The following is a 141,792-nucleotide window of genomic DNA, read 5'->3' as shown; positions in this document are numbered from 1 at the left end:
GACAGACATACAGACACAGACAGACAGACAGACAGACAGTAATTAAACACTTAAGCTACTTATGAACAGAAGGAATATATGCATACATCTACATGCAGGCCTATCACATATTGTAACAGACAAATGTGAATAAACATCACACTCAAACACACTAGGATGCACATTGTAATTAGAATGGTGGGAATGGCGGCCGTTTTACAGGCTCCTGACCAATAATGCTATTTTCTGTCTTCTTTTGCATTGATCTTAAAGTTTTTTTGTACATAATGTTTCCACCATCGTTTCCTGTGACCGAAAAGAGATTCCGGACATCAGAACAACAACCACTAACCTCGATTTGGACGAGAACTTCTACTTCAATGTGTCGGATGCAAAATACAGGGCCCTAATCGCCGACACTTGTAGACGGTGCCACAGTGGCCGGCGTGCAGGCACCATGGTGAGATGAATGAATCATCTCTACCCTCTGTTCTATTGGCGAATGTGCAATTGCTGGAAAATCAACTGGACAAGCTCCGTTCGAGACTATTCTATCAACGGGACATTAATAACTGTAATATACTATGCTTCTCGGATTCGTAGCTGAACAAGGACATGGATAATGTAAATCTAGCTGTTTTTTCTATGCATCGGCAGGACAGAACGGCAGAGTCCGGTAAGATCAGTGGTGACGGTGTGCGTCTCTTTATAAACAATATTAAGGAAGTCTCGAGGTTCTGCTCGCCTGAGATAGAATACCTCATGATAAGTTGTAGACCATACTATTTACCAAGAGAGTTTTCATCTGTATTTTTCATAGCTGTCTATTTACCACCACAAACCGATGCTGGCACTAAGACTGCACTCAACGAGCGGAATGGATCAAGAGAATGCTCATCCAGAGGCAGCGCTCCTAGTGGCCAGTGATTTTAATGCAGGAAAACTGAAATCCGTTTTACCTCATTTCTACCAGCATGTCACCTGTGCAACTAGAACAGGGGTATTCAACTCTCACCCTATGAGTTCCAGAGCCTGCTGGTTTTCTGTACAACCTCATAATTAATTCTACACACTGGTGTACCAGGTCTAAATCAGTCCCTGATTAGAGGGAAACACATTGTGTGGAACTAGATTCAAGATCCAGATGAGTTTGAGGGAACTAGAGAGCTAAAATCTCTAGATCACCTTTACTCCACACACAGAGATGCATACAAAGCTCTCCCCCGCCCTCTATCCTCCTGAATCCTGCTTACAAGCAAACCTCAAACAGGAAGTACCAGTGACATGCTCAATACGGAAGTGGTCCGGTGAAGCAGATGCTAAGCTACAGGACTGTTTCGCTAGCATAGACTGGAATTCATCCTATGGCACTGAGGAGTCTACCACATCTTCACCGGCTTCATCAATAAGTGCATCGACGACGTTGTCCCCACATTGACCGTACATACCCCAACCAGAAACCATGGATTACAGGCAACATCTGCACTGAGCTAAAGGCTAGAGCTGCCACTTTCAAGGAGCAGGACACAAATCCGGACACTTATAAGACATCCTGCTACGCACTCCGACAAACCATCAAACAGGCAAAGCTTCAATACAGGACTAAGATTGAATCTTACTACACCGGCTCTGACGCTCGTCGGATGCAGCAGGGCTTGCAAACTATCACTGATTACAAAGGGAATCCCAGCCGAGAGCTGCGCAGTAACACAAGCCTACCAGAAGAGCTAAATGCCTTCTATACTCAATTCGAGGCAAGCATCAGCTGTTCTGAACGACTGTATGATCAGGCTCTCCGTATACCTTTAAACAGGTTAACATTCACAAGGCCGCAGGGCCCAACGGATTACCGGGACGCTGACAAGTGTCTTCATCTGACATTTTTAAACTATCTCTGACCTAGTCTGTAATACCTGTTTCAAGCAAACCACCATACTCCCTGTGCCTAAGAACGCCAAGGTAACCTGTGTAAATGACTACTGCCCCATTGCACTCACATCTGTAGCCATGAAATGCTATGAAAGGCTTGTCATGACTCACATCAACACCATCATCCCAGAAACTCTTGACCCACTCCAATTCGCATACCGCCCCAACAGATCCACAGAGGACACAAACTCTATTGCACTCCACACTGCCCTTTCCCACCTGGACAAAAGGAATGCTTTTCATTAACTACAGTTCAGCGTTCAACACCATAGTGCCTTCCAAGCTCATCACTGAGGACCCTGGGACTGAACACCTCCCTATGCAACTGGATCCTGGCCGCCCCCAGGTGATGAGGGTAGGCAACACAGCCGCAACGTTGACCCTAACCCCCCACCCCCGGGGGTGCATGCTCAGTCCCCCCCTGTACAGCCTGTTCACCCACGACAGCGTGGCCGTGCACGACTTCAACACCATCATTTAGTTTTCCGATGACACGACAGTGGTAAGCCTGATCACTGATGACGACGAGACAACCTATAGGGAGGAGGTCAGAGACCTAGCAGTGTGGTGCCAGCACAACAACCTCTCCCTCAACGTCAGCAAGACAAAGGAGGTGTAGTAGAGCTGGTCTAGATATTCAACTTCATCTGTGTCCACATCACTAAGGACCTATCGTGGTCCAAACACACCGACACAGTCACGAAGAGGGCACGACAACACCAATTCCCCCAAAGGAGGTTGAAAAGATTTGACATGGGCTTTCAGATCCTGAAAAAATCTACAGCTGCACCATGGAGAGCATCGTGACTGGCTGCATCACTGCTTGGTATAGCAACTGCTCGGCATCCGACCGCAAGGCGCTACAGAGGGTAGTCACTGGGGCTGAACTGCCTGCCATCAAGGACCTCTACAGTGCTTTAGGAAAGTATTCAGACCCCTTGACTTTTTCCACATTTTATTAGATTACAGCTTTATTTAAAAAATTATTAAATATTTTTTCCCCTCATCAATCTGCACACAATACCCCATAATGACAACGCAAAAATAGTTTTTATTGTTAATTTAAAAAAAATACATTTTTGCTAATTTATTAAAAATAGAAAACTGAAACATCACATTTACATAAGTATTCAGTACTTTGTACTGAAGTACCTTTGGCAGTGATTACAGCCTCGAGTCTTCTTGGGTATGACACTACAAGCTTGGCATACCTATATTTGGGGAGTTTTTCCCATTCTTCTCTACAGATCCTGTCAAGCTCTGTCTGGTTGGATGGGGAGCATTGCAGCACAGCTATTTTCAGGTCTCTCCAGAGTCTCCCAGTCCCTGCCTCCTAAAAACATCCACACAGCATGATGCTGCCACCACCATGCTTCACCATAGGGATGGTGCCAGCTTTTCCTCCAGACGTGATGCTTGGCATTCAAGCCAAAGAATTCAATTTTGGTTTCATCAGACCAGAGAATCTTGTTTCTCATGGTCTGAGAGTCTTTAGGTGCCTTTCGGCAAACTCCAAGCGGGCTGTCATGTGCCTTTTACTGAGGAGTGGCTTCTGTCTGGCCACTCTATCATAAAGGCCTGATTGGTAGAGTGCTGCAGAGATGGTTGTCCTTCTGGAAGTTTCTCCCATCTCCACAGAAGAGGAAGGGAGAACAGCCAGCTCTAGGAAGAGTCTTGGTGGTTCCAAACTTCTTCCATTTAAGAATGATGGAGGCCACTGTGTTCTTGGGGACCTTCAACGTTGCAGACATATTTGGTACCCTTCCCCAGTCCTGTGCCTCGACACAGTCCTGTGCCTCGACACAATCCTGTCTCGGAGCTCTATGGACAATTAATTTGACCTCATGGCTTGGTTTTTGCTCTGACATGCAGTGACAACTGTGGGACCTTATATAGACAGGTGTGTGCCTTTCCAAATCATGTCCAATCAAGTGAATTTACACAGGTCGACTCCAATCAAGTTGTAGAAACATATCCAGGATGATCAATGGAAACAGGTGTCACGTTCTGACCTTAGTTCCTTTGTTTTGTCTTTGTTTTAGTATGGTCAGGGCGTGAGTTGGGGTGGGCAGTCTATGTTCTTTTTTCTATGATTTGGGATTTCTGTGTTTGGCCTGGTATGGTTCTCAATCAGAGGCAGCTGTCAATCGTTGTCCCTGATTGAGAACCATACTTAGGTAGCCTGTTTTCACCCTTGAGTGGTGGGTGATTATTTTCTGTTGAGTGTTTGTATTCTGCACCAGACAGAACTATTTCGGTTTCGTTCGTTCACTAGCTGGTTTTTGTTCAGTGTTCAATTTCTTTATTAAAAATATGGACACTTACCACGCTGCGCATTGGTCCTTCGATCCTTCCTACTACTCCTCGTCAGAGGAGGAAGAAGACCGTTACAACAGGATGTACCTGAGCTCAATTCGAGTCTCATAGCAAAGGGTCTGAATACTTATGTAAATAAGGTATTTCTGTTTTTTATTTTTTTTAAATCTGCAAAAAAATAAAATAAACTGTTTTTGCTTTGTCTTTATGTATTGTGTGTAGATTGAAGAGAGAAAAAAATTATGTAATCAATTTTAGAATAAGGCTGTAACGTAACAAAATGTGGGAAAAAGTCAAGGGGTCCGAATACTTTCCAAAGACACTGTATACTAGGCGGTGGCAGAGGAAGGCCCTAAAAATTGGCAAAGACACCAGCCACCCAAGTCATAGACTTTTCTCTCTGCTATCGCACAGCAAGCAGTACTGGAGCGCCAAGCTCTGACCAAAAGGCACCTGAACACCTTCTACCTGCAAGCCATAAGACTGCAGAACTGTTAATCATATGGCTACCCGGACAATTTACATTGCCCCCTATATGATTTATTTATCTTAATTGTTTTGCCTGGACTTCCTTACACTGGCTCTATGCAAACTCACTAGACTAACCACACACTACACTGACACTCCAAAACATACACGATTATTAACCCAACACACACACACACACACACAAGCACTTTATATATGCTGCTGCTACTCTGTTTATTATATATCCCGATTGCCTAGTCAATTTTACCCCTTCGTGCATACTGTATTGCCTCAATTACCTCGACTACCTCGTACCCCTGCACATTGACTCAGTACTGGTACTCCTTGTATATAGTTTCGATATTGTTTTTATTGTGTTACTATTTCCTTTTTTTTTGCAAATACTTGTCTTACTTTTGAACTTTGCACTGTTGTGAATGGGCTGGTAAGTAAGCATTTCACTGTAAAGTCTCCACCTGTTGTATTCGACGCATGTGACCAACACAATTTGATTTGACATTATAGCACATGCAATCGGACACACACACTCACAAACAGGCATAACTGAGAGACAGAGTTTGGATGGCATACCGAATCCCCCTCCGTAGTAAACACACAAATTAATACCACTGCAATAACACTTCGGCAGAAATACCTGGCGTACAATAGATCCTTATAAGTAATGCCAGTACAAAGCCTTTTTTATGGTAATCCCATGCATAATGAATGTAAATGACAAAGAGACCGCTGTATGGGGGCCTGAACATAAGGGTCAGAACATTAGATTGATGAATGGCGACTCGTAACCCCATGTGTGGACAGCCATGGTAGGAGCAGGGCTATTACCAGACCTATTTCAGATGGAGCTCCCCTTAGCAGAGAACACATTATTATTCACGAATGCATACATCATAATCACTTCTCTTAAGGACAATGAGGATGGCTGGGGATACAGTAAATCCTGCCTTATGAAGTGAATTGGTGTATTAGTGTCCAATTGAAAGCTGTGGTAAGGCTGCTGTGGCTCATTTATGACCTGCTGGTGTATGAGGTCATCAATGTGTGACAACAATAAGCTATGATCCCCTCTCCATCCCCAGTCCAGTGCCAACTCTCAGCTCCTATGGTGCTCTGCTCTGCCTCTGGCCCAGTGACAAGACAGAGACTCTCTCTCGCTCTCTCTCCCTCTGTTTGTCTCGTAATTGTACCACACACTGTGACTCTCCAGCTCTTGGTAAATACATTCAGACTAAAGACGTCATCTTAGACAACATCAATATGCAGACCTCATTAACACAGTGAATCGTGCCCACAGGTATGACCGGAAAGCTGTCAACTTCAAGAAGTGGAGCCAAAAAGGGAAAGATAAAGGACAAATGAAGAGGTAAAGAAGGCAGGAACGTCCTGGGATGAAGCCAAGAAAACTACCCAGAACAAGGTTCGCTGGAGATGCACTGTTGAGGCCCTTTGCACCACAACAAACTCAAACGAATATGTCAAGTCAGGAACTGGAGAGCAGTTACAGTATGGTGAAATGTAGTCCGATCATTCAGGTCAGACATGACGCCCGATGACCTCCCACCAACGCCCCTCTCCTGTCAGTGAGAGATGGAGTGGTCTCTGATGGGTGGTCGGTCCCCTGGGTGGGCTGACACACCTGCACTCTTAGCACTGTCTGACTGGGCGTTTTCCTAATGTTGGGAACCTACTAATCTTGGTTGAATGACAGTCCTACACTCTCCAGGCAGATGAATGTACAGTGCCTTCACAGAGTATTCATACCCCTTGACTTTTTCCACATTTTGCTGTGTCACAGCCTGAATTCATAACAGATTCAATATGTTTTATGTTTTTAGAAACGTTTAAAAAATGTATTGAATATGAAACACCCCTGAGTCAATGCATGTTAGAATAACCTTTGGCATCGATTACAGCTGTGAGTCTTTCTGGGTAAGTCTCTAAGAGCTATGCACACCTGGATTGTACAATATTTGCACATGGTAGTTGATCATGCTAGACAGCCATTTTCAAGTCTTACCATAGATTTCCAAGCAGATTTCATTCAAAAATGTAACTAGGCCACTCAGGAACATTTAATGTCTTCTTGATAAGCAACTCCAGTGTATATTTGGCCTTGAGTGTTAGGTTATTGTCCTGCTCTAAAGTGCATTTATCTCCTAGCAATGTTCCCTCAATCTTTTTGCGGCGCTGAGCAAATTTCAGGTCTGCTGAGAGCAAACTTAAAAGTTGTGAAAATTCTGTGCAACTTCCAGTGTGCGTTTACTGTGAACACTGAGGCTGTACCGGCTTTAAGTTAAAGTTACAACAGTGGCCAAGTAGGCTACTGTGGCTATTTGATCATGATGTAGGACTACCAGGGTGGCCTACCATCACAAGCAATGGAGAAAATGCATCCCATAACATTTTAACATGGAAATAGCTGTCCTGTCATTCAACCTACAGTAGCAGCCAGTGTGTGGTGTTCAATGTTGGCCTAAATTCCATGAAACTTTTAAAAAAAAACATGCAGGGCTTGACATGAACCTGTTTATCTGTCATGCCCTGGCCATGGAGAGGCTTTTATTCTCTATTTTGGTTAGGCCAGGGTGTGACTAGGGTGGGCATTCTAGTTTCTTTATTTCTATGTTTTCTATTTTGTTGTTTTTGGTGTGGTTCCCAATCAGAGGCAGCTGTCTATCGTTGTCTCTGATTGGGAATCATACTTAGGTAGCCTTTTTCCCCACCTGTGTTTTGTGGGTAGTTGTTTTCTGTATAGGTGATTTGCCTTACAGAACTGTTCGTTTTTCTCTTTGTTATTTTGTTAGAGTGTTTTGAGTAATAAATTATCATGAACACTTACCACGCTGCGCTTTGGTCCATTCCTCAGTCAGACAAGAAACGTTACATTATCCACTTGTCCTTCAGACAAAGAGGTGACTGAAAATGTTGTTGTTTTGTTTGATGCAATAAACCACTTTACAAAATAAAATGCATTATTATTCCCATACCATTAGTACAGAGAATCAGACAAATTACACTACCCTCTGCATATTGGCTACTTAGCTTATTCAAGCCTGTCTCAAAATAAAACACTGTCCCTTTAAGACAAAAATGCTCATTACCTGACTTGCTTTTCAAAGATGTCTAGAAATGTACACGTTTGATGTTCTTGTAGGAAGTAACCACTCCCCTGTTGCTGACTACAAATGATCTATAACTGGGTTAACAACTCACTAACTAGTTAATAACTCACTAACTAGCAAAGGATATGATCACAATGTGCACACGTGGCTACATGCAGCTTTTGCTTTGATCTCAAAACAAGTGTATCTACTCACAACCACAGCTGTAAACACAGTCCAGTTCAAAGTAAATGGCACATATCCATATATGGCAATGGTCTATTTGCAGATAGGCCTACTGCAGCTCTGATTGGCTAAGCCGCACTGGTCTGTTTTGAGTACAGGCTGAGTTGTGCGCAATAGAATCCTACTCGAAGTTCAATCTTGTTTCCTCTCCAGTGGGCTGATATTTCCTCTGCAAGGCAGTCTCCGGGCTGCTGAGTGCCGCGCATGCGCGCAACTTAGAGGGTACACTGTCTCCCAGTGTCTGTTGGAAAGCAGACTGAACCAGGTTTTCCTATATGATTTTTCCTGTGCTTAGCTCCATTCTGTTTATTTTTATCCAAATACCTCATACCCATAACACGATGCAGCCACCACCATGCTTGAAAATTTGAAGAGTGGTATTCAGTGATGTGTTATGTTGGATTTGCCATAAACATAACACTTTGTATTCAGGACATACTGTAACGTTCATTTCTTCTGCACATTTTTTGCAGTTTTACTTTAGTACCTTATTGCAAACAGGATTCATCTTTTGGAATATTTTTATTCTGTACAGTCTTCCTTCTTTTCACTCTGTCATTTAGGTTAGTATTGTGGTGTAACTATGTTGCTGATCCATCCTCAGTTTTGATCCATCACAGCCACTAAACCCTGTTTAAAATTCACCATTGGCCTCATGGTTAAATCTCCTTGTGGTTTCCTTCCTCTCTGGCAACTGAGTTAGGAAGGATGCCATGTTTCTTTGTAGTGACTGGGTGTATTGATAAACCATCCATTGTGTAATGAATAACTTCACCATGCCCAAAGGGATATTTAAACAAATGTATGTGTAGTTTAATTTATTTTGCCAATGTGACAGTGGTCTTTTTGTTGTCATGGCCTTATTGTATGTTAAGGTGGCGTATTAATGAATGGGTTATAGAGCATACAATGTAAATATCACAACATAGGTTGTAATATGGCTGTTTTACTGGCTTGGATTGGCTTTCTCAGTGATATTACCCACCCACCACTACTGGTTAAATTGAACATGTGCTTTCTCTGGTCTTGGTACGCGTGTTCTAGCCAACAGCTCGCAGATACAGTGCAGTTAGGCTGTGCCGCTAGGCTAGTCTACATGATGAGATTATTATGGATAATATGTTTATTTGTGAAACGGCAGTCAAGCTCATCATGTCACCAGAATAAGACCATTGATATTTATTGGGAAGGAGCATCAAGATCACTGTGCACTTTCACCACCCGGTGAAGTTCATCATCATTTATTTCATCTGTAGCCTAATAAACTGAATGGTTTCTCTAGTCGTAGTGGGAGGACCACACACCATCGTTGTGTGACTCCAAGTTTAAACGCAGATATAATGGTCATTATATCAGTATTTGCGCATAATGGCGTTTCCACTGCCACTTCTTGATTTAATTAACTTTACCTCCACAAAAAGATCACACCATGTCGAATGAACAAATGATCAGTCGGCATTTATGAAGTGGTACCGTTTCCATCACAGCTTACGTGATTTTATTTGTTTTTACATGGTATGATTGTACATGCATAGAAAGTGTGGATGGAAACGTGGTTCATGTAATCTTTCAATCTGGCCTTGAGATAAATATTTATCCTATAAAGCAACTGTGGGAGCATCAGAAACATCCCAACACTAACACCTTTCCTATCTCAAAATAGAATCTTCTATAAACTAACATTCTTGTCATGTTAAGATCAGGACCCTCAAGACCAAAACACAAGATGGGCCTCACTGACTGAAAGATCCCTCACTTGAGTTTGACTTAAGCCCCCCATTTTGTTCTATTCACCTCGATAGAAAGACCAAACACAACCAGTTAGTTTGTCTTTAACAAGGACGTCAGAGGCCCGGGGGAGAATAACGAGGCCTTTCAGGCGGAGAGGAACACACGTTAATTAGACCGCCAGTCAGCCTGCACTCTGTTAACAGGCTTAATGACCCTAATGTCCGTAAGGCAGCTTATCATGGTGTGTTTCCGTAGAATGGATGTCTAAGTTTAAACGTGTGCGGCCTACACTAAAGCAGGTCTTTATCCAGTGTGTGTGTGTGTGTGTGTGTGTGTGTGTGTGTGTGTGTGTGTGTGTGTGTGTGTGTGTGTGTGTGTGTGTGTGTGTGTGTGTGTGTGTGAGCCCATATAGCAAGAGTGTCTTCATTAGCATATACAAGCCTATAAGTGTTACTGTGGGTGGGTGGATGTATGGATGAGCATTTTTCTACCAGGTTGTTCTTCATTAGAGTGTGTGTACAGTGTATCTATTACACAGTTCCGCCTTCATTAATTAAAGTAATATAAATACTGTATGTGTGTGTGTATGTCCATCACCGTGGATCCTTCTTCATTAGAGTAATGTGCTGGCCTGTGACTCAGCCCTCCTCAAGTCTCTTTGAGAGGGCGGAAGGGTACAGATTATACAAAGAGACCAACAACCAGTAATTATTTTACATAACATTTGCAACATTCAAGAGCTAAGGGTCTCAGTGAAGGAGAGGGACAAAGAGACAGGGAGAAGGAGAGAGTGAATGAGATAGAGAAATACTGTCGATGGATGGATGGATGGATGGATGGATGGATGGATGGATGGATGGATGGGCGGGCAGGCTGGCAGAGGTTGGGCGGATGGATAGATAGATACATATATAGATACATATACAGATACATATATAGAGGAGAGAAAGATAAAGAACTCGAACACAATCAACAAGGCCTTTGCAACTGCTGCTGAAAAGAGCTGTATAGTCGATGTATTAGGAAAGAGTAGTCATGAACTAAATAAAACCGTATTAAATGGAGTGAAAAGCAAAGGTATTTTATTAACTTGTCCAATACGAAACGCTATGTTTTCTATTGCAAAATGTTTTGCAGCTAACAGGCCCCGAGATTAAGGTACAAGCTGGTTTTGGGATCACTCTCTCTGGGGTAAAGTCATCAGAGCTGAATGATGGGAATTAAGATAGATGATGCCTGACCCTCTCACTTTCAGATGCCCGGCGATGGTTAATGTGCAGTGGGGGGAATCACCCGTGTGATGAAAATGACAGCCGAATGAATCGGGTCAGTGACTGACACAGTTTTAGTCCAAAGTGCCCTATTTTATGCAATCTTTAGGGAGGAATAGGGAGGGAGAAAGAGGAAAAATTAAGAAAGAGAGAGGGTGCAGTAGAGGAGAGGAGTGAAACCATGGGAAAGTGAGAAAGACAAAGGGAGAGAGTGAGGGGAGAATGGAGAGGAGAAGAAGAGAGTGAAAACAAGTAAAATAAAGTGAGAGAGAGGAAGAGCACAAACAGACATGATAGTTTGAGTTCACATTCTTACAGTGTAAAATGCATTAAGGTTATTTTTCACAGGATGAAAAATTGCTCAAGGTTGATAGGTTTTTCCAACACCCAGACGTACACTTGGGATCTGCATTGCTCTGCAAGATCTCTGCAATGTTGAAGTCCCAGAGGAGGTTCTGAACTGTTTCGAATATCATGCAACGTTTTGACATTTTGGTGTCAGGGCAAAGAGATTTGTTCAGTGAGTTGAATCAAGTCTCGCTCCTTTTAAGCAGTTTCCAATGATAAGGGTAAAACTGGAATAGCTGAGGTAGTGCAATAATAAACTCTTGTTGTTTTTTTGAGTGAACAGAGTGGAGAGTACTCTAGTGTCTGGACACAACAACCAATCCAATTCACCGTGGCAACCAGGCAATCACAGAACTGCTGTGGAAGGTTGAATATTTATCCTCAATGCCTGTTACCTAGGTTGACCAGGAAGGTCCAAAACCACTGAATTGGTCTGTGTGTCTGATTAATACTGACTGCAGCAGTATCATAAATTGACCAAGAAAAAAATATAAAATAAGTTATTGTCTCTCTGTGTTTCATAATTTTCCTTCATTTCGCAAGAGGCTGAATGTATCTCGCGGAGAAATCATCCGAGCAAGTGAAACAGTGCCCCTCTGTCTCTGTATGTGTAGCCCATCTATCTGATGCTGTCTGGTCAAAAAGAGTATGGTACTGTTGCCACCCATAGCATTAACTAGGAGCATCTGGCCTCCCTTGACAAAGCATAGCTGATTTGATGATGTTGAAATGTTTAAGTTGAAATGGTGCAGGAATAGTAGAGGCAGCTCCTGTTTTTTTTGCGACTATATCCGGTGTTCTAAGTAATTCGTTTTCCTAAAATTTCAGAAACATTAACTTGATTGACCATGGTGTAGACAGGTCATGTAACTGTTTGTTACATGAAATATATTTTGTGGACTCCACAAGACAGATGTTGCTTTCCAGTTTTGTAATGAAACAAAGGCGTGGTTGAATTTATTCTGTCAATATCTTGTTATTGTCTCGGCCTTAGGCCTATATACGTATCATTTAAAAATATATATATAATAAAAAATTAAAAAATTAAAATATCCCAGTGGCAAGGCATATGAACTAACAAGTTATAGAACAAACAACGCAATTATCAAAACACATAGGTTGCAAAATATTTTATACATTTTTAGCTTGGCTTCCCCAGTGATTTTACCCAAGCACCCCTAATGGACTGCAGTACTAATGCTTCTTTTATCACTGGCAGAAACCTGAGCAGTTGCCCATATATTTGCAATTTTACATTTTACTTTCTATCTCGCATCTTCCTTCTGACACAAGATTAAAAACCAGACTGCCCTGGCAAAAAACATAGGTCGAGGTCACCCTAGACTGTAAGCTATATGTAGGCTAAGGTTAATACTGTTCTAGTGCCCCTATTAGGAGGCTGCTGCCATCTGTTGGTGAAAAGAGTTAACATCAAGGACCAACTTCAGAGCTAAAGCCCGGGACCAGAAAGTATTTGTTTTCTTTCAAATATCCAAGGTGCATGGGCGGGGTTTGTACTTTTCCATTGATTCCATTCTGTTAAGTCAGGAAGCTATATGAATCAAGTGCACCTTAAGTATTTGAAAGAAAACAAATAGGCTGCCGCACGGCAAGAGGTGCTGGAGTGCCAAGTCTAGGTCCAAAAGGCTCCATAACAGCTTTTACCCCCAAGCCATAACACTGCTAAACAATTAACCAAACGGCTTTCCGGACTATTTGCATTGTCCCCACTCCCCCTCATTTTTTAAATTAATACTACTGCTACTCACAGTTTATTATCTATGTATAGTCATTTTACCCCTACCTACAGGTATTTATTACCTCAATTACCTCGACTAACTTGCACCCCCACACATTGACTCGGTACCGGTACCGCCTGTATAAAGCCTCGTTATTGTATTGTGTTACTTTAGTTTATTTAGTAAATATTTTCTTAACTCTTATTTTCTTAAAACTTTATTGTTGTTTATGGGCTTGTAAGCAAGCATTTCACGGTAAGGTCTACTACACCTATTCGGCGCATGTGAAAAATACAATTTGATTTGATTTACTATTTCAAACCAGGTCGTGATATCTGTCAGTCAGCAACCAAGCTTTATGTTTGAAGCTTAACCAATGCTCACACATCATGACATTGTTAGGCTCTGTAAATAACTGCGGGTTTACAAAATAATTCTGAAGATTAGTATGGTTTCATAACACTTAACTACGCTCCAGTGAAATATGATCAATATATCTCACCTCAACACCAAATCGGTGCTGAAAGAGGTAGCTAGGATACATCTAGATGACCAACAGAGAAAAAGCCTTGACAGTCTTGGACCTCAGCTGCTGATCCAAAAACAAGATGCCCATTGGCCAGACAACTTTACTGCATTAACTTACTGAGAGCTGTAGAATATGTAGCCTAATGTTTTCAGTGCTCTTGATGTCAGCTAAGATGTACACTGCTCTAGAAAGGAACCTGCTACACGATGAAAAGATCAAAGGCCTTTCCTAAAAACACTGTGATAGAATGGTTATAGCATGTGATCAAATTGAAAGCGGTCCTTATATATTCAATTTCGGTGTTAAACTGAAATGAAACATACTTCTGCTGACACGACATATCAACTCAAAAGCAATAAAGGGTAAGTTAATGGTTATATCCTTATCGTGGATCAAAGGCATGGACTATAATAGCTAGAATAGTCTTGATCAGACTAAGTCTGCTGGCTTGACTGACATCACACGTGTGCTTTTCAGATAAGGGGACTGTCAGGGGGGGAGGGGGCGACAGCTGTCACAGTGGAAATAGTTACCTGCTCTAAATACTCAGCTCAGGGGGAGATGCACACACACACACACACACATTTAGGGGGCAGGAAGGTCGAGTGACTCACAAAGAGAGCCTTTGGCTGGTGCCCCATACAGACAAACTGCTCACTGTGTGGCGTTGTGTGTGTGTGTGTGTGTGTGTGTGTGTGTGTGTGTGTGTGTGTGTGTGTGTGTGTGTGTGTGTGTGCATGAGGGTTGTGCTGCAGGCTGCTGCACTCGTTCTCCGTCACCTGCTCACACAGACACACGTGTTGTCACAACTGTCAAAAGTAAACACACACAGTAACAGCATGCGTGTGAGTGAACACAGAACAACTGTGTAAGGACATAACATCAAACAAAATAGTTTTACAGTTCCCCTTCAGGATAATTGATTGACTCTTTCATGTGCACTTCATCTGAATGTATTGAAAAGTGACAAAAGCCTACAGAGTATCTAACTACAGTTGAGGGTCTCAGATGGAAACCTTTTCATATAACGTAATATATGTAGATCCAATTTGCTGTATTTGTTTGCACCCTAAGACAATGGTTCCATGGCAACCATCCATAACAAACACACAAGACTTGAGCAACATGGAGATTGACATTTCCCATAATACTTTGAGACTGCGGCACCGCACACCAGATCCAGGGAGGGTTTAATAAAAGGCTACAATTACTATTTGGCAAAGGGATACGTTTAGATGTAACTAAGACTAAGAATTTCTGACACTATGCTTTAGTTCTCCTCTGAGAATATATTGACGTATATGTGCAAACTTAGACCTCACTTGCCTATACTTCTTAAAGTATTGTAAACTACCTGACTTGCCTATACTTCTTAAAGTATTGTAAACTACCTGACTCGCCTATACTTCTTAAAGTATTGTGAACTTTGTTTTCTGAATATGCAAGCTTTGAAATATGTAATTATTATTATAGCTCTACAGGATAGGGGCATGACAGGGAGTTGTCAGAAGAAAAATGCTGAATAACAATTGTGTTTTCTTAACAGTGTTCTTATCATTAGGCTGCACTGTCTGCAAAAGTTCATTGTTAATAAGTTAATAAGTTCTTGATTGCCTATGCCTGTCATAATAATTATTGATAAAAATTATAATTAATAACAGACAATAATGTATAATTATGTTACTTATTATTACTATTTCCATAATTCTAACAACCATCACCATCATTAATCAATAATTGTAAATGTCCTACATCTAACAATCACAACACACCTTACATCAGAAACAGGAGCAAAACACCCAAATATGGCACTATTATGCAATGATTGCGAGGTGTTACAAATGGCTGTAGATCCTGCACAGATTCAAGTGAGGGTATGTTTACAGTAGCCATAGGTCAATTAATTTACAAACCCTACAGTTGGTGCATATGACTACTGATTCATTATGGTCTTCAAATAATCAAAGAATAATGCGATGGATTCTGTTGACCCAACAGGCCGTCCGTCCATTGTTAAAGACGTCCCTCTGTCGGTGAAAGGAGGGAGTGGTCTTGTAGCGCGAGAAGTGCGTTTGGGTGCTGTTTTCAGCACCAAACCCTAGGCACAACCCCCGACGGAAGAACTACCCTTCTTCTGACACTCTTGAGTGTTCTGTGACCATAAGAAAATTGACAAATATCGATTAAGGAGGCCATGAACGTCCGAAAGAGGTCGACCACTGTTGGCACTCGTCAGCGTGAATACGAATTTTCACTACAAACCTAACGACAGTGCGCGCGCATTCATTCGTTCATTTAGCGCGCTCCCCCATGAACACTCACTCATTCACCCACTAACCCACACATACTGTCGCACACGCATTTATAGGCTACTCATCTGAGAGAGGGAGGAGGGAGAAGAGAAAGGGTCAGAGCGAGGAAGGAGAGAGAGAGCATACAGTAAAACTGTATAGTCGTGGTCCGTCTTTGTGCAGTCTATTCCATACGATTTTGAATACATTTTTCATACGATTTTGAATACATACGCTATGATGACTAGTAGGCTATTGGCATAACTAAGTATCCTACGACTTGAATAATGGTCAAAATTGGAAACACCACCTGCTACAATTAGCCTAAACCTGCTTGACAGTGTTATGTCACGTTATGGACCAACTGCAAAGTATGACATAAAAAGTTGTGATTCAAAAAAAAATATATATTAGGAAAAATAGCACGTCACAATTACTTTATTGAAAACAGCCATAAAGGCCTAATATCAGAAAATGAATTAAAAAGTAATGTGACTTTTACTAAGGGATCCAAGATGGCGTTTGAGCTACAGGGAAAAAATATCAGATGAAAATCTGAAATAAAAACAAACAATTGCAATGTTTCCTGTTGTAACAAATGTAGCCTGTATCACTGCGCATTAAACATTTATAGCAGTGGGAAATATGTGTTGATCCACGCGTAGTCATGTTGTTCAGTCGACGCTCCTATAGACTACCAGCCACTGAACAAAAGAATGTCATCAATGCGCCCTATGTTAAATGATAGGTTTAGTTTTGTGTAGATAGTTGTCACTCACACTTGAGCGAATACCACGTCAAATATCAGATAATCATGTTTCTTTGATGAAAATGTTGACAGATTCCGTGAATTATTATCAGAGAAGCAGATCTTTGGAGGTGTTGGCAACTTTCCTGACAATGGAGCACAGTCGCAAGAAGCATAGTGCCAGTTTGTTTATTCCCAATTCTGCCTTAAAACATCAAAGAAATTAAACGTAACCATTCCACTAAAGCCTATATAAATCTATATTAACAGCAGATGCTTTACCCATACATCAGATATTCTGTCATTTATTTATAGGAGGTTTAACAGTAAATAATCTCGACCACGTCACTCAAAGTCAATGGCCGGGCTGTGTTAGTTCGAAAATTATATCGGTGTATTAAAAGCAAAAACGAGCTGTTGCACGGGTCAAACCATGTGCATTCGTTAAAGTATTGATTCATTTTCATTATGCATTCGTCATTTGTATCGTCGGTTCTGTCTGTTTGGGTCAATTTAATAGGAATTCTTCAATATTGATAACAACGCGCAGTGCTTCGGGAAGGTTTTCATGAAATAAAAGTTTATCGGTCAGCGAATTCTATAAAAATATGATTATGCCCGTAAAGCCCAAAGTGTCTACTTTCAAGCCAGTCGATTTTGTAGACATATGCAATTCAATACTTTTTAAATTTAGCAAGAGTTCGAGGATGAAGAAACACAAACGGGACTACGTGAGTTCCATGGAGCCTGCTGGATCAGCTGCTGGCGGTTGGTGTTCTCAATCACGTCCGCGCGTCCGCTTCATAAAGTCAGAGGAACGTTTGTAGAATAAGATGCCTTAATAGAAAATCAGCTGTGACGCTCCATCGTGTGTGGCAAATTTACATCAACTTTTTGTATTATAAAGCTCTGCGTTATAGCTAACCCGGACCTTTCCAGGACTATTACAAGTTAGGAAATATTTATTTAGCAGCTTTTGACGTTTTGTGACAGACGGGAATACTTGAACTGAACCCGCATATTCTCACAGAATTCAACAACTCTCACGAGTCAACTATGGCAGAGACGGCGGCAGCTCCAGCCCCAAAGGCAAAAAAGGCGAAGGCACCCAAGAAACCTGCTTCACACCCGAAATACTCGGATATGATTAAGGCAGCCGTCCATGCAGATAAAAGCCGTGGAGGTGCGTCCAGACAATCTGTCCAGAAGTACATCAAAAGCCACTACAAGGTGGGGGACAATGCCGATTCTCAGATTAAGCTGTCCCTGAAGAGGATGGTGAGTGAAGGGGTCCTGCGCCACACCAAAGGCATCGGCGCGTCAGGCTCCTTCAAACTGGCGAAAGCAGAGGACACCAAAAAGGCACCTAAAGTTAAAACCGTTGTGAAAGCAAAGAAGTCGCCTGTTAAAGCCGCCAAGCCCAAGAAGGTTGCAAAGCCCAAGAAGGTGGCCAAATCACCAGTAAAAGCCAAGAAAGCAAAAGTGGTAGTGAAGAAAGTGAAAAAGTCTCCGAAGAAAGCGGCACCAAAGCCCAAGAAAGTAGCAAAGAAAACCAAGGTGGCCAAGCCAGCCAAGGCAACGAAACCCAAGAAGGCCAAAGCTGCGAAACCCAAACCCAAGGCCGCAGCCAAGAAAGCCACAAAGAAGAAGTAAATGGACATTTCAGAGAGACTTATTATAATAAAAGTCACTGTAAATACTTTGAGGAAATGTTTTTCGTATATGTAATATTATTTTTGTATGGTCTCATGGGAACTTATACGTTTTTACCTATTGTTTTCCACTCCATTGATGCTGTAAAAGAGGGTCTGGAATTAAAGTGTTGGTGTGTGACAGCATTAATTGTTGGGCTACTATGTACGCTATTAATCCTCTGTGATCTTTGGAAACCTGTAGCAATATGGACCTGTTAGAAAATATTTGTGACACTAATCCGGAATTATTATTGTTTAGGCTATTGGAACAAGTGAATAGTTATTGTTCTCTTTGCACGAGGTCATTCTGAAAACACACGTTTCAATAGCGAGCATTGTTAAACTATACAATGTATAGAACTGTGTAGGCAATGGACGTCAGCAAGATTTTCAAGTGATGCGTAATGGCTCCAAATGCGGACTCTATGCTACTACTTTGTAAACCAACCATGTTCAATTAATTAATGCTACTACTTTGAAAACCAACCATGTTCAATTAATGCAGTCTATTTGTAATACACTGCGGACTATGTATTGCATTACTTTTGAAACTGTTTATAATACAATAAACTTTTCTCATCGAAATATGTGTCACAACTTCACGCGCATTTTAAGCATGCGTAGGCGTACATGTCTAAACGACCGTTCGCAACACTTATTTGAATAAATTGCACAGATTACGTAATCGAGGGGCGATTGTGGAATGAAACAATTATTAACTAAATTCTAAGCATATAAAACGAGTCAAAAGGAGAGCTTCCTTGACATCTGCAACCAGTTGAAAATGTTCGACTCGTATGAAGTTATGCGCCCCGGTATCCAAATTGGTAACATAATGAATACATGTTTTATGTGGTTTATACGGTTTGACTGAAACTATTAGCTACCGTAGACCTAAAAATACCATATTTGACTGAATTACCTAGAACTGGGGTCATAGAAAGCCCACTTCAAGGCTTTTTATTTTATTGACCAGATGTAGGCCTACGCTACAGTTAGAACATCACGTCTTAAGACAAAAACAGACATCAACCAACACTACAACCATACATAACACTACCTACACAAACTGACGAAGCTATTACAGTTTTAGAACATGTGCCAATCAATTACCAACAATGGCGGAGTATTACAAAAAAACAGTGTTGTTAAATAAACTAGACTTGTAATTTATGTTCTCAAGGTACACCTTTAAAGAAAGTATATTTGACAAATCCTGAACCAAGCCCATAAACCCGATCTAAAAGTCAGGAACTGAGTCGAGCTAAAGAAGCATCCTTCGCTAATTTCCTTGTATCATGTCTCTGTAATGTAGGCCTAAACTATAGGTGAAGCAACATTATTTGTTGTGCGGAGCATCTGTTTTAAGCCATCGCTTTTTTTCTGTCCTGCTGTACAATGCAGATGGGATTTGGACAAGGAAAGGATGCCACCCCTAAAGAAAACAGTTTTTTTCTACCTGAAGTTAACGCGACACTTCCATCTCCTGGTCGCTCGCCGTATTTTCATGCGGTTTTCAGTGCAGTTAAAATGTTTCTAAAAGGACAAGAATATTCAAACGTTCTTTTCTTCAAAGTAGTTTAGCATTTATTTTCTATTGCTTTTGAACTTTAAACATCAATATTTCAGTCATTCAGCTATGCAACTTACTGCTTGTAAAAAAGGAAAAACTCTTGGTTGGCCTGGTAGGTCTATCCTACCATTTCAACTTCACAGCTGCCTGTGCCCAAGGTAGCCTAAGTGAACAGCTATTTTGCGTTCAGTAGTTCTTCATGGCAAATATGCACTGGAGTCGAGACAGGAGTTCATTCCAAATATAAAATGTGTTTTAAAAGGTTGCCGTTTTTGAATTTGTGAAACTTTTTGGTCACAATATAGTGACATGCCCACATAGTATTCCAAACCGCAAAGTTGCTTAATTAAATTCAGAGGATGCCAACTGCTCACGTGCAAAAAAGTTCGAAAAAATAGGTAAATAAGCAGAGGGCACCTCAGATTTTTTTTTGAAAGAGTTCTGATAGAATGGTGTGACTGCTTATGCTGTTTGCATTTATTATGCATTTATGTAAAACCTGTATACTTTTACGTGAAGTTTTGCAGAAAATCTATTTGATATTTAGCCATTTGCTTTTGGGCCCTCACATTAAACACACATTGAACCAGTGCACACTAGTGGTGTGTTTTAATGGATTCAAAGGGAAGCCAGGCTTCCCAAAGAAAGTGACAAATAAATAACAAAATAATTAATCTTTTGTCTCTCTGTGTTTCATAATGTTCCAGCTGAATGAATCTCACAGGACAAAGCATTCGAGCGAAACAGCGCCTCTCTGTCCCCTCTCTGTGGAGGCGATCTACAGTTGAAGTCGGAAGTTTACATACTTAGGTTTGAGTCATTAAAACTCGTTTTTCAACCACTCCACAAATTTCTTGTTAACAAACTATAGTTTTGGCAAGTCGGTTAGGACATCTACTATGTGCATGACACAAGTAATTTTTCCAACAATTGTTTACAGACAGATCACAATTCCAGTAGGTCAGAAGTTTACATACACTGAGTTGACTGTACCTTTAAACAGCTTGGAAAATCCCAGAAAATGTTGTCATGGCTTTAGAAGATTCTGATAGGCTAATTGACATCATTTGAGTCAATTGGAGGTGTACCTGTGGATGTATTTCAAGGCCTACTTTCAAACTCAGTGCCTCTTTGCTTGACATCATGGGAAAGTCAAAAGACCTCCACAAGTCTGGTTCATCCTTGGGAGCAATTTCCAAACGTCTGAAGGTACCACGTTCATCTGTACAAACAATAGTACGCAAGTATAAACACCATGGGACCACACAGCCATCATACTGCTTAGGAAGGAGACACGTTCTGTCTCCTAGAGATGAACGTACTTTGGTGCGAAAAGTGCAAATCAATCCCAGAACAACAGCAAAGGACCTTGTGAAGATGATGGAGGAAACGGGTACAAACGTATCTATATCCACAGTAAAACGAGTCCTATATCGACATAACCTGAAAGGCCGCTCAGCAAGGAAGAAGCCACTGCTCCAGAACCGCCATAAAAAACCCAGACTACGGTTTGCAACTGCACATGGGGACAAAGATTGTACTTTTTGGAGAAATGTCTTCTGGTCTGATGAAACAAAAATAGAACTGTTTGGCCATAATGACCATCATTATGTTTGGAAGAAAAAGGGGTTGGCTTTCAAGCCGAAGAACACCATCCCAACCATGAAGCACGGGGGTGGCTGCATCATGTAGTGGGGGTGCTTTGCTGCAGTAGGGACGGGTGCACTTCACAAAATAGATGGCATCGTGAGGTTGGAAAATTATGTGGATGTATTGAAGCAACATCTTAAGACATCAGTCAGGAAGTTAAAGCTTGGTCGTAAATGTTTCTTCCAAATGGACAATGACTCCAAGCATACTTCCAAAGTTGTGGCAAAATGGCTAAGGACAACAAAATCAAGGTATTGGAGTGGACATCACAAAGCCCTGACCTCAATCCAATCGAAAATTTGTGGGCAGAACTGAAAAAGCGTGTGCGAGCAGGAAGGCCTACAAACCTGACTCAGTTACACCAGCTCTGTCAGGGGGAATGGGCCAAAATTCACCCAACTTATTGAGGGAAGCTTGCGGAAGACTACCTGAAACGTTTGACCCAAGTTAAACAATTTAAAGGCAATGTTACCAAATACTAATTTGGTGTATGTAAACTTCTGACCCACTGGGAATGTGATGAAAGAAATAAAAGCTGAAATAAATCATTCTCTCTACTATTTTTTTTTTTACATTTCACATTCTTAAAATAATGTGGTGATCCTAACTGACCTTAGACAGGGAATTTTCACTCGGATTAAATGTCAAGAATCGTGAAAAACTGTGTTCAAAGTTATTTGGCTAAGGTGTATGTAAACTTCCGACTATAACTGTATATGATGCTGTCTGGTCCAAACAAGTATGACATTGTTGCTTCCCATAGCACTGGACGCAAGGGAAGCCAGAGAGCACCTGGTCTCCCTTGACAAAAAAAAACTATACTAAACTGTGAATGGTCCTGGCGCACCAAAAAAAAGTGCCAGACTCAGCGGGGATTTGGAGTCACTCCTATCAAAGCCCATTGAGAGCATACATCACTGACAGAAAAACACATTGTTGCATCTCGTTGTGTTGTTGTCATCCTCCAGTGTCTAGCTAGCTAAAATTGTCCCTTTCCTTAATTAGCCATGCATGGAGATAAGGATTTGGAATTACTTAATTCTCCATACTGGCCAATGATTATAACAGTGATTCTGGTCCAACCATTAATTCATACATTGTTGTGCTTCTGGCCTGAGAGGATGGAAGTTCAATATGTAGCCAGATGTAGAAGGCTAATGTTAACTAGCTAAGGTTACCCACGATTGGAAGGTAGGCTGGCAAGCAAGCAATTAGCCAGGTAGCATAGAACACTTTTTTTTTTTTTTTTTAAACGTGTACTGTATGCCAGAGTGATAGACCTTTTCATCAACATGAAAGAGAGAGGATGGCATTGGTGTTTCTCTACAAGTAGGGTGAGTTAACATGTTTTTCTACTGTTTTTCTACTTCACAATGTCATTCACCAAAGCCCCATATACTACCCACCACTGCAACCTGTATGCTCTCGTTGGCTGGCCCTAGCTTCATATTCGTTGCCAAACCCACTGGCTCCAGGTCATCTTTTAGTCTTTAATAGGTAAAGCCCCGCCTTATCTCAGCTCACTGGTCACCATAGCAGCACCCACCCGTAGCAGGCGCTCCAGCAGGTATTTTTCATTGGTCACCCCCAAAGCCAATTCCTTCTTTGGCTGCCTTTTCTTCCAGTTCTCTGCTGCCAATGACTGGAACGAATTGCAAAAATAACTGAAGCTGGAGTCTCATATCTCCCTCAGTAACTTTAAGCACAAGCTGTCAGAGCAGCTCACAGATCATTGCACCTGTACATAGCCCACCTGTAAATACCCCATCCAACTTCCTCATTCCCATGTTATTTTTTTCTCTCCTTTGCACCCCAGTATCTCTACTTGCACATTCACCTTCTGCACATCTATCACTCGTGTTTAATTGCTAAATTGTAATTATTTCACCACCATGGCTTATTTATTGCCTTACCTCCCTTATCTTACCTCATTTGCACACACTGTATATAGACTTTTTTTCCTATTGTGTTATTGACTGTATGTTTATTTATTCCATGTGTAACTCTGTGTTGTTGTTCGTGTCGCACTGCTTTGCTTTATCTTGGCCAGGTCGCAGTTGTAAATGAGAACTTGTTCTCAACTAGTCTACCTGGTTAAATAAAGGTTAAATAAAAATGTTTTCTACTTGCATGAACGCACACACACAGAAATCAGAACCATGGACAGCCACATATTTAGCCTATGTTGATTGGACTAAATTGTTTTTTGGTATATTTTAGTTGTCACTGTCTTAAGACTTAGCAGAGTTGATTTGATGATGTCGAAGTTGAAATGGTGCTGGAATAGCAGAGGCACCTCCTGTTTGCTTTGTAACTTGCGGTAACTCTAAATCAATACTTGTTCAGTGGTCCGAAAATGTCAGAAACATTAACTTGCTTGACCATGCTGTAGGTCAGGTAACTGTCTGTTGCTGTACAGGCGATATGCTTTGTGGACGTCACTGGACAGAGGTTGCTATCCAGGTTTTGGGATAAAACAAAAGGTGTGATTGAATTTATTCTACCACTGTCTTATTATCTCTGCCTTTAGTCCTATATATCACTAACGCAGGGCATACGAATTAACAGGTTATAGAACAAACAATGCAATTATCACAACTCATAGGTTGTAATATAGCTTATATATATTTTTTGGGGGGGTGGGGGCTTGGCTTCCCCAGTGATTTTACTCACACACCAACAACACACTAATACTCAAACAGTCTGACAGTCAAGGATAGAAGTTTGGCAAAACAGTAAACAATCCTTGTTTTGTTTTATTCAGCATTTCACTTTAGTTGTTTTTATATCACTTTCAATCAATAAGATCCACATAATTTTTTTCTGTGGCAATAGCAGGTCCCCAACTAAAATAACCAACCAATAAAAATGTATGATTCCCATATTTAAAAAAAAAAAGAAAAAAAAAAGAGATAATTAATTATACAATCAAAATCTTGACACACAGGTCCATGTATGCACACATGCAAATATACATGTGCACCCACACACACGTGGATGATTTAGCAGAAATAACATTTGGGGCCTAAGTTCCAATTTATGGTGAATGCACATAAAAGCCAAGACAAGGGGAGGCAGATATTTTCCTTATAATGATCATTCAAAGCGTTAATTTGCACGGGGCAGGATTTAGTATTAATACCATAAAATAAAAATGATTTGGCTGTTTTAACATGACTGATTACTTTGAGTAAGGAGGATGCATTACAGAGTTCAGTGTTTCTTTTTCATCAGTCTAATACAATATATAGTCACTTCTCTCAACAAGACATTGCTTCCTTCTCAATTCTAATCTGGCAAGCCACAACTACTGCTATTTTGTATTATTATAATTTTTTACATAAATAAATGTATCTAGATCATTTCACCCACAACTGTAGTATTGTATCAGAAGCTAATGGAGTGATAAGCATGTATTTTACTGGAACGGTCCGTAAGAGAGCGGCTTCTGTATTTGGCAAATCAGGTCTGAAAGTCTATCTCAGTGGCTTGGTCAATGGGAAGACAAGTCTTTAGCTTCTGCAGGGGACTTCCTGTGCCCGCTCAGAGTGTCTGTTGCTCGGTTACGTCCTTGCAGCAGGGTCCTCCATAACTTGTGCTCTAAGGCTTGTCTTCACCCTCCCCCCGCGATATGGACTGTTTGAATTTGCCATTTTGGTTTCTAACCAGCACCAGACTTTTTAAAGTTTGATATGTTCTTCCAAATTGCTATTACATTTTGAGATTATTTTCCTTAGGAAAGACCACACATTAAAAATAAATCTATCCATTCTCCTGAACACCATGTGGACACGTGAAAAAGTCTTGGGTTTGAAATGTCTCTCTTCTTGTATCTGTATATCCCCATTTAATAAAGCACCCACATATTCGTAGCAGCTCTTGGGGGAATTGTTGCGTTACGCACAGGGAGGCTACCGCCTTAGCCTGGATTTTGACACCATAAGGCAGAGCGAGCAAAGGTGGTCAGGAGAGGGTGAGAGATATGGTCACGCTCCTCCATTTTGACTGAGATTATTACAGTCAGTCAAGAAGACGTGACTAACTGGAGTAGACTGGAAGAGCAGAGCAAAGACGAGGAGAGGGGAGGTTAGGGTATAAATCATGACAAAGTAAAATGTTTCTGTGTTTTGTCTGTCTGGTCTAGTGTGTCTAGGTGCTTGGTCTGGAGGATTGTTCTGGAGATTGGGGTTGAGGGAAAAAGAGGGAAGGCGGGCTCCGGTCAGGACCCTAGTCATTTCTGTCGGGCGAAAGCTCTGTACATGGCAAAGCCTAGGACCGCGACCACTGCTGCTCCTAGCGTCACTCTCAGCCAGAAGGATGTGTTGCTCATGTCGGAGCCGTTCAGGTGTCTGTGGGGGGGAGACAAAGGCGTCAATGAAAGGACATATGAAACCGCGTAGAGGTGCAGACATGAAAAAAAGTGACATGATTTTCCAGTTTCTCAAAACTAAATCGCAAAACTATAGATTAAATGGTGAGTGAATCACAGAGGGACCAACAGTTTGCCAAATGTGACAATCAAATAACTAATACGTACGGGAACATGGCGGACCAGGCCAGCTTGGTGTAGATGTTCTTGCTGGTGGAGTCCAGGGACAGGCCAGAGAAAGGGAGCGGCGGAGGCAGTCGGTGTTTGTAGCAGAACTCTGCCGGAGTCATCCCGTGGAGCTGTCTCACCTCGGGGAGGTCCGCTTTGGAGGCCACCATCACACAGGGAATACTGCTGTCCATGTAGTGTTGCTACAGAAAGGAAAGTAGACAGATGTGGATGAAGACAAAATGGAATACGGCGAAGAGAAAGAGGATGTGGGGAAGAAAGAAGGGAGAGAAAAAGAGAAGAGTGAAACATTGAACACATTCCTGATCATATCTGTGAAAACCAGAGACGCTCTGAAGAGGACATGAGATGCCACACACCTTGTAGATGCTGGCACAGTAGTCGAAGGAGTGGGGGTCGCTGACATCATACATGAGACAGGCTACGTCACACACCGCGTCCGACTCCTTTAGGAACTTTGTTTCCACGTCCACCTCGTAGAGCTGCCAGGGGAAGACGACAGATGGGAGGTGAGGCTAACACACTCTACCAAAGGTCAGGGGTCAGAGTTGAGGTGAAAGTAAAAAGGTACGGAACTCACGATGAGGAACTTCTCCTGGTTGCTAACTTGGACAGTGTTTATGGTGTAGAGGGAAAAGGCACCGGTGGAACGCTCCTCTCTCTGAAACAAACACACCGACTGTTACTCTTATGATTAGTTGTAGCAATGCTAGTAGTTGGGGCTTTCAACATCATTTCTCAACTCAAACACGTATTGACAAAGCGGAATGGTTTTACAATGAAGAGTTCAATGCGTACTACTAGTAACAAAGTATTAAACGGTTCCTCCAGGAATGTGTGATTCTGTATCGCTATTTAGTCTAAATAACAGGTCAACAGTGAGATGATCGTACCGCTGTGTTTCGACCAAGGAAGGCCTGGAGGAAGGCAGACTTCCCAGTACCCCGTGGCCCGATCACCTTACAAAGGAACACTGACCGCTGAGTCTGGCCCTTCTCCAGGTCCACAGCCTTCTCCCGCGTCACTGCAGAGGAACACACACGGATAGCGCCAACACAGACACACACACACACACCGAAATCACAGGGAGTACATATACACGGAGAAACAGACATGTCAGGACAGGGAACCATTGATTAATATGATGGAGCGCTATCAAAGAATTTCAAACATAATCGTATTTCCCCTTGTGGGTAATGCAGGATGCATTTTATATCTGATCTGAGGTGGTAGGACCTCTCCCACATTTATAGCCGCGTGAGCTAAACCTTTTCGACTCTACGGCACAGGCTGAGTGGGTGTGAGACTTACATCACCCTACCCTAATCCTGCTACCCCTTGCAGCCACGCCCCCAGTTTTACACACACAGACCAACCAGCGTTCCTGAAGCACCCCTGTGGATGCAGGTTTTCGCTTCAAACAATCCCACTCGGTTTCACTGGATGATGGGTTGAGGTTAATTGACTAATTGACCAATTGAAGGAATGCGACTACGGCATTATTGGTAAACTCAAATAAATGTGTGAATTTTGTTTAATCATTGCATATAATAACTACACAACACACACTCTGGTAGTCTTCACACCAGTCAAATAGCATATTCAAAGTTGACCTTTCAGAGTCACTGCACATCCTCAGAAGGCATACATGTACTGGATATAATTCTGTCTGTAAGGCCTATAGTGAACCAGATTATAGTTCTAATCCTCCTCTATGTACAGCGAGTGAGGTTTACTGCGGCACTAGGATTATAGGTTCTTGTTAACATACAGTCTATTTTCCTAGAGAGGCTACCTGCAGCAATGTAAAAAAAGATGTGTTGACATGCGTACAGACACAGACCTGTGACTGCAGTGGTTTGGGAGTCCTGCTCAGTGAGAATAGGATAGCCCAGGTATCCCAAGTACTCCAGACAGCGATGGATATCAAGGTACGCTGAAAGCCTGGATATGGAGAGAAGTCACATTGGTGAAATTGGAGGAGGGAATAGGAACACTCACTGTCCTAACCTAAATCCCCTAACACATTCATTTGTACTCACGGACCTCCTTACACTGAAATTCTAAACATAAAAATCCCCATGGCTGACATACACACAAAGCTACAGTGCCTTATTCAGACCGCTCGACTTATCCCACATTTTATTACATGACAGCCTTACTCTAAAATTGATTAAAATGTTTGATTTTTCCCTCTCATCAATCTACACAAAATATCCCATAATGACAAAGCAAAAACAGGTTTTGAAATGTTTGCTAATTTCTAAAAATAAAAACACTTAAATATCACATTGAGATAAGTATTCAGACCCTTTACTCAGTACTTTTTGAAGCACCTTTGGCAGCGATTACAGCGTCGAGTCTTCTTGGGTATGACGCTACAAAGCTTGGCACACCTGTATTTGGGGAGTTTATCCCATTTTTCTGTGCAGATCCTCTCAAGCTCTGTCAAGTTGGATGGGGAGCATTGCTGCACAGCCATTTTCAGGTCTCTCCAGAGATGTTCGATCAGGTTCAAGTCTGGGCTCTGGCTGGGCCACTCAAGCACATTCAGAGACTTGTCTCGAAGCCACTCCTGCATTGTCTTGGCTGTGTGCTTAGGGTCTTTGTCCTGTTGGAAGGTGAACCTTCCCCCCCAGTGAGGTCCTGAGCGCTCTGGAGCAGGTTTTCATCAAGGATCTCTGTACTTTGCTCCATTCTTCTTTCCCTCGATCCTGATTAGTCTCCCAGTCCCTGCCGCTGAAAAACATCCCCACAGCATGTTGCCACCACCATGCTTCACCGTAGGGATGGTGCCTGGTCTCTTCCAGACATGACGTTTGGCATTCAGGCCAAAGAGTTCAATCTTGGTTTCATCAGTCCTTGGTCTGAGAGTCTTTAGGTGCCTTTTGGCAAACTCTAAGCGGGCTGTCATGTGCCTTTTACTGGAGTGGCTTCCGTCTGGCCACTCTACCATAAAAAGCCTGATTGGTGGAGTGCTGCAGAGCTAGTTGTCCTTCTGGAAGGTTCTACCATCTCCATAGAGGAACTCTAGAGCTCTATCAGAGTGACCATCGGGTTTTTGGTCACCTCCCTGGCCAAGAACGTATTTAACCTTTATTTAACGATTCCTCAGTTTGGCCAGCCGGCCAGCTCAAAGAAGAGTCTTGGTGGTTCCAAACTTGGAGGCAACTGTGTTCTTGGGAACCTTCAATGCTGCAGACATTTTTTCATACCCTTCCTCAGATATGTGCCTCGACACAATCCTGTCTCGGAGCTCTACGGACAATACCTTCAACCATAATGGCTTGGTTTTTGCTCTGACATGCACTGTCAACTGTGGGACCTTATATAGACAGGTGTGTACCTTTCCAAATGATCAATTGAATTTACCACAGGTGGACTCTAATCAAGTTGTTGAAACATATCCAGGATGATCAATGGAAACAGAAGCACCTAAGCTCAACTTCAAGTCTCATAGAAAAGGGTCTGAATAGTTACAGTGGGGCAAAAAAGTATTTAGTCAGCCATCAATTGTGCAAGTTCTCCCACTTAAAAAGATGAGAGGCCTGTCATTTTCATCATAGGTACACTTCAACTATGACAGACAAAATTAGAAAAAAAAATCCTGAAAATCACATTGTAGGATTTTTAATGAATTTATTTGCAAATTATGGTGGAAAATAAGTATTTGGTCAATAACAAAAGTTTATCTCAATACTTTGTTATATACCCTTTGTTGGCAATGGCAGAGGTCAAATGTTTTCTGTAAGTCTTCACAAGGTAAGTCTTTCACACACTGTTGCTGGTATTTTGGCCCATTCCTCCATGCAGATCTCCTCTAGAGCAGTGATGTTTTGGGGCTGTTGCTGGGCAACACGGACTTTCAACTCCTTCCAAAGATTTTCTATGGGATTGAGATCTGGAGACTGGCTAGGCCACTCCAGGACCTTGAAATGCTTCTTACGAAGCCACTCCTTCGTTGCCCGGGCAGTGTGTTTGGGATCATTGTCATGCTCAAAGACCCAGCCACGTTTCATCTTCAATGCCCTTGCTGATGGAAGGAGGTTTTCACTCAAAATCTCACAATACATGGCCCCATTCATTCTTTCCTTTACACGGATCAGTCGTCCTGGTCCCTTTGCAGAAAAACAGCCCCTAAAGCATGATGTTTCCACCCCCATGCTTCACAGTAGGTATGGTGTTCTTTGGATGCAACTCAGCATTCTTTGTCCTCCAAACACGACGAGTTGAGTTTTTACCAAAAAGTTATATTTTGGTTTCATCTGACCATATGACATTCTCACAATCTTCTTCTGGATCATCCAAATGCTCTCTAGCAAACTTCAGACGGGCCTGGACATGTACTGGCTTAAGCAGGGGAACATGTCTGGCACTGCAGGATTTGATTCCCTGGCGGTGTAGTGTGTTACTGATGGTAGGCTTTGTTACTTTGGTCCCAGCTCTCTGCAGGTCATTCACTAGGTCCCCCCGTGTGGTTCTGGGATTTTTGCTCACTGTTCTTGTGATCATTCTGACCCCACGGGGTGAGATCTTGCGTGGAGCCCCAGATCGAGGGACATTATCAGTGGTCTTGTATGTCTTCCATGTCCTAATAATTGCTCCCACAGTTGATTTCTTCAAACCAAGCTGCTTACCAATTGCAGATTCAGTCTTCCCAGCCTAGTGCAGGTCTACAATTTTGTTTTTGGTGTCCTTTGACAGCTCTTTGGTCTTGGCCATAGTGGAGTTTGGAGTGTGACTGTTTGAGGTTGTGGACAGGTGTCTTTTAAACTGATAACAAGTTCAAACAGGTGCCATTAATACAGGTAACGAGTGGAGGACAGAGGAGCCTTTTAAAGAAGAAGTTACAGGTCTGTGTGAGCCAGAAATCTTGCTTGTTTGTAGGTGATAAAATACTTATTTTCCACCATAATTTGCAAATAAATTCATTAAAAATCCTACAATGTGATTTTCTGGATTTTATTTTCTCATTTTGTCTGTCATAATTGAAGTGTACCTATGATGGAAATGACAGGCCTCTCATCTTTTTAAGTGGGAGAACTTGCACAATTGGTAGCTGACTAAATACTTTTTTGCCCCACTGTATGTAAATAAGGTATGTTTTTTTATTTGTAATAAATTTGCTAAAATTTCTAACAACCTGTTTTTGCTTTGTCATTATGGGGTATTGTGTGTAGATTTTTTAAACGTATATAATCCATTTCAGAATACGGCTGTAACGTAACAGAATTGAGGAAAAGTCAAGGGGTCTGAATACTTTCAGAAGGCACTGTACATACCAAGATCGCTTCAAAGCAAACAAGGGTCAATACTCACGTCCATTGACACACATAGCCATGATTGGAAATGTAACCCTCGTCTGTGGTTGAGACAGCCGTGTACACGTCTGCGCCCCAGGGCATGTAAGGAAACACACTAAAGAGATTCTTGAGCTCCGCTGGAGAGAGGGCAGAGTCCTTATCCTGGTGTAAAAATAAATATTGTTAGAGGGGTAAAACACACCACTAAGCCCTAAAAACAGCCATGCTGTTAGAGTGGGGGTACATTTCAATGCCTAAAATGAACTGCGGGCGTTCAACTTAAAAATGTGTATTCTCTTTCCACTTAAAATATAACCTGCTTAGTGCATTGTTGACAAATAGACAGATGGATATAAATAAATGGACTTCCTGATTGATGCCACTGAGGCGGTCACACACCTCGTCATACTTGTCAAACAGCCTCTGGAGAAACTGGTGACCCAGATGATTGAGCTCGGTGGTGCAGCCCACGGGCACCCGTAACCTGGCAACACACAACAAACAGCCATATAAATACCTAGGCTTACCGTACACACACACAAAAACCCACGAGACGTTACTTGCCTGAGGTTTAGCTAACGGAACGCTCTACCGCTCTGGCTTGATAAATGAAAATCAATCGTTTAAAGCCAGGATGTTTTCTGGAAAACACCGACTCACCAAAAACCTTTGAGACAATACTCATGCAGTATCATCTTCAATATCACATCACAACATGGGGGAGGTAACCAACTGTCTCTAACACGTCTGGGATTGGGTCAGTAACACAAAGTAGTGGAGCCAAAACACCTACTGTGGGTATAGGTAGTCATCCGTCAGCTCCAGCGAGTCATCGTAACCAAACTTCCTCAGGATGGTCCACGTGGTCTCGTGCCGACCCCTCTGGATGAACAACGTGTTGAGGAACAGGAAGCCTGGTGATAGAGGATACAATAGAATCATGTCTGTTATGTCGCCATCTTATCACGTCGGCTCCATACAAACTATTGGCGCTACTAGCAACACTGAATTTCACAAGAGGCTAAACCCAACAGGTCCTATATCATCAAAGGCTGAGCCATCTCACTGTCGGGTTCATCCCTCACCGTTCAGGGTAAGGCCGTTGTCCTGCACCCCGTCACTCGTGTTCTTCCACACCACAGTCTTCACATCCTCCAGAGCTTGAGAGGCTAGAGGGTTCCCGAAGCACGATTTCTGAGGAACCACACACACACACACACACAGAGTTGAACTATACCCGGCTACTCAAATGGCCATGCCAGTTTTACACCTTGCCTGCAATTTCTCTCTTAAGGATGTACGTGTGGTGCGCGCATGTACACTACCGTTCAAAAGTTTGGGATCACTTAGAAATGTCCTTGTTTTTGATAGAAAAACACTTTTTTGCCCATTAAAATGACATCAAATTGATCAGAAATACAGTATCGACATTGTTAATGTTATAAATGACTATTGTAGCTGGAAATGGCTGATTTTGAATGGAATATCTACATAAGCGTACAGAGGCCCATTATCAGCAACCATCACTCCTGTGTTCCAATGGCACGTTGTGTTACCTAATCCACGTTTATCATTTTAAAAGGCTAATTGATCATTAGAAAACCCTTTTGCAATTATGTTAGCCCAGCTGAAAACTGTTGTTCTTATTAAAGAACCAATAAAACTGACCTTCTTTAGACTAGTTGAGTATCTGGAGCATCAGCATTTGTGGGTTCGATTACAGGCTCAAAATGGCCAGAAACAAAGACCTTTCTTCTGAAACTCGTCAGTCTATTCTTGTTCTGAGAAATGAAGGCAATTACATGCGAGAAATTGCCAAGAAACGGAAGATCTCGTACAGCGCTGTGTACTACTCCCTTCACAGAACAGCTCAAACCGGCTCTAACCAGAATAGAAAGAGGAGTGGGAGGCCCCGGTGCACAAGTGAGCAAGAGGACAAGTACATTATTAGTCTGTCTAGTTTGAGATATAGACACCTCACAAGTCCTCAACTGGCAGCTTCATTAAATAGTACACGCAAAACACCAGTCTCAACATCAACTGTGAAGATGCGACTCTGGGATGTTGGCCTTCTAGGCAGAGTTGCTGTGTCCAGTGTCTGTGTTCTTTTGCCCATCTTAATTTAAAAAAATATTGGCCAGTCTGAGATATGGCTTTTTCTTTGCAACTCTGCCTAGGAAGGTCAGAATCCCAGAGTCGCCTCTTCACAGTTGACGTTGAGACTGGTGTTTTGCGGGTACTATTTAATGAAGCTGCCAGTTGAAGACTTGTGAGGCGTATTTCTGATCAATTTGAAGTTATTTTTATAGACAAAAAAAATGTGCTTTTCTTTCAAAAAACAAGGACATTTCTAAGTGACCCCAAACTTTAGTGTATATATTAGTAGTGTATATATTAATAGATTAATTGACGTATGGTGGACAGATTAAAGGATGGATGGGTGAGTGTTATTTGATTCTCACCTGGAAGCAGTTGAGTTCAGTGTCACTGAGGATGCGGTCATGGTCCTGGTCTGAGATGCTGAAGACTCGGCTGAGTGCTCGGACACACATGGACTTTAACTGGAAGTAACATCAGCACACAGACACAGTTAACACTCAACAAAGCAAGATTCCGCAATAAAACCAGGTCATTCCAAAGGTATAAAGCGATCCTCAAAATGTCCTCCCTGACCTGTTTGTCTTCCGGGTCGTAGAGCGGGGCGGTGGGGTGGAGCACAGCCTTCTGAGCGTAGTAGAACAGTTCAGAGATGTTCTTCAGGTTCTTGGCAGAACACTTGGGAGAGAAAAGTCAAAACCTCAGGTTTGCCTAATCATAGGTGTGTTCAAACAAAAACAGTTCAACTAAATATTGTTTGCATAAGATTGGTGGGAGTAATTATTGGTGCGAAATCAGGTCCTCATTGCGCTGAGTGAGTGGGGAGGCCGCTGAAGAGAGCAGAGTGAGTCTGAGATGCAAGCCTTACCTCTACACAGGTCTCAATCTCAGAAAACTGGTTCATGATAGGTAGAATGGTCTCCATGGAGCTCCCAGAGCGAAGGTCCGATTTATTCCCCACTAGGATTATGGGAACTCTGTGACATCATAAGGAATGAATTTAAGATCAAAGATATCTAAATGTTCTATGACACAAAAGGCCAAAGAGGCTAGTTCAAGCACAACACTTTTAGGCAAGGACGATGTACACAAGCTTCAAAGCAAATGTCATCGAAACAACAGTATGTACATACTTATTCCCCTTCTCTGCTTCGCCATTTACCAAGGGGATCCATTTTGTTCGGATCTGAAAAGTGAGTAGCATAAGAAATTATAGCAAAACACTAATAAAATCTCTCATTTATCATATTGATCCCATACTGTAGGCTACATTATGCAAATGCTTGTTATACCATGCCAAATGCTTCCATATTGGTTTCTCCAAGAAGGACATTTAAGATCTATAAAAGACAGTGTACATGTGTGAGAGAGGATACCTTGTCTATAGTTTCCTCCTGGGTGACGTCATAGACCACACACACCACGTTGGCCTGCAGGATTTGAGAAATCATGGTTGGAGTGCAAGGTCTTTATTATCAACTAAAGCACGCAATCGAACACATTCTCCAAATGAACTCAAATGATTGTGATTTTGTCAAGTACAGCTGGGAAAGGCTCACTCCAACACATACTCAACACATGGTTAAATAATGAGGCGAGATCAACTGGTGGTCATCTACAGATGCTTCTTCTGTTCATTAGTGCACTTTGACGTCTGTTAAGTTTCGGTTAGAATAGTAAAAAAATTTTTTTTTTAAACATTAAAATTGCACTCTGCATTATGTGGGTTGAATGCTGTAACACAGAATAAAACAATTAAGAAAAGTCCCATGATGGTAGTGACTCCCCATTACAGCTTATCACCCATTAACCATCAGTTAATAAGTGAGGGCACACAGTGTGTTGTGAATTCTGTAACGAATGTATTGTAATGTTGTTAAAATTGTATAACTGCCTTAATTTTGCCGGACCCCAGGAAGAGTAGCTGCTGCCTTGGCAACACAAAGTTATTCACATTACTTTAATAAAATATTTATGTTGTGTATATTACATTTGTTTTATTTGATCACTATTATTTCATTCCAAGTCATCAGCTCATCTCTTTAGAGCTGCTGCCTATGCTGCCTGAAAAAAAAATCACTATTTTAGTAGTTTTCATTGTAAATAAGGCATACTTTTATGACTGCTGAATAACAATACCTCGCAAAGCAACTGCTCCCTATGTATCCCCTCTTGACTGCACATTCTTCTATCTCTTACGTGGCAGGCGTAAAAGAAACAGACCAGACAAGTAGCCACGCAATGGATTATGGTGATTGTAGTATGTTATCATGTTTTCTGCGCATTGATCTCACAGGAAAAATAAATAAATAAAAAATGACTTAACTGACGTCAGTCAATTAGTTGTTTAAAAACAGAAAAATAACAGATATTTTGATTAATAGCTTAGCACTACCTGTTCAGCTAGGTGTAGCGTGAAGTTTCCCCTAGACGCTGATCTTGGGTCAGTTTAGTATTTTCCCCACTAATGGTTAATGTTAGGATTGAGGGAGGGGAAGCAGATCCTAGATCTGTACCTAGGGGAAACTTCACCCATGGGCGTTCAGCTAAGGAAGAGGTGGGTCAACACTGAGAACTAGCCTTACCTTGATAATCTCCTCTCTGAGGACCTCATCAGTCTGTTCCGTTTCTGTAGGGCCAAGACAATGCACTCAATTTAATCAACTGATAACCAGTTGATAACAGTTACAGCACCTCATCAGCAGCAGAACTGAATTGGACCGATAAGCAAGCAATTACACTTAACCAGCCATTCTGTTAGCTTGCAGACAAAACTTTCTGGCAGCTAGGAAGATATCCGGTCTTCATAGAAACGCACAGGCACATACACAGACTATAGCAAGAGAGTTGTATTAGGCTACTGAGTGAGCAGCACCTCACCCGAGTAGTCCACTATGTGTGTGGGCACCTTCTCTGGAGTGACATCGGCAGGGATAGTGATCTCCTCAGCTCGGAGGGGCACCTAAGGGGGATTACACAGATTCAACAGTCTGACAGAGGGACTCCATTAACCTTCAATTAGCTTGGAACTGACAGGCTGAAATTAACTCCATGGTTAGAGTGTGAGGAGTGTTTAGGCATTACACTGTCTGAGACTGGGATAATGACTTGGAAATGTCCTCTTTTTTGGATAAGGTGAGGAGAAGTGGCATATTATGAGTCATTATCTCCCCTGTAACTATTCCCCAGGTCGTTGCTGTAAATGAGAATGTGTTCTCAGTCAACTTACCTGGTAAAATAACAGATAGAAAATAAATACAAAGAAAATATTACAATAACGAAGTGCTTATAAATGCAAAGTAAAGAGGACGAGTGGAGGTTTATTTTCCCTACCAATCACACTTTCACAGTTGAATAGAGCCACCCTCTGTGTGCTGTGGTGTAGATAGCAGACGGTGTGTATGCAAACTTTGACTGTACCAAGTCAATGAGAATGCTGCTTTTGTACGGTGTAGCAGTAGCCAGTGGATACATATTTTATAAATAAGCTGACTATTTAGTCATCAATGTAGTGTTTGCATTCGGTGGGTATAATTTGTTAGAGTGTCACCACTGCAGACAAAACTGAGAAATAAACCAGTGGGAATGTACAGTCATAGCTACACTTACATGCTCAGGAAACTCCTCCCCAACCAATGACATGATGAGTGATGTTTTGCCCACCTTGGCTGTTGACAGAGGGGTGAAAAGTGGAACGAGACATTATTGAAAAAGGAGGAAAATGAAACCTGGAAGAAGAGTATTTCTGGACTGCAAAACACATTTCACCTTGAGGTCATACCCTCAGGTAAATAGATCACATTCTCCAGCTCATAAGTAGCCAGAGCTGGATTACATGGGGGGCTAATACTTAAGCTGAACTATAACTAAGTCCTAAATCTAAATGTAGTCTAAGTTTATTATAACTAGCTAGTTAAATGTCTTTATTTTATTAACCACAGATTACGGCCTGATAAGCGGTTCTCACTGACATTCTCTTGTTGAGTTGCCATGAATAGGTCTGTTCATGAATAGCCTATTCAAATAGAGGGGCAAACAAAGTAGCTAAAGTTACAATGCAGCTAGGTATACAAAGATAATTATTAGGAAAATACTTGGTGGTAGTTACTTGTAACTTGTTTGCTAACTAGCTAGAATATATGTTTTTTTCCCCCAACAACCAACCACCAATATTGTCAGCAAAACATGTCAAATAAGAAACATCCTCTTTAGCACACTTGGTGGCAAGGTTTCTAAGTTGGTTTGCTAGCTAACGCATGAGAAAAGATTTTGACAGTTAACTAGCTAGCTAAATATCTAGCTACTAACTTCTACCTAGCTACTAACTTGGCTAGCTAACGTAGGGCTAGTACTGTAAGTGCATGTGCAAAACAACACGTAACGTTACTGACTAACGTTAGTACTGTCAGATTTGGTGCTGTCTAACTCGCTAATGTTAGACTAGCTATGTTATGTAGCTAAAACATAATGATGTGGTGGCTGCCAATGCTATAACATTGGGTAATTAGCTAGTAATTCACGGGGGGGGAATCCAGATTTATAGAAAACTGCAGGTTTCCATCAGTCTGTAGCTAACAACAAGGCGTTAGCTGTACAGTAGCTAACTAACGTTAGCACGCTGAATATATGCGTGTCAATATCAAAACAGGATTTACTTACGTTCCCCCAATAACAGTATCCTGACATCTCGTTTCATGTTTCGCTCCCTTTTCCAATGAGTGTACTCTGCTGAGTCTTATGCGTCTAAATTATTTTGACTTTTTAACCGCAGTTCAGGTAACTAGCTACCTCTCGGACCCATTCCAGCTAGCTAGTAGCTCCAGTTAGCTAGCAGCACCCAAGGAGAAATCTAGTTGCTTCCGGTTCAAGAGAGCCAAAAATAGCGCCCACTGTCGTCCGCAGAGTGGGCGAACTTTTAGCTACTGTAACAATATCATGTGTACCAAGTACAGTAAGTTAGCGGTTTTAAGAATGTCCTCTCTATAAGACTGAGGCAAAAAAAGAAAAAGCAAACAACCAATTTATTTACTCCACAATGTCAGATTTCATTTTCCAATTTTCCCAATACTTAAATGAAATCAAATCGAATCAAAGTTTATTTGTCACGTGCGTCGAATACAACAAGGGTAGACCTTATAGTCAAATGCTTACTTACATGCTCTAACCAATCAGCCTGGAGGATAAAAGTCAGACGCTGTATTATACATTTAAAAATTGGTAATCAGTATTGGTAGTATGTTTATTGGTCTTACCAAACCCTCTTTAATGTAACCTAAGTGTTGTGGGCCATGGCGACTATCACGTTACTTTAAATAACAATCATATCATCTGCACATTGTCGAACTAATCAAATCAAAGATTGGTCACTGTTCAGATGTATGGTCCAGGTTTCCAGGGAGCCAACTAGACCATTTCATATACGTAGGCACAGGCTAAAGTTATGCACATCATATAAAAAGGTTAAACAAAATCTGACCGATTGAAACCAATTGAAATAGTTCACTTTGCAATTTAATGTTATATCTATGTTGTAATACATGTATGTATTTTGGGGGGTTCAGACTATATCCACAACTTTATCTTGAGCCATTATAGGTCAGGGTTGCCTCTAGTAAAAGCACAAGAAAGTAAATAAAATATTAATATTGGCATGAGAATCTTAGAACCAAAACAATGACCATCTTTGTGACAATTGAAATACACCAATAAAATGCCAAACATACAGAATGGTGTATTTAAAAAATAAAAAATAAATAAATATATATATATATATAATTAACCTTTATTTAACTAGGCAAGTCAGAATGGCAAATAATGACAAATTATTGGCAGACTATTGATAACATTTATGAATGTGTTCTAGTGCATGAAATTGCAGGAAAAGTTGAGGTTAAAATGCTGTTGCGACCGGTGACCTCCATTGCGTTTCGTGGCTAATAGAGCGACACCACAGGCCTTAAGCAGGGATAGGACCACACAGGCCAGCACCACAGAAATTCCAACCCACCCGCATTACCTGGCCACTTTTCTGTCAATGAGGAGTCAAACACAGAACGTCTAAACATGGATACTCAACTCACATTGAACACACAGCCGTCTAAAACAACATAAAAACATGACAAAACTATCACCAAGCATAAATCACACTCAAACTGACATAGGCTGTAGTGTGTTTCTGTCACAGATCTAAGACTCTGTCATGGATGACAAAGTAGGCAACGAGACACACTGAGATATGGTGCAAATATTAGGAGTTTTATTCCTTCAAATTGCAAAAAATACAAATTATGCCAGGAGAAGATAAACCAAAAAGTATTAAAATAGACAAATAAACTGAATTGAAATTAAAACAAACTGTGCAGAACCGAATGCAACATAAATAAACTCATGAATCAACTTCAAAAATAAAAGAGTGACAAGAGGGAGTTTTACCTCAATAATATAAACTGAGTACACAAAACATTAAGAACACCTGGTCTTTCCATGACACACTGACCAGGTGAAAGCTATGATCCCTTATTAATGTCACTTGTTAAATCCACTTCAATCTGTGTGTAAATGAAGGGGAGACCGGTTAAAGGATTTTAAAGCCTGGAGACAATTCAGACATGGATTGTGTATGTGTGCCATTCAGAGGGTGGATGGGAAAGAAAATATTTAAGTGTCTTTGAACGAGGTATGGTAGTAAGTGCCAGACGCACCTCTTTGTGTAAAGAACTGCAACGCTGCTGGGTTTTTAACACTCAACCATTTCCCATGTATCAAGAATGGCCCACCTAAAGGACATTCAGCTAACTTGACAACTGTGGGAAGCATTGGAGTCAACATGGGCCAGCATCCCTGTTGAATGCTTTCGACACCTTGCCGAGTCCATGCCCCGACCAATTGAGGCTGTTGTGAGGGCAAAAGGGGAGGGTGCAACTCAATATTAGGAAGTTGTTCCTAATGTTTGGTATATCAGTGTATGGCGGTATACTCAGTGTATGGAGCTGTCCATTGTAAGGTAGAAGGTGAGTTTTGCAAGACATACATTTTCAATACACATGATTGTGATATAACGTTTCAGGGTACTGATCAGATTTGAAATACATACAGTTATTTTAGCATTAACAGTATCAATGTATGAAAGGTACTTTGAAATGTCGACATGTGAATCAAAAAGTGTTCCTCCGCAGTGAACAGATGGGTTGCACTTCCCAACTCCCCTCCGGAACCATGCTTTAACAACGGAAATCCGGTCGGACCTCCTTCACCAGAACACAGCTGGCTTCCATGCTGCAGACATGCAGGTAACTGAGACAAACAGAGACAAAGAGAAGACATTACCTAGAACTTTCACTCTTTGTTGATAAGGATATTAGTTCAATTATAATGTTAGATGATACCAGTGACTGTTACAACGTAATATAACACGTCGACTCAACATAGAGAAACGATAATAACAAATGTCAAGACTAATTGTGCATTTCTGCAATAGAGTTATGGATGGGATATATGAAACCAAAACCAAGTGTCGCGTCGTAACTTATATATTTTGTGAATAGCGCAAAGTGATTGTTAACGTGCATACTTAATGATATTTGTTAGGCAGGGGGTTTTACTGTGTGGGCCGCGATGTGGCTGTCAGACTCCTTTCCCTCTTAGTAGTTCGACAGTGTTGTTGTGCATCAACTTTCTCTCTTGGATTCCCCTGAACAGGGTGAAGCTGATGAGATGGGTGCAGGGAGAGAGGGAGTGGCGAAGTGAGACGTTTCACTCTCGCCAAAATCTGTCCAAAATAAGACCAGTGCGTTTCTATAGGCTTATTTTTGACCTAAGCTTTACCGCCTTTGGGACAACAACTCCCAAAGTTAGGGCGGAGGCATGTGCATCTCATCACTATATACAGATCTCTGGTGCAGGAGCATACAGCGTGGGTGGAGTTGGACACCATATTAGGTGCAACGTTGGCTTGACCTCTCCACCCTCTGACCAATTAACCTAACGTAGCAGGAGAAAAGAAACGCCTGAGTTGGGTCTTCATCAACCGGAATCATCTGGATTTTAGGCTTCGCCTCTTTAAGCCTGTTGTCACTAAGAAGCCTAATGCCACTGCTGCTGAGTGGGACTGTACTTGGGTAATTCCTGTCCTTGCTGATCGCTGTCTCCAAGGTGGTGTCAAGTAGTGCGTTCTCATTGGTCAGCCTGACTGGTCCTCAGGGTGGTGTCCTGTCCCTCTTCACCACAACCTCTACCTCTGTTTTTACAAAAATCAACACTTGGCCATTCTTTCTCATCAATGTCTCCTAAATATACAGTTGAAGTCGGAAGTTTACATACATACACTTAGGTTGGAGTCATTAAAAGTTGTTTTTAAACCACTCCACAAATTTCTTGCTAACAAACTATAGTTTTTCCAAGTCGGTTAGTACATCTACTTTGTAGATGTAGATCCAATTTTTCAAACAATTGTTTACAGACAGATTATTTCAGTTATAATTCACTGTATCACAATTCCAGTGGGTTAGAAGTTAACATACACTAAGTTGACTGTGCCTTGAAACAGCTTGGAAAATTCCAGAAAATGATGTCATGTTTTTAGAAGCTTCTGATAGGCTATTGACATCATCTGAGTCAATTGGAGGTGTACCTGTGGATGTATTTCAAGGCCTACTTACAAATTCAGTGCCTCTTTGCTTGACATCATGAGAAAATAAAAGAAATCAGACAAGACCTCAGAAAAAAATGGTAGATCTCCACAAGTCTGGTTCATCCTTGGGAGCAATTTCCAAACGCCTGAAGGTACCACATTCATCTGTACAAACAATAGTACGCAAGTATAAACACCATGGGACCACGCAGCCATCATACCGCTCAGGAAGGAGACGCGTTCTGTCTCCTAGAGATGAACGTACTTTGGTGTGAAAAGTGCAAATCAATCCCAGAACAAGAGCAAAGGACCTGGTGAATATGCTGGAGGAAACAGCTACAAAAGTATCTATATCCACAGTAAAACGAGTCCTATATCGACATAACCTGAAAGGCCGGTCAGCAAGAAAGAAGCCACTGCTCCAAAACCGCCAAAAAAAAGCCAGACTACGGTTTGCAACTGCACATGGGGACAAAGATCGTACTTTTTGGAGAAATGTCCTCTGGTCTGGTGAAACAAAAATACAACTGTTTGGCCTTAAAGACCATCGTTATGTTTGGAGGAAAAAGGGGGAGGCTTGCAAGCCGAAGAACACCATCCCAACCGTGAAGAAGCACGGAGGTGGCAGCATCATGTTGTGGGGGTGCTTTGCTGCAGAAGGGGCTGGTGCACTTCACAAAATAGAAAATTATGTGGATATATTGAAGCAACATCTCAAGACATCAGTCAGGAAGTTAAATCTTGGTCGCATATGAGTCTTCCAAATGGACAATGACCCCAAGCATACTTCCAAAGTTGTGGCAAAAGGGCTTAAGGACAACAAAGTCATGGTATTGGAGTGGCCATCACAAAGCCCTGACCGCAATCCTATAGAAATTTTGTGGGCAGAACTGAAAAAGCGTGTGCGAGCAAGGAGGCCTACATACCTGACTCAGTTACACCAGCTCTGTCAGGAGGAATGGGCCAAAATTCACACAACTTATTATGGGAAGATTGTGGAAGACTACCCAAAACGTTTGACCCAAGTTAAACAATTTAAAGGCAATGCTACCAAATACTAATTGAGTGTATGTAAACTTCTGACCCACTGGGAATGTGATGAAATAAATAAATCATTGTCTCTACTATTATTCTGACATTTCACATTCTTAAAATAAAAGTGGTGATCGTAACTGACCTAAGACATGGAATTTTTACTAGGATTAAATGTCAGGAATTGTGAAAAACTGAGTTTAAATGTATTTGGCTAAGGTGTATATAAACCTCCGACTTCAACTGTATAACCTGCATGAACCATGTGCTCAGTTCATGTGTTCAGGGTATGGTTAGTTTCCTGCTCAGTGCTCACTTTCCCTCTCAGCTGTGGGGTGAACAGTTCGACAGAGTAATTCACTGTCCTCAGTAGCGTAGTCACTTGACTGCTGCTGCCACCTTGACCATTGGACTGGAGTTGAAGAACATCATTGAAGTGAACCAGGTTCCTTAGAGGAGACACAGCAGAGACAGGGTAGTGTGTGTTCACGTCAGTTCAAGGTGGTGACTGTCAAAAGCAAGCACCTCTCCAGTTGGTCCGGGATGTCCACCAGGTGTAGATCCAGACTGTCCAGGAGGTCCACCAGATCCAGGAGGCCCAACCGGTGTTGGAGTTGTCAAACAGTTGCTTCTCATGAGAGACAAGAAACTGTCAAAACCTGGTAGAGTTTGAAAGATAAGAGCAATAGAAAAAGAGAGGCAAGGGGGTGGGGGGGAAGGACAAAAATTGGTATACAAGATGAAGACGAGTACACTTTTCAGAGAGTAGTCATTTCAAAGCATAAGGAAAGTACCTCTCCAGGTGTACTCTGATTCATGCAGGTCACAATTAAGCTCTAAAGTCAAGAAAGTGAACACAGATGATCTCAGTTATATCCCACACCACAATGCATCAGCCTGGTCATCGTAATTGTGAAACTGGTAAGCTGGGTGAAGGTTTCAACATAGATTGAATCTCAAGTCTTTGGTCACGAGGATAGGTCAACTAAGAGTACAGAATAGTGTTTAGAAACCACAGTTCTCAAATTCATTAACCTACCAACACAATAATCTTTCTTTCACCTTGACAGTTAGTTTGTTTTTTACCATAGGTAATGAATCCATCGGGACACTGGATAACTTTTTTTTGCCCGTTTTGAGGACAATACAGTGCCACTGACACGGCCGCTACCAAAACCTGCGGACTCTCCTTCACTGCAGCCGACGTGAGTAAAACATTTAAACGTGTTAACCCTCGCAAAGGCTGCAGGCCCAGACAGCATCCCCAGCCGCGTCCTCAGAGCATGCGCAGACCAGCTGGCTGGTGTGTTTACGGACATATTCAATCAATCCTTATCCCAGTCTGTTGTTCCCACATGCTTCAAGAGGGCCACCATTGTTCCAGTTCCAAAGAAAGCTAAGGTAAGTGAGCTAAACGACAACCGCCCCGTAGCACTCACTTCTGTCATCATGAAGTGCTTTGAGAGACTAGTCAAGGACCATATCACCTCCACCCTACCTGACACCCTAGACCCACTCCAATTTGCTTACCGCCTCAATAGGTCCACAGACGACGCAATCGCAACCACACTGCCCTAACCCATCTGGACAAGAGGAATACCTATGTGAGAATGCTGTTCATCGACTACAGCTCAGCTTTTAACACCATAGTACCCTCCAAACTCCCCATCAAGCTCGAGACCCTGGGTCTCGACCCCGCCCTGTGCAACTGGGTACTGGACTTCCTGACGGGCCGCCCCCAGGTGGTGAGGGTAGGTAACAACATCTCCACCCTGCTGATCCTCAACACTGGGGCCCCACAAGGGTGCGTTCTGAGCCCTCTCCTGTACTCCCTGTTCACGCACGGCTGTGTGGCCATGCACGCCTCCAACTCAATCATCAAGTTTGAGGACGACACTACAGTGGTAGGCTTGATTACCAACAACAACGAGACGGCCTACAGGGAGGAGGTGAGGGCCCTCGGAGTGTGGTGTCAGGAAAATAACCTCACACTCAACGTCAACAAAACAAAGGAGATGATTGTGGACTTCAGGAAACAGCAGAGGGAGCACCCCCCTATCCACGTCGACGGAACAGTAGTGGGGAGAGGGTAGTAAGTTTTAAGTTCCTCGGCGTACACATCCCGGACAAACTGAATGGGTCCACCCACACAGACAGCATTGTGAAGAAGGCGCAGCAGAGCCACTTCATCCTCAGGAGGCTGAAGAAATTCGGCTTGTCACCAAAAGCACTCACAAACTTCTACAGATGCACAATCGAGAGCATCCTGTCGGGCTGTATCACCGCCTGGTACGGCAACTGCTCCGCCTACAACCGTAAGGCTCTCCAGAGGGTAGTGAGGTCTGCACAACGCATCACCGGGGGCAAACTACCTGCCCTCCAGGACACCTACACCACCCGATGTCACAGGAAGGCCATAAAGATCATCAAGGACAACAACCACCCGAGCCACTGCCTGTTCACCCCGCTATCATCCAGAAGACGAGGTCAGTACAGATGCATCAAAGCTGGGACTGAGAGACAGAAGCTGTTTTTCAATCTCAAGGCCATCAGACTGTTAAACAGCCACCACTAACATTGAGTGGCTGCTGCCAACATACTGACTCAACTCCAGCTCACTTTAATAATGGAAATTGATGGGAATTGATGAAAAAAATGTATCACTAGCCACTTTAAACAATGCCACTTAATATAATGTTTACATACCCTACATTACTCATCTCATATGTATATACTGTACTCTATACCATCTACTGCATCTTGCCTTTGCCGCTCTGTACCATCACTCATTCATATATCTTTATGTACATATTCTTTATCCCTTTACACTTGTGTGTATAAGGTAGTAGTTGTGGAATTGTGAGGTTAGATTACTCGTTGGTTATTACTGCATTGTCGGAACTAGAAGCACAAGCATTTCGCTACACTCGCATTAACATCTGCTAACCATGTGTATGTGACAAATAAAATTTGATTTGACACCATAGCTGCCAGATTTCTGCAGGTTCCCACCTCTCCACCGATGTCCATCCCCATCATACATTAATCTATATCTGACAGAGTCAAACTTTAAAAGGCCCAACGCAGACGTTTTTATATCAATATATTTTACGGGTATTTTACCAGGGTTCTATCCAACCATTTCATGCTAATGAAAAAAGGTATCAACAGGACTGATGGAAACAGGAAATCTGCCTAAAACTTCCAATGTTGAAAATAAAAATATACGCTAGACAGGTGATATATATATATTTTTTTTGTTGGTGAAATAGATAATGCGACAATTGCGGTAGAAATGCATTTATGCGCAAATATTGATAGAACATGTCGCAAAACACTGCGCGATGATTGTAGCCTACTACCACGCATAGTTTATCGGCAGATAGAATACCTTATGATAAACGTCAATTTATGGTGGTTAAATCAAAATCACATTTTATTTGTCACATGCTTCGTAAACAACAGGTATTGGCATAACAGTGAAATGCTTACTTACGGCTCCTTGAAAACGCAGAAAGTTTGAAAAAGAATATAAAAAATAACACAAGGAATAAATACACAATGAGTAACGTTAATTTGGCTAGACGGGGTACCAGTACCAAGTCGATGAGCAGGGGTAGGAGGCAATTGAGGTACATGTAGCCTAAATCGAGCCCCACAGTGGCAAGTACCCCTGACTGCAGTGTGCAGTTTTTTTGTCCAACTGAGGTGTGAGTCACACACTGAATACAAACACACAGTTCGTGCAAGGCACATGTTGAATACGAACGCATTTTATTTTTGAAGCTCATAAAAAATATTATATAAAGTGGTACCAGCACATGTGTTAACACGTTTTTCTTCATGCGATTTTTAAGACAAGCTACTGATATTGTTGCAGTGAACAACAAACTTGTTATGTATGTCTTGTACTGTTAAAATTGTGTTGATAAATGTTAGAACTTTGTAATTATATTATTTAATTGAGCATATATATTATATATATATACACACATACACACACACACTTACTACCTATCCTGATTTATAATGCTATTTACTTTCCTCATGAGAATGGAAACAGACTATACCATATAGACAGTTATACCAGCTCCAGTAAAGAGACCAGAGACTCGGGTGACTGCTACGTCATCTTTACTAAATAACACAATTAACAATTGAAACAATTAACACAGCAGACAAAAACAAGGTTTGACCACTCCTCAAAAATAGCTTCACTCCTGCTCCTCAAAAGAGGCAAAGACGGTCAGTTCCTTGAGGAGAATATTTTCCTATTCATCCAGGCCATCATACAACCGTAGTTATTTAAGGGTTGTAAATGCGGTCTTCCCCGTCCATCCCAATTGCACTAGGGAGGGAAACAGTGCCTTTAAATGTTTGGCGTTCACACCACCTTGCTGCCACTAGGGTGTCCCTTAGGAGAAAATCTGCATCCTTGAAGAAAAAGGAAGAATAAATATTAAGAGTAGTGCCTCATTGGGTGATCAAGACAAATTACACGGCACTTTCACAATACCACCATGCAAACAAAAGCCTTACTAAAGGGATTTTCAGTGACATGAATAAATACTCAACAAGACATCACAACTATTATATCTTGCCATGCATGAAGCCTTCAGCATTACACACAGTAGACTACATACCCAGTTCACAGCTCCCAGTTCGCCGTGCATTTCATTTTTAGTATGGTCTAGAAAGAAAATAGATTGTGGTCATTAAGTAATGTAAGGGAACCTCTAGGGATGTTTGTACAAGAATGCACCTTACTTTAGCTAATGGCCTACACAGTACCTGCTCTTGCAAAGCTGGATGCTGATGTGACCTGCTGTGACTTCTTGGGGGGAGGGGGGAGTCATCTACATCATCCTAAAACATATTGGTCTTTAAACATTGGTTTCAGACTATACCACTCATCATATGACTCCACCTACCTGTAGTGTGCTTTGTTTTTGCCGCCGTTTTCAATCTTTCAACCTGTCTTCTTCAGACCTTAACGAGTGAATGACATACATTACATACAGTTGAAGTCTGAAGTTTACATACACCTTAGCCAAAAACATTTAAACTCAGTTTTTCCACAATTCCTGACATTTAATCCTAGTAAAAATTCCCTGTCTTAGGTCAGTTAGGATCACCACTTTATTTTCAATAATGTGAAATGTCAGAATAAAAGAGAGAGTAATTTATTTAAGCTTTCATTTCTTTCATCACATTCCCAGGTGGGTCAGAAGTTTACATACACTCAATAAGTATTTGGTAGCATTGCCTTTAAATTGTTTAGCTTGGGTCAAACGTCTCGAGTATCCTTCCACAATAAGTTGGGTGAATTTTGGCCCATTCCTCCTGACAGAGCTGGTGTAACTGAGTCAGGTTTGTAGGCCTCCTTGCTCGCACATGCTTTTTCAGTTCTGCCTCACACATTTTCTATAGGATTGCGGTCAGGACTTTGTTATGGCCACTCCAATACCATGACTATGTTGTCCTTAAGCCATTTTGCCATAACTTTGGAAGTATGTTTCGGGTCATTGTCCATTTGGAAGACCCATTTGCGACCAAGCTTTAACTTCCTGACTGATGTCTTGAGATGTTGCTTCAATATATCCACATTATTTCCCCTCCTCATGATGCCATCTATTTTGTGAAGTGCACCAGCCCCTCCTGCAGCAAAGCACCCTCATAACATGATGCTGCCACCCCCGCAAGCCTCCCACTTTTTCCTCCAAACATAACGATGGTCATTGTGGCCAAACAGTTCTATTTTTGTTTCATCAGACCAGAGGATATTTCTCCAAAAAGTACGATCTTTGTCCCCATTTGCAGTTGCAAACCGTTGTCGGGCTTTTTTATGGCGGTTTTGGAGCAGTGGCTTCTTCCTTGCTGAGAGGCCTTTCAGGTTATGTCGATATAGGACTCATTTTACTGTGGATATAGATACTTTGAACCTGTTTCTTCCAGCACCTTCACCAGGTCCTTTGCTATTGTTCTGGGATTGATTTACACTGTTCGCACCAAAGTACGTTCATCTCTAAGAGACAGAACGAGTCTCCTTCGTGAGCAGAAGGACAGCTGCGTGGTCCCATGGTGTTTATACTTGCGTACTATTGTTTGTACAGATGAACGTGGTACCTTCAGGCGTTTGGAAATTGCTCCCAAGGATGAACCAGACTTGTGGAGGGCTACCCTTTTTTTCTGAGGTCTTGTCTGATTTCTTTTCATTTTCCCAGGATGTCAAGCAAAGAGGCACTGAGTTTGAAGGTAGGCCACGGGTACACCTCCAATTGACTCAAATGATGTGGATTAGCCTAACAGAAGCTTCAAAAGCCATGACCTCATTTTATGGAATTTTCCAAGCTGTTTAAAGGCATAGTCAACTTAGTGTATGTAAACATCTGACCCACTGAAATTGTGATACAGTAAATAATAAGTGAAATAATCTGTCTGTAAACAATTGTTGGAAAAATTGGATCTACATCTACAAAGTAGATGTACTAACCGACTTGGAAAAACTATAGTTTGTTAGCAAGAAATTTGTGGAGTGGTTGAAAAACAACTTTTAATGACTCCAACCTAAGTGTATGTATGTAAACTTCCGACTTCACCTGTACATTCAATATGAAAATATATTCAGGTCAGTCTGGCAGCAGTGAAACAAGTGATTTTAAGGATGCAAATGAAAGGTTTTTATAATGTTCAAGACTTACGGCATGGGAATACATTTCAGGATGTAGAAGATATGTAGAGAACCCTGGAATGAGTAGGCGTGTCCAAACTTTTGACTGGTACTGTATATTCGCATTAAAATGGGACGGAAACCTAGCTACTGTAATAGATTTCCATTCAAATCTGCAAAAATTACTTTTTTGCAAAAAACTATTTATCAAGCAAGAATTTTGCTAAGACTGTCTGGGATTGGTCTGAGTGGGTAGGGAAAACCTGAAAACAATATGTTATTGGCAGAGGGGTTTGGAACTCTTTATTGGTCTATTAACCAATTTACTGCATAGTGATGTCACCATGGAAAGCCCAAAACTCCCATCCATGCAATCCTGCTGATGAGAAGGTCCTGTGTAGATTGTATTTTCAACCAGCAACTATCAGGAAAAAAAAAACACTTCATATTTTTTTCACACTTTTACAGTGTTAGTTTCATCAGCTGTTCTTTTGATCAACATGATACGAAAAACACAGAAAAATCCACATTTTGTCTGCACTGAGCCTTGAAAAATAAATGGAAGTTGTGCACACAGAGAGATTAGTGTGATGACAAGGAAAGGCTTACACTTAAGACAAACGCATACATATTATTTCACAATTCTTACCCAAACGCTGTCCAATTACGTCAACCATGAACCCAGGTTGGCACTGACAGATGTAGTTGCCAATGCAAATGTTCTCCACAGATGGAGGTGTGACACTCATCGATATGATACATATGGCTGAAAGACAATGTATGTGTCAGCCAAAATCACAGGAGGTTGGTGGCACCTTAATTGAGGAGGACGGGCTCGCGGTAATGGCTGGAGTGGAATGGTACCAAATACGTTATGAGCCGTTCTCAGAAACCTCCACTGGTCAAAATACATTAAATCTTCAATGATGCTCAAAAGCTATTTTTCTGGTCGATGTGTTCCATAAATCTTATCACATTTTTATTGGGCACATACGCATATACAAGACCAGCATCATGACAGATAAGTTGTAGAGAAGCACATTCTGAAACAGTTCTGAAACATTCTGAAACAAACAAAACATTAAGAACACCTGCTCTTTCCATGACAGACTGACTAGGTGAATCCAATTGAAAGCTATGATCAGTTATTGAGGTCACTTGTTAAATCCACTTCAAATTAGTGTAGATGAAGGGGAGGAGACAGGGGATTTTTAAGCCTTGAGACATGGATTGTGTATGTGTGCCATTCAAAGGGTGAATGGGCAAGACAAAAGATGGAAGTGTCTTTGAACAGGGTATAGTAGTAAGTGTCAGGTGCACCAGTTTGAGTGTGTCAAGATTTGCAATGCTGCAGAGTGACCAAAACATTAGGAACATCTGCGTACTATTGAGTTGACCCCCCTTTTGCCTTCAGAACAGCTTCAATTTGTCGGGGCAAGATCGTACCACAGGGATGCTGCCCCGTGTCGACTCCAATGCTTTCCACAGTTATGTCAAGTTGACTGGATGTCCTTTGGGTGGTGGATCATTCTTGATACACAGGAAACTGTTGAGCATGAAAACCCATCAGCGTTGAAGTTCTTGACACACTCAACCCGGTGCACCTGGCACCCACTACCATTCCTCGTTCAAAGGCACTTAAATCTTTTGTCTTGCCCATTCACCCTCTGAATGGCACACATACACAATACAGGTCTTAAAGGCTTAAAAATCCTTCTTTAAGCTGTCTGCTCCCCTTCATCTACACTGATTGAAGGGGATTTAACAAGTGACATCAACAAGGGATCATAGCTTTCACCTGGATTCACCTGGTCAGTCTGTCATCGAAAGAGCATGTTTTGTCCACTATGTATACACACACACACTGTATAAACAGTGCCTCCAGAAACTAGTCACAACCTGTGTTTTTTTTGGTTGTATTAAAGCTTCTTTCTTACGCAGAAAGACTATCAGCTGTAATCACTGCCAAAGGTGATTCTAACATGTATCGACTCAAGTCAAGTCAAAGTAAATAAGATATTCCTGTATTTAATTTTCAATACATTTGCTTGGATCCCATGCTTTCTGTAGTATCTGGGATCTACATCTGTTTATATTAGTTACTGTGCTGTTACTAAGCAGTAATGCATTACGGCAGTGTTACGTTACTACACCTAATAGGAAATGCACATGCGCACTGGAATGCCGGGAACTGTAGAGCACGAGGGGTTTTTGACTAAACGAAAACTAACTGTACTCCCGTCTCCTGCCTGGTCATTTCTCCACAACACAAATATGACACTTTCTTGATAGTACAAACCTGCTGTCCAAACCAAGGCATTAGTGATTAAGCTACTCAGTGAGCTCACGAAAGCACAGGGTTCAAGTGCAAGAAGTTTTCTGAGTTGATGTGTGATCAACTATTGCATGTTCTCACACACACTCTGTCTTTATCATTTGATCCATTCTTGTGTTTCCTCACCTTTCGCAATCATACTGTTCATTTGTGACGATATATACAGTATTTCATTTAACAGCAGAATGCGTAGCTACAGCGAATCAGTTGCTCTATCAACATTAGGGGAACGGAGATAACGGGTTAAAGCCATCCAGTCACACAACAAAAATAATTGATACACATGAGCTTTTGAGCATAACCCCAATTACAAAATCATAAGCTTAAAAAAGGTCCAGCAGTACTATATTTCCCAACGAAAATAGCGTTTGAGTGACTAGAACATCAACCATAATACCCCCCACCTAGATTCAAATGCTCAGAATGGACCTTTTCTCTCATTTCCAACTATCAGTAAGGCTGAAGGACCAGTCTGAGTGGGTGGGGAGCTCACCTTGATTGACGGCAACTTGGATGCAACGCTGCAGTGAGATCATCTCAAGCAAATGTGCTGATACACGAAGCTCAAACAAGATTCCAATCCTGTCATACATCACACCATGGCTTCACAAATTATTTGTCTATCCAACTGTTCGGTTTTTGTAACCGCATCGATATAGACAACATCCTGTCTCAGTTCATGTTGGACAGGTTCAGTTGAAACTGGTCAGAAAAAGCCTGGCTTGACTTCATCAATTACATTTGCTGACTGCCAGACCATGTACATAAACCATGCATTGGCATGTCAATAATTATGTATACATCGTTTGGCATGTCTCTTCTGTTGCAGTTCATAGCAGCACTGACATGACAACTGAGTCGGTGTTCCAAACAGAATTCCTTCCCCCATGCTGGCCAGTAACTAGCCAACACCAGATACAGATGAAAGTGAAAACCTAGAAGTATATTTACCACAGATAAATAAGGGAAACCTATAACACCCTGCAGTCAAATTGTGACACCAGTAGTCTAGCTAGCTAGCTATGTAAACAACGTCCCTCTGCGAACACGTCTTCTGCAATGATGGTTACAAGGCAGTACTTATTTAAATAGGGTATGAGAATAAGACGTTACTATTGGTGTATTAAAATGAGCGAATAAATGTGGATGTTTCACCGATCCCCAATAAGCAAACAGTATCTAGATTCCTGATTTTGACATAAAAGAGGAAGCAAGTCACTTTATGATCTAACTTTATCAATGTACCAGCGACTTGATGAGCTTTACTACACAGCACTCTAATTTGAGCTTTCCTACTTAGAAAGCCTGAAATATTGAAGAGGTTGCTGTTTAACGCATGTTTTGTTCTCCTCGTTTCATGTTCACACGCAATCTGCCTGATGCACTTGAACCGGTCTCCAGGCCGCCGACCATCGGCCACATGACAGTATGAATGTAATGTAGGTATGTATGTGCAGTTTGTCCCTTTCTAGGTGTCCAGTATACACAGTGAGCGTAAAGGTGTGTGTTCAGTCTTTCATGAACAAACATGTACGTCCTTCCTTTGATTACAACAGAGTTGCTATTTAAACTTGTACAATAATACTATATGGTAAACTCGTCTACGTACAATTGAACAGTGATAAAAGTAAATTAACATTGATGGGAATTGAGAACAATCAATAATATCAAAATACATTTATATATTACATGAAATCCTGTTTATCAATTGACTGAGGTTGAAACTGAAACATCATATTTACATTTTCTAACAGTTTGTTCACAGTCTAAATAGTTATTTTACAGTAAATTGAAATAGGGTGGGATTATATACAAAACACAGGAAAGAGATTTTAGAAATCCCTGCTGTCTAAATTGAGGTGCTTTAGAGGTTAAAATGCTGTTCTGGTCGGCTCCCTCCATTGCGCTTTTTGCTGACAAAGCGACACCACAGGGTCATGAGTAGGGATAGGACCACACAAGCCAGCGCCACGGAAGCGCCCGCCCACATCACCAACTGCAACTGTCTGCATTTCTGTCAATGTCAATGTGGAATAACAAGAATCAAATATAGACCATCCTACTGCCCCAAGGAAGGTATGCTTGGGGTGTGAGTTTGAAGGCAAAAAGACCTTCTCACAGATCTAAGAACCTTTTCCCTCTTAGCAGTTCTACGGTGTTGTTGTGTATCACCTTATTCTCTTGGATTCCCCTGAGCAGGGCAAAGCTGCTGAGATGGGTGCAGGAGCACACAGTGTGGGTGGAGTTGGACATCACGGAGGCGCAGCCCTGGATTGACCAAGCCCCCTCACCATCCTCTGACCAATAAACACAGGTGGTATTCGCATCACTGGACTGGGGCACAGAGGAGATGAGACTCATATAATTTTATGAACAGCTAAGGTCTACTGCGTGCATATCTGTTCAACAAATGTTGTTTTTAAAAATGTCTAATAAAACCTGTTTTAAAGGGATAGTTTACTTTATTTTGAAGTTAAATCCAGAATAATCTGGCTAGCATTTTTGTATCCGTTAGTGGTGCATTCAAAAGCATGGGGACGTAGAACACACCGAGCTCTTTCCCCATGATTTTGAACACGTCGCTAACGGATACAATCCATTTCCACTAGCATTGCAACATTCCCCAAAAATTGTAGCTAGGAGATTTTAAACATTGCTAAATAACCAGCTAAAATGTTTTTTTTTTGTTTAAAAAAAAAATGTAAAACCTGTTTGGAGCAAACAATCACAGTCTAGGGAAGTCAAAGATAAACGAAAGAAGTGAACTATCACTGTAACTGACAGTCAGCCTTTTAGAGAAACACAATTGTTACCTTCAAGTGAGTGAAGGTGAGAATGATCGGTTCAGACAGGTTTGTTGTGTTGGGGTTGCTAACAGATACAGTCACCACTCTGGAGGAGAGCTGCTCAGAGCTGTTGGTCAAATTCTGCAGACTCTTGTAGCTGAGCAAAATGGCAAACCCAAAACCTGCAAACATCATAACACAAAATCAATCCACTTAAAACATACAGAAACAAACAATATAAAACAAAACCAATTCACAAATCATCAAGTATACAAACCCATCAACCTAAAATAAAACACACATGGTACACAACATATGCACCATATACAGTATAATAAGCCCTGCACAAAACACAAAAGCCTCCACACAAATCCTACAAGATATAAAATAAAGAAACGTATAGAAATGTCAGTAAATAATTGTCATTCAGAAACTCCCAATTACTTTTTTTTATTTTTTAAAGAAGGCTAATGCCAATGAAGCTGAGTGGGAGTGTACCTGGGAAATTCGTGTCATCTCCGATCGCCGTCTCCCAGGTGGTGTCAAGTTGGATGTTTTCATTTGTCAGTCTGACTGGTCCTCGGGGTGGTGTCCTGTCCCTCCTCACCACAACTTCTACCTCTGTTTTTCAACATAGGGACAACAATCTATACTAAGTAGAAATCACCATTATTGAAAGAACAAGTGGTCACTTAGTGGTCAATGTAAGGTTAAGTTGTGGTACCGCTGATGTTAAAGTGATGACTAAATGTGTTTTCAGTATAAGTGTTACCTGTATGGCTTGTATTTATCCTGCTCACATTTTCTCTAAGCTGTGGAGCAATCAGTCTGATAGAGTTTTCTACTGTCCTCAGGAGCGTAGTCACTTTCGCGCTGTTACCACCTTGACCATTGGACTGGAGTTGAAGAGCATCAGTGACATTGGCCAGTACCTTTAGAAAAGACAGACAACAGAGACGTGATGTAACGTGTATGTGTGTGTGCGCTCTTGTGTGTAGCTCAGGGAGGCAACATACTGTCAAAAGCGCCTCTCCAGTCTTTTCTGTAGCTCCAGCCAACCCAGAGGAGTTAATCAACACCAAACAGTTGTTTCTCAGGAGAGACAAGAGGCTGTCAAAACCTGGTAGAGTCTGAGAGAGACAGAAAGTACACAGAGAGAGAGAAATATAAATGAGAAGAATGTGGTGAATAATCAAGATGAAGAAAAGCACTTGAGAAAATAATCATTTACCTGTTCAGGTGTACTCTGAGTTCCAAAAGGGTCACAATTCAGCTCTAAAAGGAAAATCATGAATGCAGATGACCTCAGATCGTACAAATACAACACAATACATCAGGCCGGTCATCGCAATTGTGAAACTGGTAACTGGGTGGAGGTTTCAACAGATGGCCTCAAGATCAGTGGTCACAAGCGAAGACAACTGAGGTCAGCAGAAAATGAAAAGGTAGAACAAGCATTTCTCTCACCTTGACACTTAGATTGGTTGTTGCCGTAGGTAGTGAATCCAGGGGGACAATGACACCTGTAGCTGCCCTCCAGATTCCAGCAGGTTCCATTCTCGCCACAGGGGTATTTGTTCCCAGCCCCTACACACTCATTTACGTCTGTGTGAGAGTGAGTGAGTGAGTGAGTGAGTGAGTGAGTGAGTGAGTGAGTGAGTGTGTGAGAGAGAGAGTGAGTGTGTGTGTGAGAGAGAGAGTGAGAGAAAGTGGGGGAATAAGAAAGACGATGACGACATGGATGTGTCGGACAGTGACCTAACAGAGTGATACTAAAGACACGCAATACCCCAAAACACAATGTGGATAAGACGTTTCAAATAATTCTGGTCAATGCATTTAGTTTTGTGGTACTGTGAGGTAGTCATAGTAAAGTGACTACCTCACCGGTACCACACCTTAACCTTACACAGAACACATCGACCCAAGGAGAATGGGGTTTCTCTCACCTACACACATGGAACTTATATTGCCTTCCTGATGGAATCCCTGGAGACAACTGCACCAGTAGCTTCCCTTCCTATTGTGACAGGTTCCCCACTCCCCACAAATATGTCTGTCCTCACCACACTCATCAATGTCTGAAAGTAGAAGAGATTAGTGGGGGGAAAAAGTGGTGGGGAGAGAGATGATGGTGTATGTGATGAAAATGGGAATAACAAAGAAATACAACATTGCAAAATACAATGCATTTTACAGCCTTATTCTTATTCTAAAATAGATTAAATTAAATCTACACAGTACCCCATAATGACAAAGTGAAAACAAAAAATATTATTTACATAAGTATTCAGACCCTTTGCTATGAGACTCAAAATTGAGCTCAGGGGCATCCTGTTTCATTGATCGACCTTGAGATGTTTCAACAACTTGATTGGAGTCCACCTGTGGTAAATTCAATTGATTGAACATGATTTGGAAAGGCACACACCGGTCTATATAAGGTCCCACAGTTGACGGTGCATGTCAGAGCAAAAAACAAGCCATGAGGGCAAAGGAATTGTCTGTAGAGCTCCGAGACAGGATTGTGTTGAGGCACAGATCTGGGTAAGGGTACCAAAAACATTTCTGCAGCATTGAAGGTCTCCAAGAACACAGTGGCCTCCATCATTCTTAAATGGATGAAGTTTGAACCACCATGACTCTTATTAGAGCTGGTGTGTGATAAACAAATTACAAGATTATGTTTAATACTGTTTATGCATCAAATGGTTGTTTTATGCATCAAATGGTTGTTTTATGCAATAGGTTATAATAGGTTTCTATTAGTACTTTCTCATGTGTCTGTGTGAACTGAGAAAACCCTCTGATGCTTAAAACGCTGATCATTTATTTATGAATGGTTTGGTGATATGTATTTCATAGAATGAGTTGGTGTTCGTACCAGGGAGAGATGGCTCGGGTATGGATAACAATGAGAGGAACCTTTTCTTAGGGGTCAAACTCTGGTTTCTATACAATAACAACAGTCTTCACAGCAAATGCTATCTGGCTGGGGGATACTCCTTTCTCATATATCAAGTCTCACCGTTTGACCCATTCCACACATCTGTTTGTCACGTAGACTAAGAGGATGTATCTTGCTATAAAATATATTTGTATGTCAGAGATCTCGGCACATCACTCAAGAGTGTTGGGTCTCCTCACTCATTATTGATTAGAATTTCCACGACAGTGGGGATGTTTTTCAGAGGCAGGGACTGGGAGACCAGTCAAGATGAACGGAGCAAAGTACAGAGAGATCCTTGATAAAAGCCTGCTCCAGAGCGCTCAGGACCTCAGACTGGGTCGAAGGTTCACATTCCAACAGGACAACGACCCTAAGCACACAGCCAAGACAATGCAGGAGTGGCTTCGGGACAAGTTTCCGAATGTGCTAGAGTGGCTCAGCCAGAGCCCGGACTTGAACCCTATCGAACATCTCTGGAGAAACCTCAAAATAACAGTGGAGCGGCGTTCCCCATCCAACCTGACAGAGCTTGAGAGGATCTGCAGAGAAGAATGGGAGGAACTTCCAAAATGCCGGTGTGCCAAGATTGTAGCGTAATACCCAAGAAGACTTCTATCGCTGCTTATGTAAATTGGATATTTACTGTTCTTTAAATGTATATATAAATTTGCTAAAAAAAATGTTTTTGCTTTATCATTATTGGGTATTGGGTGTAGATTGAGGGGGAAAACTATTTAATTTGCTAATTCATTGAAAATGAAATACTTCTTATTTACACCTGAGTCAATCATTTGTAGAGTCCCCTTTGGCAGCGATTACAGCGGTGAGTCTTTCTGGGTAAGTCTAAGAAACTTCCACACCTGGATTGAGCAACATTTGCCCATTATTCTTTTAAAAATTCTTCAAGCTCTGTCAAATTGGTTGTTGATCATTGCTAGACAACTATTTTCAGGCCTTGCCATATATTTTCAAGTAGATTTAAGCCAAAACTGTCTTGGCCACTTAGGAACATTCACCGTCGTCTTGGAAAACAACTCCAGTGTAGATTTGGCCTTGTGTTTCAGGTTACTGTCCTGCTGAAAGGTTAATTAATTTCCCAGTGTCTGGTGGAAAGCAGACAACCAGGTTTCCCCCCAGGATTTGACTTAGCTTAGTTCCATTCAGTAGATTTTTTTTACCCTGAAAACTCTCCAGTCCTTAACGATTGCAAGCATACCCATAACATGATGCAGCCACCACTATGCTTGAAAATATGGAGGGCGGTACTCAGTAATGTGTGGTATTGGATTTACCCCAAACATAACACTTCAAATTCAGGACAAAATGTATTTGCTTTGCCACATTTTTTTCCCGTATTACTTGCCTTGAATTTTTTAAATTCCGTACAGGCTTCCATCTTCTCACTCTGTCAATTCGGTTAGTTTTGTGGAGTAACTAAAATGTTGTTGATCCATCCTCAGACCACAGCCATTAAACTGTAACTATTTTAAAGCCTTATGGTGAAATCCCTGAGCGGTTTCCTTCTTCTCTGGCAACGGAGTTAGGAATGATGCCTGTACCTCTGTAGTGACTGGGTGTATTGATACAATATTTAAAGTGTAATTAATAACTTCACCATGCTCAAAGCGATATTCAATGTCATCTTTTTTTATTCATACCCATCTACCAATAGGTGGCCTTCTTTGTGAGGCATTGGAAAAACTCCCTGGACATTGTGGTTGAATCTGTTTGAATTCACTGCTCAACTGAGGGACCTTACAGATAATTGTATATGTGGGGTAGAGAGATGAGGAAGTCATTCAAAAATCATGTTAAATACTATTATTACACAGACTCAGTCCATGCAAATTATTATGTGACTTGTTAAGCACATTTCGGATTGCCATAACAAAGGGGTTGAATACTTACAGACTTGTGACATTTCAGCTTTCATTTTTTCTTAATTTGTAAAAAATTCAAAAACATAATTCCACTTTGACATTATGGGGTATTGTCTGTAGGCCAGTGACAAAAAAAAATCCAAATTTAATCCATTTTAAAATCAGGCTGTAACAACAAAATGTGGAAAACGTAAAGGGGTGTGAATACTTTCGAAAAGCAGAGGATGTTGTTCAGTAACAGAATGATTACAAGGGATATTTAGGAATAGTTGATTAAGACCGAATTCCTTCATCCAAAAGAGGATATGACTCACCAACTAAGCACTAACGCAATAGATAGATTTGTAAAATTCCTGAGGTTTCTTATACGTCTTAGGTATCGGACAGATAGTAAAAAAATGAAATGTTTTGAACTGTCTGTTTTAGACTTTGAGGTTAACAAGTAATACAATAAAAATCTTTAAAATGTTAGGGTCAAAATTATTGACACCCCTATTATCAGTACCTCACCTTGTGAGGATAGCGGCATTTTAGGGATCTTAGACCATTCCTCCATACAGAATCCTTCCAGATACTTGATATATATTTTAACTGCACGTATGGACTGCCCTCTTCAATTTAAACCACAAGTTTTCAATGGGTTAGACATTTTTATTTTGTGGACAATAAACATTTCTTTGTGGATTTTGATTTGTGCTTGGAGTTATTGTTTTGCTGGAAGATCCACTTGCGGCCAAGTTTCAGCCTCCTAGCGGAGGCAACCAGGTTTTTGGCCAAAAAATGAACAAGGGCTCTAGGACCAGTGGAAGCAAAATAGCCCCATAACATCAAAGATCCACCACCATATTTTATAGTAGGTAAAAGGGGTTATTTTCTGCTAATGCATTGTCCTTTCCATGCCAAATCCGCCACTGTAGTGCAAGTCCACTGCTCCTGGGGCCCTTGTTAAGGTCAACGGCATCATGAACTTTACCCAGTACCAAGTAATTTAACCAAAAAACAGGTTGCCTCTGTCAGGAGGCTGAAACTTGGCCATAGGTGGATCTTCCACCAAGACAATAAACCCCAAGCACACATCAAAATCCAAAGAAATGGCTAATTTGCCAAAAATATATATTTTTTGGAATAGCCATCCATAGTCTCTGGACTTGAAAACCATTGAAAACCTGTGGTTGGAATTGAAGAGAGCAGTCCATAAGCGTAGACTGAAGGATCGAGAAGGATTCTGTATGGAGGAATGGAGGAAACATTTTAGAAAAAGACTGTGCCGTTATCCTTGCAAGGTGAGGTATTGAAAACTGGTGTCAATTTTTACCCTTACCTTTGAGGAAAAAAGTATTACTTGTTTAACAAAATATCCTCTGAGCAATTGTACAAGTATAAAATCACATAATTTCCCAACATTTCTGAGCATACAATATCGCTCAGTATTTGAATTCCGTATTTATTTTTTTGCTAAAATCTTTATCAAGGGTGTCAATAATTTCAGACCCTACTGTATGCTACAACATTATCATAATTTTTAAACTGACAGACAGTGGTAGCTTTTAATTAACCCATTTTATTCATATTAGTGGTAAGGAATTAAAGCTATTATTATTAGTTATTAATAACATCTTAAAAACACAGTATTGACCTGTACATTCTCCATCTGCGGAAGTGAAATAAGCGATCCTAGATTCGAACCCAGGATGACATTGACAGTGGTAGCTACCAAGGGTGTTGAAGCAAGTAGAATGGTTCCCACAGATGGAGGGATCTTCCACACACTCATCTGTATCTACATAACACCAAGTAAGTATCTGAGGTTAGGACAGATGTTAGGTATTAATCAGTTAGTTGGTTGGCTTGAAATGAGTGAGAATAGAGAATAGTTTCAGCTAATGAACAGTGAATGCATTATTTTAGACATCATCATTCTCACTCTAACCTCTTGGTAAGTCTGAATTCTAAACTTCGTATCCTAGATGTGAACCTGTAAAAAGGCACCCGTTAAATTCAAACAGATAGAGATGAAAGAAACAATACCCTGCTGTCTACACTTGCCATTAAAATGCAGTGATATTTTTCATCACCAGGGTAAATCAGTTGATCTTACCAGAACAGCCACTTCCAATCTTAGAAATCGTATACCCTGTTTGACAGAGTGGAGGATATATCCCTTCCAAAGGTAGGGCCAGGTAGAGACCTGTAGGGGGAAAAAAAGAGAAGAAATATCAGACATAAACAAATGATGCCTCTATATACATGCAAGCATATCCTTTAGACCAGTGCAGTCATGCCATTGGGTAGCGTTAAATTACAAACAAACAGATATTCTCTCAATCTCTGAGACGCCCTCATCTTTATTTCAGGCAACAACAAAAAAACTTGTACAGTTGAAAGGCCCTCCAGTACCATGGGGAAATGAAAGGCCCTCCAGTACCATAACTCACCAAGAATCCAGAAGCATAAATTCACTCCCATTACAAAGGCAGTTTGTCGTTTAACTGTGCGGGCCGTGTAACTGACAAGAGTAGTACTTCAACACGGTCACGTTATTCTCTCTGCAAATGTCTCCCTTTTGTTACTTTTCTCAACACCGTCATCTGAAGAGATTTCATCTTGAAGTAGAAAATGGAAGTCACGATATCAGTTCTTCTCATCGTCATCTCCACCTCCTCTATCAGTGATGGGGAAAGAGATAAATGGGTAAAAAAAAATCCAGTCAAAGACATCACAAACATTAAGAGCTTTAGCGTGTCACCCTACTTCAGGAATACAAAATCAGCCACTTTAAAAGATGCATTCTTCCCTCTCATCCCCCCCCCTAAATAAAACAAAAAACACAACTTGCAAAACTATGCATCATCCCAAACCTTGTTGTGTAATCAGAATGACACATTCAATAAACAAAAACAGAATTTCTCAGTACTGGCTAAAACGCACGTCACACAAGATAGTGAGCGATAATGAAGATTCCGGTACATAGCTGTCTAAATACTTGCAATTCAATGCCTCTCCGCCCCCTCAGCTCAACCAAAGTCACAATTTCATTTGATGACATAACATTAGTGGAAATATACTTACCTTGCAATTGCATCACAAAAAACAATCACATTAATGACACAATTTAGGGTTTCATTTGAGGTGACAACCTTTATTGAAATTTCTTTGTTGAAAAAAAACAATATATACAAGTGTATAACATTGATGGACAAAACATTTTCGTGCATAATTTAGACTGAATGACCATATTGGCTGATGGACATAGCGCATTATAATTTTAAGAACATAACATACAAAACAAAAACCACTGAACAGAGACAAAGGAGGCTCTCATATAAATAAATTTTTTTATATTTTCTTCAAATATAAAAAGTAATTTACAGGACTGATAAAAACCTCAGAATTAAAATGACTGAAATAAACAATTGATCAATTATTCAGTTAGCTTCGTCAGTTAAATTGAGGCACTTGCGTGCGTGAGTATTGAGGACTTTTAATCTACACCCAACCGAGGGTTGATGCAGACAGGAGAGCAGTGTTTCAATTAACCTACATTACCACCACCCAACACCTCATGTCAATCTAGAAATCCATACTAACTAGGACCAATGGTGAAAGCTTGGGTCTATACAGTAGATCACCCTCTGATTGTCCTTTAATAATATAGTTCACAGTCTACTAATGTATAGTGGTCTACCTTGTTCTAAAGGCCCCGCACCTCCCACAGCAGGATCTCATTGTAGGCAACAGTAAAGAGGAGTTTCCCTGAGGGGGAGAATCGACAGGTCTGCAAAGAGTCACTGTGGTGGAGGAAGTCCTGGAACCTACCGCTGGATGATTTGATGAGCTTCAGCACTCGCTCTGAGAGAGAGAGACAAAACACACAGCAGCTTCATGCAACCTCTTTACATACATACAGAATGTGTCATTGAGTACAGTACTGTGCAGAGACACACACATGCTGGTGATTTGTCAAACTGATGCTGTATTGTAAATTCGAAAATACCAAGCAAGCCTGTGCCAAGCTGGTCTGCTTTTGATGGGTTTTTATTGTAGTTTATTTTAATGCTTCAGTCCTTGCTAGCAAAAAAAAGTGCTTTTTACAACACAAAACACAACAGTCACATTGTAAAACTGAAATGAGAGAGGTAGAAGAGAAGTGACATGCACCTTTTGAGCCCACCGCTATGAGGCGACCCTTGGAGGAGAGGCTGAAGCACATGGCCCAATGGGACAGGGCAATCTTCTTTATGACCCGTTTCTTGGCCAGGCTGTAGAAGGACAGCTCTCTCTCCACTCCATAGCCTGTGTACACCACCAGGCCAGGGTCTATGGGGCTGAAAGCAGCCAGGCTGGGAGGAAGGCTGTCTGACTCCTGATGAAGACCGAGATAAAGAGAAAACACAGAAATGTTCACGGTAAAACTACTCCATGCTTGCAAGGTTGACAAAGGTTTTTCAAGTAAAAAACAGCCATCGACTGATATCACGTCTCATCTTGCACTTCACGTCGGGGCCGATTCAGACTTTTTTTTTTACCCGTTCTGATTGAAGCTCTTCTCAGTATTCAGTATTTAGACCTACCCTATGCACATGCGCAATGGGGGTTTGCAGGTATGGCTCCCTTGCAAGCGCTGAATAAATGTAATTCAAATCACAGAAAACACACCCTATTTCCCACAATGTAGTATAAAATGCTTTGAATATTTTTAATATACTTTTTTACATTTTATACTACACTGTGGGAAATGGGGTGAAAATACCTGTCATCTTGATATGCTTACCAGTTTGCTTCCATGACTGGTTTCACATTAGTCTCCAGCGAACAGAAGGAAAAATCATCTAAAACTATCGCTATTTGTATTTTACAATCCCCTTCTCCAAACAGATTACTAATTTACCAAGCTCATCAATTTGTAAATTAAATTGCATGGAGAGCGGTGTGTTATTTCAAATAATTTCTATTAAAAAAAAATCCACTTGGAACAAACAGGTAAACTCAAACTTATTTATGATTTCCATATCTGTAGACACACCTCTGCCACACCTTCAATTACTGTGATCTACCCCCCAAAGAAATACCTTGCTGGGACATGCATTTCCCCATGCTTAATAGGTGCAATATGCAGAAATCATACCGCCATTTCTTGGATGATAAAATGCAAATAGTTTGCCTAATTTCAGTTTATGGTGACAAAACAAGCAGTCATTATGTAGAGAATCATTGTACCAGCTAATCCGCTGTGAAATCTATTTTCTATAACCAAAAATATTGTATTTTTATCTGTTTGAAGCTGGTGTACAAAACCGAAATGAAAAGACGAAAAAACAATACTTAAGAATGGGAAGCATAGAAATTACGCACATTGAACAAATCCACCAGTTTTTGACTCGCTTTCAACGAGAATGACAGCTCTATAACTTACTTTTCTATGTGAATTTGGTCGGGTCGCCTACATATTACAGCTTTAAGTCCAAGTTCAGAATACAGAGAGAAAAGCGCATAAAAAGGGAATGAAGTTACATTGATGCGGACGTGCATAACTTGGGTCTGAATTCCCACTATCCTGAATAAAATCCTCACCTGAAAGTGCTTGTCTAACAGACTGATTTCCATGCCATTTATTTTGTGTGCATGTATGCCTATGAAGAGAGGTTTACCTCAGGATTGGCAGGGGCTGGAAATGTGAGCCAGTCCAGGAGCTCACACTTGTCCTTCATCCAATCAGCTGCCCAAACGCTGACCCGTCTGTCTGCACTGGCAGCCAACCACATCTCGTTTCCTTCAAGCCCAAATTCTTTGTACTGGTGGGCAAAATGCATGACGACACAATTCCTTCATGTAGATTCTTAGTAGCTCCTCAAAAAACAGTTACACTAGTAACCTCAGAAGACGTCACACAGAAGAAGTATGTTCTAGTCATTCTATGTCTACTATAGGATCAGGTCCCCCCTTTTATACATTATAATTTGAAAGGCAAAACTGATCCTAGATCTGCACTCCTACTTAGATGTGTGAATATGGGCCCTGACCTGTTTCTTCACACACTGGATGGTAGTGATGGGTGCCCCCTTGTGGTCGCTGATGAGTCTGACTGTAAGCCCGGTTACTGGGCTGCTGACAGCCATCAGGCCGTCCCTCCCAGCAGAGAGGATCACCTGACCTGAGGGTCAGAGGTCACATATAGCCTCCGTTATATAATCTGTATTATTATACATCCCAGTGAAATGACATACAAACGGTGTCCCAACAGAAAGACTGCCATCACATCCTAAACATGAATAGTAAAGCAGAGTCGGAAGTGTCCGACTACCAAATTCACACACGAGACAATGTCCACTGGTAGCATTGACAGTGACCTTCCCAAACACACACACACACCGTTAGCAGAGTACTGGATGGCGGTGACGGCCACAGGGTGCGGATGCAGCTTGAGTTCCATCTCTGAGGAGGCCAGGCGAAAGATCCTTAGGGTCCCATCGCTGTACCCCCCCACCACACAGGCACCCCCTTTAGAGGGACTCCAGCACGCACTACCACAGCTCTGACAGACAAGACGGGTGGGGGGTCAGGGGTGTAGATATTGACAGTCAGACTCCTAGGTTTATAACTGGTGCATGATGCGTTGGAGCTTCTCTCTCTCTCGATGTGGCATGTAGCCTTGTAAGTACCATGTCATAATGGAATTGCTACAGCATGTTGAAATTAATAGCTCTGTTCATGTCATAGCTCTAATTATAACATGCTTCACAACATTTTGTTGTTTATAAGCGCTTTATAATATTTGCATTATAATACTTATGGCTGCTGTTACAATGTATTAATGTATACAGGTGTAATCAGGGGTTAAAGCAACAACAAAAATCCCATGACTGAAACTTAAGTGGATCTCAGATCGATTGACTGCTGGCCCAAGGCATCCTTCCCTTCCATTTATAAATGTCATGCCCATCATGCTCTTAGGGAGAGAGGATCATTTTGTACATGTATTAAAACTGCGAGTTTCACCACTTTCAGTCCTTTTCGATTAGAAACAAACAATGACCCATATGAGTGGAAATACGTCACAGCGACTGAACGCATTAACGTTATAAAGTTTTTTTTGAATCCACACGGCCATCTTAGCTTTAGGGTTTCCTGTAGTTGTCTTGCAGTCTCACCTGGTTGAGCACCTGAAACTGCACCACCAGTTCGTTGTTGGGGGCCGTCCACACCCTCACACTGCCATCCTCCCCACACGTGGCAAAGTGGCTCTCGTCTGGGCTGAAAACCACATCATTTACCTGAACACCAGGGCGGGGGGGGGGGAAGCGGGTCATTCAATGTACGGATAGAGGCGTCCACAATGAACGCTCATATAGGCTCCAAAAGTCAAACGCATGCACACGCTGGCAAAAACTCTATACTGTACCTTGCTCTTGTGCCCGCTGATGAGGCGGATGCTGGTGTTGTCCACCCAGTTGATGTACCACAGGGTACCCGCCGTGGTGCCCACAATGCCCATGTCCATGACGTCGTCAAAGGCCGCGCTCACCACCGTCCCGTCCAGCATCATCTCCTGCTCCAATAGCACCAGAGCACCTCTGATAGACAGAGGCAAGGACCAATGAGAGTAGACCATTCGATCAAATAAGCCAATTCATTGAATAAGAGTGGTTCTCTATATAAAACGTAATAGCCTCACAAGATCGCACTGATGCAATACATGTACACTGAACCAAAACATAAAACGCAAATAAACTGAGTTACAGTTCAGACAAGGAAATCAGTCAATTGAAATTAATTAACTAGACCCTAATCTATGGATTTCACATGACTAGGAATAGATATGCATCTGTTGGTCACAGATACAGTTCCTTAAAAACAAAGTAGGGCCTTGGATCAGAAAACCAGTCAGTATCTGGTGTGACCACCATTCGCTTCATGCAGTGCGACATCTCCTTTGCATAGAGTTGATCAGGCCGTTGATTGTGGCCTGTGGAATATTGTCCAATATTGTGCTTGATATTGGCGGGAACTGGAACATGCTCTCGTACATGTCAATCCAGAGGATCCCAACCATGCTCAATGGGTGACATGTCTTGTGATGTGTCACGCAGATAAGCTTCCCTGAGACGGTTTCTGACAATTTGTGCAGAAATTCTTCTGTTGTGCAAACCCACAGATGGTTAGTCTCAGACAATCCGGAAGGAGAAAAAGCCAGATGTGGAGGTCCTGGTCTGGCTTGGCTACACGTATACTGCCAGTTGAGCATACTGCCAAATTCTCTAAGATGACGTTGGATGAGGGTTATGGTAAAGAAATTAACATTAAATTATCTGGCAACAGCTCTGGTGGACATTCCTGCAGTCAGCATGCCAATTGCCCTCTCCCTCAAAACTGGAGACATCTGTGGCATTGGGTTATGTGACAAAACTGCACGTTTTAAAGTGGCTTTTTATTGTCCCCAGCACAAGGTGGACCTGTGTAATGATAATGCTGTTTAATCAGCTTATTGATATGCCACACCTATTTAACAGGGATGTTAGACAGGTGTGACTAACAGGGATGTAAACAACACTTTACATGTTGTATGCTGAAATTGCTCCGCCGTATAAGAAATAAACTAGAAACATAGAAATAGCGGACATAGAACAGATCTACCGCTTCTTAGACTTGCTTTCAATGAGAATGACAGATCTGTAACTACCATTTCTATGTGAATTTGATCAGGTCCCCTCAAAGTTACATATTGCGGCTTTAACTAAATACCACATTTTCAAGGAATATAAATCAACAGGCCACAGAGATGAATGGGCTTTAAAGACATGTCATGAGAAGATACACTATGTAACATAGGAGGATGAGGGAAAAGGTATGTAAGGAGTAGAATGTGTAGGCTGAGAAGGAGTGTGCGGTGAGCAACAGACCTGTCCTCTGTGTTAGAGGCCTCTCCTCCAGGCCTCATGCCCTGTACAGCTGCCACGCCCCACAGCCTCAGCCTACGAGTGTTACTGCCCGTCAACAGACGGTTCCCCCGACACAGCAGCACTCCTAGGAAAACACACACAAACGTACACCAATACTGTACATACAGACTCACAAACCTATTTTGGAGACGGGTTTATTTGCAAGGATTGTGATATGTGTTTATTTACCAACTTTAGTTGAATGAAGTCTGGATAAAATTTGATTTGATTTGATAAGCTTCGGATAAGAGTGCCTGCTATGAGTAACATTTTTTTAAATGTAACTGACCGATCTCCCCTTGGTCAGCCTCCCAGGTCATGAAGCAACGCTGGGTGTTGCAGTCCCAGGCACACACATGTCCACTGTTGGTGCCCGTGAAGAGGATGGAGTTGGCGTTGTAGCACAGAGCCGTCAGCTCCACGTTACCCACCTCCTCTGGCACACACACTCTCTGCACCTAGAATTTGAATTAGAAAAACGTTGTTGTCCACACAACATGGACATTTTTCTTCAAAGTCTTTGTGAAAGAAAAACGTTGTTGTCCTCGTTATGTGGAAATATGTCTTCCTATGAGGGAGGACATGTTGAACATACCTGGTGCCGGCCTGATTTTTATCCAAGCAGAGGGGCTCTAGTTAGCTAGACATGCCCAGCCCAAACCAGGCAGGAAATAAGCAGTGTTAAACAAAAGAAGGCTGGTAATTACACCGAAACATATTCTCTAGAAAGCAGGCCAAAAGAGCATAGTTTGGGTCGGTACGAGTGTAAAAAAAGTATCAGGGCTACCTTCTTAGAAAAACAATTAATTAGAAATTCACTCTAATTCTATTGTTACCTTGAGCTCCACGTCCAGGCCCTGTGTGTGGGTGTTGCAGAAGTAGAGTCCATGGCTGCCCACACAGGCCAGCTGACTGGCTGCAGAGGGGCTGAAGGCCACGTCGTGGAGCGGGCCGGACACACTGACCCTGGACAGCAGCTGGTAGGTCCTGGTGCTCCACAACGCCACCTCCGGGTCGGTGAAGTCCCCTGCAGGAGGGCGGATTCAAATACCATTAAAAAAATCTCATCCTTGAGGTAATCATTGATCTGTATGTGACTGGATAAGTGAACGCTTTGTAGTGAAACTCTACTCCACTTGTCCTTGAAGGACTGTTCCACTGACCCACAGTGAGGAAGAAGAAATCATCCCTGGAGAAGGACAGGGCCTGCACCGCCCCCTGGTGGTAGGAGATGGTATTACTGCAGGTTCCATCCTGAACGTTCCAGATGCAGATGAGGCTCCTGGAGCCACCGCTGCCTCCTGCCGCCGAGGCCACAGTCTGAAAGAGAACAACACACCGTCAGAGACGTGCAATGACTCATAAAATCACCTGTCTAGTTAGAAAGGATCAAAGTCACATAAACACTTTAAACAGGATAATTCAGACTTAGCACAACTAGTCACAGAGAGAAACCACATTCAGACAGTGGTTGAGACGCAGAGAATGCATCATCCTTATTGGCACCAGCAGTCCACCACCTTCATCATCATCGCTCATGCTAGAGAGGAGACTGGAGGCCTACCTGCGCGTCATTGGTAACAGCCAGACAGGAGATCTCCTCAGTGTGGCCCAGCCAGTGTCTCTGGGAGCCAGTGTGTAGGTTCTCCACCACCACCACACAACCACAGGAGTACGCAAACAGACCTGCAATCAGTCAACACAACTAGGGCTGTGGCGGAATTTTGTCAGCCGGTGATTGTCAAGCAAATAACTGTCGGTCTCACGGTAATTGACAGTTAATTAATACAAACACATCTCCTGGCATCCACACATAGCCTAAAATACATTTTTTAAAGTCTAATAAAGCCATGTAATATAGCCTACACCTTCACAATAAATCCATTATTTATTTTATACAGGTCTAAAGAAGCATGGTATAAAGAAAATGTAGTCCATTTCAGAAGAAAAATAATTGCATACTCTTGAGTTCTTCTTAGGTTAGATCCTAATGTGGCTGTGGGCTACACTAGTTAATTTAGCAGACAAGATTTGTGGCTGTGGCATTATTTTATAGAATGAAGAATACAATTGAACAAAGCTGAATAAAATATTAATATTTTCTCCAAACGATGATAGAGTGTGCACATTTGACTATTCTGTGTTAAGCGTTAAGTTAATTTATAGTTATTAATGTAACTTTAGTGGTTCTGTAAACTTTAGGCTATATGTTTTGATTTTTAATACATTGTAAGGCTGCATGAGACTAATGATGATTTGAAGAAAGTCGCTTGAAAGGCATGAGTTGTTGTTTTTTTGCACAGGCTGTACACACCAATAGTCTCTCACAATTTGACAAGCACTTGATGATGCCTCGAATTTCATGGTGACATCCCCTTTGTGGTCGTAATGCACCATTAAAAGAAAACCATGCCTTTTGAAGCCCAGAGTGCTGCGTTGTGCCCTTCTCCCTGAGTGTGCTGTACAATCTGAAGTGCCTCTCACTCACACGGCTCTCTGTCACGTGATCGAGTCTTTCTCATAGGCTACAAGTGAAGACGGACACGTCGGGGACGCAACTGTGCGAGTCATTATCCAATTCTGAGGTGCATATTGAAAACATCGGATGAACTGTCCACATCTAATTTTCGTCAGCCAACAAGATGAGTAGGCCTAACGAACAGCAAAAGCACTAGCCTATGTCAATCTACTATCCCCACAAAAGTCGACCAATTCTATTCTGTGTGAGAAATAAATATTCCAAACATTGTCTGGGACAGTTGTGGGATGCGACAGATCCCAAATTAATACAACCACTTGCATCAAAAAAACTTGTTTAGCTTAAAATGTTGATTAACTATTAGACTATTTCTTCACATTATAAGCACACATGGTAGTAGGCATTAAGCGCGAATGTTCCATTTGTGGAAAACACCATTATTAAGTGACTGCAAACGCGATTATGCATGTAATGCTTTTATTATAAAGGTGCATTTTTATGGTGAAAATGATCTTCCCCAAACTTTAACTTAACGCGCTGCGTATATATGCCAGTTAGGCTCTACACCCCTTGTAAAGCAGATTGATGTGCTTAATTTTAAGAAGTTATTTGGCCACTTCAGTTGTGATACAAACCTTAAAACGCAATGAAATAGCCTATAGAAATGTTGCGCAACATGAGCTCATGGGTTCACATGAAGTGTTTGATTAGATTTTCAAAGACATTTGCATTGATGTCAGACTGATTAGAGGGACAATAGAGTCAATAGAGTGCAGAGTACCAGGCAGTTAGCAAGTATGGTAGGCTATTAATGACCATCAGTAGCATCAGAGCTTGGAGAAGCCTAAATGCCGTGACTAAAACGGTCATGTGGAATTTGACTGCCTTCATGACTCGTGACCGCCAGTGTGGCGGTAATACGGTCACCGCAACAGCCCTAAACAAAACCACATAACCACCACACAATCACAGGAGCACGCAAACAGACCTGCACTCAGTCAAGTTTCAAGTTTTAATGTCACGTGGACAAGAAACATAACATGCCTTTCTTGCAAGCTCCAAACTCAACAATCAATATCAATGTAGTACTAATAATAACATAAGATAGAACAAAAACACAAGAGAAATAAAAATAAAGACGAGAAAGTAAGAAGCTATATACAGGAAAGTACACAACTACCACACAACCACAGCAGTATACAAACAGACCTGGAATCAGTCAACACAACCACATAAGATAAACAAACAGCGATGAAACTGTAAATAAGAAGGAAAGAGACAAGGGGTCGGGTCATACATGCTTACGCCAAGTCTTACAATGCATTATAACTTGCATCATAATATTTTCTGTATTCTATCAGTATATTTTAGTCAGCCAATGAAATCAGCTGAACAAGCGCAAGGTTTTACCTGTTTCTGGATTCCACACCATGTTGGCCCGCCCATTGCCATTGTAACCAATTACTGCCTTCAGACGCAGGCCCTCTTCGCCCAGTTCAGGAGTTGCAGTACTCTGAGATGGAGACAAGCAGACAGAATGCTTAATAAATGCAGGCTTCCTTATTTCTCAATGACGGGACTTGAGCTGGCGAGAGGTGCTCTCTACCTGGTCGAGGGTGGAGGTTTTGAAACGTGGGGTGAAGTGCTTGTAGCAGTCAGGACGCACTGGCTTCTCCACCTTCAAAGAATCTGTATAACATACCACAAAGTAACATACATACATACATACATGCATACATACATATATACACATACATATATAGCGCATTCGGAAAGTATTCAGACCCTTTTACTTTTCCCACATTTTGTTACGTTACAGCCTTATTCTAAAAATGGATTTACAAAAATAAGAATCTTCAATCTACACAAAATACCATAATGTCAAAGCAAAAACGTTTTTAGAAATCTTTGCTAATTTATTATTATTAAAAGCAGAAATACCTTATTCAGACCCTTTGCTATGAGACTCAAAATTGAGCTCACGTGCATCCTGTTTCCACTGATCATCCCATACCATCCCTACAGTGAAGCATTGTGGTGGCAGCATCATGCTGTGGGGATATTTTTCAGCGGCATGGACTGAGAGACCAGTAAGGATCGAGAGAAAGATGTACAGAGAGATCATTGATGAAAACCTGCTACAGAGTGCTCAGGACCTCGGACTGGGGCAAAGGTTCACCTCCAACAGGACAACGACCCTAAGCACACATCCAAGATAATGCAGGAGAGCTTCAGGACAAGTCTCTGAATGTCCTTGAGTGGCCCAGCCAGAGTCCGGACTTGAACCCAATTGAACATCTCTGCAGAGACCTGAATATAGCTGAGCAGCGGCGCTCCCGACTGACTGCAGGAATGTCCAACAGAGCTGTTGCCGGAGAATTTAATGTTAATTTCTCTACCATAAGCCGCCTCCAACGTAATTGTTATAGAATTTGGCAGTACATCCAACCAGCCTCACAAACGCAGAACACGTGTAGCCATGCCAGCCCAGGACCTCCACATCCGGCTCCTTCACCTACCGTCTGAGGGGGGTGCTGAGGAGTATTTGTGTCTGTAATGAAGCCCTTTTGTGGGGAAAAAACTCATTCTGATTGGCTGGGCCTGGCTTCCCAGTGGGTGGAACTGGTGACCAAGTGGGTGGGCCTATGCCCTCCCAAGCCCACCCATTGAAGCATCCCTGTCCAGTCATGTGAAATCCATAGATTCGGGCCTAATGAATGTATTTAAAATGGACTGATTTCCTTCTATGAACTGTAACTCAGTAAAATCTTTGAAATTGTTTGCGTTTATATTTTTGTTCAGTATGTACAGTACCAGTCAAAAGTTTGGACACACCTACTCATTCAAGGAGATCTCTTTATTTTGACTCTTTTCTACATTGTAATGTAGTGTGCAAAGCTGTCATCAAGGCAGAAGAAGAATCTCAAATATAAAAAAATATATATATATATTTTTTATAAACATTCAATTTTATCTACAATGTAGAAAATAGTACAAATAAAGAAAACCCCTTGAATGAGTAGGTGTCCACACTTTTGACTGGTACTACATGCATGATGATTATCTTTGCCACTGAATTGATAAATAAATCATTTACCATTGTCCGCTGCTCTCTTCAGACTAGACTTCAGGGTTGATGAGTCTCCACCTGCTGCCATCTCAGTGACTTTGAGAAAGGAGCCAGACGGAGGGCGAGGGGAGGGGCCTGCCAGGGGGGCAAGGAGGGGGGCAGCGCGGGGAAGAACCTCGTCAATGTCCTCCTCACACAGAGACAGGTGGCTCAGAGCTTAAGAAGGAAAGAGGGAGACGCAGGAGAAGGGCAAAGTGGGGGAGAACATGATACTTTAGGTCGGTTGTAAAACAATACCTTGCTCCTTATCTTTGCAGAAAGTCATAAGAAAAATGGTGGAAACCCATTGGCGGGCTAGGTGGAACGATCACCATAGTTTTTTGCACACTTTTCCAGGGGTTGGTGCTAGGGGTAATTTTACAAGTAAGGGTGAGAGATAAAAACAAAGCGTAAAAAAAGTGAATGAAAAAAGGAGCAGCGATACTCACCTTGTCCAATCCGGTCTATGGAGCTGATGTCCAAACAGGGCGGAGGTGAGGTGGGAAGGGGCGCTGTCCGTCGAGGCATTCCATTGGATAGCAGCCTACCGTTGACCTCTGACTCTGAATTACCTTTAAGGGCTACAGTAGAACCCCCAAATTCTGAATATCTATTGATAGCCAGAACTAGAAGACTTACTTCTTTCTGTACATGGTATTCTATTTACTAGCAACCTTTTAAAATATGGTGTGAATGACATAGAAAGAAATGATGATTCATCATCTCTGTTTTTATATTTACCTGGTTTAGGAGGGGAAACAGAGGCTGCCTTTGGTGGTGAACTGCGAGAGAAAAATGAAAACTGATAAATTACACACAGATGCATGAATACAACCTACTTCTACAATTTACAACAGTACAGTAATGCAATACCACTGTGGAGAATTCTTTGGGGGACAGACAGACATGACATACAGACAGACAGGCAAGACTCTCACCGTCTGTCAGTTCCAGTCTCCTGAGGGTGGGCCAGAAAGTCCCAGAAGAAGATGGCGTCTCCTACTGAGACCACAGCCATCTGGTCTGGGGCGAAGTTCACCTGGCGAATAGGCTGGCTGTGGCCTATGAACATCTGGGATGGAATGTCGTCTTCAAATCAACACATTTCAAATGAATAACGTAACAACTTTTAAAAACTACTTGAAATTTGGTAAGACCACAATACTGAAATCCATAAATTGCTAATACAAAATGCCGATTGGCATGGTAACCGAACCCAATCAACTTTACCTGCGAGTTGACATGCAGCTGCATGCTGTAATCCCACACCTTCACAGCATTGTGTCCTGCTGTCAGTAAGAAACGTCCATCCTCACTCACAGCTAGAGAGGAACACTGGTGCTTGTGTACCTTAGACACCTGGCAGGGATACCATACACAAAACACTGAAGAACTCCACCAAAACAACGTAGATATATTAAAGTACCTTGATTAATAAATAAACAATTTTAACACCCACGCTTTTCTTTTCTCACTAGCTCTGTCTTTGCTGATAAGTTGCTTTGTTGAGGAAATGGTTTACTTACTATGATCGTGATATATGGTTGTCTAACCGAGCTACCTTATTAAGACGAATGCACTAACTAAGTCCCTCTGGTTAAGAGCATCAGCTAAATGACTAAAATGTAAAAACATCTCTTTAGGAAAGTCAGTGGCAAAGACAATCAGCACCTTCATTACAACACACATCACTGTATTATGCACATCAACATTGTCACACACAAACACACTATATACACAAAAGTATGTGGACACCCCTTCAAAATTTGTGGATTTGACTATATCAGCCACACCCGTTGCTGACAGGTGTATAAAATCGAACACAGTCATGCAATCTCCATAGACAAACATTGGCAGTTGAATGGCCTTACTGAAGAGCTCAGTGACTTCCAACAAGTCAGTTCATAAAATTTCTGCCCTGCTAGAGCTGTCCAGGTCAAATGTAAGTGCGGTTATTGTGAAGTGGAAATGTCTGGGAGCAACAACAGCTCAGCTGCGAAGTGGTAGGCCACACAAGCTCACAGAACGGGGCCGCCGAGTGTTGGAAAAAATTGTCTGTCCTCGGTTGCAACACTCACTACCAAGTTCCAAACTGCCTCTGGAAGCAAAGTCAGCACAAGAACTGTTCGTCGGAAGCTTCATGAAATGGGTTTCAGTGGCCGAGCAGCCACACAAAAACCTAAGATCACTAAGCGCAATGCCAAGCGTCGGCTGGAGTGGTGTAAAGCTCGCTGCTATTGGACTCTGGGGCGGCGGAAATGCATTCTCGGGAGTGATGAATCACGCTTCACCATCTGGCATTGCGACGGACGAATCTGGGTTTGGAGGATGCCAGGAAAACACTACCTGCCCCAATGCATAGTGCCAACTGTAAAGTTTGGTGGAGGAGGAATAATGGTCTGTGGCTGTTTTTCATAGTTCGGGCTAGGCCCCTTAGTTCAAGTGAAAGGAAAATGTAACACTACAGCATACAATGCCATTCTAGATGATTCTGTGCTTCCAACTTTGTGGTAACAGTTTGCGGAAGACCCTTTCCTGTTTCAGCATGACAATGCCCCCCATGACAGAGCACAAAGTGAGGTCCATATAGAAATGGTTTGTCGAGATCAGTGTGGAAGAACTTGACTGGCCTGCACAGAGCCCTGAACTCAACCCCATTGAACACCTTTGGGATGAATTTGAACCAGGCTTAATTGCACAACATCAGTGCCCGACCTCACTAATGCTCTCGTGGCTGAATGGAAGCAAGGCACCCGCAGCAATGTTCCAACATCTAGTGGAAAGCCGTCCCAGAAGAGTGGAGGCTGTTATAGCAGCAAACGGGGGACCAACTCCATATTAATGCCCATGATTATAGAATGAGATGTTTGACGAGCAGGTGTCCCCACACACTACAAAAGTATCTCCCACACTAAAACGTAGACACACACACACACACACACACCTCAAAAACAGAGAGACGGCATGCATATCAGCACCACTACCTCTCTGAGCAGTCGTCCGGTGTTCGCGCTAATCCACAGGATCTTGTTGGCGGAGGTGGTGACCAGTAGGTGTCCGGTGGAGGCCGGGGAGAAGCACACCTTCAAGGCCGAGTCTAGAGTGGTGCTCTCCACATCCAGGATACTCACGTCCACACGCAGCAGCTGGGTGATGCAAAGTAGAGCATCATGTTACCTCGGCTCAGATACACATCCGACCTTGTTTAAATCTCATTTTAAATTTTCACATGCTTCATAAACAACAGGTAAAGACTAACAATGAAATGCTTACCTTCCTAACAATGCAAAGAGAAAGAAAATATACAGATAATAGAAAAGTAGAACACATAATAAGTTATAATAAATACACAATGAGTAACGATAACTTGGCTATATATGAATCCAGTAGCGAGTTGATGAAGGGTAATTGAGGTAGATATGTACATTTAACATATACAGTTGAAGTCAGAAGTTTACATACACCTTAGCCAAATACATTTGAACTTATTTTTTCACAATTCCTGACATTTAATCCTAGTAACAATTCCCTGTCTTAGGTCAGTTAGGATCACCACTTTATTTTAAGAATGTGAAATGTCAGAATAATAGTAGAGAGAATAATTTATTTCAGCTTTTATTTCTTTCATCACATTCCCAGTGGGTCAGAAGTTTACATACACTCAATTAGTATTTGGTAGCATTGCCTTGAAATTGTTTAACTAGGGTCAAACGTTTCAGGTAGCCTTCCACAAGCTTCCCACATTAAGTTGGGTGAGTTTTGGCCCATTCCTCCTGACAGAGCTGGTGTAACTGAGTCAGGTTTGTAGGCCTCCTTGCTCGCACACGCCTTTTCAGTTCTTCCCAAAAAATGTCTATGGGATTGAGGTCAGGGCTTTGTGATGGCCACTCCAATACCTTGACTTCGTTGTCCTTAAGCCATTTTGCCACAACTTTGGAAGCATGCTTAGGGTCATTGTCCATTTGGAAGACCCATTTGCAACCAAACTTTAACTTCCTGACTGATGTCTTGAGATGTTGCTTCAATATATCCACCTAATTGTCCTTCCTCATAATGCCAGCTATATTGTGAAGTGCACCAGTCCCTCCTGCAGCAAAGCACCCCCACATGTAAACTTCAACTGTAACTATGAATAAAGTGTCAGATAATAAACAGTAGCAGCAGTGTACAGTGAGGGACAAAAGTATTTGATCCCCTGCTGATTTGTACGTTTGCCTACTGACAAAGAAATGATCAGTCTAATTTTAATGGTAGGTTTATTTGAACAGTGAGAGACAGAATAACAACCAAAAAATCCAGAAAAACGCATGTCAAAAATGTTATAAATTGATTTGAATTTTAATGAGGGACATAAGCATTTGACCCCCTCTCAATCAGAAAGATTTCTGGCTCCCAGGTGTCTTTTATACAGGTAACGAGCTGAGATTAGGAGCACACTTAAAGGGAGTGCTCCTAATCTCAGTTTGTTACCTGTATAAAAGACACCTGTCCACAGAAGCAATCAATCAATCAGATTCCAAACTCTCCACCATGGCCAAGACCAAAGAGCTCTCCAAGGATGTCAGGGACAAGATTGTAGACCTACACAAGGCTGGAATGAGCTACAAAACCATCGGCAAGCAGCTTGGCGAGAAGGTAATAACAGTTGGTGCGATTATTCGCAAATGGAAGAAACACAAAAGAACTGTCAATCTCCCTCGGCCTGGGGCTCCATGCAAGATCTCACCTTGTGGAGTTGCAATGATCATGAGAACGGTGAAGAATCAGCCCAGAACTACACGGGAGGTTCTTGTCAATGATCTCAAGGCAGCTGGGACCATAGTCACCAAGAACACAATTGGTAACACACTACGCCGTGAAGGACTGAAATCCTGCAGCACCCGCGAGGTCCCCCTGCTCAAGAAAGCACATATACATGCCCGTCTGAAGTTTGCCAATGAACATCTGAATGATTCAGATGACAACTGGGTGAAAGTGTTGTGGTCAGATGAGACCAAAATGGAGCTCTTTGGCATCAATTCAATTCGCCGTGTTTGGAGGAGGAGGAATGCTGCCTATGACCCCAACATCACCATCCCCACCGTCGAACATGGAGATGGGAAAATTATGCTTCGGGGGTGTTTTTCTGCTAAGGGGACAGGACAACTTCACTGCATCAAAGGGATGATGGACAGGGCCATGTACAATGACAGAAAACACACTGCCAAGGCAACAAAGGAGTGGCTCAAGAAGAAACACATCAAGGCCCTGAAGTGGCCTAGCCAGTCTCCAGACCTTAATCCCATAGAAAATCTGTGGCGGGAGCTGAAGGTTCGAGTTGCCAAACGTCAGCCTCGAAACCTTAATGATTTGGAGAAGATCTGCAAAGAGGAGTGGGACAAAATCCCTCCTGAGATGTGTGCAACCTGGTGGCCAACTACAATAAACGTCTGACCTCTGTGATTACCAACAAGGGTTTTGCCACCAAGTACTAAGTCATGTTTTGCAGAGGGGTCAAATACTTATTTCCCTCATTAAAATGCGAATCAATTTATAACATTTTTACATGCCTTTTTCTGGATTTCTTTGTTGTTATTCTGTCTCACTGTTCAAATAAACCTACCATTAAAATTATAGACTGATCATTTCTTTGTCAGTGGGAAAACGTTCAAAATCAGCAGGGGATCAAATACTTTTTCCCCCTCACTGTATGTGAGGAGTCAAAAGTTGTGCAAAAAGGGTCAATAGTCCGGTTAGCTATTTGGTTAACTACTTAAATAACTATTTAGCAGTTTTACGGCTTGGGGGTATAAGCTGTTTAGGGTTCTGTTGGTTCCAGACTTGATGCATCGGCACCGCTTGAGGTGCGAATGCAGAGGAAACAGTCTGACTTGGGAGGCTGGTGCCTTTAACAGTTTTAGGACCATCCTCTGACACCGCCTGGTATAGAGGTCCTGGATGTCAGGAAGCTTGGCCCCAGTGATGTACTGGGCCGGACGCAGTACCCTCTGTAGCGCCTTGCGGTCGGATGCCAAGCAGTTGCCACACAGAGCAGTGATGGAGCCAGTCAAGTTGCTCTCAATGGTGCAGCTGTGGAACTTTTTCAGGATCTGAGGCCCAGTGCCAAATATTTTCAGCCTCCTGAGGGGCAAGAGGTGTTGTCGTGCTCTCTTCACAACTGTGTTGGTGTGTGTGGACCATGATCGATCCTTAGTGATGTGGACCCCTAGGAATTCCCGCTCCACTAGAGCCGTGCCAATGTCAATGGCGGCGTGCTCGGTCCTCCATTTCCTGTAGTGCACGATCAGCTCCTTTGTCTTGCTGACGTTGAGGGAGAAGTTGTTGTCCTGGCACCACACCGACCTCCTCCCTATAGGCTGTCTCATCATCATCGGTGATCAGGCCCATCACTGTCGTGTCATCAGCCAACTTAATGATGGCGTTGGAGTCGTGCAGTCCTGGGTGAACAGGGACTACAGGCGGGGACTAAGCACACCCCCGAGGGGCCTACGTGTTGATGGTCAGCGTGGTGGATGCGTTGCCTACACTCACCACCTGGGGGCAGCCCGTCAGGAAGTCAAGATACAGACGGAGGTGTTCAATAACAGGTTCCTTAGCTTAGTAATGAGCTTGGAGGGCACTATGGTGTTGAATGCTGAGCTGAAGTCAATGAACAGCATTCTCACATAGGTGTTCCTCTTATCCAGGTGGGAAAGGGCAGTGTGGGGTTCAATAGTGATTGCATCATCTGTGGCTCTGTTGGGGTGGTACGCAAATTGGAGTGGGCCCAGGGTGTCTGGGATGATGCCGTTGATGTGAGCCATGACCGGCCTTTCAAAGCATTTCATGGCTAAGGATGAGAGTAGTTCGGGGCGATAGTCATTTAGACAGGTTACCTTGGCGTTCTTCGTCACAGGGATTATGGTGGTCTACCTGAAACATGTAGGTGTTACTTTATCTCTGCCAAAATTACTGCAGAGACACACCAGTTGGTCCTGACCTACCATTTGGGAAGTACAGAGTAAATCACTATTTTTTTACACTATAATTTGAACAATAAAGTTGTTCAAGCCACATATAGGAAAACAAAGCTCAAAGACTAATTGATTGACACAATAACAGGGGGCAGAGATTTTGTTGATCGTAAGAGAAGCAACAGTACCTCATCCAGGGAGCGGGCGGCCATGATGGTGACGGTGTACTCAGACGGCCCGACGAAAGCCAGACAGCGATTGTCGCTGCTTACAGTGAGGGCGTCAGGAGCACGTTCAGTACCTCGAGCAACCACATTACCTACACAAAAATAGAATGAGGGAGGGTGTGTTGGGGCATAAAATTAACTTACTGGTCTCCCAGCCACTGTTGCAGGTAGATTTAAAAATCTACAAGCCACTCAGATTTTATAGCAGCCAAAATAATAGTCATTAAAATTACACCAACAAAACATACACAAAAAAACAGATATGCTTTGTAATGTTTCTAAAACAAATGTATTACTAGTATGAAATAATGTGGTATGATGTTTCATTTCATTTTTTGTGACCGGAGTATTTCAACCAAAATATCACAGCCCCCAGCCAGGCAGTGTTTCAGCGCGAGGTGGAATAGGCTATAGTAGGATTCGTAGTTCTTTGACTTTGTGCGATTCATTTACCAGCTATGAAACAAAACGTCAGAAATACTTTGAGAACAGCTACTGCAGCATTTATTTTACTTTTATTCACAAATCCGAGTGAAATGCTCTCACTGTGGAGCCCTGACCACCGGCCATTGTGGCTAGTGAAATGGACATCTTACCCGCAAATGCCAAAATCTACCCACATTTGGCTAGTGGCGGGTGTTAATATTAGGCCCTGCCTGTAAGTCATTGAAAATTGAAGATACAGTACCTCCACTGGAGATGGAGCTGTCTGACAGGTAATATCAGAACAATACAATACACTGAGTGCAGTCCTTGTATTTCTGAAGGTGAAAGGTTCCATCTTCCATTTCATTCATAACATACCAGCTAATTCAACCAGCTCCAGCTGTATTGTATGTGTGGTTGTCAGTGTTAACTCACCCAGTACTCGGAGTACATGGTGGTCTTCCTGAGAGGAGTTGTAGAGCGCCAGAGAGCCCAGGGAGCCAGCGCTGTACATGAACTCGCCATCTGGAGAAAAGGCCAGGCCCACCACCTCCCCTCTGTGCTGCCTGCAGAAACAAAAAAAACACAGGAGGACTCGAGGTGTTCTGAAAGATGAGACAGCGAGGATTATAATAAATAGCACTTTGATGTCATAGAAGCAAACCACACACACCTGTGAATCCAAATGCGCACTTCACATTTCCATTTAAAACTCATGTAATTTACAGTATGATGGATTCTATCAAAATGTAACACGTTTGAAGTTAAACTGCAGTTTGTTAGTATTGTGTTTAGTGAATGACTACTGTGAGTATTAATGGAGTTTAGGCCATGAAACCGTGTGTACGCTAATTTAGAAAGGTTGACCTCATCAGATAAGAGGACATTGCCCAGGATCAGAGAGCAGGGTAGAACAGAGGATGGACGGGGTGCGATTCTGACATCTGGCAAAACAAAGAGAGAACCATGGACATTCCACAGCGGAAAGGAGGGAAACTCATTGGGGTCATAAAATGTATAGCTTGGGAAAGTGACGCCTACAAAGGAAGAGTATAAAATGTGTTGTGCGCTTTCTAAAACGTATGCACTCAGCTGACTGTCTCCTCGGTAGTAAACACTTCCTTACTGCAAAGAGTTCGCAATGGCATTTTTCTTTTGAACAAGTATCAACGTTTATGATCGCTATGCTTGATGGACAGTTACAAGGATACCATGGCCTCATAGCCTAGGTTGCCCTTAACAGAATGAGCCCCGTTTGGTTACAGTGAAGAAAATAAGCAGCGGAACCACGCACTTAAATGCCCTCCTGACTCCATTCTATAAGCACCAAAATGACTATCCATTTCTATGAAGTGCCTGCCTTGTGACAGCCTAATTTAGCTAGTCATGTTGGCAATAGAACAAGCTTTCAAATGATGCCCGCCCTAACACTGATTGAGATTTAAATTTAAAAAATAACAACAGTAATTGTGTGATGGTGTAAATAACAACAGTAATTGTGTGATGGTGGGGATGCAGGGCTGTGTTCCAAACAAACATCTACAAGTCTGCTTCAGTTACTAAACGGCACAACTAAGAGAGCTCAAAAAAGCACAGAAAAGGTTGAAAGCGCTTTCCTTTGAGTCATAAAAGCGCACTGAAAGTACTTGGAAACTGTGCATACTCGAGAGATGTGTGGCCATCAGTTAGACCCCTCACTCAAACCCTTCTCATTTGATTTTGTCTTACATTGCACCTACCCCCACAATCTTCATGAATATTCTTACTACGTTATTGAATGTATGCAGAGTATTTTCAGATTTCATTGTTGATAAATGCTGCGAAAAGTACAGTAAAACGTCAAATGCACGTAAAATCAACAGTTATTTTGGATTCAGTCGTGTCAGGTGAACAAGTGTCCTCACCTTAATCTCCAAATTGTTCCCTTTCGATTCCTGCCATGGTTATGCATATGTTTCTCACACTGTAGTTCTTCAGTTAGAAACATTTCAATTGGGCCCGATCCATATAGGCCAATTCCCACGATTGTAAAGGTGTAAAGGTTAACAAACACCCAAATACAATGAGTCACAGAGCGAGAGCCAAAAACGACACACTAATCATATATTTAATAAAACCATTTCCATTCTCACTCTCTAAACCTTTACACCGGTTAACACTGAAGTGTTGAAACTGTGGCAGTGGTCTCGACATTCATACACAAACTTATTAAATGTGTCTATAATAGCCTTGCTGCCAACTCTGTCCCACAGACTCTGTGTGTGTGTGTGTGTGTGTACACAGTAGGTGCGCGAGCGATTGTGGCTCAGTCACGAATCACAGATTCTCTCATCTCCAGAAGGCCTCCGCTTGATTCCTCTATAACGAGATACCACACTGGTACCAACTGACAGACTGTGACAAGAGCCAAATCTCTGTCACCCGTCCTACACCGCCATCGCCCATGCCTGTAAGAGGCCAAAAGAAAAAAAATGGGCAAAGAGGGTGAAAGATAGAGGCACAGCAGATGTGACACTTCCTTGTGAGGGGTGGTGGTGGTGTTCGAGAGGTTTATGGTAGGTCACAGTAATGACATGACTCAGCTGGCGGGATAAACAGTCACTGACTTAACCCGGTTATATATTCAAATCGGCACCAAGACGTATGATCCACCGACAGCGACAGCTAGTCACGTCCGGCAAATTGGCCATCGGGTTACGGCGTCTTACAGCACGAGATCAGAATTGAAAGGATTATTGCGAGTCAAGGCAAAACTGTGCTGTGTCTTTCGCTGCTCAGAGACTGTATCTAGATTCTACTGTATCAAGGCACCACATAACTTCTGTTGTTCATTAATCCATCAACTCCAGAACCCACTATGTATACGACAGTATTTCCTCTAGTCTGGGTCTACCTACCTGTGCTCTGCCAGTAGTTTGGCGCTGGCGATGTCAAAGACCCTGACAAGGCCAGAGCTGGATCCACAGGAGAAGACTTGGAGGCTGGGGTGGAAGGCCACGGAGCAGGGCGTGTCTTCAGAAACAAAGTCATACAGCTGGAGAAGGCCCAGAGGACACATAGCAGTCATGAGGTTACAGCGATGCAGTCAGATAAGATCACGGTGGAACAGTCAGAATTCTAAAGAGGAGAGGTCAGTTATTTCAGGTGAGAGAAACCTTACAATAATTCTCGAAAAACATAACACTTACCATTTTCTTACTATTGCGTACCAAACCGTGGCATTATCCTAATCAACACTGTTCAAGCAACTATGGTGGACTCATGACCAGGCCAGCTCAGTTTGCCTCAATTCGGCTCAGCAGTGCGAAAACAATATGTGGGTTTGAAAATGAGCCTTGTAGCTTTGAGCGTCAGTGTGTGCTATCAGTTCCAGGGCTCGAGTTCCCACCTGCTGCATGGAGTCCATGTCCCAGACGCGCACGGTGCGGTCGCAGGAGGCGGTGGTGATGCGCCGACGGATACCGTCCACGCTGAAGCCCAGCACGCCGTCCGTGTGTGACCTCATCAGGGTGCTGTAGCCTCGGCTGCTCACGTCCAGGTAGCCCAGGTTACCGCTGGTGGTGGCCGCCATGACGCTGAGGCCGTCGTCGGACACGGACACAAGGCTCACAGGACCCTCGTGTTCTGGGGAGGAAAGACAGGGGGGCTGAGGAACACTGGAGTGTGTGTCTGTGTACTGTAGGCTGAGAAAGTGCGTTGGCTGAGGAAACGGGAGGTAGCGTGCGCAGAATGTGGGTTTTTGATTAAACGGCAGCGATTACATTACTCTAAAATCCCATCAAGCCTCCTTTGAAACCCTTCATACGAGCAATAAGATTTTTAGCTCTTTGATAAGTGCTTTGACTGGGATTCAACCTGGAAACCCGTTTGATATGGGTTGTCTTCAAACACATTCAGTTAATCAGAGACATTTACTTCAAACAAGTTGCCAATTCTTTAGATGCCAGTCAATATTGACACGCTGAATGCGGCAGATGTACTGAATAAAACAAATGACTGTGGCTGAGTGAGATGTCTTCTCTTCCTGCCACTAGTTTTGCAGATGACTTTAGGACTGAGTGATGTGGTTGTTTTTTTGAACCTATATTAGGGAAAGGGAGATACCTAGTCAACTGTACAACTGAATGCCTTCAACTGCCTTCTTCTGCATTTAACCCAACCCCTCTGAATCAGAGAGGTGCGGGGGGCTGCCTTAATCGACCTCCACGTCTTTGGTGCTCGGGGGAACGGTGGGTTAACTGCCTTGCTCAGGGGCAGAAGGACAGATTTTTAGCATGTCAGCTCGGGGATTCGATCCAGCAACCTTTCGGTTACTGGCCCAACACTAGGCCACCTGCCGCCGAAATCACTCTGGATTAGAGTGTCTGCTGAATGACTAAAATGTTCAATGTAAATGTAGATGATTGACAGACCGAGCAGGGATGGAGCTGAATGTTAAAATAAGGGGCCCTGCTGTTGAACTGTGCCTGGTCTCACCAGCCTCCAGGAACACGGTGGAGAAGTCTAGGGGCCAGAGCCGCAGGAAGCCGTCCTCAGAGCCTGTGGCGCAGAACGCTGATGAAACGCTGATGCTGTTGACAGCGATGCCCAGACCTGGTGGGAGGGAGAACATTTTTATTGTTTAGCACAGTTTAAAGTGAACTCATGTCTCACCTCAAATTACCTTTCTCTATCTCTCTCCCTCCCTCCCTACATCCCTCCCCACCCTCCTCCTCCACCGTCCTCTCACCCATGCCGAAGGTCTGTTTTTCACGGCGCTGAGCGTGGGGCTGCTGGGCAGGCAGCAGTCTCCTGACGTTCTTGATCGCCACGCTCCCGTAGTCTATCTCCAGGATGTGGCCACTGCGGCTACTGGCAAATCTATTGGAAACAAGGAAACCGAGGCTCCGTAATGGCTCAGTCTTCTGAATTAGAAAATTGAGCACTTATGGCCTCCTCTCCGGAGAGTGGGCGGGATTAGGTACTTTAGATTGGGTTATTAGGGGATTGAGTGGTGTTGCTCCAGCAGGTGAGGTATCAGTCACTCAGAGGCAGTGATGTGTGGATCTTATCAAACCTTTCATAGGCTCAGCGGGAGAGAAATAGAGAGAGAAGTAGAGAGAGAGAGAGAAGGCACTGGGTTCTGATTCCACGAAATGGAACTACGCAGGGCTTGGAGGAAGACATAAGTAAGCTCACAGTTTGGAGAGCCAAATTTGCACACAAAACAATTTAAAAATGTTCTTCCGCCATGTTTTAAGGTCAAGGTAATTTATCTTAGATGGTAAAATGCTTAGTGGGTCAGATTTAGCCTCGTAAACACCAGACAGAGTCACGCTGCGCTATCAGCAATATTCATGTAAGCTCGCGGGATCAGGCAGCTTTGCGAGGCTTGATCAGATTTACTGCAGAAGGGTTTCTAGATATACTGTGACATTTACACCCTTCCAGAAGTTATAGACTGCATCTCAAAATGGTACCCTATTCCCTCTGTAGTGTACTACCTTTGACCAAGAGCCCTGCACTATTTGGGATGCAGCCATAGCCTACCTACAATATATGAAAAGGTTCAAAAAGCTGAAAGGAGTGTGTGGACTCACAGCGTGCGGTCCTCAGGCTCGCGGTCAGCAGAGTGACCCTCCTCAAAGGCCACGTCGGTGAAGTCCAGGGCGTGGTACTCCACCAGGTTGACCGGACAAGACCGCAGGGCCCCACTCCGCACACGCCACAACCGAACGTTATCCCGACCACAGGACACCATCCTGGAGCGTAAATACACAAAATAACATATTTACATTTTGGCTATTTCGCAAACTCAAGATGACAGAATGAACACATTCCTACAGCCATTTCTTTTAACCTCATATATATATATATATATATATATATATATAACCTCCTACATATTTGTATTTATTATGGATCCCCATTACTCTTCCTGGGGTCCAGCAAAATTAAGGCAGTTTATACACTTAAAACATGACAATACATTCACAGATTTCACTGCCTGAGGGCACACAGAACACACTGTGTGGCATTAGGCCTCTACTCCACCACTACCACATATCTACATGACTAAATACATGTGTATGTATAGTGTGTATGTTATCGTGTGTGTGAGTGTGTCAATGTTTGTGTTGCTTCACATATTGAAGTATGATAGACTAACGTTACCGTGTGTCATCAAAGAAGGCAATCTTCATGGTCTGTATGTCCACGTCGGTGTGTGCTTTGGCCAGGACAGACACCTCTCCTCCTTTAGTGACACGCAGGGTGTTCCACACAACCACCATCTGTGGAGGAGCGTTAAAAGAGTGAAAAGATTTGACATGGGCCCGCAGGTGCTCAAAAGGTCTATAGCTGCACCATTGAGAGCATCATGACTGGCTGCGTCACTGCTTGGTTCCGCAACTGCAAGGCACGACAGAGGGTAGTGAGTATACCCACTGCTGCTACCGTCTATGATACATCCTGTTCCCTAGTCACTTTAACCCGACCTAAACTCAGAAAAAAAAGAAACGTCTTCTCACTGTCAACAGCGTTTATTTTAAGCAAACACGTGTCAATATTTGTATGCAACAAATACAAGTTCCACAGACATGTGACTAACAGAAATGGAATAATGTGTCCCTGAACAAAGAGGGGGGGGGGTGTCAAATCAAAAGTAACAGCCAGTATTGGTGTGGCCACCATCTGCGTTAAGTACTGCAGTGCATCTCCTCCTCATGGACTGCACCAGATTTGCCAGTTCTTGCTGTGAGATATTACCCCACTCTTCCACCAAGGCACCTTCAAGTTCCCAGGCATTTTTTGGGGGAATGGACATAGCCCTCACCCTCTGATCCAACAGGTCCCAGACCTGCTCAACAGGATTGAGATCCGGGCTCTTCGCTGGCCATGGCAGAACACTGACATTCCTGTCTTACAGGAACTCACGCACAGAATGAGCAATATGGTTGGAGGGTCATGTCAGGATGAGCCTGCAGGAAGGGTACCACATGAGGGAGGAGGATGTCTTCCCAGTAACGCACAGCGTAGAGCTTGCCTGCAATGACAACAAGCTCAGTCCGATGATGCTGTGACACACCGCCCCAGACCATGACAGGCCCTCCACCTCCAAATCGATCCCGCTCCAGAGTACAGGCCTCGGTGTAACGCTCATTCTTTCAACGATAAACTCAAATCCGACCATCACCCCTGGTGAGAGAGAACCGCAACTCGTCAGTGAAGAGCACTTTTGCCAGTCCTGTCTGGTCCAAGTGACGGTGGGTTTGTGCCCATAGGTGACGTTGTTGCCGGTGATGTCTGGTGGGGACCTGCCTTACAACAGGCCTACAAGCCCACAGTCCAGCCTCTCTCAGCCTATTGCGGACAGACTGAGCACTGATGGAGGGATTGTGCGTTCCTGGTGCGTTCCTAAACTCAGGCAGTTGTTGTTGCTATCCTGTACCTGTCCTGCAGGAGTGATGTTCGGACGTACCAATCCTGTGCAGGTGTTGTTACACGTGGTCTGCCACTGCGGGGACGATCAGTTGTCCGTCCTGTCTCCCAGTAGCGCTGTCTTAGGCATCTCACAGTACGGACATTGCAATTCATTGCCCTGGCCACATCTGCAGTCCTCAAGCCTACTTGCAGCATACCTAAGGCACGTTCACGCAGATGAGCAGGGACCCTGGGCATCTAGGGCGGTAGGCGGCAGGGTAGCCTAGTGGTTAGAGTGTTGGGCTAGTAACTGGAAGGTTGCAAGTTCAAATCCCCGAGCTGACAAGGTACAAATCTGTCGTTCTGCCCCTGAACAGGCAGTTAACCCACTGTTCCTAGGCAGTCATTGAAAATAAGAATTTGTTCTTAACTGACTTGCCTAGTTAAATAAAGGTAAAATAAAAATCTTTCTTTTGATGTTTTTCAGAGTCAGGAGAAAGGCCTCTTTAGTGTCTTAAGTTTTCATAAATGTGACCATAATTGCCTACGCTGTGTCTTAACGACCGTTCCACAGGTAAATGTTCATTAATTGTTGATTGAACAAGCATGGGAAACAGTGTTTAAACCCTTTACAATGAAGATCTGTGAAGTTATTTGGATATTTACAAATTATCTTTGAAAGACAAGGTCCTGAAAAAGGGACATATCTTTTTTTTTGCTGAGTTTATATGTACATAGCTACAACAATTACCTTGTACAACTGCACATCGACTCAACACGGGTACTTCCTGTGTATAGCCACGCTATTTTCCACTCCCTATGTATAGCCATGTTATTTTCCACATCCTATGTATAGCCATGTTATTTTCCACATCCTGTGTATAGCCATGTTATTTTCCACTCCCTGTGTATAGCCATGTTATTTTCCACTCCCTGTATATAGCCATGTTATTTTCCACTCCCTGTGTATAGCCATGTTATTTTCCACTCCCTGTGTATAGCCATGTTATTTTCCACTCCCTGTGTATAGCCATGTTATTTTCCACTCCCTGTATATAGCCATGTTATTTTCCACTCCCTGTGTATAGCCATGTTATTTTCCACTCCCTGTGTATAGCCATGTTATTTTCCACTCCGTGTATAGCCATGTTATTTTCCACTCCCTGTGTATAGCCATGTTATTTTCCACTCCCTGTATATAGCCATGTTATTTTCCACTCCCTGTGTATAGCCATGTTATTTTCCACTCCCTGTGTATAGCCACGTTATTTTCCACTCCCTGTGTATAGCCACGTTATTTTCCACTACCTGTATATAGCCACGTTAATTTCCACTCCCTGTATATAGTCATGCTATTTTCCACTACCTGAATATAGCCATGTTATTTTCCATATAGCCATGCTATTTTCCACTCCCTGTATATAGTCATGCTATTTTCCACTCCCTGTATATAGCCATGTTATTTTCCACTCCCTGTATATAGCCACGTTATTTTCCACTCCCTGTATATAGCCATGTTATTTTCCACATCCTGTGTATAGCCAAGCTATTTTCCACATCCTGTGTATAGCCAAGCTATTTTCCACATCCTATGTATATCCATGTTATTTTCCACATCCTATGTATATCCATGTTATTTTCCACATCCTATGTATAGCCATGTTATTTTCCACTCCCTGTGTATAGCCATGTTATTTTCCACTCCCTGTGTATAGCCATGTTATTTTCCACTCCCTGTGTATAGCCATGTTATTTTCCACTCCCTATGTATAGCCATGTTATTTTCCACTCCCTGTGTATAGCCATGTTATTTTCCACTCCCTGTGTATAGCCATGTTATTTTCCACTCCCTGTGTATAGCCATGTTATTTTCCACTCCCTATGTATAGCCATGTTATTTTCCACTCCCTGTGTATAGCCATGTTATTTTCCACTCCCTGTGTATAGCCATGTTATTTTCCACTCCCTGTGTATAGCCATGTTATTTTCCACTCCCTGTGTATAGCCATGTTATTTTCCACTCCCTGTATATAGCCATGTTATTTTCCACTCCGTGTATAGCCATGTTATTTTCCACTCCCTGTGTATAGCCATGTTATTTTCCACTCCGTGTATAGCCATGTTATTTTCCACTCCCTGTGTACAGCCATGTTATTTTCCACTCCCTGTGTATAGCCATGTTATTTTCCACTCCCTGTGTATAGCCACGTTATTTTCCACTCCCTGTGTATAGCCACGTTATTTTCCACTACCTGTATATAGCCACGTTAATTTCCACTCCCTGTATATAGTCATGCTATTTTCCACTACCTGAATATAGCCATGTTATTTTCCATATAGCCATGCTATTTTCCACTCCCTGTATATAGTCATGCTATTTTCCACTCCCTGTATATAGCCATGTTATTTTCCACTCCCTGTATATAGCCACGTTATTTTCCACTCCCTGTATATAGCCATGTTATTTTCTACTCCCTGTATAAAGCCATGCTATTTTCCACTCCCTGTATATAGTCATGCTATTTTCCACTCCCTGTATATAGCCATGTTATTTTCCACTCCCTGTATATAGCCATGTTATTTTCCACTCCCTGTATATAGCCATGTTATTTTCTACTCCCTGTATATAGCCATGTTATTTTCTACTCCCTGTATAAAGCCATGCTATTTTCCACTCCCTGTATATAGCCATGTTATTTTCTACTCCCTGTATATAGCCATGTTATTTTCTACTCCCTGTATAAAGCCATGCTATTTTCCACTCCCTGTGTATAGCCATGCTATTTTCCACTCCCTGTATATAGCCATGCTATTTTCCACTCCCTGTATATAGCCATGCTATTTTCCACTCCCTGTATATAGCCATGCTATTTTCCACTCCCTGTATATAGCCATGCTATTTTCCACTCCCTGTGGAACATTTTTTTTTTTATTTTTTTTTTACAAAAGGATAGATTTGGAGTTCGATAAACTTGGATTTTTCAGCAGGTACATACACAGGATGGTACCCTCCACAGCATGGCCTTTGCTCCAGATCAAAACTCCAAACCTACAACCTAATTTTGACTAAAATTATCCAGAGAGATTATTGCTTCCAGGGTTATTTTTCCAAGCCTTATGGAGGGTGCTCTAGCAAACAAACAGCAGAGACCTGAGGACACCATCCAACCTGGAACTGAGTGAGCAGTGTTTGGTCTGATGCTATTTTGAAAGTCAAGAAGAAAAATAGAAAATGAAAAATAAAGTACATTCCTATGATATATTTTATATGGACTGAATGCGGAGTTAAGGCTCCCAGGCTTGCAAGGACAGACCAGATACAAATTCAATTAGCATGAATGTGTGAAGTAAAGGGTGTCGAGGCCTTTGGGCCCAACAAGTGGCAGGAGTCTTTGGAGCATCCTCTGAAGCCCCCTCATGCTGTTCAAAGACCATCCACTGGCATTTCCTACAAGAAATCTGCCTCCAGAAATAAAAGCTTCTCCCAAGTGGGCGTGACACCTACTCCCGTTGCCTGCTGCACTGCTGCTTGGATTCCACCTGGCAATCTGTTCACCGTCTGCCCTGGCCTGTCTCCCCCTGTCTGGTACAGGTACCCCCACCACACTCACCCCTCTCTCCCGAGCTTTCGCTCACCTCCAGCACTCATGCACTGTTGGGCGAGTGACTCTGAAGACAATATATATTTTATTTGTTTCTTGTGCATTTTTTTATTTGCCTCATGACTCCTGCATACTTTGTTGACTACAAACTTTCTTTACCAAACCGTGGGACAGACTGTTTGTTCCCACACTCGGGACTCTGACCCTCTATTGGTTACACTGACTTTTGGCCTCCCATCCTATTCTAACCACGTCTCACCGGCTTTGTATTCATGTTACCTGATGGAATTGCTGTTCAATATGATCTTGTTGCCATCTGATGCACATTCAGATGTCATAAATCAGCACTGCAGAGCTCTCCCTGCAGAGCTCTCCCAAATTCTGACTTGTGCTCTGATATCTGCATCACTGATTTCTACACTCGTAAAAGCCTGGGTTTTCTGCACGTTAACACTAGAAGCTTATTACCTAAAATGGATCAATTGAAAGTGTGGGTTCACAGCTCCAATCCAGATCTGTTGGTCATTACGGAGATGTGGTTAAAGAAGAGTGTTTTGAATACTGATGTTAACCTTCCTTGTTATAACCTTTTTCAGCAAGACAGATCTTCCAAAGGTGGGGGAGTGGCAATCTTTACCAAGGGTCACCTTCAGTGCTCGGTTGTCTCCACCAAATCTGTCCCCAAACAATTTGATTTGCTGGTTTTAAGCATTCAACTTTCAAATTGCTCTTTATTGACTGTTGCCGGGTGCTATAGTCCTCCATCAGCACTGGTCTGTACCCTACCTGCCCTAAGCTCTCTCCTGGCCTCTTACACTAATTCTGAACTTGTCCTGCTTGGTGACTTGAACATGCTTAATGCAACCGCTGTGTCAGATTTTTTTTTTAACTTTACGGATAAAGCATAATCTGAGAACGGTGCTCAGAGCCCAAACAGATCCGCCATGTTGGGTAGTCAACATTATTCATAAACAGCATTATAAATATTCACTTACTTTTGATGATCTTCATCAGAATGCACTCCCAGGAATCGCAGTTCTACAATAAATTCTTGTTTTGTTCGATAATGTCCATCATTTATGTCCATTTATGTCCAATAGCTTCTTTTGTTAGGGCGTTTGGTAAACAAATCCAAATGCGCAATCTGGTCCATTCGGACGATACGTTCAAAAAGTTATATTACAGGTCGAAGAAACTTGTCAAACTAAGTATAGAATCAATCTTTTAGGATGTTTTTATCATAAAAGTACAATGTTCCAACCGGAGAATTCCATTATCTTTTGAAAAGCAATGGAACGACAGCTACCTCTCAAGTGAAAGCGCGTGACTGAGAACGAGGCTGTAGGCAGACCACTGACTCAAAGAGCTCCCATTCGGCTCCACATCACAGTAGAATCCTCAAGTTTCTAAAGACGGTTGACATCTTAGGAAGTGCAACAACCAATATCCCACTGTTTCAATAGGGGTGAGTTCAAAAACTACAAACCTCAGATTTCCCACTTCCAGTTTGGATTTTTTCTCAGGTTTTTGCCTGCCATATGAGTTCTGTTTTACTCACAGACATCATTCAAACAGTTTTAGAAACTTCGGTGTTTTTTCTATCCAATACTACTACTAATAATATGCATATATTAGCATCTGGGACTGAGTAGAAGGCAGTTCACTCTGGCCATGCTATTCATCCAAAAGTAAAAATGCTGCCCCCTATCCCAAAGAAGTTAAGGAGATGTGCATCTATATTTCCATGTCTAAAAATTGTATTTTCATCAACATTTATAATGAGTATTTCTGTGAATTCACATGGCTCTCTGCAATATCACTCCATGTTTTGGAACATCTGAACGTAACACACCAATGTAAAATAAGATTTTGGGATATAAATATGAACTTTACCGAACAAAACATACATGTATTGTGTAACATGAATCCTATGAGTGTCATCTGATGAAGATCAAAGGTTAGTGATGACTTTTATCTCTATTTGTGCTTTTTGTGACTCCTCTCTTTGTCTGGAAAAATGGCTGGGGTTTTCTGTGAGTTGGTGGTGACCTAACAATCGTTTGTGGAGCTTTTACTGTAAAGCATTTTTTAACTCAGAAACTGTGGCTGGATTAGCGAGAATTTTATCTTTAAAATGGTGCGGAACCCCAGTCCTAGACAGGTTAAACCACCTGACCAAGTCCTAAAGCAAATGGGACTCCCTAAATCCTTCTCAGATTATCACCAATCCCAAAAGGTATGACTCCAAACACCCAGAAAAGGCTACTCTCCTCGATGTTATCCTCACAAATAATCCTGATAAGTATCAGTCTGGTGTTTTCTGTAATGATCTTAGTGATCCCTGTTTTACAGCATGTGTTCGTAATGGCTGCTCAGTGAAACGATCTGTCCTGATTTGTCATAAACAATTGCTAAAAAAACTTTAATGAGCACTTTCCTTCATGAACTAGCCTCAAATGGTATAGAATCCACTTGATCCCCTCTGTCGAAGACACTTGGACCTTCTTATTTGATATTTTCAGTGGTATTGTTAACAAACACACCCCTATAAAGAAAAAAAGAAGTAAAAACAGGTTCAGCCCCTGGTTCGACCGTGATCTTGCAGAGTTACTCCACCTCAAGAATTGCATTTGGCGAAAGGCTCGGCACACGCATACTCAGGTTGACTAGCTTTCATTCAGGCAAATGAGAAATGAGTGCACTCAGGCCAACGTTAGTTACTTTAAGGAGCAGTTCTCTTTTTGTGGGTCTAACCCAAAGTAGTTCTGGAAAATAAACTCTCCTCACAGCTGCCCATGTCCCTTAATGTTGATGATGTGGTTGTTACTGACAAGAAGCACGTGGCTGAGCTCTTTAATCACCACTTCATTAAGTCAAGATTGCTATTTCACTTTCACAGCCATGCCTCCTTGCCAATCCAACATTTCCTCATCTCCCACACTCTTCTAATGTGACTATCCCCGATGCTTCTCCCTATTTCCCCCCTGCCCTGCAACAAAGTTTCTCCCTGCAGGCAGTCATTGAGTTCGAGGTGCTGAAGGAGCTCCTTAAACTTGACCCCCAAAAAACATCTGGGTCAGATGGTTTAGACCCTTTCTTCTAAGGTTGCTGCCCCTATCATCGTCAAGCCCGTCTCTCCTTTCTGGGGAGGTTCCCATTGCTTGGAAGGCAGCCACAGTCCGTCCTTTATTTAAAGGGGGAGATCAAGTTGATCCTAACTGTTCTATTTCGGCCTGTTAATCAAAAGTGTTGGAAAAACGTGTCAATCAACTGACTGGCTTTCTTGATGTCAATAGTATTCTCTCCGGTATCCAATCTGGTTTCCGCTCAGGTTGTGGATGTGTCACTGCAATCTTAAAAGGTCTTCAATGATGTCACCATTGCCCTTGATTCTAAGCAATATTGTGCTGCTATTTTTATTGACTTGGCCAAAGCTTTTGATACGATAGACCATTCCATTATTGTGGGCTGGCAAAGGAGTATTAGTGTCTCTGAGGGGTCTTTGGGCTGGTTTGCTAACTACCTCTCTCAAAGAGTGCAGTGTATAAAGTCAGAAAATCTGCTGTCTCAGCCACTGCCTGTCACCAAGGGAGTACCCCAAGGCTCGATCCTAGGCCCCCAGTTCTTATCAATTTACATCAACAACATAGCTCAGGCAGTAGGAAGATCTCTCACCCATTTATATGCAGATGATAGTCTTATCCTCAGCTGGCCCCTCCACAGATTTTGTGTTAAATGCTCTACAACAAAGCTTTCTTAGTGTCCAAAAAGCTTTCTCTACCCTTAACCTTGTTCTGAACACCTCCAAAACAAAGGTCATATGGTTTGGTAAGAAGAACGCCCCACCTCCCACAGGTGTGATTACTATCTCTGAGGGTTTAGAGCTTGAGGTAGTCACCTCATACAAGTACTTGGGAGTATGGCTTGACGATGCATTGTCCTTCTCTCAGCACATATCAAAGCTGCAGGGTAAAGTTAAATCTAGACTTGGCTTCCTCTATCATAAATCGCTCTTCTTTCACCCCAGCTGCCAAACTAACCCTGATTCAGATGACCATCTTACCCATGCTAGATTACAGAGACATAATTTATAGATCGGCAGTTAAGGGTGCTCTCGAGCGAGTAGATGTTCTTTAACATTCGACCATCAGATTCGCCACCAATGCTCCTTATAGGACACATCACTGTACTCTATACTCCTCTGTAAACTGGTCATCTCTGTATACCTGTTACAAGACCCACTGGTTGATGCTTATTTATAAAACCCTCTTAGGCCTCACTCCCCCCTATCTGAGATATCAACTGCAGCGCTCATTCTCAACATACAACACCCGTTCTGTCAGTCACATTTTGTTAAAGGTCCCCAAGCCTCCCGAGTGGGAGGCAGTGCCACCAGAGACTCTGGGTTTGAGCCCAGGCTCTGTCGCAGCCGGCCGCAACCGGGAGGTCCATGGGGCGACGTACAATTGGCCTAGCGTCGTCCGGGTTTGACTGATTTTAGTCCCCATTTGGACTAATCTTCCAAGAGTGCTTAAACATTAAAATACGAAAACATTTTCACATATAACACACTATTACAAACATACATAATATACTAACACAATGACCCAATATATACTCAATCTAAAAAAAATATTGATTCTTCATCTACTATAGTCCCACAACATTTCTATGTATTATATTCCAATTGTTTTAAAATCATGTTTAAATATATATTTTGAAAAGGTTTCTAGTTTGCTCAATTAATTTATTCAATTTATTTATTGCTCTAAATCGAAATGTTCTTTTGCCTATTTCTCTTTTCTGTCTGGATAACGCATAGATGGTGGACAATCTATTCCTAGTATTTACGGAATGTCTGTCTCTTAACAACTGAATACAGTTGTGAATAGAACTTGGCCGTTTTAAATGATGTATATTATGAAATAAAATAAGCATGTTTTTTTCAATTATCCTGTCGATTGATGACCAACCAAGAACACTGCGCATGACTGCAACAGAAGAACCGTATCTCCCCCTTAAAACAATCCTTGCTGCTTTGTTCTGTGCACTCTGCAGCCTCCTGCAACTTCACTTAATGATGGATTTCCCCAGACCACAGTACAGTAGTTCACCTCTCAATTAATGCTTGTGTTATTTGCTGAATAATTTTCTGGTAAATATTTAGCTATCCTTCTGATTATGCATGCTGTTTTAATATTTTTTATATATAAAGAGATTAGTTATTTGAGATGATCATGATAAGCAGTTGTCTAGCTGCACTCCCAATAGTTTGGTTTCTGACACATCTTCAATTTGTACTCCTCCCATGCTTAATTGTATCCCATGCTGTTTTGGCCTTTTCCTAGTTGAACAGACCAACATAACTTTGGTTTTCTTGATGTTTAAAACAAGTTTGTTTTGGCAAACCCACTCCCTGATATTCTCCAAATCTCCTTGTAAAGCTTGCTGTACCTGTTTAACCGATTGTCTTGCTGCATAAATTGTAGTATCAACTGCAAATATAGTAGCTTTAGTTTCAGCTAAGGCATAGGGAAGGTCATTGGTATATATTAAATAAAGAAGTGGCCCAAGGCAGCTGCCCTGCGGTATTCCACAGTTTAACAAGATGGGAAGAAAATGAACCATTGATATAGGTGGACTGTTTCCTGTCAGTTAGATACAGTGGGGCAAAAAAGTATTTAGTCAGCCACCAATTGTGCAAGTTCTCCTACTTAAAAAGATGAGAGAGGCCTGTCATTTTCATCATAGGTACACTTCAACTATGACAGACAAAATGAGAAGAAAAAAGATCCAGAAAATCACATTGTAGGATTTTTAATGAATTTATTTGCAAATTATGGTGGAAAATAAGTATTTGGTCACCTACAAACAAGCAAGATTTCTGGCTCTCACAGACCTGTAACTTCTTCTTTAAGAGGCTCCTCTGTCCTCCACTCGTTACCTGTATTAATGGCACCTGTTTGAACTTGTTATCAGTATAAAAGACACCTGTCCACAACCTCAAACAGTCACACTCAGAATTCCACTATGGCCAAGACCAAAGAGCTGTCAAAGGTCACCAGAAACAAAATTGTAGACCTGCACCAGGCTGGGAAGACTGAATCTGCAATAGGTAAGCAGCTTGGTTTGAAGAAATCAACTGTGGTAGCAATTATTAGGAAATGGAAGACATACAAGACCACTGATAATCTCCCTCGATCTGGGGCTCCACACAAGATCTCACCCCGTGAGGTCAAAATGATCACAAGAATGGTGAGCAAAAATCCCAGAACCACACAGGGGGACCTAGTGAATGACCTGCAGAGAGCTGGGACCAAAGTAACAAAGCCTACCATCAGTAACACACTACGCCGCCAGGGACTCAAATCCTGCAGTGCCAGACGTGTACCCCTGCTTAAGCCAGTACATGTCCAGGCCCGTCTGAAGTTTGCTAGAGAGCATTTGGATGATCCAGAAGAAGATTGGGAGAATGTCATATGGTCAGATGAAACCAAAATATAACTTTTTGGTAAAAACTCAACTTGTCGTGTTTGGAGGACAAAGAATGCTGAGTTGCATCCAAAGAACACCATACCTACTGTGAAGCATGGGGGTGGAAACATCATGCTTTAGGGGCTGTTTTTCTGCAAAGGGACCAGGACGACTGATCCGTGTAAAGGAAAGAATGAATGGGGCCATGTATCGTGAGATTTTGAGTGAAAACCTCCTTCCATCAGCAAAGGCATTGAAGATTAAACATGGCTGGGTCTTTACAGCATGACATTGATCCCAAACACCGCCCGGGCAACGAAGGAGTGGCTTCGTAAGAAGCATTTCAAGGTCCTGGAGTGGCCTAGCCAGTCTCCAGATCTCAACCTCATAGAAAATCTTTGGAGGGAGTTGAAAGTCTGTGTCGCCCAGCAACAGCCCCAAAACATCACTGCTCTAGAGGAGATCTGCATGGAGGAATGGGCCAAAATACCAGCAACAGTGTGTGAAAACCTTGTCAAACGTTTTCTGTAAGTCTTCACCTCTGTTATATACCCTTTGTTGACAATGACAAAATATTGAGATAAACTTTTGTTATTGACCAAATACTTATTTTCCACCATAATTTGCAAATAAATTCATTAATCCTACAATGTGATTTTCTGGATTTTTTCTCTCTCATTTTGTCTGTCATAGTTGAAGTGTACCTATGATGAAAATGACAGGCCTCTCTCATCTTTTTAAGTGGGAGAACTTGCACAATTGGTGGCTGACTAAATACTTTTTTGCCACACTGTATGACTGTACCCAATTCAATGCTACCTCCTTAAAACCATAATGCATACTTTTTGTCAAAATGATTTCATGATCCACTAAATCAAATGCTGCACTGAAATCTAAAAATAGTACACCCACAAATCTGCTATTATCCATAGCATTGAGCCACTGGTCAGTCATGTCAACCAATGCAGTGGTAGTGGAATGGTTTCTACGATAAGCATGCTGATTGGCTGTAATCAGATCATTATTTTCCATGTACTCCCACATTTGTCTACTCACAATACCCTCCAATATCTTACTGAGTGTAGGGAGTAGACTAATTGGAAGGAGTAATGGGTTCTTTGCAGTCTTTCGGAATAGGACACAGTTTTGCATGCTTCCATACATTTGCAAACATCCCCTTTTCAAGTGACCAATTAAATATGTATTTCAGTGGAACTGCAATCTGGGGAGCAGCACAGCGAAGCAAAAAATTGTCCATAAGACCATAACCTGTACATTTACCATCAGGTAATGACTTCAATAGGTTTAACACCTCCTCCACTGACACCGTTTGAAGACGAAAAGAGCAGATCTTGTTGTTCATAATATGATCATCAATCCATTGGACAATAGCTTGTTTGGAAGAATGTATGTTTACATTGTTGCTCAGTAATTACATTTTCTTTGTAAAAAAATCTGCAAAATGATTGGCAATATCAACTGGTTTTGTTATTATTCTCCAATCAACCTCCACACTAGATGGGCATGATGAGATAGATGCACCAAGAAAGCCCTTAACTGTGTTCCATACCTTTTTAGAATCGTTTTTACAATCAATAAACGCATCGTTGTAAAATAAAATAAGTGTCTTTCGATTCAATTTAACTGCATAATTACGTAATGTTCTATAATTCTGTTCATCAATTTCTAATTTTGACTTGGCTGCTTAGACTTATTTCTTTGAGAAAAAGCCTCACCCAGTTCATCATCAATCCATGGAGATGGACAGGCACCAACTGTACTCTTTCTTATAGGGGCATAATGGTCCATTACCTCAGTGAGCAAAATCAATAAAACATTTCTGCCGCTTGATTTAAATCATCCCTTAGATAAATCATCTTCCAGGGTACAGCAGCCAAATCATTTAGAAATAGCTCATGATTAAATGTTTTAAAATTTATTTTGACCACAATCCTAGGGGGTTTATTTGGAACCTTGGTGTTCATGGTTATGGTCACAATATTATGGTCTGTCCAGCCCACTGGCATTGATCTGGCTTTTAAGCATTGCAATGGTATATTACAGAAAATCAGATCAATGCATGTGTCTGAACGATGCCCCAACTTAATTGAAGATCTAGTAGTATGATTAACCATTTGTTTCAAACCACAGTTCTTAGCATATCTCATAAATTTTGTTCTATTCGAATTATTGTGATCCTTCCAATTTATATTAAAATCACCCAAGATAAATACATCTCTGTTGCCATCTGTGGCCTGGTCAAACCCAGTACATAAGTCATCCAGATAGGACACCTTAGAGCTAGGAGGTCTATACACACACATCCTACCAATATGGGTGCCTGGTGAGGAAGATGTACTTGAGCCCATAGTTTGACATACATTAAGATCATCCCTCCTCTTAAAAAGGTATATGATTCTGAATACAGTGCTAAACCCCCACCATTCCTATTCCTGTCCCTTCTCAGTAGACTATATCCTTGAATGTTAATTTGCCCATCATTTACAGATGCATCAAAATGCGTTTCGGTCAAAGCCAAAATATGAATTTTATTTACGTTGACCAAGTTAAAAACCTCATGTATTTTGTTAGGAAGGCTACATACATTAACCTGAGCTATATGCAACCCTTTCCTTATCAAGTGAAGAATAATAGAGCATGTATTCGTTATAGTTGAAGTTGTCATGATACACCACAACACACAAACTCAGATTTGAACATTAAATTAAAATAGCCAGGGAGTTACTCCAGAGTCCCGATACAATTGCCCGTTGATATAAAGTTTATCCATCACCATGGAGACTCGTTAATTCAGGCAACGCGTTTCCTTCATGATGGGATATAGTCTTTCTCCTTTCATTGATCTCGGTGGGGAAGTGTTCATTCATTCCAAAATCAGTGTTTGTGAGTTCTCTGCCCATGTTCTTCGTCATTTCCTTTTGCTTAAATTTGTCAAAACATGCAATAATAGCCCGTGGCCTATTTCCAGAGGCCTTACCTATACTATGGACTCTGGAGAAAGTGGCATTACGCACAACATCAGTGGGCAGTTTTAATTGAGTTGACATAAAGTCTCGGACTGTGTCCTCACAGCCTCTGCTGTTGTCATTCTCCGGTATCCCTGAGAATATTAGATTGTTCCGCATTGATCGACACTGTACATCAAGCAAGGTTTCTTTAAGTTGTTTGTCCTCCCTTTGTACCACCTCCACCTTGCAATGAATAGAGTCTACAGTACCTTTCAGCGCCGTGTTCTCTTTCCTTAGAATCATCCTGCGTGTTTACAGGCAGAGTTAATCACACAAACATACTGTTCAGCCGCAACTGATGAAACTAAAGTTAAGTGACAACGAACACTTCATTGAAGAAACAAATTTGATTGTATGAGGTGATGAAAAAAATTTGTCTTTACAAAAACTATAAATTGCACTGATGAAACAAATGTTGTAATTAGGGAGAGTTGGGTTTGGCCGTTAGGGAGGGTTTGGCCGGTAGGGATATCCTTGTCTCATCGCGCACTAGCGACTCCTGTGGCGGGCCGGGCGCAGTGCACGCTAACCAGGTCGCCAGGTGCACGATGTTTCCTCCGACACATTGGTGTGGCTGGCTTCCGGGTTGGATGCGCGCTGTGTTAAGAAGCAGTCCGGCTTGGTTGGGTTTCGGAGGACGCATGGCTTTCGACCTTCGTCTCTCCCGAGCCCGTACGGGAGTTGTAGCGATGAGACAAGATAGTAACTACCAACAATTGGATACCAGAAAATTGGGGAGAAAAGGGGGTAAAATTCAACAACAAAAAAAATGGTCCCCAAAGCACACACATTCATGAGTCGCTCCTCTTTTCAGTTCGCTGCAGCTGGTGACTACTGACAGTTGTGACTGCTTTGTGTGATGTATTGTTCTCTACATTCTTGCCCTTTGTGCTGTTCTCTGTGCCCAATAATGTTTGTACCATGTTTTGTGCTGCTACCATGTTGTTGTTATGTTGCTACCATGCTGTGTTGTCATGTGTTGCTGCCTTGCTATGTTGTCTTAGGTCTCTATGTAGAGTTGTCTCTCTTGTTGTGATGTGTGTTTTGTCTTATATTTATATCTTATTTTTAATCCCAGGCCCCCGGCCCGCAGGAGGCCTTTTGCCTTTTGGTAGGCTGTCATTGTATATAAGAATTTGTCCTTAACTTACTTTCCCAGTTAAATTAAAAAAATATAGCCACGTTATTTTCTGCTCCCTGTACATAGCCACGTTATTTGCTGCTCCCTGTACATAGCCACGTTATTTTCTGCTCCCTGTACATAGCCATGTTATTTTCTACTCCCTGTACATAGCCATGTTATTTTCTACTCCCTGTATATAGCTATGTTATTTTCTGCTCCCTGTACATAGCCATGTTATTTTCCACTCCCTGTACATAGCCACGTTATTTTCTACTCCCTGTATATAGCCATGTTATTTGCTGCTCCCTGTACATAGCCACGTTATTTTCTACTCCCTGTACATAGCCATGTTATTTGCTGCTCCTGTACATAGCCACGTTATTTTCTACTCCCTGTACATAGCCATGTTATTTGCTGCTCCTGTACATAGCCACGTTATTTTCCGCTCCTGTACATAGCCACGTTATTTTCCACTCCCTGTACATAGCCACGTTATTTTCCACTCCCTGTATATAGCCATGTTATTTTCTACTCCCTGTGTATAGCCATGTTATTTTCTACTCCCTGTGTATAGCCATGTTATTTTCCACTCCCTGTACATAGCCACGTTATTTTCTACTCCCTGTACATAGCCACGTTATTTTCTGCTCCCTGTACATAGCCATGTTATTTTCTACTCCCTGTACATAGCCATGTTATTTTCTACTCCCTGTATATAGCTATGTTATTTTCTACTCCCTGTACATAGCCATGTTATTTTCTACTCCCTGTATATAGCCATGTTATTTTCTACTCCCTGTATATAGCCATGTTATTTTCTACTCCCTATATAAAGTTATTTTTACTGGTCATTGTTATTCAATCTTATTCACCATTTTTTATCTTTAACTCTGCATTGTTGAAAAAGGCCCCGTAAGCATTTCACTGTTAGTCTACACCTGTTGTTTACGAAGCATGTGACAATTAATTGTTTTGTTTTTTAAGTTAGGCCCCCACCTCCACACAACAAGCAATTAACTTTCTGTTCACAGTCACAGCAATCAGTCAACCAAAAGGTAACTAACACTGATTGCGAAGCCATGGTAAAAGTCATGATGATGATAATGAATTGCTTTTTTCCCCCCCAGAGCGTTTCTCATTAGGTCCCTAAGCAGTGCGCTGAAGTGTTTTTCTATTGACCTTGGTTGCTCCCTAGCTGGGTAGCCATGGTAAACAGACTGTTTTGTTTTCAGGTAAGAAAACAGCTAGAAGGCCAAAAGAAAGATAATTGTTTAACCTGAAACAAACTGAGTTTAAGACTGAATAAGGTCATCTTGGCTGTAGCCAAAAAGTGACTAAGAAGAATTGTTTTGACAGAATTGTATATATGGATTATATTAAGAATACAATCTGGATACCATTCTTCCTAGTCATGGACTGTATCCTTTGAATACAGTATCTGCAAACAATTCTTCAGAGTCACGCATCATATCATGGCGCTTACTGTTTTACTGTGGCCGTCTTTCCCCACTCCACATAGAACCCCACCGCTGTAGGAGAAGCTGAGGACAACAAGAAGCACAAGTCATGAACAGAGTGAATATCAGTCCTTAAAGCGAATGTGTGTGTGTGTGTTGTATTATACTGTATATGCGTGTGGTTAACTCAATGAGGACAATGGGACAGGAACACACAGGGGAAAGTCAAATGTGAAGAGGAGTTACATAAGAGGGGAGATGTGAGGTGAAGAGGTGTGTGCGTTTACATGTAAAGGGTCACCTTAGTGAGGTCAGCAAGTGAGCATGGGTCTTGTGGCTGAGCGTGTGCGTTTGTGGTTGTGTGTGAACGGTCACCTCAACGAGGACAGTGAGTGAGCGTGGGTCTTGAACATGGCCAAGCAGTTGGTCTTGAGGTAGTTCCAAACCCGCACCACACTCTGAATGCCGGTCTGGGCCGAGGCCAGCACTGTGCTGTTCCCATTGAATGTGAGAGCAGACACCTGACAGCACACAGAGACAACACACTGTGAGGTGACATTGATGCCACCTTGACAGTGATAAAATGCAGCGCTAGTGTCAAAAAAGACCACAGAACTCTCATTACCTGCTGTGGCATTTCATTCAAAACCTGTTGTAGTACAACGTCTACAGCACCAGCCAGGCCAAGTATTTGAAGTGGCATGGCCTACTATGACAACAGCGGCGCTGTTTGTGAGTGTGTGTTGTGTGTGTATTCAGGATATTTCATTAAACTGTGTGTTACACCTTATCAGTGTGGCCGATGAAGAACCTCTGCTGTCCGGAGGAGATCTTCATGGAGACGATGATGGCGTGACAGGGATACACCACCGTATCCCCAGACTTAGTCCATAGAGCCTAAAGGGAGAGCGGTAGTAGATTTGGTATTTATAAACCGAGTAGTTGGAATCCTGGGTACTGATTGACTGAAAGCCGCGATATATCAGACCATATACTACGGGTATGACAAAATGTACATTTTTACTGCTCTAATTACATTGGTAGCCAATTTATAATACCAATAAAGCACCTCGAGTCTTTGTGGTATACGGCCAATATAGGGCTGTATCCAGGCACTCTGCGTTGTGCATAAGAACAGTCCTTAGCTGTGGTATATTGGCCACACCCCCTCGGGCCTTATTTCTTAAATATACAGTACTTGTGTATATGATATATAGTTTTGTCATATATGATCTCACAGAGAGAGAGAAACTCATATCTGATATTATATTTGTAACATATAAAAATGGTATGATATCTAATATACGGCAACGATGGATCATAAGTTTTCCTTTACTTATTTCACATGACGTACAGGACTTTACAACCCCCTTTTTCTATCTTGTCTCATCGCTGCAACTCCTCAACGGGCTCAGGAGAGGCGAAGGTCGAGCCATGCGTCTGCCGAAACATGAACCGCCAAACCACGCTTCTTAACACCTGCCCGCTTAACCCAGAAGCCAGCTGCACCAATGTGTCGGAAGAAACGCTCAACTGACGACCGAAGTCAGCCTGCAGGCACCAGGCCAGCCATAGGGAGTCGCTAGAGTGCCTCCCCGGCCAAACCCTCCCCTAACCCAGACTACGTTGGTCCAATTGTGCGCCACCCTATGGGACTCCCGCGGTCACGGCCGGTTGTGACACAGCCTGAGATCGAACCAGAGTCTGTAGTGACGCCTCAAGCACTGCAACGCAGTGCCTTAGACCGCTGCGCCACTCGTGAGGCCCCCGTGTGAAAACATATCTCATAGCGTAAACACAGTGCCACCTTGAGACTTACACATTTCATAGTGGCTCCCCCAAAACCAATGATTCTGTTGAGCCTGAGGATGGGGTCAGGATGCAGCTTCTGAGTAGACAGAAACAGGATTCACACCAATAACTGTATAGTTTCACACAATATTCTGTACAATATCATTGTACGGAAACTAACAAAGTCGTCAGGTGTTTCAAAATCTGAAGTCAATCTCTTTTTTCTTGTCTTTTCTTACCCGCTGTTGGGATTCCTTGGCTATGGGAAGAGTGACAGGTCTTGAGACTGCTGTACAAACAATCTGGAAATGCAAAGAGACGAATGCGGAATCCTTCAACAATACAGAAACAAAGCAGTGTGTAGGAGCAGGGAAAGCACAGGAAGTGGCTTTGTGAAAGAGGTCTGTTACATGAAGGTGGAGTGTAAATTGAGAGGTGTGTGTGTAAGTGCTAAATGGTGTGTCTCACCTCCTCTACGTCACTGTCGTCTCTGTGGGTGTTGATGTCATCCTCGGTGTGGGCGTAAACGTGCACGCCCCCATCTTCCGTGCACGGTATCCTGACAGCCGAGCGGTGCGACCTGGAGGTCCTCGACCCCTGACCTTTTCCCAGGTTGTCGCCAGGGCAATGCCAGTCGTCCTGTGATGGGTATTGGCCGTTCAGGCCAGATGTGACCACTCCCAGCTCAGCAATACTGGACGTCTCCAGAGTGGTGCGATGCCTTGGGTGCTGGGGGAGGAAACGGAACATCAGGTTATGACAATGCGAAATACAGCCATTTGTAATTGTACACAGAACAGACAGTCTGACACAGACCGTATACAGAAAATGGGACGACCACAGATATACACATATACTTAGAGCATGAAAATACAATTTCAGACACAAAGAACACACACACACACAAACCAACCAACCACCCACCCAGGCTATTGTCTTACTAGTTTGGGGGTGGTGATCTGCTGGATGAGTGACACTCTGTCTTGCACTGGTTTGCTGATGTTCACACTGCGAGACATCTCTCTCGTGGGACTCCTCTCTGGTGGGGAACATGCTGGGGCAAGACAACAATAACGTGCTGTTACCACAGAATTTGTACTGTGCAATTAATGTTTTCATTCTACTGTAATTATACACTAACGTAGTAATCACTGCATTTGTCACAATTGCTACTTAGGCACATCTATTCTTAACCTCATAGGAATTAGAGGTAAATCAAACATTCATAGGTGTTATAGTGCTGTCCACTTACTAGATACAGCGCTGGGATAGCCTTTCTGAATGGAGTCAAAGGGCATCTTGGCTCCGTCTGATGGAAACCTGTTAGAATAAACAAAGTAGCAGCTCAAAAGTTTTAAACATAAGAAGCAGTTGAAAGGCAAGTTGACTCTTCAATACCGACTGAAACTAGAAAAATGTGCATAGCGTCAGCAATTGATTTGAATTGTGACGGCAGCTCGATTCACCCAGTCTACGGTAACTGGATAGCCGTTCATTAGGGCATACCGGTGCAAAAAGTTTGAAAATGTTATTTAACAGACAACGAAAACAAGCAGTTATTTTTGGACAAGTCCAGGTAGTCGCTCGCTTTTTCAATTAAGTTTTCTCCCATTTGAATACCACCCTGGTGAGGCCACCCACCTGATGTAGTCATAGAGGTCATGCCAGCTGCCTCCTTTGGGCACAGGGAAGGACATCTCCCTAGGCATGGGGCCTGTGCCCAGAGATGACGCCAACCCGGCCTGCTTTGCCTCATTGAAGGACACTCCTGGAGGGAAATGAACAAAGGATAAAAAGATGAGGAAGTATACTGAAGTATATTGAAGAGATAGATTAGCCTTGGAGCCGGGCTAGAACCTTGAGGGAGGCACAATGAATGAACACAATTGATTGCACTCCCACACAGCCTGGTCAATTGCACTGTGGTTGAATTGAATAATTATTTTTGAAATAAAAGTAAGAACTTCAAACTCAGGAGATGGCCATGAATAAGTAAGTTCAGCTGTTTTTGAAAAATTTCAAATACAAAAAAATGCACTTCAAATTCAGGAAATGGTCTGAAATAAGCAGGTTGAAGGTTCAGCTGTTAAACATTTTATAAACAAACAAAAAATATGCCAAACTAAGAAAATGGTCTTGTAAATAGGCTTAGTTGAAGGATTCTCTGCATTTTAACTATTTCTATAAAAATGCATAGATAAGGCCCAGGCTTTTGAACATCCTGAAGAAAATGAGCCCTTAACCTAAATATATTTTTGTTTAACTATGTGGTAGCTATACACCCACCGGACAGTTTATTAGGTACACCACCCCGTTCATGAAAATGGATTGCTCCTACAGACAGTGAGTCAACGTGGCCGTGGCTTGCTATATAAAGCAGACAGACTGGCATCGAGGTATTCAGTTACTGTTCGATTTAATGTTTGAACGGGCAAAACGAGTAACCTAAGCAACTTTGAGAGCGGTATGACCGCTGGTGCCAGGTGTCCCGGATCCAGTATCACACTTGTTGCTGAGAGGTCAAAGGAAAATGGTGCTCCTCCCGGGTGGCGCAGTGGTTAAGGGCGCTGTACTGCAGCGCCAGCTGTGCCACCAGAGACTCTGGGTTCGCGCCTAGGCTCTGTCATAACCGGCCGCGAACGGGAGGTCCGTGGGGCGACGCACAATTGGCCTAGCGTCGTCTGGGTTAGGGAGGGTTTGGCCAGTAGGGATATCCTTGTCTCATCGCGCACCAGCGACTCCTGTGGCGGGCCGGGCGCAGTGCTCGCTAACCAAGGTTGCCAGGTGCACAGTGTTCGATGAGACAAGATAGTAGCTACTAAACAATTGGATACCACAAAATTGGGGAGAAAAAGGGGTACAACTCTTTTTTTTTAAAGGAAAATGGCAAGAATTGTGCAAGCTAACAATAGGGCAACAAACAGACAAATAACACAGCAGCACAACAGCGGAGTGGAGAACGGCATCTCGGAACACACAACTCGTCGATCCTTGTCACAGATGGTGTGGTCATCTGCTGTAAAAGCCAGAGTTCCACTCCTATCAGCTAAAAACAAGAAGAAGCGGCTACAGTGGACACACGATTCCCCACACTAGACAATTAAGGAGTGGAAAAACATTGCCTAGAAAATGACAGCGAGTTCAGCTTACTTGAGAGGCCTGCTCAGTCCTCAGACCTCAACCCAATAGGGCATATTTGGGATGAAATGGAAAGGGCTGTTCGCAGCATGAATGTATTGCCGTCCAATCCGCAACAACTACGCGATGCCATCACGCAAGCATGGACTAAAATCCGTGTGGAATGTTTCCGACACCATGTAGAGTGCCTCAAAAAAATTCTGGCTGTTCTGGAGGCAAACGTGGGTACGCCCAGTACTAGGATGGGTGTACCTAATAAGCTGGCTGGTGAGTGAATATTTCTACACTGAATGGGGTCTTAAGTGCAGTGCTCTGTTCACCACCACGCTGGCCTTGAAAGCTCCCCAGACCTGCCAACCCTGTCCAACTTTTGAGAGTACCAGACTCATGCGGCAAATTGGAGATTCATGTGCTTAGACAAACATTATGGATCACACTTGGTTCAGTTCAGTCCTCTGAAAAGGTATTTACAAAACATAAATAAAAAATTCATACTGATAAGTACAGAACATATAAAATAAATATGTTTTGCGGAATTAGCACAGATTGTCTGTATGTTTATTCCATTACATGTACAGTGTAAAAATGGAGATAATTATCTATAACGTTTTTCTTAGCTCATGCCCCCAAGCTTAGTCTCTATAGTAGAGGAACGCTTGTCACCTCTCAAATCACTAGGGCCAGCGCACAAGTATTGGCTTTTTAGACACGGTTCCTAAATCAACACGAAAAGCAAAATTATTTTGACAACAAAATGAACACAGACCGCAAACTGGCTACACAAAGCTTAAGTAGGCTGCCGCAAAGAGAATCGGAACGCTGTTCGCTAGGCTACCGCAAAGGGAATCTGAAAGCTGTTCGCTAGAAGAGTCCGCTGTTTCAGCCTACGTAAAGGTGCCTATTGTATTTCTTTGAAGCACTTACATAATTTCAGAGTTTCGAAGATGTATAAAATCTCAAATCTAGTGCAAAGGCATTTTAGAAGCATTACCTCTATAGCAAATACCAGACACTCATTCATTCTTCATCGTGCAGTCATCTAAAATCCCGACTCCATTTAATGCCAATATGTTTATTTATTTTTTATTATACTTTTGTAATGCTTTTTGTGACGTGGATCATAATTACAGTAACAGTCTATCAGGTTGCGTGATGCTCGTAACGTTACGTGGAGAATACAACTAAATGGGACGCAGCATTGTGCGACTAGTTATTTTTCTAACTTTCATTTAATTTCTTTCACGAGCAAATGCGCGTGAACTGCTGGCACTTTACAGGCGGACTACACCGCTCACGTGTTGCAAAATACATTTTTGAATCTATATTATTCAATTATTGCACCCACACTGCTCGCACACGCCAACGAGCGTCTGCGTTGCCAAGCGCTACCAATTTATTTTGTCGCCCCCACACCAAACGCGCCCTCAACACGCAGGTTAAAATATCAAAACAAACTCTGAACCAATTACATTAATTTGGGGACAGGTCGAAAATAATTAAACCTTTATAGCAATTTAGCTAGCTAGCTAATTTGTTCTATTTAGATAGCTTGCTGTTGCTAGCTAATTTGTCCTGGGATAAACATTGTTATTTTACCTGAAATGCACATGGTCCTCTACTCCGATAATTAATCCACACATAAAATGGTCAACCGAATCGTTTCTAGTCATCTCTTGCCCTTCTAGGCTTTTTGTTCTCTTGACTTTATATTGCGATTGGCAACTTTCATAAATTACATGCATTACCGCCACCGACCGATTTCGTATTTCAGTCACCCACTTGGGTATAACCAAAGAGATGGCACGTGGGTACCTGCTTCTATAAACCAATGAGGAGATGGGAGATGCAGGTCTTGCAGCACGATCTGCATCAGAAATAGAACTGATTTCTATTTAAGCCCTTGGCAATGCAGATGCTTGTTGGCGCGTGCGAGCAGTGGGTGCAATAATTGAATAATATAGATTTTTTAATTTATATTGCAACGTGAGCGGTGTAGTCAGCCTGTAAAATAGAAGTCAGTTCTATTTGTGACGCAGATCGCGCTGCAAGTCCTGCCTCTCCCATCTCAAGGAACATTCTTCCTCAATGACAAAAACTGACACGTTATTACTAATAAAAAAGGTAACTAATAGCTAGTTCTGTGGAACCATTAAAAACTTTGAGCCAGGATTTTCTCCCAGATTGCAATTTCATTTTGTGCACATACACAGTCCTTGGTAAACCTGACATGAAGCATCTAACACTATATTACATTATAATCCTATTATAAAACCCTGTGATAGCTTTGGGTCTCAGTCTCACCAGGGTCTAGCACCAGGTCACTGGTGAACATGTTTTTCACTGACATGTTGGCACACAGTTTGACTGTCTTCAGGTGGCTGTGGCGGCGGTTAAGGTAGACAGAGAGAATGTACTGCAGGTCCATCATCAGACAGGTCCAACGCACCGTAGAGGGGGCGGGACCCACCAGTCCTGGCCAATAGAAGAACTTGGTCATGATCAAGGAACACCGCAGTACAATTGTAATTTGCTGGTTTAGCCATGTTCAGTGAAGACATCACAGAAGACAAAACTCGACAAATCTGATTCAAATGACCAGCTTTTAGCTGTTACAATTCAACCAGTTTTGCTTGAACATTATTGTTGTTGTAACTGTGTCACTATGTTCGGTGTAGATGTATGTTTTCACCGTGTCTGGCTGTTTTTGCAGTGCTCTCATACACCGAGCCCTTGGCCGCTCCACACAGGAAGGGGAACTGCAGCCAGGTGGCCGTGGACTTGAACTCCTTAAACAGGTTGGAGAAGGAGACACGGATCACCTGGCCCTCCTACAAAAAACAGCAGAGGAAACAGGGAGGTCAAATATAGTACCTGTAATTCTTATGGTGGGGTTGTACTGGTAATTGGTAAAAATGTGAATACTTATTTGTACAGTTTAGTTCATTTGAGGTAAAAATGGACTCTTAACAACGTGATGAAACTTTGCTAGTTTCTTGAGTCGGCAAGGAGCAACAAAGTCTCGGGTTGCAGAGGTAACAACCCCCACAATGAAGCAGCAGCACACATATACATATAACTCATAGATTAATTACATTTCTATGGCAGCACATGCAATCAGGAGCGTAGGAGAAAATGTGCCTCTAAAAATATGTTTTTATTTTTGCTATTCAAACTGTTACAGAGACCGCAGTCATTAGTCTGACCAATTAGTCATCCTAAATTCCAGCACCATCACAACCCTACATCTAGAATGAGAAAAGGTCTATTTCACTCTTTGCAACCATGAGGAGAGTGATAAGTGATCCACTGAACCCCTAGGCAAATCTAATGACAGAATGATATAGTGTGTCCAACTTTTAAGCATGGCTTTGAGTGGCCTGGGGTAGAAGAAATCAACCTTGTCAAAATGAGGTACTAGGTCTTGTGTATTGGGGTTCTGCCGCAGAGTATCATAGAGGTTTATATGTGTTAAGATGAGCAAGGTCAAATAAATGGTTGAACTCACACTTGTTATTTGGCCAGTTGTCCTGCAAGGACTTCTGATTGGTCAACCCCAGGCTAGTGTGGGGGGATTATAAATGGCATCCTGTTCCTTTGTTCGGTGGAGAAAAGCTGAGGACAGGGGAGACTGAACATCTACCTCCCAGCATAACATCTTGATTTGTCCTTCTCAAATAAATCTATTTTTCTCCCCCTGATTTGCTTTGGAGTTTGTGTTATTGAAGAATAACATCAATTACGAACACTACACAAAAGAGACAATTGACTTAAAGTAATCTGACCTTGGCAAGGGCCATTGAAGTCAGTGTGTCCATGGACCTAGATGATAGACGCTCAGCAGTTGTGCACTTTCCCTGATTATCTCAACTGAGAATCAGAGACAGGGAAATCAAGGCACATGCTTCCGCTGTGGCAAAGCGGGACATCAGGCGTCTACGTGCTGATGTAAGGACATGAATTGCCGGCAACATCGCGCTCAGAGAAAACGTCAAAGACTGAAAACAAACAGACGTTCCAACAAAAGAAAAATATATGTTCACGCTGTTGAGCAGAGAACATTGAGGTGAGAGACTCAGACAAGGAAGTCACACTGAAAATCCTGACTGTTGCTGGGGGGGGGGGTGTGGCTACTATGTCTCTCCCTTACTAGAGGGGCAGCCAGTACATATGGAGATTGACACAGGGGCAGCTGTATCTCGTGTCAGACACAAACCAACGTTTTTGAAAGCACAACGCTTAACTTATACTATCAAACCAAAAGTAGAGGCTGACTTCGAAGCTCTAGTTAAGAACAAAGTATTGGAGCTGGTCAGCGTGAGTGAATGGGCTCCACACCAAACACTACGAGAGATAGGCGGGCACATAAACGGTTGGACTTGTAGAATAGACTCTCCCAACAGTTCATGTAGAGAGAGTTGTGTATTGGGGTTGTGCGGCAGAGCATCATGGTGGTTCGTATGTGTTAAGACGAGCACGTTCAGATAAATGGTTGAACAAATTCATGTCTCATCATGATTTAATTGTTATAAAGGCGTGGTTATGAAATCCACAAGACAAGGAACCCAGGTAGAGTCAGAGATGAGGTAGATGCGACAAAACGTATAATGGTAGCAAGAAACCATACAGGCAATCCCAGGGGAAGGTCACCCTGACAAAAAAGGTGAATTATTCCAAAATGAAACCATGCTCATACAGTAATTATCCATAAGGTATATATACTGACCAAAAATATAAACGCAACATGTAAAGTATTGGTCCCATGTTTCATGAGCTGAAATAAAAGATGTCCCCCAGAGCTGTTGCCAGAAAATGTCATGTTAATTTCTCTACCATAAACCACTTCTAACATTGTTTTAGAGAATTTGGCAGTACGTCCAACCGGCCTCACAACCCCAGGCCACGTGTAACCGAGCCAGCCCAGGACCTCCACATCAGACTTCTTCACCTGTGGGATTGTCTGAGACCAGCCACCCAGACAGCTGATGAAACGGAGGAGTATTTCTGTCTGTAATAAAGCCTGTTTGTGGGGAAAAACTAATACTAATTGGCTGGGCTGGTTCCCCAATGGGTGGACCTGTGCCCTCCCAGGCCCACCCATGGCTGTGACCCTGCCCAGTCATGTGAATCCATTGATTAGGAACTAATTTACATATTTAAATTGATTGATTTCCTTACATGAACTGTAACTCAGTAAAATCGTTGAAATTGTTGCATTTATATTTTTGTTCAGTATATTTTGAAGTGCAGACATTATTTAGGTACAATTCCATCTGCTGACATTTTACAAAAGTTCCAGGATGCCAACAAATGTGTTACGATAGATTTTGATAAAGAAATCTTTAAGATTTGAATGTCTATGGGTGTAATATCCATAACGGTTGTATTTCCACTCTAAAGTAATAATGGAAATTACATCCTTTTCAAATGTTTGCTTTTTTTTGTGTTCAGCCAAGCCTTTCCTTCAAAATGCCTATTCATGTTTTGACCTAAGAGACTTGCAAACTCAGACTTCTGCTAATATGTTCAGTCTCCCCAAAATCTGGCCCATTTAATGTTACAAGTAATGCCTCTGTTTTATTTGGCCAACATGCCAATATTTGGATATTCCAAGGGGACCTATAGACACACACATCAGAAGCTTAATTTACATTTTGTTTGTCCATTCTGTGAGACATTCAAGTTGTGATTTTGCCTGCAAATGTAACATCCATAAAGCTGGAATCAACAATACCAGTCATGATTCTGTCTGGTAACTTATCAAGGAGAGTTCCATGGTTGAACGCCTGAACAGCACACGTATTCATAAAGGGTCTCGGAATAGGATTACTGATCTAGGATCAGGTCCCCTACTAATCTTATTCATTATGATCTAGGGAAAACTGATTTTAGACCAGCACTCCCACTCTGAGAGGCTTTATGAATATGGCCCTGGCTAAATGCAAGGATATTAGAATAACATAATCCCCCAAAACCCTAGACAAGACAATAACAGAGCTGAACGTGTCACTCGAGGTGCTAAAACCTAGACTGCATTATAGAGGCACCAAAACAACTAGTCTAATGAACTACTGTAGGATTAAAACTTAAGAGAGATTTATATTACTCGTTCAATAATTAGATGGATAAATATAAGAAGCTTAGATGGACAGATTTAGAAGGCTTAATTTCCCAATTCCAGTTAAGATCTCAACTAAATGTAATAATCCCCAATGAGTGGTGGTAAAATAACCTTGGGTTTTAAATCCATAGGGACTACAGCACTTTCAAAATGAAAGGTTGGGTATAAAACACATGAGAAAGCATCCAATTCTAGCAGGTAGATCAATACCAGAAGGAACAAGTGGTGTTCTACTGAGAATCAGTTCCGGAGGCATGCTACTTTACTCCACAAAAATACAAAAAGGAACATGTAAAGTGTTGGGCCCATGTTTGATGAGCTGAAATAAAAGATTCCAGAAATTGTCCATATGCACAAAAAGCATTTCTCTAAAATGTTGTTCACAATTTTTTACATCCCTGTTAGTGAGCATTTTTCCTCTGCCAAGATAATCCATCCACCTGTCAGGTGTGGCATATCAAGAAGCTGATTAAACAGCATGATCATTACACAGGTGCACCTTGTACTGGGGACAATAAAAGGCCACTCTAAAATGTGCAGTTGTGTCACACAACACAATGCCACAGCTGTTTCAAGTTGAGGGAAATTGTAATTGGCATGCTGACTGCCCGAATATCCACCAGAGCTGTTGCCAGATAATTTAATGCTAATTTCTCTACCATAAGCTGCATCCAATGTTGTTTTAGAGAATTTGGCAGTATGTCCAACCGGCCTCACAACCGCAGACCACATGTAACCACGCCAGCCCAGTGGGTGGTCCTATGCCTTCCCAGGCCCACCCATGGCTGCACCCCTTCCCAGTCATGTGAAATCCACAGATTAGGGCCTAATACATTTATTTCAACTGACTGATTTCTTTGTATGAACTGTAATTCAGCAAAATTGATGCATGTTACGTTTATATTTTTGTTCAGTATAAAAACAGGTATTGAGTGTCGTGGAAGTGGGAGAGAGGAGACAGACTGTTCTGAATAGTAATGTTATTTCCCTATTTAACATGGCAAATTCCTTAGAATTATGAGGCATATATTTATTTGATCAGTGCTATGCCAATCCATCATACTATCAAAATACTAAGTACTATGCCCTTGTTGAATAATAACATTCCTCACAACACAGATATCCTATATAAATCAGTTTTATAAAGCATGTAATTACATGCCTGACAATGCCATTGTGTTCCTTCCTAGTCTCGAAAACCCAACCCTAGGCAACACAGTGACTAGGGTCTGGTTTGATGGACTCTTTTGGCATTGAGGAACTACGTCACTTCCTAGGTCCGCTTGAATAAAATACAAAATATTTGCTAGCGAGATGGAGATCAAGAGGTTGGTTTGCATTAACTAGCTGAACGAGAACCACTGCAAATGTTTTCCCCCCAAACTATGGTTTTGAATCGCGACATTCTGAAATGTCTGCCTCGCAATTTTTTGGTTGAGTATTTTTTACGCTTATTGACAAAGGCAGTGACATAGTACCTCTATCAGACCCTAGTTCCTTCAATTGGAATGACAACCACAATGGAGTGTGCCAATACAGAAAACAATGGTACACCCAAGCTGTACATAATGCGTAATTCAACCCAAGAAAGGGCCAGGATTGAAAACCATGTCCCCAGTCTGTACCTCAGCAGCGATGTCCATATGCACTACAAAGTGTTTGGCAGGACTGGGTCTGAAGAGCAGGTAGAGGTAGCGTCCTGTCAGCCCCAGGGACTGAGTGCTGGTCTTGGGCAGAAGGATGTAATTGCTGGCTGGAATGGACCCACGGATCCGAAACACTGAACACATCAGTGTTTTGTCCTGTCAAAATGTCATAATGAAAAGTCACAATTAAAAGCAAACTGAAGACCTGGGGTGAATCTCAAAAGTAGTTTCTGATTCCTCAATTCCATCTGACATGAGCAGGGGCATTGGATGAGAAGGTCTAAAGGGGGTCAACCTCAGAGCTTCTCCTCACTTCTCTGATTGGAGGAGGGGAGAGAGTGGGCACAAGGTATTGAGTACCTTTGACATGATTGCCACCCCAGGTTGCCTCCTCTCCAATGCTGGTTGGGTAATAAGAGTGATTTGTTAAGGTATAAGAGTAGTGTTGCCTACCATATAGGTTGTCACATCTCCCTCTCTTGAGGTCTTCTTCCATTCCTCAACTCTCATGTGTTTGAAGATGTTGACATAGGGGTGTTGCCACACTGTCAGGCACAATAAACATTGAAGGGCACTAGTTATAAATACTGTAAATGCATTTAACGTTAGCTAGTTGGAATAGTTGTCATAATTCATTACTCTATGTTTAACTAGCAGTGAAATACGTTAGCTGGTAACCTGCAGTGATATGCAAATAAACCCTTTACCTCTCGACGTCATTGTAGCAATATGTCAGGGAGTCCTTTCAAGTTACTTAGCTAACGTTAGCTAACTTAGCGTTAGCTAGTAAATGCATTCACCTGTTGATATCTGGCAAAATATGTACTATAATGCTGTACCGGATAGCCACTGTGGCTTTGCTGTGCTATCAACTCGACCTTTGGTAACAAAGGTACCATCAACATTTAACGTGCTTTACGAAAGAAGTACATATCTTGTCTCACTCCATATTTTCCTTTAAAATTGTGGAAGCAAGGTTTTTTATGTTCTTCGCCATGTAAACAACAGATTTTGGCATGACAATCTGTACTCTCCCGCTACAATCGCCGCCGTTTCCAACGGTAATACGTAGTCACGTCTTTGCGTCCCACGGTGCCTCTGGGAGCGGTAGTTCAGGACCATAGAGAGCAATAGTAATGGCGTCTTTTTGTTGGCATTAACGCCACCATGGCTCGTTGTGCAAATTAATGTGGTTTTGTGGTAAACACAGGTTTATGAGATCTTATATGTGTTGCTCTATGTGGTAATCTTCATCAACTAACATTCCATTTTGGGAACACAAATGCACAAACACAAATGCACACGAATGCTTCATAATTCATAAAGGTAATGTTAACTGACTGATATATCATAGAACAAAACATACACTACATATACAAAAGTATGTGGACACCCCTTCAAATTAGTGGATTTGTCTATGTCAGCCACACCAGTTGCTGACGGGTGTATAAAATCGAGCACACATCCACAAAATCGCCATTGACAAACATTGGCGGCAGTAGAATGCCCTTACTGATGAGCTGAGTGACTTTCAACGTGGCACTGTCATAGGCTGCCACCTTTCCAACAAGTCAGTTCTTAAAATTTCTACCCTGATTGAACTGCCCCTGTCAACTGTAAGTGAAGTGCAAATGTCTAGGTACTGCCGAGGGCTGAAGTGCGTAGTGCTTAAAAATGGTCTGTCCTCAGTTGCAACACTCACTACCGAGTTCCAAACTGCCTCTGGAAGCAACGTCAGCACTGAACTGTTTGACGGAAGCTTCATTAAATGGGTTTCCATGGCCTAGCAGCCACACAAAAACCTAAGATCACCATGCGCAATGCCAAGTGTCACCTGGAGTGGTGTAAAGCTCACCGCCATTGGACTCTGGAGCAGTGGAAATGCGTTCTCTGGATTGATGAATCACACTTCACCATCTTGCAGTCCGACGGACTAATCTCGGTTTGGCGGATGCCAGGAGAACAATACCTGCCCAAATGCATAGTGCCAAATGTAAAGTTTGGCGGAGGAGGAATAATGGTCTGTGGCTGTTTTTCATAGTTCGGGCTAGGCCCCTTAGTTCCAGTGAAGGGAATCTTAAGTCTACAGCATACAATGACATTCTAGACGATTCTGTGCTTCCAAATTTGTGGCGACAGTTTTGGGAAGGCCCTTTCCTCTTTCAGCATGACAATTCCTACATGCATAAAGCAAGGTCCATACAGAAATGGTTTGTTGAGATAGTGTGGAAGAACTTGACTGGCCTGCACAGAGCCCTGACCTCAACCCCATCGAACACCTTTGGGATGAATTGGAATGCTGACTGACAGCCAGGTCTAATTGCCCGAAGTCAGTGCCCGACCTCACTAATGCTCTTGTGGCTGAATGGAAGCAAGTTCCCGCAGCTAGTGGAAAGTCTTCCCAGAAGAGTGCAGGGGGGACCAACTCCATATTAATGCCCATGATTTTGGAATGAGATGTTCGACAAGCAGGTGTCCACATACTATTGGTCATGTAGTGTATAAGATCTCCGAAGCCTGTGTCTATCCCAAAACCCCATTCTTTCCCCATTAATTTACCCCATAGGAATGGTTGAGCCAGAGAGTATGAGGCAAAACAACAGGTTTTACTCTGCCCAAAATCTGTCCACAGAAATAAGCCCACAAAGTGAGGATTTTTTATATGGAGGTCAATGAGATAAGAGTATCAAATTTGGTCAACAATAAAAAAGTATTGCTAATTTGCTAAATGGGCTTATTTGTCCAAATAGAAGTTTGGTTAGGTTAGGAATGCACTGATATAGGTGGACTCAAGTGGCATTTCGGCAACTTAGAAAAAATAACTTGATATTGGAGTTTGTTGTCATGGAGATAAACTCATTATGGATGAAACCCATTTTAGCATGGACATTGCCATTGAGGGCTTCCACCATTTTAAAGTAGTCAACTGGGTGGGGATTCCTATGAGTTGGGAGCAATCAGCCAATGAAGAAGAAAATGTTCTTCTTTAAAACAGCGATAGCCTCAATGGCAATGCCTATGCTATCACAGGCGCTATAATGGCACAGATACAAAGATGAGTCCTTTATCTATTTCTATGGCCTGTTGTTCATGCACATTTCTGCTCTCTCATTGGAAAGAATGGTCCCACCTGATCTCACCTCTTCCCGCCTGCCTTCCATCTTTGAGGACATATATTTCCATTGTTAGAACGGACTATCTTGTCAATAAAATAGACAATCTTTGGCTGAACAACCAGAGGTAACTAATTTCCGTTTTTTTAGGACTACAACAGCTTGTTGAGCTTTATTGGTCAGGATAGGTCATGGGAGCATTAATCTGCCCAGGCGTTGCTGACACATGACAGATCTTAAAATGCCTGGAATGGTATTTTACATTTCAGTAAACCACATTGTTTGTTCTATCAATCTGTTAGTCGATGAACCAGTTGATGACGTGGCCTGCAACCATTGGATGATGAATGCAGCATCTGAGCAGGGGAGCCCGACCCATGTCTTGAGTTGGATAAGGATAATTTTAGGCATAAATTCCACACTAAACATGATATGGTAAAAGGTCATGTTAAATTGCGTAAAGCGACTGATGCATTCAGGGTTCATATACGCATCACTGACACAAACGTGTTTTTGAGTTATCCACCCTATGGCCTCCAGAAAGACAACAGCAGGAAAAGTATGATTTTTTTATGTCATATTTCATTTTATCTATTGACATTTCAAAAGTCTTGTAGCGATAAGCTTCACTCATCTCGAATACAAAATGACTACTTGAGACACAATCACTAGTGAACGTCTACACACCCCTTGCACAGTCTTCACATTTTGTGCCTTAAAATGAAATCTAAAAAGGGAATAAATGTGGGGGGTTTTGCCCCCTAACGATCTACACAACCTACTCCGCATTTTCAAAGTGAGAGAAAAAATATATACATTTTTCCAAATTCATCAAAAATGAAGATGTTTTGATTGCGTATGTCTTCACACCCCAGAGTTAATACTTGGTGGAAGGAGCCTTTGGCAGCCATTAAAGCTGTGAACAATTTTGAATAACATTCTACCAACTTTTATTTTAAACTCTTGTGGTGGCAGCATCATGTTATGGGTATGCTTGTCACCGGCAGAGACTGGGGTGTTTTGTTAGGATCAAAATAAATATGAAGGGAGTAAAACCCAGCTAAAATGTTAGAGGAAAACCCACCTTAGTCTTCTGAAAACCTAACCCTGGGAGAGTTTTATTTTTCAATTACACAAATGTTAATGCCAAACATACCAGAATGGCTTTCCAAGAGGTGCTGAGTGTTCCTGCGTGGTCCAGGCCAGAAGGTTTATATATTGCTGTCCATCAATTAACCTTAATTAACAGAGCTTGAGCAATTTTGACAAAAACAATGTACACTGAGTATACAAAACATTAAGAACACCTGCTCTTCCCATGACATAGACTGACCAGGTGAATCCAGCTGACAGTTATGATCCCTTATTGATGTCACTTGTTAAATCCACGTCAGTATAGATGAAGGAGAGGAGACAGGTTAAAGAAGGATTTTTAAGCCTTGAGGCAATTGAGACATGGATTGTGTATGTGTGTCATTCAGAGGTTGAATGGGCAAGACAAAATATTTACAGTAAGTGCCTTTGAACATGGTATGGTAGTTGGTGCCAGGCGCACCGTTTTGTGTCAAAAACTGCAATGCTGCTGGGTTTTTCATGCTCAACAGTTTCCCGTGTGTATCAAGAATGGTCTACCAGCCAAAGGACATCCAGCCGACTTGACACAACTGTGGGAAGCATTGGAGTCAACATGGGCCAGCATCCCTATGAAACGTTTTTGACACCTTGCAGAGTCCATGCCCTGACAAATTGAGGTGTGAACACAAATGCAATTTAGACATGCTCTTTTTTCTTGTGGAACATTTTCCATAATTTCCTTTAACTTTGAAAATGTGGAGTAGGTTATGTAGATCGGCAGGATTTGTATTTATTTAATCCCTTTTTAGATGTAATTTTAAGGCATGGGAGGAGATGGATGTGTAGACTTTCACTAGGCACTGTACCACTCATCATTTGGAAATACATTAAAATACTGTACATTAACAGAGTGACACACAAATAATATCTTACTTAAAGGCCCAGTGCAGTCAAATTTCAGTTTCCCCTGTGTTTTGTATCATATTGTACAACAGCTGATGAAAATAACACTGTAAAAGTGGGAAAAATGTGATCAGTGTAACTTTCTGATAGTTGCCCGTTGAAAATACAATTTACACAGGACCTTCTAATCTGCAGGTTTTGCATGGGCGGAGTTGTCTTGCGTGATGACATCCCCAGGCAGTATAAATTGATAGACCAATAACAAGAAAAGTGTCAAAACTCTCTGCCAACAGCTAGTTTTCAAGTTACATTAGGCACCCCCAATTAGACCCCTCACTCAGACCACTCCTAGACAGACCTCTGAAACTTCTTGCTTGCGAAACAATTATTTTTGTAATTTTGTTTTACATTTTAAATTCAAACTATTACACTACGGTACTTAATTGTTACCCAGAAATGATTTGATATTAGATAAAAATGGCTGCATTTGGGCCTTTAATCTGAATAAATATTTACAACATGTGGAGGTAACTCAACTGGGTCATTTAAGTGAATGAGGAATGACACCTGCATAGATGGACTAGACCCCGTGGTCTCATTAGGAGTTAGGTGTGTGCAGTCTGTACTCTTCTCCAGGGTTGCCGTTGTGGTACGACAATGCAGTTGAGCGAGAGACTCAGGTGTCATGGAGGTGTTCCGAGCATGCTGTCTTGAACTTTGAGCCTGCGGAGATGGAGGACTATCAGGCTGGACTCCTGTTGGTGGTGGTGTAGAAGCTCCATTGTTCTCTGGAACTGTGGCGATGGAGAATGGTTCTACTCTTGTCTCGGTTAGTCACTGTCCACAGCACACCACCTCCACCTCCATCCTAAAGCTTCGCAGTTTCTTCGCAAGCTCTGTCTTCACCTGCAACCAACAGAGGAAAAAACATTCTTCCCTCCCTTCAACTGAAATGTGTGAGTTTGTCCTTGCTGGTCACTGATGCACAGTCTACTATTCTTCATACAATTCTACTCCCTCAGTAAATGATAGCCTGTCTTTTTTCAAAGCCAATTTTTATTCAAAGGATGTTAAATTGATGCATTTTTCCTACTCAGGAAGGGCGATTACAGAGCAAAAGAGGACATCTGCAACTATACTGTACATGAGAATGGAAGAAGCTACCTGCCCCGAGGTCCACGAGGGGGCTAAAGGGGGCTTTGGCGCAAAAGATGATCTGTATCTCCGTTGCGCTGTGTCAGCACAATGGACAGGGAACGCCGTGGTGTGTGTAGGGCGGCTATGAGAAGTCACTGGGTGGTAAGGTATGATTCCTTTTGGTTTCCATAAAAAGCAGGCAAAAATGTATGCGTAACTACAGCACAGAAGTCAGACTCGAGGACTGCAAGGTTGCTGAGGACAGTGACAGACCCCGGCTTTAAGTTTACAGCCAGCATGTGGTGCACAGAATCCTCAGTCTTCTCCCTCCTCCAAACAAATGACTCCAGGCAAAAGCAACGGATCTTTACACTAGAGTCAAAGTGGTCCACAGTGTATTGGAGTCTGTCAAGAAGCTGTGGGGCGACAGTGAGTTTGAAGCCATTTAGGCACAGTGCAGTGCCAGTGGCACTGATGCACCACCACCAGCGCCAAGCAAACAACGATGTTACAGTATATAAGTACAAACCTCCAGGCCTACATGATGGCCAATACAGTAGGCCAGCAGAACTGAGGAGAAGAGACTGAGTGGAAAACACCGTTCTTCAGCACGTTGGATACCGTCATTGGTGAAACGTCAGAACTGGTGAAGGCCCTGTGTGCCTTTGACCCAGAGAGCCATGACTTTCTAAACGAGTTAAAAGGTGAATCAACTGCCAGATCTAAGCAAAACAGATTTGGTGGAAGCTGAGTTCAGTGCCGTTTGCTAGGTTTTTCTGACTGAAATCGCCCGCTCTGGCTCCAATGAGGACAAATTGACCCCACTTGATATCCTGCAACGATTCTCTGGGCCTCTTTCCGCTATGCCGACCATGCTTACTACACTGAAACATGGACTGACTTTTTGGGCATCCAATCAGAACAGAACAAACACGCTACACCCGAGGAAAGCTCAACTAATCCAACAGGCATTTGAGGGGGATCTCACAAGAAGATTTCAAGGAATGATCGATTGATCGATTATTCAGGAAATTCCACAGAATTTCAAGGAAGCTGCAACCCTTTTGAAAACGTAAGATTGAAACAATCTAGCTGGTTGGTTTTGATCAAAATCTTGCTTTAGGGTTTAGGGCACTGTCCATGGTGTTGATGGAGCGCAGCGAGATGTCGTGGCATCGAACCTGTCACTTCTTGGTCAAAAGCAGTTCTTGAACTTTTATGTTTACTGTGGTGTAGCGTAATGCAAGCTGAATTCCATTTAATTCCAATGTAAGAACCCAATGACTCCCCTGGGTATAGCTACATATCAGTATGTTTCATCATAGAAATAGATAACCAGAATCAAATTGAGCCTTTCTTCATAGCCTATTGGTTTTTGCGGCTGTAAATGGAACTGTACGTATTGGAAACGTGTTTATGGTAGGCTGGCATTGTTTAATTGATTATGTGGGTCGAATTTGATCCACAGAAGTGTATTCACAACCTGTTGCCATATCACAACCTGTTGCTGAACTCATGAGCGAGCAGTATGTTTTTCCAAGTTTGAAGCTGGGCTGTATATGCCTATTTGTTTGGCAAGACAGCTGTGCATGGCTGCATCTCACTGTAGTAGGCTATGTTTTGGTTATTTGGGCCTCCATTCGCCTTTTGTTTACTGTGTTTGTTCCTTGTTAATGTAACTAGCCTAAATATAGATTGTGTCATGCCTTTATCGATCTGACATTTTGCTTTACTAAGCCTACTACTTGGTTCCGCTGTTTTGTTCTGGTCGCATTCCTTCATTCAGTCGTTCGCATTCGCAGTTGTGTCGTATTCTAAGCCAAACTGTTATTCAGTATTTATGTTTGCACGCATGAATAACTAGGCTACTACAATTTGGTAAGACAACTGTGTGGATCACTGCATTCACATAGACTGCTTGTAATAGATGAATTTCCCTATCTATCTTGTCGCCAATATTCATTACCAAAACGGGCTAGCTGTATGGTATGGTCCATTGTGCTGATAAAGCGCAGCAGAGATTTCAAAAGCACTCAAAGATCTTGGAGTCTAAGCATTTGAACGTTATGTTTATTGTGGAACAGCATGATTATATCAGCAGAATTCAATATCATTCCAATGCAAGAACACCCCCAAAAATGTAGCCCCCTCGCCGATTTCAACTGCCCCTTTAGTCACTTTATCCTGGGGCTGGGTCTGAAGCTACCGCACATTAGAATGAACAAGTCTGATGTTCGAAAGGCATTAGTCTAATAATAGTAGTTGCCCATTCCTAAAGTAATTCAGAATGTCATTAACATTTCTTTCAGACACTAGCGAACCTGTCAGATACTTGTGACCCATCTGACTTCACATCACACCATAACCCAGAGACCGTTTACAGCAATTGTCACAGATAATCGAGGTAGCCAAATGAGTCTTCAATCAGGGATGTGCAGTTGGCAGTAAGTGTGTGCGTTACAGCTTATACAGGAAAGGATGGGGCACCTCAGGGGGAGCATGTGATGAGTTTGATGGATGGAAAACAATAGAAAAACATAGAACATAACAGAAAAAAACACAATAGAATCTTACAAACCTCTTTGTTACAGTAGCAGTACAGCACAGCCACCAGAAATCCCTATAGAGACACAACGCTTGGGTTAAAACAAAACACTGATAGGCTTCACTTGCTAGGTAATAATGCAAGGCTATGGTTTGTCGACCTGGGTAACCTGGTTTCAGGTTACTCACCTGAAATGAGTTGAGGAAGAGCGTGAAGAAGACCTTGATGTAGCGCAGGATGCCAGTGGTCTGCTCATCAGTGGCGAAGATGAAGATGACCTCATGGATGCCAAATAGAGGGATGAGGGTCAAGGTCGCCTTGGCCAAGCTATCAGGAGATAGGACATAGGGAGGAAATTTGTCTCACTGTCTCAACTAATTTTCCACATGTCTTGCCCTCTTTCTTTTAATCTGCCCCTTTATCTTTCCTCCTCTCTCTGTCACCAACTATCAAATTGGATGCCACATCGGTAAAGGAAGAGGCCTGTGTGTAATATCATTATATCAGACTCTTGTTCTTCTTCCTTACCGAAGCTTGTAGTCAGGATAGCCATTCTGATTGTTGGCACGTAGTTTGGATAGAATCACCTTCAAAATCTTCATGAAAATCAATAAGTTGATCTGTTGACAGTAGCATTTGCAATCTTTCAAAAACAAACACACACACACACAGCCATGTATGACAAGTAGGCTATAAATATGCAGACCAACACAATGCACACAGACAGGCACGCAAATACACACACACACACACACACACACACACACACACACACACACACAATAATGTACATAACAACAGAGCCAAAAGCCGCCCTCACCAGTGACGCAAACAGAATGGGGAACCGTATTATCCACCAGTAGCTCATATTTTCATTGACAGCCCAGCACCTGAGGGTACCACATTGGGACATTCATTGTTTACGTCTGTCTCTAAATCAATGCAAACAGGCCATGCAGTGTGCACTGATTGAGGTGACACATGGACACCCACTCACTCTTTGTTTTCTCTCAATAGCTTGGCCAACATCCAAGGAAGGACAAATAAAAGAGGGGTTCCTGACAAAGAAAGACATTGAGCATTAATAAGACACAGTGGGTATAAAAGGCAGAAGTGGTATTTTGGATGTAGACAAAGGATACGTTACTCACCCCAGCCGAGGCAGATATAAGGCAAGTACTTGTTGTTCTCAATTAATACGGAGGCGATGAGCACCGAATACAGGTAGATGGCCTCTCCAAAGAACCAGTAGTGATTGGCTAGAACACAATACTGCATCACCACCTGGGCCATCCTGCAGCCAATGGCAGCCTTGAAATAAAGATGGTAAAGACGGTGATTACTATAAAGGTCAATCAGTGATGACATTTTGCTGAGTCCAAAAACAACTCCTAGTCTCCACAGATCATGTCACCATATTCAAGGGTATTCAAGTGTTTGCAGACTTGAAGGAATAAATATGATAGGAACAAGCAATGTGGTAGCTCCACCTACACTGCTCACAACCCACCTCGTGACTCAGCATTTCTCCCAGGTCGGCCTGTCTCATGATCTCCCGGCCCCAGTGACGCTCCAGCATGGTGTCCTTGACAATCACCGACACGGCTCGCAGGATGAAAGACACAAACAGGTTTGCGTGGATGTAGTTGCGGGTGCAGTGAAGCTTCCTGATAGGGAATAATAGAGGCAGATGGCCAAGAAGTATTACTACCAAAAAAATACCATCAAAGAATACTACCCAGAAATCTTCTCAAGATGTTCTTATGTTTAGTCACACTCACAAACCTTCCCATACTGTTACTTCTCTAGGGTTTCTTTTCCAATGCTCATCCAAAGCATCCTTTTGGGCTTTCTGTGGTAAATATGACTTTGATGTAAGTGCTTGATTACTGGAGTAGAGATGAGTGAAGTGGACCAGTGTTTCTATTTGAAGAGTGGTGGCGAACAGAAGGACAAATGTACCTGATACTCAGTAGAATGATGAGCGCTGAGACCAGGGTGAAGAGGGACAGGGTGTAGCCAACCGTGTAAAGCATCCTGAAGCTCACCATCAACTGCTTGAACCACAGCTGTGGAAAAAACAATGCAGAGCGGCGTTACCATGGAAACTCATGTCAGAAGAGATTATGTTAAGTAGGACTTTATATACACATCTTCTCACTGACAAAGACAGAAACAACTTTTTTTTAAAGCGTTGGCCGTTCCCAAATCGCTTCCTAGCCTTTCCCCTTAGCCTTAATCCATTAATGTTTTCAGATCTGTAAGGTGGAAACGCCATCATTACACTGCTCATACCTACAATATCCAGACCCTTCAGATCTTACAAACATTGAAGGCTTTGCGTTAAGGGAGTGCATACGTTTACAGTAGTACAGCCTTCCAAATGACGGAACAGAAGGCTGATTTACCTGAAGAGCTCAGGGGCACAGTGCTCATTAACACCTACAAGTAAAAAACAATAGATAGTGTTTTTGTCAGGTACCTCCTGAGATGTGATTTCCTGTTCCTCTTCACACTGAGACATGTCCCTCCAGACTTCCCCGTCCTCCTCCTCCACCCAGTGGCCATCAGAGCCACACCGCCGACGCACCACACCCTGAGACACTGGACATCCCGCAGACATGTCCAGTGTGTGCGCACATACGCACACATGCACGTGCGTGCACACACAAACATACATACACATTGAGTGCACAGACAAAAATATTTTTCCACAGAAACACGCATACAGCTTGTGCCCACACACACCCACACACTATTCTGAAAGCAACACGTACAAACAATGTTTCCGAATTGGCATAATTATTGGAGCTGTGTATGAGAGTAGGCGGGCTAAAATAGGATCAGTTTTGCCATTTAGATCTGTTGGGTTCTGAGAATATGAAATGTTACTTATTCATGTCACTGATGGAGTGCTCAGGTTGAGGGTCTACAATAGAAGTTAAGGGTTACAAGAGGAAGGTATACAGTGGGTGCAACTAAGCTTGGAATGTATTGAGTGCAGGGAAGTGATTACATGTGGCAGGCATTGAGAAGGGGAGACGGTGGAGAGATTAGAATCTAACAAATGCCACTAAGGGAGAGAGGGTAATGTATAACATTTACATTATGTACGGATATGTTATTGTTAGTCATTAGGGATCTCCTGGGAGGAGAAGAGACACAGTCTGGTATCAATAACCATGACAAACTTGAGTTGGGGAGGAGTGAGTACTTTGGGGTAGAGGTCAGGTCAGATGAAGTGAGGAAGAACAGATATCACTATGGTTCTGTCTAGCAACAGGGATGTGTTGGCTGTTCGGTTGTGGAGGAGGAGACTCAGCCTAGGGGAAAGGGTTAAATATCAGTGCTTGTGTGAAATGTTTTTCTGTCTGAATTACAGCTGAATTACAGCTGTACCCTTTGGGAAGAATTACACTTGGTTAAGCTTCTCTAGTGTTTTTGAGTAATTTACTCTGAAAAATAAGAACCTAACAGATCATAATGAATATGATTATTAGAACAGCACAGCTACCTTTATATGTTTTATGAATAGGTCAATCAATTTTGGGGTATTATTCTGTGACATCATAATTCAATAGATGACCATTGACAATACAATGTAGATTTTTTTTAAATTAAAAAGTCAGTCACCTTTGTCAAACCAGGGCAGGTAGGAGGGACAGGACACATTGACCACCGACCCAGGAGGACCATCAGGCCAGCAGGCGTAGCGGTCAAACGTCCTGTTACAGAACAAGCCTGGGAGACAGAGAAAGAACATGACCACGAGCGTTCCATTTGTAGCCTGGTCATCCAGACTGACCAAAATAGTGTGTGCAGTGTTTAGAATGCCTTTACGAGGCAATTCTATCTGACCAAGGATAGGCAACTACAACTAGCTGCACTTCAATGTAAACTTACAGCGCATTTCAAAAGTATTCAGACCCCTTGACTTTTCCACATTTTGTTACATTACAGCCGTATTCTAAAATTGATGAAAACAAATAAAACATGCTCATCAATTTACACACAATACCCCGCAAAATGTTTTTGGGGGATTTCTTTTGCAAATGTATAAAAAAATGAAAAACAGAAATATGACATTTACACACTAAGTATTCAGACCCTTTACTCAGTACTTTGTTGAAGCACCTTTGACAGCGATTACAGACTAAAATCTTCTTGGATATGGCGCTACAAGCTTGACACACCTGTATTTAGGGAGCTTCTCCCATTTTTCTCTGCAGATCCTCTCAACGCTCTGTAAGGTTGGATGGGAAGCATTGCTGCACAGCTGTTTTCAGGTCTCTTCAGAGATGTTAGATTGGGTTCAAGTCCGGGGTCTGGCTGTGCCACTCAAGGACATTTAGAGCCTTGTCCCGAAGCCACTCTTGCGTCGTCTTAGCTCTGTGCTTAAGGTCGTTGTCCAGTGGAAGGTGAACCTTTGCCCCAGTCGGAGTTCTTGAGCACTCTGGAGCATCAAGGATCTCTTTGTACTTTGCTCCGTTCATCTTTCCTTCAATCCTGACTAGTCTCCCAGTACACCATGCTTCACCGTAGGGATGGTGCCAGATTTCCACCAGATGTGACACTTGGTATTAAGGCCCAAGAGTTCAATCTTGGTTCCATCAGACCAGATAATCTTGTTTCTCATGGTCTGAGTCCTTTAGTCTGAGTCCTGAGTCCTTTAACTCCAAGCGGGCTGTCATGTGCCTTTTACTGTGGAGTGGCTTCCATCTGGCAATCTACCATAAATACCTGATTGGTGGAGTTCTGCAGAGATGGTTGTCCTTCTGGAAGGTTGTCCTTCTGGAAGGTTCTCCCATTCTCCCATCAGCTCTGTCAGAGTGACCATCAGGTTCTTGGTCACCTCCCTGACCAAGGCCCTTCTCCCCCGATTGTTGAGTTTGGCCCGGGCGGCCAGCTCTAGGAAGAGTCTTGGTGGTTACAAACTTCTCCCATTTAAGAATGATGGAGGCCGCTGTGTTCTTCGGTACCTTCAATGCTGCAGAAATGTTTTGGTACCATTCCCCAGATCTGTGCTTCAACACAATCCTGTCTCAGAGCTCTACAGACAATTCCTTCAAACTCATGGCTTGGTTTTTGCTCTAATATGCAATGTCAACTGTGGGACCTTATATAGACAGGTGTGTGCATTTCCAAATCATGCCCAATCAATTGAATTTACCACAGGTGGACTTAGGACTGTGGCAGTCACAAAATTTCATCAGCCGGTGATTATCAAGCAAATAACTGTCGGTCTCAGGGTAATTGACCGTTAACACATGTAGCATCTCCTGGCTTCCAAACATAGCTTACAAGACACTGATGCAGACCTTTGGAACATCTACATTTTAAAAAGTCTAACAAATCCATGTATTATAGCCTACACCTTCACAATAAATGCATTATTCATTTTAGACAGGTCTAAAGAAACATAATATGAAGAAAATGTACTCTATTTCGGAAGAACAGAATAGCATACTCTGAGTTGTCCTTATGTTAGGTCTTGACCTGGCTATGCCAAATGGCTGTGGGCTATACTATTTCATTTAGCTGACAAGATTTGCTTAGAATTCCGTGGCTTTATTTATATTATTTCATAGTATGAAGAATACAATTGAACAAAGCTGAATAAAATAGAAAGGATATTTTCTCGAAACGATTTGAGGGAGTGTGCACATGTGGCTATTCTGTGTTGAGCGGTTAACAAAGAAATAGGTACTCCTATATGCTTAATTTAGAGTTATTAATGTAACTTTAGTGGTTCTACAAATGTTGGGCTATATGTTTTGATTTTTAATACATTGTAAGGCCGTATGATGCGACTCTAATGATGATTTCTTTAAAAGTTGCTTCAAATGAATGAGCTCTGCTTTTTCTTTTGCACTGGCTGTACACACATCATAAGTCTTGGCCCAGAGTGCTGCGTTGTGCCCTTCCCCCGGAGTGCTGCTGCTCTGAAGCACCTCTCACTCATATGGCTGCCATCACCTGATCAGGTCTTTCTCACAGGCTACAAGTGTAGACAGACACATCGGGGGAAGGAACTGCGCGCATCCTTATCCAATTCCAAGTTGCATATTGAAGATATTGGAAGAACTGCCCACATTTACTTTTCGTCAGCCAAGAAGATGAGTAGGCCTAACGAACAGCAAGAGCACTAGCCTGTGCCAATTTACTATCCCCCATAGTACAAAAGTTGACCTATTCTATTCTGTGCGAGAAATAAATATTCCAAACATAGTCTAGGACAGTTGTGGGATGCGACAGATCCCAAATTAATAGAACCACTAGCATAAAGAAAACATTTTTCACGCAATGAGGCTAACGCAACAGATCAGAACATTTAGATGAAAATGTGGATAAACTATTAGGGTATTTCTTCACATTATAAGCCAGTAGGCTATGGGCGCGAATGTTCCATTAGTGGGACCCCCCCCTCGCTGAAAGGGTCCCCAGTCCGGGGTCGGCGGTGAGGGTCGCCGCTCCAAAGGCCAAGACTAAGGTGGAGTGGGGTCCACGTCCGGCGCCAGAGGCGCCACCGTGGACAGATGCCCACCCAGACCCTCCCCTATGTGTTTAGGTTTTGCGGCCGGAGTCCGCACCTTTGGGGGGGGGTTACTGTCACGTCCTGACCTTGTCTCTATTTTAGGTTGGTCAGGGCGTGAGTTGGGGTGGGCATTCTATGTTTTGTTCTAGTGGGTAGTTGTTTTCTGTTGTGTGTCTGCACCAGCCAGAACTGTTTCGGTCGTTCGCGTTGTTATTTTTGTGATTTCAGTGTTCATTAAATAAATATGGACACATACCACGCTGCACCTTGGTCCTCTCCTTCCAACAGCCGTTACAGCCTTATGCTACAGCCAAATGTTTCAAATTTTAACTCATCAGTCCAGAGCACCTGCTGCCATTTTTTTGCACCCCAGTTCCTGTGTTTTCATGCACAGTTGAATCGCTTGGCCTTGTTTCCACGTCGGAGGTATGGCTTTTTGGCCACAAGTCTTCCATGAAAGCCACTTCTGACCAGACTTCTCCAGACAGTAGATGGGTGTACCAGGGTCCCACTGTTTTTTGCCAATTCTGAGCTGATGGCGCTGCTGGACATCTTCTGATTGTGAAGGGAAGTAAGCATGATATGTCTTTCATCTGATGCAGTAAGTTTTCTTAGCCAACCACTGTGACTACGGTCCTCAACGTTGCCCGTTTCTTTGTGCTTCTTCAAAAGAGCTTGGACAGCACATCTGGAAACCCCTGTCAGCCTTGACATTTCTGCCTGGGAGAGACCTTGCTGATGCCGTATAACTACCTTGTGTCTTGTGTCTGGTGTATGACTTTTGACGGTAAACTGTCTTCAGCAACCTCACCTTGTTAGCTGAGTTCGGCTGTTCCTCACCCAGTTTAATTCCTCCTACGCAGCTGTTTCTGTTTCCGTTAATGATTGTGTTTCAACCTACGTATTGAGTTGATGATCATTAGCACCTGTTTGGTGTAATTGTTTAATCATACATATGCCTACAAAATCTCTGACTTTGTGCAAGTGTACCTAAAAGAATTGATGCTGTTTTGAAGGCAAAGGGTGGTCACACCAAATATGGATTGGTTTAGGTTTTTCTTCTGTTCACTCACTTTGCATTTAGTTAATTGATAAATATAATCTATTAGCATGTTTATTTGAAAGCATTCTTTACTTTACAGCATTTTTTCACACCTGCCTAAAACCTTTGCACAGTACTGTATGCGTGAAATTTGCTTTGATTTAGAATTGACAATTATCATGCACCTGTCTGGAAACAGGGGCAGGGGAAAAAATACATGTCATCTTAAATAGCATGCCAGCCAGACAGGCTGTACTCTTGTTGTAAAGATACGCAAAGTGCTTAATATTAGGAAAGTTGAGAAAAAATTGTAGGCCAAGTCTATAGAAAGCTGATGGGACCCTCCTCTTTTTCATAGAGGCTATCACTCTGTTTTCTCATGCCTATAGAAATGTTGCGCAACATGACCTCATGGGCTCTCATGAAGTGTTTGATTTGATTTTTTCAATAACATTTGCATTGATGTTAGAGTGATTATAGGGACAAAAGTGCTGAATACCAGGCAGTTGGCAAGTTTGGTAGGCTACTAACGACCATGAGCAGCATCAGAGCTTGGAGAAGCCTAATTACCGTGACTAAACGGTCACATGGAATTTGACTGCTTTCATGACTCGTGACCGCCGGTGTGGCAGTAATATGGTCATCGCAACAGTCCTAGGTGGACTCTAATCAAGTTGTAGAAACATCTCAAGGATGACCAATGGAAACAGGATGCACCTGAGCTCAATTTCGAGTATCATAGCAAAGGGTCTGAATACTTATGTTAATAAGGTATTTCATTTTTACATTTGTAATAAATGTTTACAAAAAAATGTAAACCTGTTTTTGCTTTGTCATTGTGGGGTATTGTGTGTATATTGATGAGGGAAAAAAATGTTTTAATCCATTTTAGAATAAGGCTGTAACAAAGTTATGTGAAAAAAAGTACAAGGGTCTGAATACTTTCCGAATGCACTGTATATGTCTATCAAGGGTACTCTGGGCAGGGCAAAATTCAGTTGGTTGTACAGTAATCCAAAAAGGTTGGAAACCACTGTTCTACCAGAAGCCTTCTGGCCTACTTCATAATATACAACAACAACAACAAAAATATGCCAATGGAACCAATCCTATTTTATCCTTAATTAGTCTTGCTTGCCAGACTTATGGCACTCTACTCCCAGTTGTGTGAGAGACTGTGGGAAGTTTACCAAGGAACCACTTCTAAATGCCAAATCTATGAGTCGAGTTGTGTTCTTACCTTGAGGAAATGGCTCATAGCCAATCATCTTCACACATTCGTCTTTGTAGTGGATCCACCTCATGTAGGTCTCCTCCAGGACTTTCCCACCGACCATCTCCACCTGGAAGAGGAAACAAAAAAAAACATTAATGGAATAGCCTTCTTCTCTTTTGCCATCTCGTGGGATTTCAAAAACATGATTGAATGAATGAATGAATGAATGAATGAATGAATGAATGAATGAATGAATGAAAGGGGGCAGCTAAAAATGTATTGCTCTGTACGACAGTAGCTACGTTCTGTCTCACCACAGTCCAACCATTAAACAATAGGTGTTTCCTGTGTACAGACTCAGCTCACTGTACACTGTACACTCACTGTACTCTACAGTGTCCAACAGTTATAAGTTGCTCTTGATAGCACTTTGGCTCAAAAACACTCACGACTGTATGGTTCTGCTCAAAACAACACAACATTTGCATGTGACAGATACAGTCTCAATACAGTATTTTGTTCATATCTCACCTTTAGCATCTTCAGCAGCAGTAGGCAGGTCAGGGCCATGCTTTCCATGGTCCAACTCATCTCTGTTCGGGGGATGAGCGCTCTCTGTGAGGTCAAGAACACTTTTTTTAGGAACTCAGTCGGGTTCTCAACTTACTGTTGAGGGTTAAAATAGTAGAATACAACAGGTGCAAATTTGGTTGTGCGTCAGCAGTTTTCCGCTTGCTATGTCAGTCACTGACAGTCACTCAATTAGTCCTTCAGTAAAACATTTTTGATTGGTTAGTCTACCCAGGTATCAAAACTTGTAGTAATCATGGCCGAATTATTGACCGGGCACGTGCCCAGGGGCCCTGACCTCCATGGGGTCTCCAATGATTTTGTTAGTCACTCTCACTCAGATATTATATTAACATGGCCTAAGTCATGGGAAAATGTGTCTAATTTCAGAAAAAGTGCTCATAGAACTGCCAAAATTTCTCTCCACCCCATGGCAAAATGTGTAGAATTGCAGCAAATTAGCTGTAAAACTGCAAAAAGAATTGTCTGCCCCATGGGCAAAACAAGTAGAATTGCAAGAAAGTAGTTACAAAATTGCTAAATGTTTTTTCCAACCCATACCAAAATGTGTATAATTTCAGCAAATTGTCTGGAAAACTGAGAAGAAGAAAAAATTGTAAAGAATGTGTAGGGTAATGTGTAAAAACTTTAAAACATAAAATGTTTCTCCGCCGTCAAGAGGGTGTCACACATTTTTATTTTATTTTAACCAAATAGTCCCCCCTTGCGTCACAATGAAATTTGATAAACTATTAGCGTCTGTTGCTATATCAACAGATAATTACAGCCAAAATAATGTTATTTTCATCCCCACTATGTAAACAAAGCTGATTCCCAGGACAGTTTTGCTGTTTAAAGTAGTTTTGTTTCGATAATAAGATGAAAACAATACTTCAAACCACTTTTAGGTACCTTGTTAACTAGGGATGCACAATATATCAGTGATCCTATCGGAATTGGCCGATATTAGCTAAAAATGCCAACATCGGTATCGGCCCAATGTCTAATTTAACGCAGATGTGCAAAACCGATGTCAAAGCTGATGTGCATACCTATATAACGTAAGTACATGATGTAATGACACCATGTAAAATTTTGCGCATCACGTGCAACACAGCATTTATAACCTAGCCCACAATGTCTGCTGTGTGGATCGAGCAGTCATTTGAAAGAGGAAGAACATTTCAGCGAGACAACTCAAAGCGAAATCCATTAACGCCAAGATAATGGAATTCATTGCCCTTGACAATCAACCGTTCTCTGTCGTGGGTGATGTTGGCTTTCGCTGACTGGTCGAGCACCGGTACGCACTACCAAGTGGGCTATTTTTCAGATGTTTCCCTACCAGAGTTACACAGTAATAGCGTCACTGCTATTAGCTTCACGACTGACATTTGGACCAGTGATATCAGCCCCATGAGCATGCGGAGTCTGACAGCACAGTAGGTCGTTGAGGATTTCGTACTGAGGAAAGTCGTATTGCATGCTCATGAATATGCTGGTTGTCATACTGCTGCTGCCATTTCAATGGCATTTGAGAACATGTTTCAACATGTTTTTGGTTCCAACCGCTGTGTCTTTGTGAGACGCAGAGTAGGTGAACGGATGATCTCTGCATGTGTGGTTCCCACCGTGAAGCATGGAGGAGGAGGTGTGATGGTGTTTTACTGGAGCAACTGTCTGTGATTTATTTAGAATTCAAGGCACACTTAACCAGCAGGGCTACCACAGCATTCTGCAGCGATATGCTATCCCATCTAGTTTGCACTTATTGGGACTAACATTTGTTTTTCAACAGGACAATGACCCAACACACCACCAAATCAAATCAAATCAAATTGTATTTGTCACATGCACATGGTTAGCTGATGTTAATGCGAGTGTAGTGAAATGCTTGACCAGGCTGGGTAAGGGCTATTTGACCAAGAAGGAGAGTGATGGAGTGCTGCATCAGATGACCTGGCCTCCACAACTACCCAACCAAATTGAGATGGTATGGGATGAGTCGGACTGCAGAGTGAAGGAAAAGCAGCCAACAAGTGCTCACCATATGTGGGAACTCCTTCAAGACTGTTGGAAAAGCGTTCTAGGTGAAGCTGGTTGAGAGAATGCCAAGAGTGTGCAAAGCTGTCATCAAGGCAAAGGGTGGCACATTTGAAGAATCTCAAATATAAAATATATTTGGATTTATTTAACACTTTTTTGGTTACTACATGATTCCATATGTGTTATTTCATAGTTTGGATGTCTTCACTATTATTCTACAATGTAGAAAATAGTAAAAATAAAGAAAAGCCCTTGAATGAGTAGGTGTGTCTAAACTTTTGACTGGTACTGTATGTACCTATTGTTGGTCCTAGGATACAACAATGAATAATGTTCAACTAACACATACCATTGTAATGGAGGGGGACACCTTGGGCAGAGGGTCATTATTTGGCATGATAGCCCCCCCCAACAAAATTTTGCCTGATGGCCTCAAAAGGCTACAGCATATATTCTGACACATAAACAGATCAGTGTCAGCCTTCAATCATCACAGATGGTTTTTAGCACACTTTGAGAAACCTTATTATACTTTATTATAAATAGGAATGAGTCATCCTCCTTCATATGCTCTGCAAATATGGCCATTCATCAATCTATCATTCAAAGAGGGAAATCTCTAAACAAACAGAGCAAGATATCCACTTACCCCACTTAGGAGAACATTAGGAGAACATTATATCCTAGGGCAATAATTACCCCTGCACACCTTTGAAACACCTGTTTAATCCCAAACTGATGTACCATATGATTCAGGTTTTTTTTCACACTAAAGCGCATCATTCTGGGAGTGAGTAAGAGGGGAAGAAACAGAGAGAACAGCAGCAGTGGGTATTGTTACACATTCCAGTCTGTGCTAGTGAAACAGTCCTGCAGTTTAGCATCTGCTTCATCGCACCACTTCCATATTGGGCGCATCACTGGTACTTCCTGTTTGAGTTTTGGCTTGCAAGCAGGAATCAGGAGGACAGAGTTATGCTCAGATTTGCTAAATGGAGGGTGAGGGAGAGCTTTGTATGCATTTGTATGAGTGGAGTAAAAGGGATTTAGAGTTTTTTGCCACTAGTTGCTCAGGTGACATGCTGGTAGAAATGAGTTAAGACGGATTTCAGTTTCCCTGCATTAAAATCACCAGCTACTAGGAACGCAACCTCTAGATGAGCATTTTCTTGTTTGCTTATATCCCTATACAGACAGCTATAATAGACAGCTATGAAAGTAGTATGCTCTACAGCTTATCATGAGTTATTCTAACTCAGGCTAGCAGAACCTTGAGACATACTTAACAAAGAGACACACACCTCCCCCCTTGAGTTTACCCTAAGCTGCTGTTCTGTCCTGCCAATGCATAGAAAAAACATCTTGATGTACACTGAGTGTACAAAACGAGTGTACAAAACATTAGAAACACCTTCCTAATATTGAGTTGCACCCCCTTTGCCCTCAGAACAGCCTCAATTCGTCGTGGCACAGACTCTACAAGGTGTCGAAAGCATTCCACAGGGATGCTGGCCCATGTTGACTCAAATGCTTCCCAAATTTGTGTCAAGTTGGCTGGAAGTCCATTGGGTAGGGGACCATTTTGGATACACACGGGACACTTTTGACTGTAAAAGAATGCAGCAGCGTTGCAGTTCTACCATACCCCATTCAAAAGGCACTTAGATATTTTGTCTTGCCCATTCACCCCCTGATTGGCACACATAAACAATCCATGTCTCAGTTGTCTCGAGGCCTAAACATCCTTCTTTAACATGTCTCCTCCCCTTCATCTACACTGATTGAAATGACATCAATAAGGGATCGTAGCTTTCACCAGAATTCACCTGGTCAGTCTATTTCATGGAAAGAGTAGCTGTCCCTAACGTTTTGCACACTCTGTGTATATTATCCATGATCAGCAACGACTGAAACATAGGCTATTACAGTTCTTCAGGTCCCGTTGATAGGATAGTCTCGAACGGAGCTCATCCAGTTTGTTCTCCAGTGATTGTACGTTAGCCAATAGAGCGGAGGGTAAAGGCGGTTTATTTACTCGCCAACGTAGTGTCGTCAGGGTGCCACACGTTGGCCTCTCTCGCGGCGTCTCTTTACCTGCATTGCGTTGATTGCTTTGTATACCTCCAATACCGTTCAATGGCCACCATAGCAACTCAATCCCTGCAACGACAGGATAAGGCTACAGTAGATAAGGAATGGTGCACTTGTGAAGACAACAACATGAAAGAAAAATAAAGAAAAAAATACCCGCTCCAAGACCAGCTCCAGCAGAGCCTTTCGGTCCTATTAGGAGTCAGTCGGAGAAAACCCAGGTAATCCTCAAGAGGTCTAAAAGCTAATGTATTTCTTAGTCAATCAAAACACAAGATTGTGCATAACCACAGTGGCGATGTGATGGGGGGGGGTTACTGTTTTGCTTGCTTATTTGTTTGCTAGTTTGTTGATAAATTGAATGTGGCAACATAACTTGTGTGGGTGGTGACATAATATCCACTCCTGCTGGTAAGAGTATCCTCAGTGGACCTCCCCTGCAGTCAGTCAGTTAGTCTGTGTGGAACAATGCTCATCACTGTGCCAGACAAACACCTGCAGACCCTGGAACCTACCCTCACCAGTAACCCTCTTCGGGCTCCAGACTAGCACACACTGGTGGGCTGAGATTGGCAGATCACATTTAGTGATTTTACTTTCTTGGCAGGACCAATTTCACAGTCATTGCCAGTGGCAGCTCAAACAATGGTTCCCTATGGAGAGAAAGACTCTTGGGTCTGTTGAGTGACACAATAGCAAAAGACAGTGGATGTCTGTGTGCTCCCTGAGCAGTATGTGTTCGAGCAGGGGTCCCCAATTACATTCAGCAGTCAGACGATTTTTCCTTGAGCGGACGGTCCAGGGGCCGGAACATAGTTATAAATAATTTGTACACTGCAAATTTGACGCAAGAATCCGAAACAGATATAGTATTTGACAAAAATAATACAAATTCAAACCTTGATTCCATTTAGGATATGATCACATATGTCTCTATATTTATGCGTGGGAATACTTGGGAACAGATTTCCTAAATGAACATAACTTTGAGCTCATTTCCTGGTAATGTTACGGCAGTGGAGGCTGCTGAGGGGAGGACGGCTCATAATAATGACTGGAATGGAGTCAATGGAATGGTATCAACCGCATGGAAACCACGTGTTTGATGTGTTTAGTACCATTCCATTGAATCCATTCCAGTCTGTTAAAACATGGGCCACTTACAAGTGGCAGGAAAAAGTATGTGAACCCTTTGGAATACCTGGATTTCTGCATAAATTGGTCATACAATTTGATCTGATCTTCATCTAAGTCGCAACAATGGACAAACACTGTCTGCTTAAACTAATAACGCACAAACAATTACACGTTTTCATGTCTTTATTGATAACACCGCGTAAACATTCACAGTGTAGGGTGGGAAAAGTATGTGAACCCTTGGATTTAATAACTGGTTGACCCTCCTTTGGCAGCAATAACCTCCAACCAAACGTTTTCTGTATTTGCGGATCAGACCTGCATAATGGCCAGGAGGAATTTTGGACCATTCATCTTTACAAAACTGTTTCAGTTCAGCAATATTCTTAGGATGTCTGGTGTGAACCGCTCTCCAAGTCATGCAACAGCATTTTAAATCAGGTTGAGGTCAGGACTCTGACTGGGTCACTCCAGAAGGCATATTTTCATCTGTTGAAGCCATTCTGTTTATGATTTACTTCTGTGTTTTGGGTCGTTGTCCTGTTGCATCACCCAAATTCTGTTGAGCTTCAATTGGCAGACAGATAGCCTTACATTCTC

The 141,792-nt window shown here is 42.3% G+C and overlaps 6 protein-coding genes and 2 long non-coding RNA genes across 12 annotated transcripts; 1 reads left to right on the top strand and 7 right to left on the bottom strand.

Moving 5' to 3' along the window:
* The first annotated feature begins 17,527 nt into the window (after positions 1–17,527).
* On the top strand, positions 17,528–18,996 carry LOC112223699 (histone H1.0-B). The gene has a single exon (XM_024386845.2). The coding sequence runs from the start codon at positions 17,774–17,776 to the stop codon at positions 18,368–18,370; it is 597 nt and encodes a 198-aa protein (XP_024242613.1). The 5' UTR covers positions 17,528–17,773; the 3' UTR covers positions 18,371–18,996.
* A 5,376-nt stretch (positions 18,997–24,372) lies between these two features.
* rhot2 (ras homolog family member T2) lies at positions 24,373–38,443 on the bottom strand. The gene is made up of 19 exons (XM_024386846.2): positions 38,252–38,443; positions 37,202–37,260; positions 36,473–36,554; positions 36,178–36,221; positions 34,969–35,022; positions 34,726–34,778; positions 34,461–34,569; positions 34,169–34,270; positions 33,958–34,056; positions 32,581–32,689; positions 32,289–32,409; positions 31,895–31,979; positions 31,512–31,657; positions 28,036–28,136; positions 27,086–27,216; positions 26,773–26,853; positions 26,552–26,674; positions 26,172–26,374; positions 24,373–25,983 (listed from the first exon to the last, which is right to left on the bottom strand). The coding sequence occupies exons 1-19, from the start codon at positions 38,286–38,288 to the stop codon at positions 25,866–25,868; spliced, it is 1,857 nt and encodes a 618-aa protein (XP_024242614.1). The 5' UTR covers positions 38,289–38,443; the 3' UTR covers positions 24,373–25,865.
* A 2,018-nt stretch (positions 38,444–40,461) lies between these two features.
* LOC121840672 lies at positions 40,462–47,151 on the bottom strand. 2 transcript variants are annotated; one of them, XR_006079794.1, is made up of 3 exons: positions 46,746–47,151; positions 43,779–43,912; positions 40,462–40,885 (listed from the first exon to the last, which is right to left on the bottom strand). It is a non-coding gene; the product is annotated as an uncharacterized LOC121840672 (long non-coding RNA). The 2 variants fall into 2 exon arrangements; XR_006079793.1 differs by having other exon boundaries at positions 46,750–47,151.
* Positions 47,152–47,266: 115 nt separating this feature from the next.
* Positions 47,267–48,307, bottom strand: LOC121840735. Its single transcript, XR_006079865.1, has 3 exons — positions 48,045–48,307; positions 47,897–47,943; positions 47,267–47,687 (listed from the first exon to the last, which is right to left on the bottom strand). It is a non-coding gene; the product is annotated as an uncharacterized LOC121840735 (long non-coding RNA).
* A 3,819-nt stretch (positions 48,308–52,126) lies between these two features.
* LOC112223702 (adhesion G protein-coupled receptor E2) lies at positions 52,127–62,704 on the bottom strand. 2 transcript variants are annotated; one of them, XM_024386847.2, is made up of 12 exons: positions 62,310–62,704; positions 61,973–62,062; positions 61,511–61,654; positions 56,994–57,125; positions 56,512–56,649; positions 56,276–56,319; positions 56,061–56,174; positions 55,817–55,976; positions 55,543–55,665; positions 55,072–55,226; positions 54,431–54,592; positions 52,127–54,272 (listed from the first exon to the last, which is right to left on the bottom strand). In XM_024386847.2, the coding sequence occupies exons 1-12, from the start codon at positions 62,338–62,340 to the stop codon at positions 54,123–54,125; spliced, it is 1,443 nt and encodes a 480-aa protein (XP_024242615.1). In that variant the 5' UTR covers positions 62,341–62,704; the 3' UTR covers positions 52,127–54,122. The 2 variants fall into 2 exon arrangements, with proteins under 2 accessions (XP_024242615.1, XP_024242616.1); XM_024386848.2 differs by lacking the exon at positions 61,511–61,654 and having other exon boundaries at positions 62,310–62,701.
* Positions 62,705–63,215: 511 nt separating this feature from the next.
* On the bottom strand, positions 63,216–118,866 carry wdr90 (WD repeat domain 90). Of its 2 annotated transcripts, XM_024386849.2 has the most exons (42): positions 118,491–118,866; positions 118,237–118,328; positions 117,763–117,939; positions 112,709–112,847; positions 112,321–112,491; positions 108,523–108,649; positions 108,134–108,201; positions 107,823–107,935; positions 107,350–107,610; positions 107,121–107,183; positions 106,910–106,978; positions 105,877–105,987; positions 105,466–105,611; positions 105,117–105,174; positions 88,158–88,276; positions 87,584–87,745; positions 86,734–86,864; positions 86,481–86,597; positions 85,393–85,628; positions 84,902–85,038; positions 82,440–82,570; positions 81,540–81,670; positions 77,383–77,544; positions 75,629–75,757; positions 75,337–75,470; positions 75,140–75,180; positions 74,848–74,979; positions 74,387–74,575; positions 72,896–72,978; positions 72,700–72,802; positions 70,375–70,496; positions 69,974–70,130; positions 69,647–69,837; positions 69,100–69,268; positions 68,772–68,895; positions 67,274–67,445; positions 67,023–67,145; positions 66,244–66,406; positions 65,895–66,025; positions 65,523–65,666; positions 64,033–64,237; positions 63,216–63,723 (listed from the first exon to the last, which is right to left on the bottom strand). In XM_024386849.2, exons 1-42 carry the CDS (start codon positions 118,501–118,503, stop codon positions 63,566–63,568), a joined length of 5,604 nt encoding a protein of 1,867 aa, XP_024242617.2. In that variant the 5' UTR covers positions 118,504–118,866; the 3' UTR covers positions 63,216–63,565. The 2 variants fall into 2 exon arrangements, with proteins under 2 accessions (XP_024242617.2, XP_042161270.1); XM_042305336.1 differs by lacking the exons at positions 112,321–112,491; positions 112,709–112,847; positions 117,763–117,939; positions 118,237–118,328; positions 118,491–118,866 and adding an exon at positions 111,616–111,761.
* Positions 118,867–122,576: 3,710 nt separating this feature from the next.
* Positions 122,577–129,619, bottom strand: LOC112223299 (glucagon receptor-like). 2 transcript variants are annotated; one of them, XM_024386313.2, is made up of 10 exons: positions 129,038–129,619; positions 128,518–128,624; positions 128,066–128,222; positions 127,707–127,866; positions 127,553–127,613; positions 127,376–127,445; positions 127,084–127,175; positions 126,744–126,882; positions 126,589–126,630; positions 122,577–123,779 (listed from the first exon to the last, which is right to left on the bottom strand). In XM_024386313.2, exons 1-10 carry the CDS (start codon positions 129,239–129,241, stop codon positions 123,708–123,710), a joined length of 1,104 nt encoding a protein of 367 aa, XP_024242081.1. In that variant the 5' UTR covers positions 129,242–129,619; the 3' UTR covers positions 122,577–123,707. The 2 variants fall into 2 exon arrangements, with proteins under 2 accessions (XP_024242081.1, XP_042161268.1); XM_042305334.1 differs by lacking the exon at positions 122,577–123,779 and having other exon boundaries at positions 126,144–126,630.
* A 70-nt stretch (positions 129,620–129,689) lies between these two features.
* On the bottom strand, positions 129,690–135,954 carry LOC112223254 (glucagon-like peptide 1 receptor). The gene is made up of 4 exons (XM_024386275.1): positions 135,880–135,954; positions 135,373–135,475; positions 130,189–130,296; positions 129,690–129,700 (listed from the first exon to the last, which is right to left on the bottom strand). The coding sequence occupies exons 1-4, from the start codon at positions 135,937–135,939 to the stop codon at positions 129,690–129,692; spliced, it is 282 nt and encodes a 93-aa protein (XP_024242043.1). The 5' UTR covers positions 135,940–135,954.
* Between the last annotated feature and the right edge of the window lie 5,838 nt (positions 135,955–141,792).

This window comes from Oncorhynchus tshawytscha, linkage group LG24 (genome assembly GCF_018296145.1).
Source record: "Oncorhynchus tshawytscha isolate Ot180627B linkage group LG24, Otsh_v2.0, whole genome shotgun sequence".
In the NCBI taxonomy this organism is placed as follows: Eukaryota; Metazoa; Chordata; class Actinopteri; order Salmoniformes; family Salmonidae; genus Oncorhynchus; species Oncorhynchus tshawytscha.
The sequence above is the reverse complement of the archived record's forward strand: the minus strand, read 5'-3'. Positions and strand labels throughout refer to the sequence as shown.

Bases quoted from the DNA above. Each gene is read 5' to 3' on its own strand.
- rhot2 (XM_024386846.2), bottom strand. From the start codon at position 38,288: ATGAAACGAGATGTCAGGATACTGTTATTGGGGGAAC. The intron at 34,779-34,968 runs GTATCCTCTCTC...CTCACTTTTCAG, and splicing joins AGGAGGAAACTATAGACAAG to ATCCGAACAAAATGGATCCC. The intron at 34,271-34,460 runs GTAAGGCTTGCA...TTCTCTCCCAAG, and splicing joins AGATTGAGACCTGTGTAGAG to TGTTCTGCCAAGAACCTGAA.
- LOC112223702 (XM_024386847.2), bottom strand. From the start codon at position 62,340: ATGGGAGTGAATTTATGCTTCTGGATTCTTG. The intron at 55,977-56,060 runs GTATGTTGCCTC...TCTTTTCTAAAG, and splicing joins CTGGAGAGGCGCTTTTGACA to GTACTGGCCAATGTCACTGA. The intron at 55,227-55,542 runs GTACACTCCCAC...TGATGTTTGCAG, and splicing joins AGATGACACGAATTTCCCAG to GTTTTGGGTTTGCCATTTTG.
- LOC112223699 (XM_024386845.2), top strand. From the start codon at position 17,774: ATGGCAGAGACGGCGGCAGCTCCAGCCCCAAAGGCAAAAAAGGCGAAG.
- wdr90 (XM_024386849.2), bottom strand. The intron at 112,848-117,762 runs GTACAGACTGGG...TGTTTTTTGTAG, and splicing joins ATATGGACATCGCTGCTGAG to GAGGGCCAGGTGATCCGTGT. The intron at 68,896-69,099 runs GTCAGTTACATT...GTGTTTTCCTAG, and splicing joins GGCTGACCAAGGGGAGATCG to GAGTGCTGCTGTGTCGGGGG.
- LOC112223299 (XM_042305334.1), bottom strand. From the start codon at position 129,241: ATGTGTATGTATGTTTGTGTGTGCACGCACGTGCATGTGTGCGTATGT. The intron at 126,883-127,083 runs GTAAGGAAGAAG...ATCTCCTGATAG, and splicing joins TATCCTGACTACAAGCTTCG to CTTGGCCAAGGCGACCTTGA. The intron at 126,631-126,743 runs GTGAGTAACCTG...GTGTCTCTATAG, and splicing joins TCTTCCTCAACTCATTTCAG to GGATTTCTGGTGGCTGTGCT.
- LOC112223254 (XM_024386275.1), bottom strand. From the start codon at position 135,939: ATGAGTTGGACCATGGAAAGCATGGCCCTGACCTGCCTACTGCTGCTG. The intron at 135,476-135,879 runs GTGAGATATGAA...TTCCTCTTCCAG, and splicing joins TGCTGCTGAAGATGCTAAAG to GTGGAGATGGTCGGTGGGAA. The intron at 130,297-135,372 runs GTAAGAACACAA...TCTGTCTCCCAG, and splicing joins CTATGAGCCATTTCCTCAAG to GCTTGTTCTGTAACAGGACG.